We start from the raw sequence: 144179 nt of genomic DNA on the forward strand, positions 1-144179 counted from the left end.
AGAATATTGACAAGTGTGAGAGACAATTGAAATAAATTGGATAGGTGAGAAAGGATGGATCACGTGGGTGGGTTTGGGAAATGAGAAAGTGAATTTCAAGAAGGTTCTATGATTTTAATTACTCAAAATGTTGGCTTTATTTACAAAAATGCCATTAATGATTTTATTATTTTATTTATAAAAATAATCATATGCAGACTTACTTTTTCTAAGAGTTGAAAAAAAAAACTAATATATTGAATTTTTTATTTTTTATATATATGAATAATATATTTATTTATTTATTTATTTGCGGTGACTTCGAAATGATACACTGAAATAGTCCGGTACCAATCTGGTACTGAAATATTTCATTTCAATTAACAAACTGAAACGGGTTTCGAAACGGTATTCATAGTATTGCCTCAAGGTATTTCATCTTTTTCTCTCTTTAGTCTTTACATATACGGGTTAATGGATTAATGAGTATGGGTTTCTCTCTTAGACTCTCTGTCTCTCTCTCTTTATCTGAAGACTGAAAGCAAATGAGAGTCTCTCTCTTTGAGACTTTATCTGATTGCTTAGCTTTATCTTATCACTTTATTAATATTTGCCCCTGTTTTTTACTTTATCCGTTGGTGTTGGTGTTGGTGTTGGTGAGATACAATTAATTGTCTTTTAGTGTATTGTGATTTGTGATTGTGAATTTTTTTTTTTTATTGACTTTTGTGATTGGGGGCCATGGGGCTTGTCTGAGTGAGAGGGGGGGGTGGATGGGGGACATGGGGTCGAGGTGGGATATTTGAATTGGGGGAAGTAAATGCACATGGGGTGTGTGCTAGTGCAACTAATAAATAATAATTTAATTAACCAATAATTAATTGGGGGAAGTAACTAATAAACAATAATTAATAATTTAATTAACCAACACATTATAAAAGACAAACAAATTAAATTATGTTAGGCTAAACAACAATTAATAATTTTATAATTAATGAAACAACAATATAACAAATTATAGTTTATAAAAGACAAACAAATTAATGAAACAACTAAACAACAATAATTAATAATTTTGTTAATATTTCAAATGAACTTATAGTTTATTATTTATTCTTTTACTAGAATTATGGACAAATATTTGATAAGAAAACAACGTAAAAGACAATTGTAAACTTTATATATTTGCGTGTTTTTTTTTTATTGTTATTGTTGTTAATAAATTGTGTAATTTATACTTGTTGGGAACACCCTGAAAAAAATTTCTAGAGTCGCCACTGTTTTAGGTACATTTGTATATCTTTTACGTGGATCAATACGTAAACTTAGTGGGGAAGATATTTTGGCTACATTTTATATAGTTAATTATCTTGGCTTTAATTTCTGGTGGTTTACCAGGTGTTGCATTCACTTAACGGAAGCCGTGGAGATGTGGAATTGAGAAGCGTGGATAGACAAAAGGCTGATAAGCTATTAAAGAGAGGCTTGACCTTAGAATACATATTTAACCATTCTGATGAAGATGTGCAAAAGGAATTTGAGGGTGTTGAATCAGCTGTCGAAAATTTGATTGGAGAGATAACATCTAGAGTCAAATTAACAAACATGGATGATTTTCTAGAATATTCTGTATATTCCGACAAGAAATTCATATTGCTTTTGAAGAATTTCAGCTTTGGTTTTAAGGATTTAGGAATGATGTTTTGGGATTTGGAGTCCAAAGTGTAAATGTTGGGGACTACATGGTCTCTCAAAACTTTGCCTCAATTCTAAAGAGCTTATTTGAAAAATACGGCGACATTAGTGCTAACTCCACTTTATGTCCAAGGACAAAGACGTTTGCTCAACATATTTTGTGGAGTTGCATACAGCATGTGCAACACAAAGGTCACTATGAATTTGCTTTTCTATTGGTGGAAGCACTTTAAGCTTGTGCATCATGCCGGATTCAATATTCAGTTTGCCTTTGATAATTTGTATAGACTTGCACAATCGTGGTTTCGTCTTTATCAAGAATTTCAAACTGATAAAACCCTTTTCAGTCAGATTAGTGATCTAACAAGTAAATTGGAGGAACTCAAAGTTGAACAGAAGCAACATGCAGCATCTAAAAAGGGAAAATCATTACCAGAGAAGGAATGCTTGATTGCTGACATGGAGCTGATTTTGAACACACCAAGGACATTTTTCTAGTGAAATCAAAGTTGGATGAGTTGAGTGTGATAGTGTTAGCAACTTCATTTACCCCTCTGTAGGGCGGAGGATTAGTGGGCCAAGTCTAACATCCTGAAGAAGTGGAGACCAGGTTGGGTCAAATCTCAGTCAACTTATTGGCGCTGGACTGCCACCAGGACCCCCGCCCGGCGGGGCCGGGGGAGGGGAGGAGGGTCCAAGCTGAACATCCTACTAAGGTGGAAGCTAGGTTGGGCCAAGTCTTAGTCAACTTGTTGGCACTGGGCTGTCTCCCTTAAGGGAATAAAGTTGTGCCCTTTCTATTAATCATAGCTTTAGGGAAACCACGTATTTGATATGCTGTTGTTCTGAGAACTATTTGCAATTAAATACTTCATGTATTTATTCATTAATGGGTAGATCGTGAGACAAATTATCATATGGTTCTTGTTAATTTTTTCCTTCAAAAATTTATTGGGCTTTGGTTGCCCTTTGGGATCTTTTTCTCAAAAATCCTTTCTCGTTGTATTGATCTAGTTTAGTACACGGCTTCTATTTTATTACGAGCTGCCCTTCTCACAAGGACAACCACACGTTTCCTTATATATTTTGTACAGTTGCACACAGCATGTGCAATATAAGAGGTCATTCTAAATTTACTTTTCAATTGGTGGAAGAACCTTAAGATTATGCAGCAAGACGGTTTCAATATTCAGTTTTTCTTTGATCATTTGTACAAACTCATACAATTGTGGTCATCTTCAGCATGAATTTGGAACTGATAAAAACCCTTTACAATTATCAGATCGAGATTCATGATCAAATAGCTGACTGGGAGGAACTCAAAATTGAACAGAAGCAACATGTAGCATATCTACAAAAAGAAAATCACTATCGGAGAAGGAATGCTTGATTGCTGACATTGCGCTGATTTTGAACGCACTTAGGACATTTTTTAAAAGATTATTTTGCGGTGGTTGTTGTGGCTAGTGATATTGTAGCTGGTTGCTATCGGTTTTGTGTGGTTGTTTTATGTATACTCTCGTACAAAATATTATTTAAGAAGTTTTTCTTATTTGGGCCCTTACTTTGGATATCCAAAATGTCTCTATCCTATTTATTTACAAGTTTTTTTTTTTTAAGGAATAATTAGGTAAAAAGCCATACGGTCCTAAATTTTAGTTTTTTTTTTTAATTTTTTTTTTTAAAAAAAACTACCACACTCATCCCTTAACCACAATAAATGTGCAAATTCAAAAATCACTAAATTAGCAATTACACAGCCTCTAACTTCCCACTAAGTTAGCGATTTTCCTTCTTCTTTTTTTCTTCTTTTTTTTAAGATTTACCTGTTTTTTTTTTCTTTTTCTTTTTTTCTTTTTTGAATTTACATTTCCCCTTACTCCCTAATATATCTCACAATTTTTTTATTATAACTTCTCATTCATGTCCCTTAAATTTAGGCACTACGCATATCTTTATATTTTCTAAACGGCAAGTTAGTTGCCAAAATAAAACATAAATACCCTCCATCTCTTTTTCAGACATAAGAAAAGATAATTTTCTTAGTGCTCATTATTTATTGTCATCTCAATATCAACATCAATTTTGTGGGTCATTCTATTGTACCCCATTTTTTAGGGGGTGCGGTACCTACCTAAATCTGAACCATGCATCCTAATACTTTTAATCTTGATCATTTAAATAATTTAAGTGGGTTACCATTTGCCGGTAGAATGGGTGAGGGTATAAGTAATAATAATAATAATAATAAATAATAAATAATAAATAATAAATAATAAATAAAAACTCTCTCTCAAAAAAAAAAAAACTTTGCTCCTCTTCGCCAATCTTCACCACATCTGCCCCCAAATCTCAGGTAACCATTTTTCATCATTTTTCCTGAATGTTATCCTATAGGTTTGTGCTTTTGAATGGTGGGTTTAACCATTTTTTTCCTCTATTAATTATGTTGGGCCTATCTAAACTAAAATTTCCTATTTGGCAAATTCGAATTGAAAATTGAAGGTGAAAATGAAGCCATTTTCTTCAATTTTCCCCCAATTGTAACCCACGTGGAATTTGCCTCCTAAAATATCCTTCAGCAAATGTATAATGTGAAACTTATAAAGATTTTGACTTTAGTTTTAGTTCTTGGTGTACGTTTTTAGACCCCTTAACACAAGTTGTTTAACCTAGTTATTTAGCCAAGTGATTACTTAGATAAATTATTCAGTTCTAGGTTAATACAATAATATCATATCATGCACATAATGCGGAAATATAAAATACACCACAATATAATGACCTAGGAAAACCTAACTGGTAAAAAACCTGGGGAGGATTTAACCTAACTATCCTCAAGGTAAAATCAGATTTACTATGAAAGAATTGAAGTTTTTACAATAGAACTTAGACCACTAAAATCCTATTGCTACCTCGCGTAGAAAACTTACTACTACGACCATGTGACAGCTCCAAGTCCACCGACTTTGAGACTCCACTCAAAGGTTTCAAATCTTCTTTTTAAAGTTTTTCATGCAACAACTGAAGAGATCATCAAGTTCTTAAAGCAAATCTTGATCTTGACAACTCTGTCTGTGTATGAAGGTAAACACCTCTCAAATCTCACAGAAGATTCAACACACAACTCTTCAAAGATTTCTAACATGTAGTTAGGGTTTTTCCTTTTATACTTGAAGTAAAACACTGAACCCTACACGTCATATATGCTTGGGCTGAATTGGAATTTTTGCAGAAAATTGAATCTGCACAAGTTTTGATCAATCGAGTCTAATTTTCGATCGATCGAACTTTGCAGATTTTGTCCAATAAATCTTGCAATCACTCAATTCCAATTTTACATTAAATCACACTTTGAGTAAGTCTAAAATTAGACTCTATGTTTTGATCATGGTTTGCCAACATAATACATATTGAAATTCTAATACATTAGTTCCTAAAGTCTTAAAACCAAACACTTGGCAATGGATATCTCTGATTCCTAACATTACAACTACCGTCTCCAAACAATTGAAGCTTTGTTGCATCTTAATATAATTGGTGGGCCATCATTGTTTTATTTGATGGACCTTTGGGTTTGAGTCATCCAATTGGTCGTCTTCTGTATAGGTCAGTTAATAGAATCTGCAACTCTCAAAGATATTGTATTAGGTAAAACTAATTTTACAGACAGTCTCTTTATGGTTAAACTAATTTTATTTACTCACTTTATTGTGAAAAGTTTATTTGAGAAATCCTTTGCATCACAACATGGGATTTCAATCTACCTGTTTATACCATAAAATACAATTAGAAATTTAGAACATGAACAGAAAAAAATTGAAATAGTACTTAATTTTAATTTAGTCGATAAAATAGAATAGTTTAGCATCACTTCAAAACTTTCTTACCGATGTTTCACAAACTCCATTTGTGCATTTCCAAAATCAAAGCGAAAATATACTAAAAGAATGAATCACTACTAAACCAAACCATAATAGTAACAAATTCTAACCCCCTGTGCAAGGCAATGGCACTGCTGATCACTGCCCGGATTGATCATCTTTACAAAGTGGCCCTAGTAATATAATATTGTGGAGATAAAATATGCAGATTCCTCATTAGCCATAAAAAAAAGATACACCAATGGCACTGCTGACTAAATTAGCTCTCTTTTGTCAAAAGTGAGTTCTCTTTTGTCAAAAGTGAGTGTTAATGATCAAAACTTTTGACAAAAGAAAGCTAATTTAGTCAGCAGTGCCATTGGTGTATCTTTAACTTTTGACAAAATTATAAACTTTTGTAGGATAAAGTTAAGTCATAATGTTTGCTGAACAACACGTGCAAAAGGGAACTTCCACTAATTATGAAACTAGGCATCCTGCACCCTGTACACAAATAATAGTATTAAATACTGTTTAATATGAAAAAAAAAAAAAAAGGACCAATTAAAGCAAAAATTATATAAACATAGTGATAGATGTTACGACGGGGAGTGATCTACTTAAATTGTCCTTCAAACACACAGAACGATTAGACCATAAATTGGAAAATATTTATAGATTTGCACAATGACTCATTCGTATTCTGAGTGAATATAAAACTGACAACACCATTTATGATAAGCAAATGAAGATTGATGATCTAACAACTGAATTGGAGGGATGGCAATGGCGGGGAGGGGGAGGGCTAAAGGATGGGATCTTCAAGTAATGAGCAATAAAAAATATCTTTAGAGGAATATCCATGCATTTAATTAAGCTTGTATCCAAGTGTTTAACAAGAAAATATCATATATATAAAATCTTAATATCCATGCATTTAAATAAACTAGTATTGATTTGTTTGTTTAAATAGTAGGGATTTAAGGTATGAAAAATTTATAATTATAGCTCTTATCAATACAATGCAAGGAGGCTTGGGGCTAAAATGTCTAAACAAATTCCCACCCCACCTTACCAACTATGTGAGGCAAGGAAAACCCGCCCAAGATGAAGCGGAGAGGGGGGAGGCCAAATTGTCATTCCTGGCTAAAGACATTTGTTAATAAATCATTTTAGGAAATTTTTTTATGGAAAGAAAAACAATTGATTCTTTGACATGCCTTTTTATTTCTCATAAAAATGTACTAAAATTTTCTTTAAATAGTTTATAAACAAATGCCCTAAGAACTTCCGTTAACTATAGACCCAAAATTTTTATTAAAAAAAATATTTTCAAAAATTCAAATAGCACCCTTTAAGTTTAACCAAAAAAAAAAAAATCAATCTTCTAACTTTATTTTTATTCAATTAAGTCTTCTAAGTTTCAAGTTCATTCAATTAAGGCATCTCCATCAAATTTTGTTAAATGTTGCGATTAAGTGTCTAAATTTATATTTTATCTTTCAAAATTTTCAAATTAAAAAAAAATCCAATTAATTATCAAAAAATATTTTCTAAAAACATTCTTTAAAAGAATTAACTAAAGCTAACAAAGAGACTTTAATTGAATAAACTTTAAACTTAGAACCATGAATTGAACCAAACAAAAAAAAAAAAAAAAGAGGTAAAGTTAGAAGACTTAAATGATTTGTAGTAAACATGCAAGTTTCATTTTTGTTTTTCTTTAAGAATAAGATTATTTTCAAAAAGGTGTTATAATGTTATTATTTGATGTCGCATAAGCTACACGAAAACAAACACGTTGCTTTCTGAAGGGAAAAAGAAACTAAATTCGTTAGCTTTTGAATGAAAGCCACGAATCCATGAGGGGTCTCTTGAATCCACAAGATGATAGGGTTCTGGAATCCACCAGAGAGAAATAGGCAAAGTCTATATTTTATAAATCTAAAAAACTGAATTGCCCTAAAGGCTACAATGTATTTAAATAGTCAAAGAAACCATAGGGCAGCTATGAAAACGCTCAAAAACCATAATACATGATAATCACGTAATTAGGTGGCAAAATAGTGATTTTTGCCAAAAATAACAAAATTAAGATAATTGCGAAAATTGAAAATACTATCTCTAAGAGACGTCCCAAAAATAAACCTGACTTTATTCTAACTTTTAAACTAAAAGTTATTAAGGGAAAACAAATATTACTATAAATAGCAAAAACACTGTTTTTGGAGCCTTATGAAGTAATTTGCCTAAATTTAGGCGACACTTATTATTGAGTTTGAATCAGAATGTCGTTTCCCTTTGACTTGCCAAATTTCATGTAATTTCGACATTGTCGCCCCAATGGCCTCTACTGGCACCCCCCTTTGATCTTGCGTTGTGATTCTCGGTGCCGCTGCTGCTCTAGAAAGGCATATGCTATCTGTTCTACGTTACTATTTAACAAAATTTAAGATGAACTTTAAAAGAAAAACCCCACTAGAATTTTTTTTTTTTTATAAAAAAAAAAAAAAAGAAAAAAGAATTTGTACAAGAGTGTAAATGGCAAGATGAACTACACCATTATTTCAATCCTCTTAAAATTTTATTCCATGTTAATTGTGAGAATTATGAGTTAATTTTTGACAACAAAGCTACAAGCTCCCAAAACAAATGTAGTCAAGGAAAAAGGTAAACTTTCAAAAATTGAAGGAAATGTCAATTTTAAATCTCGGGAAGGAGGAAACAACCACACGCCTTACAATAAAATAAATAAATTTCTGACCTTTAAAAACAACATTTAATATGACTGATGTTCTAAAAAATTAATTTGTAATTGTACTAATTTTTCCAAAATGAAACAATTGACAATCAAGTTGTAGCAACAGATAAAATGGATTTTTTTTTTTGGTTTAGTGTCATAATTTTTCATTCACTCTAATTTGAGGTTTACATGTTTTCTCACTAATATTACTCATTTAGAACTACTAATATAACTAAGAGTGTCAATATTATTTCAGTGCTTATTTTTTGAAGTTAGACTCATGACACTCTTAGCTGTATTAATAGTTATAAATATGTAATATTAGTGGAAAAATGTGTAAAGCTCAAATTGGGTTGAATGAAAAAGATTATGACACTAAACAAAAAAAAGCCTAATTGCATGCTCTGTTTGATGAGTCTAGTATTATTTTAACAGGTTGTATATTAATTAGAATAGGAGATGAAATGTATGATGTTTTATTAAGTGATGAAGTGTTGAAGTTGATAAACTAGGTGCTACATGGGAATGATCTAACAAATTCTAACCCCCTGTGCAGGGCAATGGGCCAATGGCACTGCTAATCACTGCCTGGATTGATCATCTTATCTTTATTAAGTGGTAGTGCTAGTGGCCCTAGTATGGAGATAAAAATCAATCAATACGCAGATTCCTCATGGCTTTTCCAAGGGGAATAAAGAGGGCCGCCTTTATATGACTAAATTACCCCCCTTCTGTCGAAAGTCGTTCTAAAAAATCAAAAGGGAACTTCCACTAATTAAAGTGAGTACACATCCTGCACCATCAAAATTTAAGAGTATTTTAAAAAATAATGTGTTCTAATATTACTATTTAACAAAATTTAAGATGAACTCTTAAAGATAAACCCCACTAAAAAAAAAATTAATAAGAGTGTAAATGGCAAGATGAACTATACCATTATTTCAATCCTCTCAAAATGTTAGTCCATGTTGATTGTGAGAACTACGAGTGAATTTAAATTTTGGGAAGTAGGAAAAGTCAAATTTAAATTTTGGAAAGCAGGAAGCAACCACTCACTTAACAATAAAATAAATAAATATCAAATCTTAAAAAAAAATTTAATTTGACTAATGTTCTAAAAAATATATATTTCTAATTGTACTAATTTTTCCAAAATGAAAACCATTGGCAATCAAGTTACAAACAATAGATAAAATGGATGATGATTATGGAATACTAACCCATTGCATGCGGAAATGAGGTTTTTTTTTTTTAATTCTCATAATTTTTCATTTATTTCAATTTAAAGTTTATACGTTTTGTCACTAATATTGCACATTTAAAACTAATTATACAGCTAGAAGTGTCATGAGACTAGTTTTAAAAAACAAACAAGTCTACAAACAAGCATATATATAATTTCAATACTATATTCGGTGTTCATTTTTTGAAATTAGTCTCATGACACTCTTGACTGTATCAATAGCTTTAAATACGTAGTATTAGTGAGAAAATATATAAACCTCAAATTGGAATTAATAAAAAATTATGAGATTAAAAAACAAAAAAAAAAAGCATTATCGCACGTGCAAAATTCTTTCGTGGGAATGGGAATGATATAACAAATTCGAACCCCCTGTGCACGGCAATGGCACTGCTGACCACTGCCCGGATTGATAATCTTTATTAAGTGGCAGTGGCCCTAGTCTGGATATAAAAAAGACCAATCAATACGCGGATTCCTCATGGCTTTTCAAAGGGGAATAAAGGGGGCCTGCTCTTATATTACTAAAACCGACCTCCCTTTTGTCAAAAGTCGTTCTAAAATATCAAAAAGGGAACTTCCACTAATAATTAAAGTAAGAAGACATCCTTCAGGATTGAAGAGGAGGAGTTTGATAATAATCATAATGTAATTTGAATAATGCTAAATATACAAATTATTTTATAAAAAAATTTACAAACTGCTGATATGATGAGTGATTATTGATAAATGAAAAAGTAATATTAATGGTGGACCTAGATGAAAACTAATAAGAGGTTGAATGCATCAACATTTTTGTAAAAATGTTGTAAAATAATTTGTGACTATAGCATCACTCATATAATTTAGAAGAATATAATTTAGAAGTTAAGACAAAATGTTGATGTAACAAACATGCACAAAATATCTAATTATGGAAGGATAAAAATGTTTATGACAATATAAATTTGAAATACTTGTTATAAAATTCGATGTTGTTGTGAAAAGAATGTAATTCAAAGCAAAGGGAAGAGTGCAAATCTCCATGAGTTTACTGTGAATTGGCTTCAATTTGATTTTGCTACGAAAATCAAGGAGTTCAAAGAACACGAAGTTTTTTGAATTTGTTGATCTTCACATCTTAAAAGGGAAAAACATAGGAAACATATTGTCATGAGCTAAGACAATATTACAATCAAAGGGAGGCAGAGTATGAACAAAAAAAAATTCAAGAAATTCCAAACTAGCTTCCATTTAGTATTAACATACCATCAACAAATGAAAAGACACAAATAATTGTTTTATTAATACATTACAATTAATGCGCGCAATTATATGTCAAAAGAAATTTGACATTTTCTTTTTTAATCTTGAGGATCATCTAGGATTAATTCCATATACTAAATATTGCAACAATTTCCCCTTTAATGTATAAAATCAAAAAGTTCATAAAAAATCATCTTAAATTTTGTTGCGAATAGTGATGAAACCAAGATTTGAGTTTTAGGGGTAAACTTTGCTCACATGCACACACATGCCGGTATACACACACACTCTTGAAAAATGTCATTCATTAGTGATAAATTAATATATAAAAAACTCACATAGATAACAACAACAACAACAACAACAACAATAATAATAATAATAATAACAACTCCACTCAATATTTTTTTATAAAATATCAAAACCAAACCATTGAGCAATTACTAGTAAATTACCCGTGAGATGCATAGATAATATTGTAAAGTTTTATGTAAAATGGTTTTAGAGAATGTTGTATATGTATTATAGCATAATTGTTATAGAACTTTGTTGGTAATGAGTTCATCATAAAAAGTAACAATTATAAATTGCACACACATATCCATTATAATTATTCAATTGAAGCAATAAGAAATATTGATTAAAAAAAAACAACTTTGAAGGAATATTATAGAATAAAAGTTTATATAGAATATGTCTTTCTCTTTCTACTTAATTATAAAACAAAATACACATCCCAAACACCCACAGTCAATAACATAATTTACAAAACTCATAAATACACAACGTCCGATTTTAACATCAAAATCGTAATTGTCATTGTTACTCAATATAAAATGCAAGGCTCCCTACTTTGGTTGTAGCCAACTCATATGTGTTAGGATTAGATAAAACAACAATTAATGTTAGAGCTAGGTAGGTGTCGTTGAAATATTGAAGGTAAAAGACATCGTTTTTGGTCTGTGTGTATTTGATATGGGATGACACGAATGGCTATGAATAGGTATATATAAAGGGTAAAAATGCAAGAGGTGAAAATGCTGAATTAAAATGCAAAATGTTTTGTATGTATGTGTGAGGGATGAAAAGTTATGAAACATTGAACCAAATGAAACAAAAAGTCAATATTTAATTTGTTCTTATCTTTGATGTGCCACTTGAAAATATTTTAATTCTCATTGCATAGAATGTTTATTTAGCAGAACTTCATACTTTCTCACATGAAATCTCTCTTAGTCCATATATTGATTTGTGTGCTTTTTTTACTTGGGGGCCTTAAGCGACCGCCTCATTCACCTAGCCGGCCTCTGCTTGAATACAATGAAAGAAATAGGCTTCTTTAAGCTTTCTTTCTGTTAAGTATAGTTTGGAGTAAAATGATAAAGTGATCGTTTAAGTATTACAGATAAAATGAACCAAGTAAAGGCTTGGAAGAGCATACCAACATAAAAAGGGAAACGGAAGCAAGGTAAAGTCAAAGAGATGGGTGAGCAATGGAAAAAATCTCCACATGTTTTATTAAATAAAATTTTCGTACTTGCTGTTGTGGGCCAGTGGCATTAAGAAAGCTGGTGTTGCAGTTATACGTTGTGATTGAAAGGAAAAACTTATTAAAGCTTGTGTCAAGCGAATTGCTCCACGCTCCCCCTGATACTACAGAAACTTTTGCTATAAGCTTAGAAGTGCAACAGCAACTAACTCAAGAAATGCAAAGAAAGAAGATAGTAATGGAAGGAGACTACAAAGAATGTATCAATGGCCTTGTGAAAGAAGCTGAAAATCAGCCTTTGGAGATCATCATAATGCTAGAAGATATCAAGTACTTAAGTAGTGCTTTTGATAGTTGTAGTTTTAAATGGATTAGGAGAAATGCCAATGATATGGCTTGCACTTGATGTAAATGGGATATGATAAACAATTTTTCAAGTTGTATAATGGAGATTACATAGTAATACAACCAAATTAGATATTGAAAAATCCCTCAAAATAGATTAGATTATAATTGTAACGACTTTGGAACGATTAGTAATGAAAGCAAGATTTGCTAGACTCTTATTGCTTTGTATGGGGAGCATGTTTTGTCCTTAGGCAATCCAATTTTTGGCCCTAAATGTGGTGGGCTGTGTTTTGCTCTTTCAGATGGTCTGGACCCCTGGACCTTTTGCTTTCTCATTTACTTAGGAAAAAAACAATAACAAAAAAGCAGAAGGAGAAGATTAGTAGTGTTAGCATATGGCTTGACTATATCTATTTGAATAAACATTATTAATTTTGAAAGTGTTTATGTAACAAACTTGTGCAAAATATCTATTAAAGATAGGGAAGGGAAAATAAGTAAATAACATTCTAGATCTTTCCAAAAGCAATGGACCACCAATCTTTTAACTTTCATCAATTTATTGAAACAGTTGCAGGAATACTGTTTATTATATAATATAAAAATATGTGATAAATTTTAATGCGCAAAAAATTTAATAAAAATATGTGACAAATTTTTAAGACATCATCTCATTTTCTTTATTTTATATCCTTTAAAAAAATTAAAAAAAAAATTTACAGTTTATAAGATATTTTTTATATACACAGACAAAAATAAAAGTAAAAATTGCGCAAAGTGACTTTTTTCCCTTCTTTGTCTTGGTTGGTTCCATCCCAGTGCCCGAGCACCTATATAATACTCACTCGTTTTAGCTATTAAGAAAATGGATTTTATTATTAGATACCTTAGAGATATTTGTTAATAAATTATTTTTAAAAAGTTTTTACGAAAAAACAACAACTAATTTTTAGATAATGTTTTCAATTTTCTATAAAAGTGACATCAAAATTTTTCTAAAATAATTCATTAATAAATGCCTTAAGAATACTTGTTAACTAGACCCAAAATTTTTTTAAAAAATGAACCAAAATTTGTTTAAGTCTTCTAAATTTACTTTTGTTCAATTAAATTTTCTAAGTTTCAAGTTCATTTAATTAAGGTCTTTCCACAAAATTTTGAGTGTAAAATTTTTTTTATTTCAAATTTTTTAAATTAAAAAATTAAATCAATTATTAGAAACTATTTTCAAAAAATATTTTTTAAATAAAATTCAGGAAAATTGATAGAATAATCTTAAAGCTTAGAGTCCTTAATTGAAGAAAAGTGAAGTTAAAAGTACTTTTTTACTGCTGAATAGAGTTAAGAGTACTTTAAATAGGTTGTGGTAAGCCTTCAATTTTTTCATTTTAAAATGAGGTGGTTTATAGACTTTATTCCAGTCCCTTCATTTCTTATTATCTTTCTTTTAAATCCTAGCCTTTTAGTGAGATTCCTTCAATCCTGTCTTCAAATAAGCCGTGGGTAATGGGTAAAGAGGGAAAGTGAACTGTAGAAGCTCACTTCTGCCTTAAGCATCGAAAAAGAGAAAAAACTAAAAACAGAAAGAGAGATGGAGGATGAGATCCAACACTTTAGCCATAAGCATCGTTTACGACTAAAGAAAAAGAAGTCCTATGGATTTAATGCACGTTGCGCAGCATGTTTGGGTCATCTCTCTGGCGTCGTCTATTCTTGCAAAGATTGTCGGTATTATCTTCATGAAGAATGTGCCAAGTTGGAGGATAAGATCGAACACTCGCTCCATCCATTTCACTCTCTAAAGCTGCACCGTATTGCAGGTGATGGGGCTTTCTATTGCGATGTGTGTCAAAAGCGTTGGCGGGGCTTCAGCTACCGTTGCACCGACTGTTATTTCAAAATGGATGTTGAATGTGCACTCGAATCAGGGATTCGGTTACCAATTCACGACCACAAGCTAAAGCTACAGGTTAGTGATACTGACACTGAACCATCATTTTTTTGCGATTTCTGTCATACTAGATGTTACAGTCATCGAGGACGGAGCTTACGTTGTGAGGAGGATTGTAATTTCAAGATCGATCTTGACTGTGCTCGAATGCTTATGAACTCTGGCGTCAAGCCCATTCAACATGTCAGCCACGAGCATTGGTTGATACATGATGATTGTATAAAAGCTTGGGATAGCAAGTACTGTGCAGCGTGCAGAAAAGTGTGCGACGGTGCCACCTATTGTTGCAAGCCATGTTATTTCTTCCTTCACGCATCATGTGCCATGTATCGGACGGAAATCAATCTTTCCTTGCATTCAGATCATCCTCTTATGCTAAGCAATAGGAAAGAGAGGGAACGCTGCGATTTCTGCAACCTTATATGCCAAGCCTTAACCTTCCGCTGTGACTTGTGCGATTTTAAGATTGATTATTTATGCGCCCGTATGCTCATCAACCTTAAAGAGATTTATCTTCCCAGGATTCTAACCGATGGTACTGCTAACTGCTATGCGCGCCGGGAACAACTCTCATCGAGACCATTTCAATCCTACGAATGCTCTGATTGTGCTTTCTATCTCCATGAATCACGCGATCTAGATCTCATCGGACATTATAGACACTACAAGCACATTCAAAACCACTTTCACAACCATCCATTGGAAATCGTTTACTATGGTAGAAATGTCCCCGGCTTTGTTTGTTGTACTTTATGCCGTAAATATTGCTTCGGGCCTACCTACGTTTGCTTCCTGTGCAAGCTCTTCCTGCATGAGTCCTGTCTAGAGCTCCTGGGAACAAATACAATCAGTCAAAATTCCTTCCATAAGCATCCACTGACGATCGTTGAAAATAAGGTTAATGATTCTACTAGTTATTTCTTTATGAATAATGATTATCCTAGTTGCTCTGCTTGCGGTGAACCTTGCTTTGAAAAATCCTTTGCTTGCTTGAAATGCAAGCTCTTAATCCACGAATTATGTCTTCAACTGCCCCATGAGATTCAGCATTTCTTCCACCCATGCCCTCTATCTCTACGGCAGGAGAGTACTAAATTTACGTGCAGAGCCTGTAAAAAAAGTCACTCCCAGTTTGCATACTGTTGTAATAGATGCCACTTTTTCCTTGATGTTGAATGTGCCCTAATGTTCACTAGAAATTTTGATGGCCAAAACTACATTCTAGGTTGCTACCATCATCACCCGTTGATCCTCTGTAACAAGGAAAGTAATGATCATGCAGTTTCCTGCGATGGATGCAACCAAGTCATCTCTGGTGAAATATTCGGTTGTATCCAATGTCATTTCTATCTCCACAGATCATGTGCTGAAGCCCCACAACAGATTGAACATCCTTTTCACCCAGAGCACACTCTCACTTTGTTTTTTGATGAAAAGTTGTTGTGCACAGTCTCAATTTTAAAATTCTTGGATAAAAAGGGGAAAGTGAAATATTTAGGGTACAAGCATTTCTCAATCCGTGATGATAAGGAGATTGAAGTTTGCTGTGGTGTATGTGAGAAACACGTTTGCGGTCCATCATATGAATGCACTAGATGCAAATTCTTCATCCATCAAGATTGTATTGAACCTGTAGAAGAAGGGCAACATCCTTTTCAACCGCATGATAATGATAGTCTAATTAGCGTATCAAGAAAAACTCTTCCTAGAAAAAAATTTACATGTGATGCTTGTAATCGCAAGAGTTGCTTTGGTTTTTCCTATCGTTGTGAAGAATGCTGCTTTAAGTTGGATGCTAATTGCGCTTCATTAAAGCCTCCAATAAAGTATGAAGGTCACCAGCATCTCCTTACTTTCTTCGAGAAAGTGTATGATGACCCTCAGTGTGAAGTTTGCAACACTTGCTATTCCGATGTCTCGTATTTGCGATGTGTAAAGTGTGACTTCAATGTCCATCTCTTGTGTGTTCCACTGCCGAGTACCATTAAGCATAAATGTCATATCGATCCCCTTCACCTTGTAGATTATTTTGTGGAAGATTATTCAGGTGAGTACTATTGTGATGCTTGTGAAAACAGTAGAGACCCACGGGAAAGTGTTTATCACTGTGCAGGATGCAGCAACTATGTGGCACATATCAATTGTGTGATTGATGAGGTATGTACAAATTCACTATCTTATATGAATTCATTTTTCCTTCAATAAGTTTCATTTTTTTTATTAATATTTTTTTATTAACTTGGATATAAAATGCAAATAACGTGCAGATTCATACCATTCATTGGTTAGTGTATAAATTACCCTTGGGTGCGACTTCTGATGTTTTGATAATGAATGATGAAAGTATAATATTGTTTACCAATCTAATAATTTTTAGAAAATTCATTTGAGAAGATTGATTTTGAAAGAGTGTGTGTTTTGAAATTAAGGTCTACCTTTGAAGTATGCAAAAAGGTCCATTAAAGATTTGGGCAAGGCCAAGGATGAATAAAGCAAAAAAAAAAAAAAAAAAAATCAATTTTTTAAATAGTAGATATGAACATAAGACCTACTTTAACATACCCTTCTTGTTTCATCCCTCACCAATTAACTCAAAATTATTAAGTATTTATGGAAACAACTAATGATTTCGTTAAAGAATAATAAATAATTGCTAGTGATGTTTTAGTGTAGTGGGCATAGTTGTGAGTATAGTATAATCTACAATACATATCGTGCGATAAGTATTATATCGAATGAAAAAAGTACCATATCGTAGGTACATATTGATCATGTTCATGAATCGTATGACACATGAATGTGTATCATATGAATTATATTATATCGTATTAATCATACATATCAGATGATACATAGACATGTGAGTTCAAACTAGGTTTTTGTTAAAATTTGTGCTTTGACTTAAGTCCATCAAGGGCTAAGGTTTCAATTTTGAATTTTGATAGACCTTACATTCCTTGATATACATCTTGAGCTTGATTCTCATCCCTTTACAATAGAAATCCTGCTTGGCTTTGTGCAAGGACTTAAGGTAACTAATATGATGAGCCAAAATTAGTTTTGAATGATGAATTAGGACAAAGGTACACTCTGCCTTGTAGAGTAGGAGAACATTTTGCAACGTAATCCCTTTCAAGTTATTGCCAAGTTGCTACTAAATGTAGAAGAAGGGAAAATGGGCTTGCCAAGAGCCTTATAGCCTAATTGGCACATCTTAGTGTTTCCAATGAAGATGCCCAGTGTTCAAATCACACCACTCCCACTGTACCTATTGAATTTATCAAATAAAATGGGCTTTGAGCCTCTAACTAGCTCAAATGGACCCTGCATCTAGCAATTCCATATCTATCTTTTCTATTTCAGTTTATTGATAGTAATTGTACCTATAAGGCTTCTCACAGATGGGTTGAGTGCCATTCTTCAAGGTGATTTAATGCTTATGTCCCCTAGACAGTGGCAGCCCTAAAGGAGTGTCAAAGACTTGGCAATTTCATCCAACAGCCTATTAATATCTTCCAACTGTTGTTTCTGACCTGCTTGCACCCATCACAATAATCTGCAACACAATTGCCTTCCTTGTTAAAGACTTAAAGAACTTATCTCCATCATGTTGAGGGGAATTGGGGGGATTTCAGACCTTGTAATAGAACCTGGTTTCCTATATGCAGGAACTTCATGGTCAATTGCTCAAAGTCCCATTGGATACTGCCAAGAGTGCTAAGTCATTGTTTGCCTCACACTACCGCACATCCTTCTAATGGAGGCAAATTCAATTCAACCATGAATAAATGGCCTTGCATTATGACTTAAACATCAGCACAAGCTCCCTTTATCATGATCACAACCATGTTAGCCAACTTAACTTCAAGCCCTTTCTTGGATGTTACCGACAGCCTCAATGCTTCCAAGATTGATGACTCTAGGAAGTTATGAGTGCTACCAATGTCAATGAGGATAATAGCCCACTGGCCTTTAATCTTTTCCAACATTCTCTTGGTACTTGAAGATGGGTTTCCAATTAATGCATATAATTTGATTTCAATTGCATTCACTGTTACCTCTTGCTCTGCAGTAGTAACTACGGTCTCTAATAGTTATGCATCAATAATTTCCTCAAGGTGAAACCCTTGCAAATGTTTTGAGCGAGTTTGTAGCCCTTCCATTACTTATGTCTACCACTTCTCATCACAATGATAACAGAGCCCTTTCTTCCTTCTTTCATCCATTTGAGCTGGAGTGATCGTGCAGACGAAAAGTTTAGGCTTAAGTTGGTCCAACCTTGTACAACCTTAAATTATCCCGAGATGGAGGGCCTACTTGAATCTTGAGAATTTTTGAAAGTTTTCCTACCAGTTAAGACGTAAGAGGTACTCCTCTTGAATTTTTGCTAATCCAAAGCAGCATTAAGATTCAGTGGGTTTAGCATTCTTACAAGAAGTCTAATCTCATCCTTTAATCCAATGAGAAAACAACTTGTGCAATTCTGACAGCCCCTTAATCCTATTTGATAGTGCTTCAAAGTGCCCATTAAAAGATGCAATAGAGCTAGTTTGCCTCAGCCTTGTAAGGGCTTCCATTAGATCATCAAAGGCTGTACTTACAAATCTTATTTGCAATGCCCTAACAAAAGCCTCCCAAGTCCCAACTGGTGAATAGGCCTTCTTATTTAGCATCTTCAAACCACGCAAGAGCCTCCCTATCCATATGGTAAGACTGTTGTGACTGTTTCCTTATAGTGGATTTCTAACATGATTGGATCCCCAAAATGGTTTTTAAAATTGAAAAGGTTCTTCATTGGTTTTCCATTTCTTTACTAAAATCTTTGTGCTGATAGTTTACTACTTTAGATTCGGTATTTGATATTTGTGATGAATATAAATTGTATAAAATATTTACTTATGAGTGGAAAATCTAGTTAAATTCTGCAATAATTTCATTAATTTCATTGCATTAATTGCTTGGGGCCTAAATCAGAATTTTTCAAGGGGTACTAAAGCTTTTAGAACATATAGATCCCAAAATAAGATTTTTCACAACAGATACTTAGGCAACTGTGCCCTAGGCTTGTCCATGTTTGACACAGGCACCATGGGCTTTTTGGTGCGTTCTTGCGTAAGATGTAGATAACTCAAGAGCCATAAGAAGAAATTGGAAAGAATGGTTAAAACAAATAAAACATAGATGATTAGTATGACAAGATAACCGATCACTTGAGTCTAGTCCCCAACGAGCATAGTTCTATTACTTATTTCATCGTCTTGCTTTACCTTAATATGTTGTCTCTGTACACCAATTCACTGACTTGGCTTAATTTTACCAGGTGTTACTTTCACTAAGAGGGAAGCGTGGAGATGTGGAGTTGAGAATAGTGGATAGACACAATATTGATGAGAAGATATCAAAAAGAGGCTTGACCTTAAAAGAAATATTTAACTCTTCTAATGAAGATGAGAAAAGGGAATTCGAAGATGCAGAAGCTGCTATTGTAGATTTGGTTGGAGAGATAATGTCTAAAGCTGACTCTGGGAATAGGGATAGTATTCTTGAAGATTTGGTAAATTCAGATGAGACATTCATACTGATTTTAAAGAATCTCAAGTATCCCATGAGAGAGGAGGATATTTCGAATTTGAAATTTTCGGAATTCGAGTTGGAACTTGTAAAAGTCAGGAACTACATGGTCTCTCAGAATTGTGCCCATATTCTAGAGTCGTTATTTGTCAAATACAGGGATTTCTGTGCAAGCTCCACTTCAGATGAGACATTCATACCCATGTTAAAGAAAGATATTTCGAGAATGACATTTTTGGGATTGGTGTCAGAACTTGTAAAAGTCAGGGACTACATGGTCTCTCAGAACTGTGCCCATATTCTAGAGCCACTATTTGTCAAATACAGGGATATCTGTGCAATCTCCACTTCAGATGAGATATTCATACCCATTTTAAAGAAAATTAATCATCCTATGAGAGAGGATATTTTGAATATGACATTTTTGGAATTGGAATCAGAAGTTGTAGAAGTCAGGGACTACATGGTCTCTCGGAACTGTGCCCATATTCTGGAGTCCTTATTTGACAAATACGGGGATATTAGTGCAAGCTCCACTTCAAATCCAAGGACAAAGATGCGTGTCCTTAACATTGTTGGTGGGGTTGCACAAAGCATGTGCAACACCATGGTTAAGGACATCACTCCTTATTTACTTTTCAATTGGTGGAAGAACTTTCAACTTGCGCAGCATGTTGGGTTCAATGTTCAGTTTGCCTTTGACCATTTATATAGACTTGCGCAAGCACAGTTTCATATGGATTGTGAATTTGAAGCTAACTGGGACCTTTATATTTCTCAAAAGAAGATTGAGGACCTACCAACTAAATTGGAGGTCCTCAAAAACAAACAAAAACAGCTTATACAATCTATAAAAAAAAAATCAATACTAGAGAAGGAACGCTTGACTCAGGTCATGGAATCAAGGTTTATGCCTGCAGGGATGGGTTTGCTGTGATAGAAAAGTTGGAAGAGGATTTTGTAAAAGCATTGCGGTTCTTTTCTGGAATCTTTAGTTTTCGTTTTGAGATTTTATTTGCAGTTTTGTGGTCCTTCTTGTTGTTCTTGCATTTCTTTCTTCAATGTAAATTTGCAATGAGAACTAGTATTTGTAATCAAATGCATGATGTATTTATTCATGAATGACTAAGTATCATATGGCTCTTTTTTTTTTTTTATGAAAGTATCATATGGTTCTTGATAAGTGCTTCCTTTGGTTATATATTGTAGTACATAATTTCATGTGCTGTTAAGCATGTTATCATGAGTTGCACAGGTAGTAAAGAAACATTTGGGAAGACTTTTTGAATAGTTAATATAATATAATATAATATATATATATATATACACACACTTAATCCAAAAGGATTAAGCTCAATAGATATGAGTTTAATTATACTATATTAATCAATCATTTTTTTCATTAATATCCAATATAAGACTTCACTACTTAACCAAGGACACTATTTACACTAGGGCCGACTCAACCTAGGATGCTACTGATGCAATTGTCTAAGCCTCTAAGGTCCCAAGTGAGAGAAGGCCCCAACTATGAGTGAAAGAATGCCCAAGTATTGCTCAAAAATCTAAAATACTAACTCAAAAAAAGCCAAAATATTAATCTACGAATTCTTTCAAAAAAATCCGAAAAAAAAAAATTAGAAGAAAATTTTACACTAATAATTATCTTGTCCACGTATTAATTAAGCAATAAAATTTAGCCAATGCATGAAAATCTCTCTCTATAGCCATGCACTTTGTCTTTGTTTGACTCTCTTTCAAATGGTTGGAATTCCTTTCTATGTCTATAAATTTAGACTCTAGTCCTGTACACACTAAAAAGATAGAACAATCTCATGACCCTCTCCAAAATTAAAATTTTTACCTGAAATATTCTCCCTCAATTAACCAAAGTTGTTGTTAGCTCTATCCTCTCATCTCTCCCTAAATCGGTTAGTAGAGTTGTTCAGGTCCCCTTCCCTTTGATTTGAACTCAACAGTCTCTTGAACACGTGAAATAAAAGTCTTTCTTTTTTCAAAATTCTTCTATCTTTCTTGGGTCGCTTGGCTTTCTTTTTTTAAGTTTCTAATTTTCTCTATTCTGGTGGGTTTAAGTGCTTGGTAACTGGGTCTGGGTAGTTTGATATTTGCTAATGGAGATGAATGAAAAGGCTTCGCCTTTTCTATGGTGTTGTACCATACGACACATTCCATACTTATCTTCTTCTTCCTCTTTTTTTTTTAACAGTGTACGCTTATTATTTGCTTTCGTTTAGATTTTTTAATTGTATTTCGCTGCACACTTCTTTGCTTTAGTTTACCTTTTTTTAATTCTTTTTCATTTTTTGTTTTACATTTTCTTAGAAGTGCTCATTTTATTTGTTTGATTAGAACTAATTGTCATTTTTTTGCAGTTTGTGAGCGTTAGATGATCTATTGATAAGTAAAGCTTCAATAGTGTCTTTCAATAAATCACGTTTTAATATATCATCATATTAACTATGCAACTTGCTAGTTATAAATACATTTTTCAATTACCAAAACATTCAAGGTATCTTCCTCTTCCCTAACATTTCCCCTCCCTCAACACTTATGTATCATGAATACATTTTTCTCTTCACCTACACATTTTCATATTTAACTATGTTCTTTTTTTATCTCTCTAAAAACTAACAAGCTAAGTATTTGTGATGGGAAATTTTTTTTGGTCACTACATGTTTGTTTTTTATATCTACTATCAAAGTTGCCTCTCTCTCTCTCTCATTTTGATTTTTCAATAGCCTTGATCTTTGATTTGCTTTAATGTTATGTGTTTCATAGATTGCTTTTTTTGTATTTGATAACTAAGGTTGAACGACATTTTGCAGTTAAAGATTAACTATTTTTTTATTGTTCTTAAATTTTGGTGTTTTGATTGTTGTACTATAGATTAATATTTTTGGACGTGGTGCAAGTGTGCAACCATATTGATCTACATGCTACAGGGAACAAGACCCGTAATTTGCTTGATTTTTATGCTTAATGATTGACCCACCACTAAGCATAATGGCCTGAAGTTCAAATGGGAGTAATAAAAAAAGATTTTGATATTGAGAAACTTTTTTTTTTCTCTTTAAATTTACTTGTTTTTAGATTCAATTTGGATTTGGATTTTTATATTGTGTGTGATGATGACGTGGGAGGTTTTTATACTTTCAGGTACAATAATTGATTTGAGGAATAATGCATCTTTGGTCTAGTTCTTTTTTTTCTTCCATGATTCCAATCTTATGTTGATACAAATTGTTTTTATTTAAGGTGTTGCTATTATCATGGAGATACTAGAAAATGAGAGAAAATGAAATTTCTTTTCCATGGTTGAATTATTAATATTTTCCTTAAACAATACTTGACCATCATTTTTTTCCCAATTTTTTCATTTTCCAATTGTTTGACAAGTTATTATCATTGTTGTTCACTATTAAAATTATAGTAAACTTTTCAAATGATAAGTCCTTTAAAGGTGAGAATCCAAAACCTTATGATTAATAAATATTATTTTCCTTAAATTTCATATAATCTTTAATTTTTTATAATTATATCTCATAATGAGACAATGATGAAGGTAATTAATTTATTCTCATATACATTATTGGTAGTACAAGTATTTGTGTGTATGTATATATGGAAAAAAAGACAATGAAAATGTTTCTTCAAAAAACAAATAATATGGAAATATAAACTATAACTTTAGATTTCAAAGACAGAGGAAATTTTTTTTTCATGCCAATTTTATTTTTTATAGTCTAAGTATGAATATAAAAAATAAATAATAAAAGTAACGATGGATTTTTTTTTTTTTTTTTTTTTGAGAAAAGTAACAATGGATATAGAAATCTACTATTTCATCAAATGAAATATTTTCTTACATCAAATTTTTCTTAGACATTTTGGGAAGTCCAAGTTAAAGAAAAAATTACTCATAATTAACATGATAAAAATGTAGCATAAAATATAACTAGATATCCCATTTAAATATAAACATAGGGAGATGGTGGATATATAATTATAGGATATTACCTTCATGTTGATTAAGGCTTCAAAAAAAAAAAAAAAAAAAAAACCTTCATGTTGATTAACAGTTGAACTTCTTTTTAGTTTTTATTTAATTTAGTTCATATAAAAAAATTAATATAAACTTTTATCAAGCAATGAATTTCATGAAGTAGACATCATAAGTTTTTATAATTATTATCAATAAAAAATCATAACACTCATTATATTTCTTAATAAATTCACATTAAAAAATACAATAGCTATTTAAGGACTAATAATTACAAATTTATAAATTCGTGAAAATACACTTTTAGTCCCTACATTTTGAGCTTATTCTCATTTTGGTCCCTAATTTGATTTTACGCTTACCTCAGTCCCTGAAAACGAAAAATCATATGCATTTTTGTCCCTACCGTCAACCCACTAGCAAAAAAATCATACGTGGCAGACGAAGTACCCTGCTTGCTGACATGACGCTAACATGACTATTAAAATATTATTAAAAAAATTATTTGGCATTTTTTAAATGCCACCTCAAATTTAAATTAAAAAAAATTAATTCCTCAATTTTAATCTTAATTAAAAAAATAAAATAAAAAACAAACAAAAAATTTACTTTTTTTAGTTTTAAAGATTGAAGCTCTCTGTTCACCAAAAAAAAAAAAAAAAGATTGAAGCTCTCTCTCTCTCTCTCTCTCTCTCTCTCTCTCTCTCTCTCTCTCTCTCTCTCTCTCTCTCTCTCTCTCTCTCTCTCTCTCTCTCTCTCTCTCTCTCTCTCTCTCTCTCTCTCTCTCTCTCTCTCTCTCTCTCTCTCTCTCTCTCTCTCTGGGATCTAAGTTTAGAGAAAGAGATGGGCTGAGATCGATGGTAGTGGTTGTGAAGCGATGGTCGGTCCGGTGGTGGGTGGGGGTGGATCGTTGGTTGGGTTTGTTGTTGGTGTGCGTTGTGGTGGCTTGATGTGCCCATTAGTGATAGTGACTGATCTGTGGCAATGGTGGTGATTGGTAGTCTAATTTGTTCATGTGGTTTTCGAATTGCAGGGTTGGTTGGTATGATCGGTGATCGTTAGTTGGGTTTGTTGTTGGCGTGGGTTTCAAATTGCAGGGTCTTTTTTGGGTTTCAATGTCTTGGTTTGTTGGGTTCGACTTGCTTGAGGTGGGTTTGTTGGATTTGTTGAGTTCAACTTGCCTAAGATGGGTTTTTCTGGGTTTGAGATTTTTTTTTGTTTGGGTTGGTTATGTTGTATTTTTGGATTGATTTGGTACTTTGGGACTTTGGGATTGATGATTTTGCTAGGGTTTGAGAAAATGGTTGCTTTGAGTTTTATGATTTTGTTTTTAAGCTGAATTTTTTGGGTTTTTTGTATGTTTGTTTCTTAAGAAAATTTTTGGGTTTGCCAGTTTGTTTACTGGGGAAGAACATGAATTTCATGTGCTAGGGACACATCATGATCGTTAGTTGATGTAGCATTTTAAAAAAATCAAATAAATTTATTATTATTATTTTATTAGCCACGTTAGTATCTAATATACCACTGCCACGTATGAATTTTCTATTACAAAGATGACGGTAGGGACCAAATAGGCATGATTTTTCATTTTCAAGGACTAAGGTAGGTGCGAAAAATTAGGAACCAAAATGAGAATAGGCCCAAAATGTAGGGACCGAAAGTGCATTTTCACCAAAGAATAAATGTTCTTACAAAAAAAAAAGTAAAAAAAAAATTAATTTAATTAGATTAATGTTTATTTTTAATTTTCTGAACTGGCTTTTTTTATTAATTTTTTATTTATTATTTAAATCTAACTTGGCAATTAAAAAATGCCAAATAATTTTTTTAATAATATTTTAATGGTCTCGTCAGCGCCATGTCAGCAAGATGTCAACAAGTAGGGCAATCTGTCTGCCACGTATGATTTTTCTGTTAGTAGCAGAGACCAAAATAGACATGATTTTTCGTTTTTAGGAACTGAGGTAGACACAAAATCAAATTAGAGACCAAAATGAAAATAGGTCCAAAATGTAGAGACCATAGGTGTATTTTTGCCTTATAAATTTCAGTCGATTTGATGATCTCGGCTTGTATGTAAACAAAGAATTTTTTTTGTAAAGTCATTTCTTTCTTTTTTTTCATTATTTTACTCATATAGGACATTTTTTTATTTTTCCCCCTTTATATTTTTGTTTTCTTTTTTGTTTATTTGATTCACCTATGGCATATCTTTTTAAAAAATAATAATAATAACAATTTTTTACGTTTACTTTACTCAATGTCCATGTTATGTAATTATGAGATTAAGAATGTGCATTATTTTTCTTTTTTTGATAATCTTGATAGCATGTGCATTATTTGATTTTAAATTGATAATTTTACATGGTAAAAAAATGTAATGAATACTTTGATATAAATATATATAAATATATATATATATATTATAAAATTGATAAACCGAAACAATATGCCAAAATAGATCGGGGTTCAAAATTATTTTGTTATAATGGACAAATTAAAATTGCCACTGAAACATAAATAAAAATATTGCGTGTGTGTTGTTGAATCTTACCTAATATAATATTGTAATTATCAATGCCTTTACTTAATGGTAAAGAGTAATCATTATAAAGGGAATGATATAATTTCAAATTCTTTCTCTTTCTAATTTGATTTGAACACCCAAAAGGGGGGAGAATCTGAGTATCAAATGACCAAATTTTAAAAATCGAAATATAGTTTAGTCTTAAGAAAAAACAATCGTAAACAAATTTATAAAAAAATAAAATAAAATAAAAAAATAAAAATAAAAAAACTTTTTTTTTTTTTTGCTAAAATCCAAAATCAAACCTTCAAATTGGGTGAATTTTCATTTTCATCTTTTTTGGGCATTTTAATCATTAAATTTTAATGCTAATCTCAAGTTGGTCATTTGTGAGTTCCAATTAGCTCAACTACTAAAATCTCTTATAGTTGTAAAAGAGATCTAAAATTCAATCCCCGCCTACACAAAAAATTGATTGGTATCTTGATCTAATGGTAGAGAATTATCATAAGAAGCAGACGCTATAAGTTGAAACTTTCTCAAAAAAAAGTTGGTCATTATGTCCATTATTATCTATAAATAATTAAATACTTCGTATATGTGATGCAACACTGTTTTACTAAACTTGATAGTATTATAGATGACAACAGATGAAGGGACTTAGTTGTCAGAAATAATAAAATGATAAAAATTAAAAAAATAAAAAAATAAAAAATAAAAAAAAACAAAAACAAAAACAAAAACAAAACAAAACACTTTAGAGATGAAGATGACAAATTCACTCAAACTCACTGGTTATAATGTGAATATTGGCCTTTATTGTTTTAGTAAACTTTTAATAGTTTTCAATTTTCTTAGATAAGACCATACTTAATAAATATTTAAATAAAATAAACCATTAAAAATATATTATAGGACACAATAGGATAGTCCCAACAAATAGAACATATCTACTTTAAGAATAAAACCTTAAATTCATAAGAGGCCTCTTGAATCTATAATGAAATACACTATGGAGAGAGAGAGAGAGAGAGAGAAGAGATCCTTGGAAAACTCTAACACTCATGTTAATTTGATAAGATTATATAAATTAATACTACGAATGGAAGATAGTACAAAATATGCTTTTGACTCTTATTTTGAAATTTACGACAGATTGACAGAATTTGATTATAATAACATAATAAATATAGGGGAAATTACAAGAAACCTACTTGTGATTAGGCCCGTTTTCACTTTGCCGACCTATAATTTAAAACTTAACACTTTGCCCACCGAAGTTAACTTTCATTAGGGCTTCGTTACCCACCTCTACCTTTGCCATTGGAAAAACATATTTGTAGGGAAAAACAAACATAACAAAAATCAAAAAATTAGGGTTTTTGATTGTTTAAGAACTTCTATGAGAACAAAGTGGAGAAATAGCACACCAATCAAAGGGCTCAATGAAATCACTTTTAATCTATATCAATATCAACAATCTCATAACAACTCAAAATTTTGAAACAAATTTTTACAATTGGACCAATAATCTCAAAACAACTAGCAACATTATTAACAAAAGAGAGTGATATAGAGATAATCAATCAACAACTAAAGAGTGAGGTAAAGAGAAATCCAGTCGTGGGTTTTATATTGTGGTAGATCAGCCATGGATTTGGTGGCATGGTGGCAGCCTTAGGTGCTGCTTGTGCCTCTCTTAATTCTTGGTCATTTTCTACACAACCAAACACCATCAATAAAGGAGAGGAAGGAACCTTCCAACTTCAAACCCACCCCTAATTTCAACTTCAAACCCACTCTGGATCCCAACCACAGTAGTAAAACCTTGAATCACCAAATCCAAAACATCAAGTATCTAAATTGCTCATAGCCCACAAATTACCCCATCAACAACGTATCAGTTAGGACTCGATCTTGGAAGACATGAGTGGATTTATGGGTTAAGGCTTTGGTTGCTGAGGTGAATAAGTCAGCTTCGATGGAGGGCAAGCTTGGTGACATAGATCGACAACCACAGAGATCAGCGAAGATCGGAGCCGAAGATTTGATTTGGGAGATTGGCGGAGATTGAATTTAGGAGATCAATAGAGATCAAATTTTAGGGATCAGCGAAGATCAGATTTGCGAGATCAGCAGAGATCGGAGTGGTGGATCTGCTTCTCTATCTCTCTGGAATTTGGAGAGTATCTTATTAGTCCCCTTCACAGTTGACATGATTTTCTGGGTAGTTTACTTGATAAGTTATTCCTCCACTTTGTTCTCATGGAAGTTCTTAAGCAATCAGAAAACCTAACTTTTTTATTTTTGTTATGTTTGTTTTTCCCTAAAAATATGTTTTTCCAACAATAAAGGGAGAGGTGGGTAACGGAGCCCTAACAGAAGTTACCTCAGGTGGGAAAGTATTAAGTTTTAAACTACGGGTAAGTAAAGTGGAAACAAGCCTAATCACAAGTGGGTTTATTGTAATTTCCCCCATAAATATATATAAGAAAAAAAGACATAAATCATGGTAGTTGGCATAAGTTTTGATAAGCTATTCTTCAATCACCAAATTTCATACAATTCCATCATTAGTCTTAATAATTTATGCTAGTATAATTTATATTTAAAGAAAGCTTGAACAGTTCATTGTAAAGTCACTATCCGAAACATAGAATATTATAATATGTGGCCAAGAGCCTTGATACCTTCTAATGTGTCCATAATATTCAAAGTTCAAATTTCCCTCTTGCCATTATAACTATCAAATTATCAAAAGAAAAGAAGAAAAAATAATGTAGGGAACCTTCTAGACCCCTAATTTCTAGAAGAGCATTTTTAATTTTAGAAGTCATCTCAAAGAGACAAAAGTGCCCCTCAATATGAATAAATATTTTAAAGAGCATTTCCATTAGACAATACAAAATTCAAAATGAATAAAAATAGACATATTGTTGTATCATGCAAACATTAAAATCCCATATTTTATTCTCTCTCTCTCTCTCTCTCTCTCTCTCTCTCTCTCTCTCTCTTATATCTTTTTACTGGATCTAAATTTTGAATATCTAACCGTTTGATTTTATTTTCTTATTATATCTTTCATGCTTGCAAAATTTCAAAAATATCAAAGATAAATAGTTATGTTATTAATAAAATATTTAAATTTCAAGTTCTTGTAATCTTAGATATGCATAAAAAACAATTTGATTGATTGAATGGTAAATAATATTTGACTTGATCAAAATTTTATATGTATGTTAAGAACATGTAATTCAACAGTTAAATTTTTAAAATTCACATATAATTAAAATATATAAAAGGAGTTTGAAGTTCGGAAACAAACTATGCAAATCTGTATTCTTTTAGAGCATTTACATCAAACAATACAAAATAGAAAAATGTATCAATTTTATACACCCAAAGTCCAAAATCACTCACATTAGTCAAGCTATCATTTCTCCAAAGAGAGGGAGTATAATTACCCTAAAATCTTTATTCCTAATATTTGTTTGGGTAAATTACAAAGTTAGTCCCTAACTTTTTAATTGTGTCAATTTGGTCCTTACCTTTTTTAGTGTCGTGCCAATTTAGTCCTTGTCATTATCTCTCAGATGAAAAAAGATAATGTGTCTAACTGAACAATAAAAAATTACTTTTAAAGTAAAATTAACCGACCGCCAAGTCAAATAAAAATTAAAAATTAAAACTGAGATACGGCTGGTGCCACAGTCCCACCTCTCTATCTCCTGTCCCTAAAATCTCTCAACTCTCTCTATCTTTAAAACTGGAGATTGGTAAGCTAAGCACTCTCAATCAAGCTCTTCTAGGAAAATGATTGTTGTGATTTGGGTTTTTGAATTCAATCAAGCTTCTCTAGGGAAATGATTGTTGCGGATTGGGGTTGAATAAGAATATTTATGAGAAGGGTTGGTCAATGGAGAAGTATGTGGTTCACGTGGGGTAAGCCTTTCGAAATGTATCAACAGCAAATGAGATATAATTTACAAGAAAATCAAGTTTATTAACGGAATTGGTATACGGGTGAGTTTTTGGTATGATACTTGGAAAAGATTCTTGTCTTAAGGATATGTTCCTTGAGCCGTATGAAATTACAATAGACAAGAATGCCTCATTTGCGTCTTATATTTGGATCAGGGGTGTAGTTGGAACCCTAAAATTCACTAGAGTGCCACAAGATTGTGAGTTTGAGTCTATGGAAAATTTCTTTGAACTGTTGAACTGCAGCTTTAGGCCAAAGGATGGGTTAGATTTGTTGGACTTCAGAGGGAGGAAAACTTGACGTCACTATTAAGTTTTTAGGGGTTTATAGGGAGATGTTTTCCTTGGAGGAGTATTGATGTACAAAGGTCCCAAGAAAGATTGCCTTCTTTGTTCAGATTACAACCCAAAGTAACAGTGGATAATCTCTGGACAAGGAATATTTTGGTTCTTTTTTTTCTTTTTTCTTTCTGATAATCATGAATTTTTTTTTTTTTTACGAGATAGAAATTTTATTATATCCTAATCTAAGTGTATAGATGTGTAAAGCTCTCTCTTGAAGATTTGAACTTTGACCCTTACCCTCCAACACCCTACAAGGACTTATTCTTCGCTCTTGATTGATGTTGTATGTACAAAAGTAATGGATTTTAGGGAGAGAAAATGAAGATCAGTGGTTGGGGATCTCACGAGTTAGTTTTAATATGATTTTTTTAAATCTTTTTTCCATTAAGAGAATAACAACAGAGACTAAATTGACACAATATTAAAAAAATTAATAACTAATTAACATAATTAAAACGTTAAGGACCAAATTAAAATATGATAAAAAGAATAGAACACATTTGTAATTTCAATATTATTTCCGTGGAAAATAAACTCGAGGGAATCGGTCATGTGTTTCAGCCCAATTGGTGTGGTCATTGACCACCAAGTACGCTACTCAAATAAATCATTAAAGAAAAAACAAAAAACAAAAAGAGTTTCTCAGCGAATATTCTTACGCGCAATTAGGGTTAAAGAGTTCTCTTTTGAGCCATATATATAGCACTCTTTCTCCCTTTCTCTCTCCTGTCATATCGTCAAAACTCTCTCTTGTAACACCTTAGAGCTACAACAAAAGACCTCAGAGACAAAAATGGAGCAGACCTTTATCATGATCAAGCCTGATGGTGTCCAGAGAGGCCTGGTATGTTGCCTTTCTTTTTGTATTTGAGTTAAAGATTTGTTTTTTGGTTTTTTGATAGTGTGTATATGGATCTGGTGTTTGGCTGGTGGGAAAGTGTAGGAAAGGGAAGGAAAAATTTTGGGTTTACTTTTTTGGTATGTAATCTGAATTGGGTTGTGGGTTTTTACTTGGTTTTTGAAGTGCTGATGGTGTTTGTAGATCTAGTGTTTGGTCCCTGAGAAAAGGGGATGAGCTTAAATAGTTAAACCTTAATGTGAAATTAAAATAGTTTTGGTTGGTTTATGTTGGGCTTTTTTTGGAAGCGTAGTATTTAACTTGTTATTTAAACGTAGTTCAATAATTTAAGGCAATTATTTGTGTTTCAGGTTGGTGAGATTATTAGCAGGTTTGAGAAGAAGGGTTTCTCTTTGAAAGGTACTACCTTTTTCACTGTTCATCTTATAATATCAACTGTGACTGTTATGGTTTGGCTTTAGTATGTGCTAGGAAGCTTTATATACATACATACACACATATATATACACACACACGTGTGAGGGTGTGTTTTCTAATATATAAATCGATAATGTCTGTCTGAGACTCTGGATTCTCAGTTTTATCATATATCATATTTGGCCTACTCTTTGACAGATCAATATTAAAAACAAAACTAGAACAGTTTCTAGTCTACATGCATAGACTTCCATTGTGATTGGGCAAAGGAATATTTAGAAGGCATATTTCTATGAGTTTTATAAGAATGTCTTCTCATGATTTATACACATACTGATCTGTAAGCTTCACACGCACTCACTTGTTCTTATACCTTTTATCTGACCATCCAAACCATTTTTATGGGGGGAAGAAATTGTCATTTGAGCCAAGACTGCTGTGTTTATCTTGCCTAAGTTTTATTGAACTCCGACATACTATTAAAATTCCTTTACTCATCGCTAGTTGAATGCATGTGAATTGTGTTTAGGTTTGAAGCTCATCACTGTGGACCGACCTTTTGCTGAGAAGCACTATGCTGATCTGTCTGCAAAGCCCTTTTTCAGTGGATTGGTTGATTACATCATTTCTGGTCCTGTTGTTGCTATGATTTGGGAAGGTAAGAATGTTGTGGTAACTGGCCGAAAGATTATTGGAGCCACAAACCCCTCAGAATCTGCTCCAGGAACCATCCGTGGTGATTTTGCTGTTGAAATTGGCAGGTAACGTAATTTTTCCTCCTAACTGTTTTTTCCTCTTTTAGCATACTGCACTACTTGTACTCTTAACCTCTAGGTTATTTTGTTGATAAGTTGAAGGTATATCATTTAGGTCATTGGTTTGGTTATGTGGTTAATGGATTTGTCGAAGCTTGGGTTGTTAGCTCATATAAATGAGCTAGCAATTATCGTCTTGAATGCAATTTGTCTACTAATTCTCACTGTTGCATCACAGCTAAATGTTTGGCATTCCACATTCTTTTGATAATCTCCTGGAGCAGTTGCTTAAAGTTTTGAAACTGAAATTTTATGCAGGAATGTAGAGTGAAAAATGTTGATTATATTGTAACCTTGGATTAGTGTCACCTGAGGATTGAACAATATCTGACATAGAAGTTACTTTCTGTTTTACAGGAATGTCATTCACGGAAGTGATTCAGTTGAGAGTGCAAGGAAAGAAATTGCACTGTGGTTCCCTGATGGCCCTGTTAACTGGGAGAGCAGCCTTCACCACTGGGTCTACGAGTAAATGCTTGCTTGAGCCGTTGTTTGATGCTCAGTTTCCTCCGCATATTTATTGTTACGAGTCTTACAAGTACAACTCGATAAGCTAGTTATGAAATTTTGACTTTTATGTTATGTCTTTTCCCTTTGAACTCAAGATGTGCATGTCATTTGCACTTTTCTTGCAGTGATGGTATTAAGTTTAAGTTTGTTTGTGCACTGAGTTATTTTAGATATTGTTTTTGGTTTGGATGAGTAGGCCATCAATCATGATGCGGTTCTGATTTGATATGGTAATTTATGTTTGGGGATGGATTCAGTTTTGGTCGGGGCACTTGAATTTGTCATAGTTAAATACTTGGCTGCATTGACATTGAATCAACAGCTGTTATTATTTGCTGTATAACAGTATAACTGCCTAGCTGGTGATGCAGTAACAGTAAAATCAGATTGTGGACAGGCCAACAGTCCTGCATGTAGAAGATTAGCACAACTTCCAAAAGACCAAAAAATTGGACGAGTGAATTTTTCTATAGCTGACAGTATTGTTGATTGTTCTATTGATTAATATAAATGTTGCAACTTATTTCAACTTGTTTGGCCCTTTGCGGCTTTGCTTGTTCATCAGGAGATTTGGGGAATGCCAACATTGAGGTTGAGGTTTTGGCCTCCGAACCAAAAATGAATGTTCCTTGTGATTTGTAAGTGGGCGAAAATGTGCGAGTATGAGAGCAAATGCCTTGGATTCTTTCCAACATTCGCTGCTAATAACTGAGCTAAAACTTTTGAGGTCTTAAGCCGAAGTGGGAGAGGTAGTTAGCGCGTCATCATGGAACGTAAAAGACTAGTTGAACCTGCTTTTTATTATCGGTGTGTTGGGCTTAAAGAAATATATTGGACAAAAATACAAGGGTACATTACATTTTTCCACATTTAACTATCATTCCAATTACACTTACTCAGTGTTCCCTAACATCTATTTTGGTGCTAGTATGAAGAAATTTAGTATTGAAAGACTAATATACCCCTCCCTCCAAAATAGATAATTGAGGGGTAAATTGGTCTTTCAATATGCTAAATCATGTTAAAAGTTAATAGCAAAACAAATGTCAAGGAGATCAAGTGCAATTTATATTTAGAATTGGGGGTTGAAATTCAGGACGATAGTTTAGGATAGAAAAAAGTAATTTACCCAAAATATGACTACATCTAGAAGTTGTGGTTGAAAAAAAAAATACATATTTGACAAAAATACAACTATTGCCAAAAAAAAAAGGTGTGGAGGCCAAAAATAACCACTAAGAGAAAAGTGATATAAAAAATGATTTACACAATTATTTTATAAAGAGAAAAGCAAATATTTCACAAATGGGAGATCTAAACAGCAAATTGAAAGACAAGAACCAAAAAAGCTTTTATAGATACAGAAACGAGATTTTTAAGGTACAAGGGATGGGATTAAAGACTAAAAACTTTTAGACATATTGTTCTATTACAGTTTTCTCTCTCTTATTCTTCTCTAAGCTTTCTCACTAAACTTTTTTGAATCCCCCCTCCTATTGCACCTCTCCTTTTTATAGTCATTTTTCCCTACCCTCTCTCCCCAGTTGGCGTATTTCCAATTGGATTTGGGGGATACTTGTCCCATCCCCCTTTGTTTTGCCACTCTTTGATCATGAGATAGAACTTTTAGAGTGTTTTCACTATTCAAGCTAATCAATTAGCATTTAATGTAGTAGAGATTAGGTGTAGAACTTCATTAATGTGGAGGTGATTGTTTTAGTGGTGTTTATCCTTCTTTGCACTTCCCGTGGTGGTTTAATAAAAGGTGGTACCTCGGTTCAAAAGGGAATTGGTTACCCGTGGTCCTTTCATCATCCGTCATAGGGAGGATTCAATTCATCACCTCCGTAATCGTAGTTAGTCCGGCTCTCCGTGGAAATGATCTCAGAATGTTCCCTTCTATCTATCAAATCACTTCATCCTTATCCGTGTCTTTGGGCTGGGCCTAGCTTTCTAAAAATGATCTTACTGGACTTTTGGTTTTCGGCCCAGGCTCATATTCATCCCCCACAAGAAGCATAACTTTAAAAGAGTTATACAGCTACATAAATTGCTTAATTTTTTTTTTCTTTATATATATATGCTAAACTCTTCCACTCTGTCTATGACAACTCAAAACCCCATGGCTCAATGGTATAATAGATTGACACCTCAAAACCCAATGGCTCAATGGTATAATAGATTGAACGTAAGAGTGTAAGACCTTTGAATTTACATCACGGCGTACCCCAAAAAAGCCCACCGCCTGGTCACTCCCGTGGGCTGCTAAGTACATTGGAACTCTACAACCGTCTAAGGGGAAAAGGTTGAGAGCACCTCGGGCGGTGTATTCATCCCCAAAAAAAAAAAAAAAACCAAAAACGAAACAAAACTTGGGCAGCATAAGTAAATTGAATTACTTATCGAAGTTCCAAATCGCAACTCTGAAAAAACTACAAATAGACCTCATTATTTCATACTTGATTAAACCACCCCTGTCGTTCACGCTATGAAATAACAATCTCATATTATAAATGTAAATTATGAGAAAACAGAAGAAACTCCAGTTTCGTCAACTGTACACAACGTCTTAACAATAATTTAGCTGCCTTGTTAAGTTCCTTGCGGTTTGGAACAGCATTTATCCAGTAAAATCTTCAGAAAAACATTTTATACCCAAACCAAAACCCCACGTTGGTACCATACCTACATTTTGAATTTGCAGTAGTGTGAGCGAAATGCTATGCTCTTCGCCTAAAAAAAATTAACTGCAGTAATTAAACCAGCTGATTGAAATCATACTTCGTAGTTGTCTCAGCCTTACAAACTACAAGAAACCCTCTTTTTTTGAGAAATCAAAAGGTAACACTCTCTCTTGTGAGCAAGCAGTATTAAAATGAGGAGCACCGTATCATATACAAACACCATCTAGCTAAAAACAACAGTGTCTCCAGTGACGACATGTATGATGCTGTTACAAGCCATCGTGTTAAAATCTAGGAGCTATACTATCGGGTAAGAAGGCTGTATGACGGCAAGTCTTCCAGCCGTGTGATGTCTTCAAGCAACTCAAGCAACTCTTTTTCCAGCTGACGCCGTGTGGATTTCATCACCGTCTGTAAAGAAAAACAATATAAGAGAACACAACTCATCAAAGACAAATTACAAACAATCGAAGAGCAGCCAGGAAAACAGCCATTGCTGCTAATAAACACAGCATCTGTGAATCCAAGAACAACTTCTCTAATAATTATTGATTCAAGCTATTTTTGTTAAGCAAGAGGACAAGTGGACAACCGAAGATCCTATCATGAGGTTTTCCATTAATCTGTTCATCGATGACACTGCCCACACAGGACTCATTGTAACTTAAAATGTTCTCGACATCACAACAAGGAAATCTCAGGTTGAAGAATACATACATTGAAATCCATATATGATGCACGCATATTAAGCCATTGTTGATCCATTAGCTTGAACGTGATGCAATAGAGAAGATCAAATGCCGATTCATTTTCTGTCATGCAAAAAACATCATAAGAGAAGATCAAATGCCATTTCATTTTGTCATGCAAAAAAAATTATGATGTTTGAAGATAAATACTTGCAATAGAAAATGACATTTAACTTAATGAAAGAACCAGATAATTCTTAACATAGATCCTCAGATAGAATAATGAATTGGCAACAAGGATACTTCCACAATATTTCTATACAACTTTCATAAACAAAAATGTAAAGCAATGCAGTAGTTCAAACTAAGAGCCAACACAAAATTACCTGCAAGAAACTTCAAAAAATTTGCTCCCACAAGTGTCCGTGGTTTGACTGTACAGTTAAATACACTGTTATCTGATGAAAAGCATCAAATTTATGACCATACTATTTTTCACAAATCAAATTCCAACTCAAATTAATTGACTTGAAAGACACAAGAAAACCCTTTGCCTTTCAAATCTGGCATTTTCAGCTAGCAGCATACTCTAGGATAAAATTATTTCAAAAATTAACACACATAAGCACAATTTGGATATGCCAGAAGGATCTATTTGTCATAGTATATAATATCCATATTTTTGCTCCTGGGCATGAGCATAAACTGCTTAGCCCATCACAAGTGAATGCATGACCTAGCAATTAGTTCTGGCAGATGAGTTTTACTAGCTAGAGGCGAGTCCAAAGGACTCTTCTAGTTTTCTAAAAAGAATTACCATTCCTCTCAGGAATGGTGGATAATCCTCATAAGAATTTAAACATGAAATGAACACAAAATGTTACTAACCTGATTCCAGATCAAGCATCTGTATAAGCATGAATGTGATATTCACACCAGCTACAGCAAATGGGTATTCCCACACTGACCGATCACCTTCCTGCTTTCGGAGAAGATCTTGGAAGGATTTCTACATTAAAAGGTTCAATAAGTTCTATAATTAACAAAATGAAAACAAGAGTTGCATATAAGAAAGGCAAAAATTAAAGATAAAACTTGCTGAAAATAACCTTCTAAAAATTGTTTGCAAAGCGGCACAACTTTTACAGAAATAAGAACAAGTTCATCAAAGACACAGACACACATGTATTACAAAAAGGTTGCACCTAGTGCACAAAGCTCCCACTTTTGCAGGGTCTAGGAGAGATTATGGTAGGCAGCCCTACCCCAAATTTCTTTGGAAGATGATTCCCAGACACGCAGGTATTACGCATTAGTAATGAATGTGCTTACTACGGTCATGCAAACTTGCACACAAAGTGTCCCATTTTAACACATGTATATTGAAATGATTGACATCTTACTAGTAATTACTAATTTCATAGAGTTATCCAAATCAACAGTCCATGCCTTAACGTCAGAATCAAAATATAAACATTACACGGGTAGAAAAACCAAAAACACAGAGGCATTCACAAAGGCACCACCGCACCATCCTTGAACAAAAAATGGGTAGAAGGCCCCAGGAGCACAAAGAAAATATTATGAACTATTTGATACTACCAGTGATTCATGACATTTCCACATTATAAGGGAATACCACTAGTGATTGTAACATAAGACAAGCATCTAACCAGTTGGGCCAAATTTTCTAGAGAAACAGTCAGATAATTTTTTTTTTTAAATGACCATTAGTTCTCCCATTCCCTCCAATGTAAAACGAAGCTATCAATGGTAAATTTCATTAGTGCCCCTCCTATTTTATATAATAAGGCTTTTAAACAAATTGCTAGTAACAAAATATCTATTTGTCAGCATTCAAGAATATTTAAGGAAAAGGAGTAGAAAACAAGATAAGAAACAGATTATACCGGAAAATTCTTCGCAAAGAACAACAAATTCTCCAATGATATGAAACCACCACCCCTACCAGATATCCAAATTCCATTAATTAGAGATATTAAGGTTAATAATACGAAAACAAAACCCAAAATAAAAACAGGAATTATCAATAAATGTGTGATGGATATAATGAATGAAATTCTAACTACCTAAAATCTGTTGATGGATCCTTGCCTTGCCAACCCATATCTTTCCACTGTTCAGATATTAAACCACGAAGTTCCTCTTCAGGAAAGGCAGCATTCCATAAAGCTCTTAAAGCTTCCTAAAACAAAGAATCACATAAAATATTAGAAGAGCCTTCGCAATTCCAAGATTGTTGGAATGTACTGGAGTTCCATGTAGATTTGATGAACTTTTCTCTCAATGTACAGAAATGCACATATATCAAACTAATAAACATAAGGAAATTGCTTATATATAGGAACTCTTCCAAATTAAGCTCGCATATATACAATGAATATAATTGGAAATTAAATCTACTTCCAGAAAGTTAACCGAATCTTTAGACAAAATGATACCTGGTGCTCAGGGATTGAACTATCATAGGCAACATCTATACGGCTCTGTAGCCTCTGCAAGCATTCCTCCTGACATCACCGATGTCAAAGAAATTTTGTGAACTTTCATGGAAGTAGTACTAATCAATATAAACCATGATACTAATCAATATAAACCATGAGGGTAGTTTAAGAAGACAAGTTTGCAAGCTTTAATATGTCCTAGTTTAATGAAAGAAATAAGATGAAACTGCAACAAATTAAAAGCATATAAAAATTGGTGCCAAATTGAAACAGTGCTTGACCAACATTGAAAACAATGATCCACCAGAATCATAGTGGCAAATATAGCAGGAAGAAATATTCCCTCCCTTCTTTTCTTTGCTCCCTTTCTCTTTTGTAATTTTTCTATTGTTTGGTTTTCTTTTTTGTTTTTCTCTGTTTTCCTTTTCTTGTATTTTCTAGGTTTGCTCTATGTTCTTCATGCATAGAGTAGCCTTTCGTTTATATATCATTCTTACTTATCAAAAAAAAAATATTCTATACTTCCAATAGATATGGTTTCTAGTCCCAAGAGAGCTGACAGGTCACAGTGCCATTTCAAGTCATTTTTCAATGACAGTATCAGTTTCCTAAGACAGCTACCTTTTACCTTTGGAAGTAAGAGCTTTCAATAAACTGCATAGGTAACAAATCTTTTGCTAGATATGCAGGCCAAATGAATTAAGATAACTGCCATAATATGATTTGGGAAGCACAAAAAAATATTTATTTTTATTAAATTTTGGAAGTCAATTTTTTTTTTAATTGGTCAGCTAGAGTTTTATTGTTTTATTAGGTTAATACTTTTTTATTTAATTTCCCTGTGCTGAGGTTATTTTGTTATTCAATAATTGGGATCTCCCAAATCAATTAGAATTAGGGTTTTCTATGTCAACTAGAGTTACGGTTGAATCATAGTCTATGTAAGTATGGTATTGTCCTCCTAAGGACAAAAATTAAAATTTGATTGATAAATAAAATCTCTTGAAATCTTTCCAATGGTCTAGTGCTGACTGCACCCAACCCTAGGTGCTAAATTCTAGAGGTTTTGTTCTCTCTTGCTAGGTGCTGACTCCTAGATTGCATGTATTTTCCTGACCTTAAATTTTATTACTACATCATTTTGGTTTTGTCCTATATCATAAATTTTTTTGAAATTCTATATACAAGATAACAGTGATTTCAGGCACTTGGAATACAAATCCCAATACATTCCACATGGACACATTGTAAGTGCTGCACTAAGGAGTAGAGGTGGACAATTTGAGGAGATGGTGGGCAAAAGGAGAAATAAATCTGAACTCAGCAGCAAGTTTGACCTATGTATTCTTTTGGATCCCCAATTGATTTTGTTGGAGCAATTCAAGTTGAATTACAGTTTGAATGTTAGCATAATATCATATAACTATGCCAAGACCAATCTGATGTTACATGCTTATAGCATACACCTTTTCGAAAAGACTTGTGACACTTCAGAATTAGAGCAGTCGCATAAAAGGGTTTTCACAGTGATGATTGAAAAGAGAAGAGTCTTGTATGATTGATTATATCCAGAAAGAAAAATTAGTGAATACAAATATAAGACAAAGTTTCCAATTTACATCGACCAATGACAGGTTTCCATGTCAGCCTAGGACATTCCAGACCAAACACTCACCTTCCAAAGGCATTTAAAAACAGAATTTAAGACAAAGTCATCTTTTGGTTTGTCAAAAAAGATCCATCCACAATGAAACAATGAAAATGGATGTAGGTTAGTGTGGTAATACATACAAGCAATTGTTCATCAGAGACAAGCAGAAAACAAGAATGTATGGGATAAATCACTATTTGACATTGAAGTCTTCAATTTAGTAATGAACTAAATCCGAATGACCATTCAATTACATGTCACCTAAACAAACATGGAAGAAATTAAGGGCTTAAGGCCCATGACAATCTGTAAAGATTAAAAGAAGTGCGAGATTTCACAAACTCAAAATGGGCATCCAGAACCCTTAGATTAGTTTGTGAAAGCTCCATGCAAGTTAGACTGCCTACAAATATGAACCCTATGCCAATTTCCATCAACCAAATGAAAAATAAGACCATAATTATTGGACATGCCGCCACAACAATCTGATTATTAAATTCAAAACAGAGATACCAAGAATGAATAGTGAAGACCAATAAAAATGATCTGTGGGAAATCATTGAAAACAAATCAGAAGGAAGTGCCAAACAAAGAGAGTGAGAGGGGTTACGTGCCCTCTCACAATGCAATTGAGACTAAGACTACAACTACAACGTTTAATACAAATCAGTACTTCATTATGCATCCATCAAATGTGATTTGTGAGAACATGGAAGTTATAAAAATCATTAGAGAACGTGGATATCCACCCACTAAACTCCCTTCTTCATAAAAGCTAGAGACTTAGAACCGACAGGGTACCCAAAGAGCATAAGAAAGGAACTGATGCCATTGTTCTTAACAAAAGCCAATTAATCAAATCTCAAGATTTTTACCTGGGCAGGGGTTAAATCAAATGAGGGACGAGCATCGTTTTCTCTTCTCTGTGCGCACACACAAGAAAGACCTCTTCCAAGCCATGCTGCTGATCCTGCTACAACTTCAGCTGTAAAAAGGTAAAACCCCCACTAATGAAAATCACCTTTCTAAATATTAAGCTGCAAAGTTTTATTTTCGGATCTTACATTTGACCACCCACTAATGAAAAAATCAACTTTCTAAATATTCAGTTGCAAAGCTATATTATCCGAATGTACATTATGACAGATTTAACTAGATCTACAAACTTCTTCTTTTGTCATCGGTAAAACCAAACCACACTGAACTGAAGACTGTTCACCGTCAACAGATTTTTGCAAAGTACGCCTTTAACAACAAATAAGGGCTGTTAGTTGATTTATAAACTACAATATCAAAGCAAAATCAAATCACATCAAGTCGTAAATGCAGGACACGCCCCCATAAATCACCATTTATACACAGTCAAAAAACACATTTACTGTTATCGATCAATTGAACAAAACTCGTAACGATACGAAACTTATCACGCAAACCTAATGCAATTTTTAAATTCTTTTGGCTGATTCAAAACTACAGCTATTCCAATCTAACATCTATGAACTAGAGTAACAACTAAACAACAGTGTTTTCGTCGCGATTATGATCTTCACAGACAGTAAATTTCACAGTAATACAGTAAAAAAAAATTCATACAAAATCAGAAACCAAAAAATAAAAAATAAAAAATAGTATTCATCACAAAAATTCACGCACCACAGCAAGCTAGAATATCAGAAAACATCAAGTCAGCGTAGAACTTCAGTTAATACTCAGTGCTATGCATCAATTACTCACTTCCAATTCACAGATCTAAACCTCAAAGAAGAAAAAGGCATTCAGAGAGAGAGAGAGAGAGAGAGAGTTTTCTAGAGAGAGAAAAAGAGAGACGAGGTAAATTCTAAAGAGAGAAAGTGAGCAAACAAAAAGAAGTACCAGAAGTTGAATGACATGTATTGCCTCGCTCCAGACCTTGTGAAATCCTCCTCACCGCTACAAATGACCCTCCTCTATCATCCATATTTACAGGCAATGCCACTACACAGTGACTTTCTCCTTCATCACCAACAAAACCCTAGCCAATCCTCTTCCTCACCAATCCGAAACCGAACTCCAATCCAAAATCCAAATCAAACTCTCTCTCTCTCTCTCTCTCACTCACTCAACCAAAAAAAAAAAAATCCAAACACTGCCGCAACGAAAAACCGCGAGCGGTTCGAACGGTACAGAATAATGCGGTTCGGAAAACGAACCGGAAATCGCAGATTCCGATGAGCAAGAACGAGAAATTCTACCAACTCCGGCGGGATTTCGGCGAAACAAAGCGAGAAATGGATCAGAACGGAGCTGAGGCCGAAAAACGGTGCCGTTTCTTGGAAGAACGAGAGCAATTCTTGAGGAAATGGTGTAAGGAGAATCGAAATCTTTCGAGAGAAACGAAAATGGCCGCAAAAAAGTGTGTATTGAGTACGGGTTAAAAGCTAGGGTTCGCTCAAGATCTGAGACTCGAACACCATGAGAGAGTCAGTTTCAGAGTCACACTTTGCATTTACATATAGCGCTCTCTCTCTCTCTCTCTCTCTCTCTCTGTTTGTATGAGGATGAGGAGGAGAACTTTTTTTTCTTTAGAGAGGAAATCGGAGATTAAAAACGCACTTCAGAATCTTAATTCTTTTAAAGCCTTTTTTTTTTATGGTATTTTTTTTTTTTTTTAACTGTGTTTATATATATATATATATATATATATATACTGTTTGGGAAAATATAACGGAATGGTTTGGAAATGATGGCGTGTGTGCGTGTGTGGGCTTTATGGGGACGGTGGCTTTGAACTGAAAAAAAGTTGAAAAGCGGGAAGTGAGGCTTTTTTACCACTTAACTGAAGGGTAACGGATTCCAGGGTGTTTTGGTAACTTTAATTTTTTTATTTTTTTTGGGAGAAGAACTGGAAACTTTATTTATCAGTTAGAAGAACGAAAGTGTGAAAGAAATATCCTTCATTTACATTGATAAATGTCTAACATATTTAGTTGGGTTGTGAGCTACAAAATTGTCTAGTTTGAGGGTATGTAAAAAACAAATATGTGTAACTTTCATCACTCTTCAAAGCATTTATAACCACTTCAGAATCTCCTTCTAGATAGAATGGTAACTTGATGTTAAGAGTATTTGGGTCAGCTTGTGTAAAAAAAAAAAAATCTGCCTATTTTATTATAAGAGCCGACTTTTTCTGTTTTACAAACTTACTTTTCAAGACACCGATTTTATACTATATTTTATTAAAATATCCATTATTTTAATTGTTTATTTATCTTTACACGCAACAACAACAACAATTGTTATCTACTCTCTTTTTTTACCCTCGCAAAACATAAAGAGAAAATACAAAAACTAAATGCAAAATGAATAGTGACAATGTCAAAGCTTACTTTTTCTGTTTTATAGACTTACTTCTCAAGACACCGATTTTACACTATATCTATTAAAATATTGATTTTTTATATATTTTTTAATTGTTGATCTATTTTCACACACAACAATTATCATCTACTCTCTTCCTTTATTCTTGCAAAACATAAAAAGAAAATACAAAAACTAAATGCAAAATGAATAGTGACCGTGTAAGAGCCTACTTTTTCTATTTTACCGACTCACTTTTTAAGATACTTTTGACACTACCTTAGATTATCTATTACATTATATTTTATTAAAATATTAATTTTTCTTGATTTTTTTTTTTTTTTTGTTTATTTTTCTTCACATACAACAATTGTTATCCACTCTATTCATTTATCCTTGTGATACCTAAGAGCCTACATTTTATATTTTACAGACTCACTTTTTAGGACACATTATCTCAGATTATCTTTTTTACGCAAAATTTTATTAAAATCGCGAATTGTCTTGATTTTTTTTTAATTGTTTCTCTTTTTTTGCACACAACAAATATCATCCACTCTATTCCTTTATCCTCACAATTTGTAAAGGGATAATAAAAAACTAAATGTAAAATGAATAGTAATAATGTAAGAGCCTACTTTAGCATAAGAGCCCACAACAACTACCATCCACTTTATTCCTTTATCCTCACGATATGTAAGGGGATAGTGAAAAATTAAACGCGAAATGGATAGTGATAATGTAAGAGCCTACATTATATATTTTACATACTCACTTTCCAAGACACGACATCTCTAATTATTTATTTTACACAACATTTTATTAAAATATCATTTTCTTAAATTTTTTTTAATTGTTTCTCTTTTTTCATACACAATAATTACCATCTACTCTTTTCCTTTATCCTCACGATATGTAAAGAGATAATAAAAAATTAAAAGCAAAATGAATAGTGACAGTATAAAAACCTACTTAAGCATAAGAGCCTACTTTTTTTTATTTTAAGTCTCACTTTTCAAGACGCTCTATGTCAAATTATCTATTTTACACTACATTTTATTAAAATATCAATTTTCTTGAATTTTTTTAATGGTTTCTCTTTCTTCACACACAATAATCATTATCTACTCTCTTCCTTTATCTTCGGGATACTTAAAGAGAGAATAAAAAGCTAAAAGGAAAATTAATAGTGACAGTGTAAATTTATACAGTTATTATAGCAATTTTGCAATTTTACACATCTTTAGCTTGACTGATATGAGTGATTTTAGGGCTTAAATGTGTAAATTTATACCTTTTATATTTTTCATTGACTAATATGAGTGATTTTAGGGATTAAATGTGTAAATTTTGCATTGATGCCTTTTAAATGTGCGATAGTCACTCTACAAGTATAAGTGCTTGTGGGGTGTAAAGGATAAGGGTCAAAGTTCAAGTCTCTAGGAGGGAGTTTTACATACATATACACTTAGATTAAGTTAAAGTAAAATTTCTATCTTGTATAAAAAAAAAATAATAAAAAAAAATTTAAAATTAAAAAAAATTAAAAAATTAAAATTAAAATTTAAAAAAAAAAAAAAAAAACAACTTAAGGAGAACAAATTCAAGTGTGTTTTGGTAACTTGATGTTAAGAGCATTCAAATCAACTCGTGTAAAAATTTCTATCTATTTTAGCATAAGAGTCTGTTGCTTTTTTATAGACTCATTTTTCAAGACACTGCATATCAAATTATCTATTTTATACTGCATGTATTAAAATAACCAAAAATCTTGATTTTTTTAATTGTTTCTCTTTCTTTACATACAACAACCAACATCCATTCTCTTTTACTAAAAAACTAAATGCAAAATAAATAGTGTGCAATGTAAATTTATAGTTACTGTAGCAATTATATATTTTTACACAACTTTACATTGATTGATATGGGTGAATTTTGGATTTGGTTGGCTAAAATGTTATACTTTTTCTATTATGCAAGCACTAATGCAGTATGTTTGGTGCTTTGACTTATGAGTTATAAGAATGGTATTCGGGTGGTAATTCATGTCTGTACTTCATAGCATGTTGAGTTAAAGGTATTTAACTACATGGGTCAACTAAATACTACATGTTTAACAATCGTGTCAAAACTATTAAATCCTAACACAATCTACTTTTTTTTAGGTAGGTTGATATGATGTCTTATGTGTAAAAACAAATTGTAAGGTTGACCTAAACATGAACCACTTCAATCCGTATAGTAAACAGGTTGTATTTGGTTAACAAAGACACTACTTGTTTCAATGAAGTTCGATCCAAAATTTAGAAATATATTCAATCTATGAAAGAAAAACATAAATAAATAAGAGTTTTTCCCCCTCTTTAGTAAAAAGGCTAAAATCTATTCAAGTAAATACAGACTATGAAAATATTAGTAGGTTTTAGAGAACCATTAGTGGATGCGTTAAAGTTCTCCTCTCTTATTTTTCCCATAAAATATAAAGAATCTGTCTTCGTGATAATCTCTTGTCCTCTCTTTTTTCTTTATTTATGTTTGCTTGTCTGTTTAAATGTTTTTTTTTTTTAGAAAACAATAGTACTTATTAGAATACAAAAACATAAAAAGTAATTAATATATACTTGTTAAATGCAAACGTTTACAAATAAAGCAACAATTTTTTTTATTGCCTGGCAAATTGCTTCAACCCTCATTAATATTACAATACAAAATTCCTTATTTATTAGAATATTTATTTTAAATTACACTTCATTTTTTTTTTTTGGGAAACCAATTACACTTCAAATTTTGAATTGCTATTAACTATCAGCAAATGAACAAATTTACATGATTTTCTCAGGTGAAATTCTTTGAACAGTAGGTCAAACTTCAAGGTACAAGATCTTCTTCATTTCATTAGAAATGGAGAATCTATTTTATGGCTAGAATATTTTTTTTTTTGGATTTAATAGTATATAGAGTGCCACATCATTTAAAATAACTTGATAGTTTGTACAACTTTAGATTTGTAATATTTAATCAATTAATATGAGTCATGTGATAAATCTATTTTAAATATGGAGAGGATCTATTACTAAACTCCAACTGCCCAAGGGCAAGGGTAGGAGTAAAAATTGCTAAATTATAATCTATATTTTCCAAATTTTTGAAAGAACATCATTTTAATTAAGGAAATATTTTTAGAAACTTTTTATGACAAAATAGGGTAATTAAAAATTAAAAATGGAAAAATTTACAAATAACCTAAATGCATTGGTTTAAGAAATATTTTTAGAAACTTTTATGAGAAAATAATTTTTTTTTATTTTTACACATTTCATATTTCTCATAAAAGAGGTATAAAAAAAATTGGCCTAAAAACATCCGTTAGCTGGGCCCAAATATAAATTACAAAGATAAAAAGACCCTTTTGAAAAAGACTTAAAAGAGAAAAAGGGGTCACATGGGATGTTGCTAACATGGACCATGCCATGATGTATATAGACTTCATTTATGTGAGAGACCCTACACCAACATCATGTTGTACTTTGCTCCTTTAATATCAGGATTTTGCTTTTGTGTTGGTCGTGCTATTATCAGGATCAGTGCCTTCAAAATTAATTAGAGTTATGGTCCACGCGCATGGGTCTTCACTAAAGTTGTGGCTACTTTACGTTTCGGTGAATCTAACATGAAAGCATTCATGCTTTTGTGTATGCCTCAACTTTTTTACATGTGGCATGCATATGAAAAAGCTAATGCTAAGTTTGTCTATCTAATTTAATTAATTATCTAGCTCTCCTTTTTTTAATGGCAAAAGAAAATTTTTCTAAAAGCATGTGTAATAATTTCCTTGAAAAAACAATGTGGTTTCTGAAAAGTAACTTGTTGTTGAATGTTGAGACCATTCCAACAATATTGGAAAATATATTATTTTTCTATAAAAAATGAAAAAGAAAAATGAGATATATCCGTTGTTTTGAAACCCAAACCGGAATGAGCGGTCTGATCAGATTAATCGGAAACAAGTCCATAAGTTAGTTATATTCGTTACAAACTTGAACTTGCTTCCAATACAAGCGAATAAACATGTCCAAAGTCCAAACTAGTGGGCCACACGCTTTTTTTTAGTAAGGAATGAGAAATTAATATATATATATATATATATATATACACACACACACAATTTAAGTATGAAATTTATTAAAAAAATATTAAATGACATGTCACAATTTGACATCGATTGAACGCTTAAACTTCGGTCTTACCTCAAAAATTTTGAACTTTTAAAAAAAAATTAGGGAAAAAATTAGTGCGAAAGTAGATTATTATTTAACAATCAGTGTGTAACAAAAATCTTCATATATTTTTCATGGTACCGACCAATTTTATTTTATTTTTATCATTTAAAAAAAATGCTTTTCATGCTAAGAGTTGCAGTTTTATGAGATCGAATTTATAGATTATTGGGACACTAGACTATTAAATCACGCAAAGCCCAATGAGGGTCCTCCAACCAAATACATGGCCACTACTTTTTTTTGATTAATTTCCAGCCTATAATCATGTAGTAATTTAGCTCATGAATTATTTTTGGTTTCCTTGACATATATTGAAATTGGGTATCACATTTTCCAATTTAAGCATTTTCATTGAAGGTTGCACACACATGTGCATTATGTCCCCTCATGATGCTTGAATATCGTCACTTTTATGATCCAATTCCAAATATCCTGGCCAAATGCATACAATGAATAGTTCGGCAGCAATGGAATCATCCCAAATTACCAATCTCAAAAAAGACTACTGCTAGTTTAGATGGTGAAATTTACAAGGCCATGGAGTCTCCACATCATGCGTTAGAACCAAGGTTAGTATTCACTTATAAAAAATTGTATAATTGAAAATGAAAAACTTGTACAAGTAGTACAACCCCACCACCGACTGTCCAAATATCAAAAAGAAAATGAAAGAACAACTGTTGCATAAGAAGTAGTGAACAAGGCTTGAATGAGGTTTATATGCTATTCAATGGAATGAATATTATATATCTCATGTATTCTTGGTTTGATCGTCATAATAATAACAAATATATGAGTTAAACTTGAAAACTACCTTAGCTAAATCTTAATTTGTATATGGCAATCAACATATATGGCATTATCAAAAAAATAAAAAATAAAAAATTCTATGGAAAGTTGGTGAAAGGGGCAAAAATTAGCATGACGAACCTTTACCATATTGGGCCTGACGGATCCAAGCCCATGGGCCGGCAATAGGTGAGCCCAGGGCCTAGAATAATTCCAGATACTTATTACACACGTTGGAAACCTGGTAGAGTCTTAAAGGAAATCAGACACCTAGTGCAAAGAGCATTCCGAAAGATACGTGCATTAATGAAAGATCCTCTCTACAAGGAAATGTTTTGTCCATCACATTTGGGATTACTCAAGAGGATTCCTATAAGGAAAAGACTTCTATATCAAGGAGGAGAGGCCAACCTACTACTACTACTATAAAAGCCCCAATACCCTCACAAATCAAGGTACGCATAATTTACCCTCTTTAGCACTCTAGAGTTATGAGAATAATTCTAACTTGACTTTCGGAGGGTATTTAGCTGGCACTACACCGGTGCTCTCTGTGAGGTCTTTTATTATTTTGTTGTGCAGGTCTACTTTGAGCGTGCGAGTACTGCGTGATCTATTGGTGATCGTTTCGGCATCATCAGTTGGAAACATTCAACAAAGCATTGTTTATTACTTTAGTGTCGTTAATAGATATAAGTCTGTATTAGATTTGTGTTAACACTTGAATTAAAAAGAAAGGCTCTCCTCCAATTGAATTCTCCAATTTCGGTCCTCTCATTTTTAACTAAATGTGTGATACAAGACATTTATTTGATTTAGTCGAAACTTTACCCTCAAGCTCTTGTGAACAATATCTTCACGCCAAAGGCACTCTATAAAGCATCATTGCACTGAAAATAGATTGGCACAACAATGTCAGCCGCAAAGCTAATACAAAATTGAAGGCATTGGCATCAAGAATCTAAATGCGTTTTGTTGTTGATTGTTTATTTATTGAAAGTACCGTAAAAATAAAGATGAAAAAGTTCTTTTGATGTACAATGTACTAACCAAAATAAGCTCAAAAACTAGGTTTTTCTTTTTTTGGGGGGGTGCTTGTCAAATGCACTAGAGAGCTAGCTAGCTGTTCTAGCATCCCATTGTGCTAGCTAGGGCATGATACCAGTTACCAAACTGATCAGAGAACACAATGATTAGTGGGTTTGGCAAATAGATTTTGGATATTGTTAGGCAAAACTTCATCAATGTATATCTTATAAGTTCATTCCAACTCAGCATGCCACTGAAATGGGTGAATTTCTGGGTGGAGATAATTGGGTTATAGACAAAAACATCATAGTCACTACTCACTAGTCAATATGCCTTGCCCACTTCGTGAAGATTAGTACTCTTTTTATATGGCACCCAAGCAAACACAATTATTCATCCACATTGGAGGGTATAAAATCTTTTCAGATTTGATGTCTCTCTTATATCAGTAATATCACTTTTAGACTTTTACCATAACAACAACCATGCATTGATAAACATTGAAATGAGATTATAGTCGTGTTGTTACCATTCTGCAGGTATGTCAAATCATCAGCTTCGTTAAAAAACGAAGACTATAAACACTAGGGAACAGCTTTATTGTAGTTTGTTGTTACTGTAAAATAATGGGTCAACTAAGGCCCCATAGCCATAGGCTGTATTTGTTCATCATGGCACATCAAAGATGATATATATGTTACGATTATAGTTATGATGATAGGGCAAAAATTGGGTCCCCTGTGAGCTAGAACCGTTAGGTTTATTGTTTGTATTTAATTTTGAACACGTGTTATGATCTTAAATTAGATTTTTTTTTTATCCTAAATTATACTTCATTTTTCACTTTATCTCCTAAACTATCAAAATGCACAATTAGCCTCCAAGTAAGAAAAGAGCAATGTGGGTTTATTTGGAAAAGTTTATTTTTATTGATTTATTGAACTTGAAAAATTAACTAGATAGAACGGTTGTTCTTATTTTTTTTTTTTTTTTTAAATTTAAAGAGTGTGCACAAGCTAAATAACCTACAGTTGTTCTTATTGAAAAAAAATTAAAAGAGCGTGCACAAGTTAAATAACCTTTAAAAAACAACAACTTAATTTCATTATACCACTCATCCAAACAAAGTCTAATAATAACTACTTATTGAGATGGATGTCATGTACTTTAAAATAATGGGTCATTTCTATTGTACACATTTTTTTTAATGTTGTACCACCTTTTCTCAATATATATATATAAAACATACCACCTTATTATTAACTGCTCACTTATTTATTATTATTATACTATTACATTAGGCAATATCATATTAAAGAGTGTGCACAAGCTAAAAAACCTACAGTTGTTCTTATTGAAAAAAAATTAAAAGAGCGTGCACAAGTTAAATAACCTTTAAAAAACAACAGCTTAATTTCATTATACCACTCATCCAAACAAAGTCTAATAATAACTACTTATTGAGATGAATGTCATGTACTTTAAAATAATGGGTCATTTCTATTGTACACATTTTTTTTAATGTTGTACCACCTTTTCTCAATATATATATATATAAAACATACCACCTTATTATTAACTGTTCACTTATTTATTATTATTATACTATTACATTAGGCAATATCATATGTATGTAAATAATTAAGATCATATAAGTATAATAAATATATGTCAAAAGTCTTGTAACTCAAAGACAATACTCAATTCTCTTCACGTGGACAACATTGGTTTAGTCATTCTTTTTCCCTTATTATAAGCCAACAAAATAAAAGGATGGTGCGTATAAAAAAAAGTGTGTCGTTGAAGTCTCCTTAAAGTAATATACATAACAAGCTTTTTTATTTCCTTTTGGGAGAAGGTGAAAAATATAAATTTAATTTTCCCACTTACTATTAATGATGGGGTGTAGTTACTTTTTTATTTTTTGGGTATTATATAGATAAAATAAAGATACCTATTCAAAGTACAAATTGAATTAGCCTAGGGGTTTGTACACCTGGACTTCCCGTAAATACACAAGGTCCATAAAATTAAAAAAAAAAAGCTTGGCTATTTCAAGTTCTTAAAAAGGTTAGTCATAAGCAAGCATATTTAATTGTTAGCTTCTCAGTATATGTGCTATATTAACACCTGCAATGGTTATCAAAAAAAATATATATATTAACACCTGCAACGGTTGAGAAAGGATGCCCCTTTTATTTTTGGATGAAGAAAGAACGATTCATTTGGATGAAGATATATATTTGACTTTAGCCTATATTAAAAATTAATTAGTGTCTTGGTCTAATGATAAAGAACTATCTTTAGGAGCAGACGCCATAGCAGACGTCATAGGTTGAAACTCTCTAAAAAAAAAAAATCAAGAGGGGAAGTAATATGAGTGTGGTAAATGTTAAACAATGCCCTTAGGTCATTGGTTTAAGAGCTATTTTTAGGAATATTTTATTGGAAAAATAATAAAACAATAAATGTTATTGACAGCTTTTTATATTTTCCATGAAAGTGATGTCAAATTTTTTTTATTATAGTTTATTAACAATTGCTTTAGGGGTATCTGTTAATATGATCCTATGAGTATCAATAGTATTATGGTAACCTAAGTCTTAGGCTAAAGTCAAATCGTCTCTAATAGCCTCTAACTCAGCAAAATAAAGCCTACTTAACAATATTGACGCTAGTTGTTAACCATAAGAGGTAAATAATACCAGATCATGAGTTTAGCCATATTGAAAATGAAGATGTCAATGACAACTATGGTTTAAAAAACTGGATAAAACTGGCCAATTCAACCGAGAATCGGACCCTAAACCGTTTGGTAAATACTGGCTAAAACTAATAAAAATTTGTAGTTCAACTAGTAAAAATGGGGAATCAGAGATTTAGACCCCTTTTCGATTATTTGACCACTCCAACTTTTAAAACCATGATGACAACAATAGAATTATGGAAACTTATAGAATAAATCCGAAGTACAATAAATGCACATTTTCTCTTCTCACATGAATAGTGGATCCTATCATGAATAGTTTGGGAGTACAATTAATGTGTACTCCCTTAACTCCTCTCACATGAAAATTATATCCCATCGAGTAATTCTTAGGTACTCCTGGAGTACGAAGAATGATACTCTCTCTTCTCACATTCATGGTGGGGTCCACTCATTAAATTCATGGTGGGATTCACCATGAATGTGAAAGGAGAAAACACTATTTCTCTGTGCTCCGGGAGCACTTAAAAATTTTCCTATCCCATCATGAATTTAAGTAGTGAGACTCATTATTATATAAGAAGAGGAAGTACGCACTTAATGTACTCTTGAAATGTTCTACAATTAACCTAAAATCAAGAAGTTTTGGTTATACAATAATTTCAATAAGAAGAGAGACGTAGTTTAAAAATGGGTGATAGCAATAGCAATGGTTGTATCGGCCTATCAGGTGATGGATAGTTTAGAGTTAATGGCAGTGGCAAGACATGGATTAGAGAGGTAGTTTAAAAATGGATGACGGCAATAGCAATGGTTGTGTCAGCCTGTCAAGTGATGGATAGTTTAGAGTTGAAAACAATGGCAAGACATGAATTAGGGAGGTAGCGGATAAAGAGAAACACCATTGCCCCCACTTGTTAATTATTTTCCTTCTTTTCTCTTACAACAAGTGAGAGGAAGATGATTTTTGAATTTATTTTATTTTCATGAGAGAGACATGATAGTATGATTGAATTACAAGACTTTCAACTCTCTAAAAACTATCGTTTCTTAATCTTTTTTTCCTCAAAAAAATTTTGGCAACTTGATTTCTAAACATGACTAAAACAAACTATGTTTGAGTCAAATCAATTGCAACCTTCACAATTAACATTTTAGAAATATTTACAATTACAAATTTAACATAAAAAGAAAGGGAAAAAAATCAGTAGGACCAAAAATGCAAGTGAAACCCTAAAAATTGTATGATCAATGAACTCTTGGAGAGGGACCAATAAGAAATTGATAGTTGTTTAACCATTAAAGTTGACTATCCTCCATACTCAGTGTCCTAAATCCTATTTATTCTCCTCATTAATTTTAGGTACTTCTCCATCAATCCATTGCTATCCTTAATCTTCTTTTTAGTTTTTTTTTTTTTTTTTTTTGGCGAATAAACCGAGAATATTATTAAAATAAAACAGAAATAGCATCCAAAACTGCAACAGGAAGAATATGCGAATTACAACAAACAGTTGACCTATGTACAACTACAAATTTAACTAATCAATGATCAGTAGTAACCTCCAATGTTAAGCTCTCTCCTAACCCAGTTAAAATTACAATTAACAAAAACACTTATCTAGGCAACAATATTCTTTTAGTTAATGCACAACTAAGGTACATAAGTTAACCATCATTTAAAAAATAAATAAAATATGAAACACAAAACTGCAACATGAATAAAATATAGGGAAAATTACTTGATCTTGCCCAGATTAAGCAACCTGAAGCATGCGTCCCATACATGTTGAATCTTCCAAAAAGATTATATAAAACAAAAGGGTCTCAAATTTTTTAATAAAATTAGTTCAACAGTATATATCCTAACATCAAGGTTGAACGCTTAGAAAAAGAATTAAAAATTCTTGAGTCATTTTTCTTTCCCATTACTCCATTGATACAGTATCTTGCAAATATTTCTGCAATCTCATATTTTAATTTTCATTCTTTCTGTTTTAAAAGAATCCAACTATCACTTTGACCAAAATAGACCAAAATAGACCAAGTAAAACCCATGATTATGACCTTGGTTGAAGCATAATCATTAGGTTTGCAAAAAACTGAACAAGAAATTAAAAATATAACACAAATCACAAATATTCTGATTTAAGAATACAAAAGATTCAGTCAACTCATCTTTTTGAGTAACATCTCTCAATGCTTTATAGTCAAATAAAGAATTACTATCACCAGGGATTTGCTTAATAGTTAATAGAATTGGATCTAGCCCAGAAAGTTTAATAATTCTCAGTAGGTAAAAAGAAAAAGTTAACCTAATATTTGGGTTTAATTATCCAAGATAGCATGAAAAATTCCATTTTTTCCTTGGAACTTGGACATTAATTTATCAATTTTTTGACACATAATTAGATGCTAGGTTTAGATTGCAACTGCCCAACAGAAAGCTAGGAACATTGCTCAACGTATACTCGTGATTTTAGTTTAGATTTGGTCAAATTAGATGTGCCTGTCACGTTGTGGACTACAAAATACAATTATAATATTTCATTTAATAAATAAATAAGATATACAATTATTATAATATTACCATTTCCATAACACTAAAATTTGAGGTGGAAATGGAACCTCTATTCCATCAAGACCTTTGTCGGATCATAACCCATGTGTATTGGGTATCCCTTTTTAATTTCATGGTTTTCTTAGATGTTTTGATATTATATTAAATTGAAAATATAATTAAAAATAATGCAATGATTTCCCATTTAAACATAAATGTATATTATCCTATATTTTGGATTATGCAACCTTACCTCCTGTTGATAAGGTTTGCAATTAGAGGAGCAGTTTATGTATACTTTTGGATTAGGTGTTTTTTTTTATATATAAATTAAATATAAAATTTTAAAGTCTCATTTTCCTAAATAAAGCGCTTGAGCTTCTTTTTAAAACTAATAGTTGTGAGTTGTGACAGCTATGGTTTACTAGTTTCCCTTCTTGCAGTTTTGGATTTAACGGGTAAGATGTTATTGTGGTAATGATTAGATAAGAAAGCCACTCTAATCATCCCTTTCTACTTTCTATTTCATTAAAAATAAAAATCTAATATTTGTGATATTTGAAATTCATTTTTACCAAATCTAATAGTTGTGGCAGGCTGACAGCTACAGTTTATCGGTTCCCAATTTGTAAGCTCAACTCAGCGAGTAAACTGCTATTATGGTAACACCTAAATAGAAAAATTACTCTAATTGCCCCTCCTAAATTTTTTTGTTCATTAAAAAATAAAAATAAAAAATCTAATAGTTGTGACATTTTGAAATCCATTTTTGCAGAATCCAAGAGCTTCCTTTAAACTATAAAAATAAATAAATAAATAAAAATTCCCTCTTTTTGTGAGCCTCAGGTGGTAGGCAAGGCAAGACCTCATCATCTTACGGAAGAAGCACGCTAGAACAGTAGTAACCACATAAAATGGGCTCATAATGCTAGTAGAAGATAAAATAGATAAGTATAAGCTTCTTCTTTTTCATAAAGGAGAGGACCCAAAGGCCACTTTTGCAATAGAGTCTTCATCAAAAAAGGTGTTCTCTCTTTTAATTATCATCCATATTCAATGAAATTGGACTAGATGTGGGCACCTGTACCAAACAAATGATTCGGATTTTGTTCCACAAACCTTCGACTCTTGTAGACTACCAAACATCTTTTAAAGCCAAGAAAAAGACCAGTGAGAGAAAGAGAGAGAGATCATAAATCAAAATGTCCTACCCAATATTAGGCCAGTTAGCTTTTTGAGCTGTCCAATTGTGAAAGATTTGGGCTTATTGAAACACTTTTTTAAAAATAAATAAATAAATAAAAAGTGTCAATTCTTTAAGCTACTTAATAGTTATTGATTTAAGTAGGGTTGATTGTATAATTAGTAAATTTCAATAATGTTATACAAAGGATTTTGAATAAAATACGAACTTCCTTTTTTGAGCTGATGGACCTAACTTGTAGCTTGGTGGCCGAAAAGGCAAAAAAATATCCTAAACTAGTTTAGATTGCACGTATGTATTTGTGATTAGTTGGGGTACTTGAAGAGTCTTAATCACCTTGTCGATAAAAAAATACAAATAAAGTTTGAGGCAAAAAAAGTCCATATTATTATTCTTGTTGATTTTTCCCTTCTTTCTAAATTTTGCACTAGACACCCCCTGTCAAAATAATAGTAACAACAACAACTAGTCGTTAGTTAATCCATGCATTTAAGTTTTAACATAATATGATTTTTATCATTCTTTTTTTTTTCTTTCGAAATTTAAAATTTGAAAACTATGATGGTTGTTATTAATAGACATTTATTATGATTAAGTTGTATATGGAACTATATATTCTAGAATTATGCATTTCTTATGATTGTATCTTTTTTTTTTTTTTTTTGAGAAATTATTATGATTGTATCTGTATATGAAATTATATAGTCTATTATTTAAAAAAATATATGAAGTACCAAGATTGTAATAGAGGATTTAAATATACAATATAATTTATATTCAATTAAAAAATATATAATATAGTAACGATGTGTAAAATTGTAAGACCTCAAAAACTAATATAGTAGTGGCACAGTACAATGAGTTCAACCAAAATTCAAATAATTTCATTTTGTATGTGTTCCTAATTTTTATTTTTGGCTTGATGGTCCTAGCATGATTACTAGGTAGGTCTTGTCCCCTTCATAGGATAGGAAGTCCCCATTGAAGAAAGGTATGTGGGTCTACAAAATTTATCACTTGGGTTGGTTTAATTCATGAAAAAAGACTCCTTTATGTTATGATGATAGAGCTGTATTTTCTTTGTTGCCAACATTGGTGACCAAGAAAGCATGTGCTTTATCAAAGTTGAAAAATATAATAAGGGACCCCATGCATAAATTGAAGAAGAAGAAGAAGAAGAAAAAAACTTGGCTCCATTGAATGCATCTCAAATTGAAAGAAAAGTTTCTTCGTCTGTGGAGTCCAAAGTCCAAAGTTTGGACTCCAAGCCCATGAAAAGATTTGAGTATCCGTTATTAGATGAGGAGAGGCTGAGTTTGATATCAATGGATTTGATCAACTATTAGTTTTGGGCCATACCACAGTCACAGTCAGACCTGGCTTCATCATGTCAAGCTGACTATCATGCTGGGCTTTGTCACCTCATACAATAGGCTTAAAAACCTGGAACTGGGTATATGATATCAGTCTTAGGGGTGTGCATGGGTCGGGTTGGGTCAGGTTGAGGAAATTTTTTGACCCAACCCACCATGGTGGGTCAAAAAAAATTCAACCCAACCCAACCCATCACATAAGTTCAACCCAACCCAACCCAACCCACATGGGTCGGGTTGAACCCATGGGTTTGACAAATTTTTATTGTTATTATTATTATTAAATTGAGTAGAAAAAAAAAATTAATATATTAAAAAAACCTAAGGATTAGTATCAATGTAACTCCTTAAAGACAAACAACACTAATAACTAAACAACAATAGCAATTTATTAGGATTTGTGTGAACTAATTGACTTTTATATAGGATATAAAGAACTGACTATTTAAAAAAATTTATTAATTATATAATATATTAATTATATATATATATATATATAAATTAAATTAGTATTAGTATTAGTAGGAGGAACTGAGGAAATGTTGCTCTACAGTTAGTTTTTTTTTTTAAATTATTAAATATATATATATATAAGTGCCCTACAATTGATTTAAAAAAATATTAAATATAAAATATATTTTAAATATATATATTAAATATGGGTGGGTCGGGTCGAGTTTGGCGGGTTTGTAATTTTATGACCCAAACCCAACCCGACCCACCATAAAAAAATTTTTTGTAACCCAACCCAACCCACCAAGCCTTAAAAACCGACCCAACCCGGTGGGTCGGGTTGGGTTGGGTCGGGTTTGGCGGGTCGGTGGGTTTTCTGCACACCTCTAATCAGTCTGAAGCAAAGCTTATGAACACTTACTTTTTTTTTTTTTTTTTTGCAATTTTTCACAATTTGTTAAGGTGTTTTTTTTTATTCTTTCCCTTTTTGTTTAATCTTTATCTCATTAATGATGAAATCACTAAGTGATGACAAATTACTTCCAACTCACCTCAAAACCAACTTGTCTCACTCATGTCCTACACAAGTTTTTCGAACATCAAAGATCAGTAAAGACACTCATGATCTAATCCTAACTTACTCGTTATCATCTTTAGAATTTTTTTTTTATTTAAGTAATAAGTTTTGGTTGGAGTAACTATCATTTGTATATGAATCTATAATTGACATTAGTTTTATCATGTATTAATCACAAGAAGCTATATGACAAGTATAAAAAAAAATTGTGAAGCCATGAGGGTATGGGTGCGCTGATGAAGCAGCATCATGTTCATGACTCATGAGGACGGTTGAAATAAAGTTCTTCAATGCATAAGAGTTAGGAAGGATAAAGGTGTGGTTATCTATGATGACAGATGTCATGCACTGATGATAAAGTCTAGCTATCTTTGGGGAAAATTTTCCTTATTAATCTCAAAAGATTTTTCTTTTTTTACCGGAAGCTCATTGGAATTAATTAGGGATAGCAAAAATTCTTCTTCTTATTTGACTAGCCACGTCTTACTCCTCTCTAGGATGGGGTTTTGCTCACCTTATCCCACCTTGAATGTGTGTGTGTGTTTATATATATAACTGTTGTCTCTCCCTTTTTGTTTCATCTCTATTTCATTAATGTTGTAATCACCTCATTAGGGATAACAAATTACCTCCAACTCACCTTAAAACCGACCTGTCCTACTCATGTCCTGCATGAGTTTTCCACACCCCAGGAAAGGATTGAAGTACTCATAATCTGACCCTACTCTATTTGTTATCATACTTAAATTTTTATTTTTCTTTTCTTTTCTTGAGTGTGTTTAAGGATTTTGTTTAGCATGATATGTGCTTAACAAAGGCTAGGATCAATGAAAAGGGTGCTTTTTTTTTCTTTTTTTTTAAGTACAAATGAAAACAAATTTTAACTTAACTGTTTGGTTATTGATTTGCATTTAGTATTTTCTCTCATCAAAACTTGTTTGGAATATTTTTGGGGTCTTTTTCCCCACCCCATCCTAAACATACAACCGGCATGCTAACAAAATACAACTCATCCCTACTCACAACGACTACACTCAACTCCAAATTCACACCAAAATCAACCAAAGCCATATTGTCATGACCACCACCCACCCAACCAAACCATCAGACCCAATAGCAAATTAACAATTAATAAGGACATCAAACCCATAACTGAAGTCAAATTGACTTGTGAATCGAGCACCAAGGATGAAAAAACTAGACATAACAGAGAGAGAGAGCAAAAAACAACTTGCCAAACCTAGATAATGATGGTTCTCGTGACTTCACATTGTAGGTTGCACTCTCACAGTGATCTTGGTAGCAATTGTTAGAGAGAATAAATGAATGAAAAACCGAAAAACTATTATTATTTCTGTGCATAGAGATTAACATTTTACCCAAAAAACATCCAACCAAACGACCAAGTAATTTGTGTACTACAAGCCGTTTAGGATTGACAACCTTAATACAAAGTCGTTTAGACAGCAACCTGTACTACAACCACGCTTCAAAGTCTGCAAATAACACCCATTTTGGCTTGAAAATTCAGGTTCCAAATTCCAACACCCCGCCCAATTTCCAGCCACATAGCTTCTCTCTCTCTCTCTCTGAAACATGCAATCGACAACTCTTCACCTCTGCAAAACACTAACCAGCACAAACCATCACCACCAGGTGGGGTTCCATCACAGCCTTTCAACCCCACAAACCCTTTTCACCTCCAATCTCCCAAACCCAAGAAGCCCCAGAAGCCTCATAATTACTCAGACTCACAAACCCCATCACCATAACAACAACAATACCACTTCTAAAGCTGTGAAGGGCAAGAAGGACAATGTGTGGAGCGTGGACAACGAGCTTGCTCAGAAAGACAAAGAGAGAACCACTAAAAGGAGGCCAAAGGGGAAGAGAATGGTCAGGAGGAAGAGAACTAAGGCTGGTGCTGGTGGTAGAGTCTTGGTTTCTAGTGCTATGCTAGTGGAGGTTGAGACTGTTCTTCAAACTCAGGTAACTATCTCTTTTTGCTTGAATTTTGGAATTTATGGGTGTGGAATGTTTTTGTTTTGTTGTCAAGGAAAAGTGGGAAAGTAAGAGAATTGGGGTTTGGGAATTGGGCAGGTACTGTCAAGTTTTTGTTTTGAACAATGGGCTGTGGAAAGTTTTGGTTATGAATATGCTTGTCAGTGTGCTTGTATTGTATTTGAAATTGGATATAATAAAGCGAAATTCTAAAAATTTGATGTACTTCCTCTGTTTGGTTATTGAGGAAAATATAGTATAGAAGTTAGAAATTCCTGAATTTTGAATATTTAATTGAGAAAGTTGAGTTAAAGAATGTATCTAAGTTAGGAAATCCCAAATTTTGAAAATGGAGGAGAAGAGGAAAGATATTATGAATTGAGTTTGTGATTTATATAGTTTGGATTTTAATAAAATTAAACTGGGATCAAGGATGAGAATATAGTCCTTGATACATGGTAAATTATCTAAAAAACGTTCCCAAAGTGTCTGAAATTAGTGGATTATTGGCAATTACTAGAAGTTATAGTGTTTCTTGATTCAAATTCAGCTTGAAGTATGGGACTTAAAAATGAGAGATGGTTTCATCTCCACCCTTAATCCTCCCCCACCCCACCCCAATTCCTACCAACCAAAACAAAGGAAAGAAACAGAACTTATTCTTCTATAACTATTTGTATTCTTTCAGGAACCTGTAATAAGGCCAATGTGGAATACATTTGCTAGTAGTGTGAGTGGGATATGGAAGGGGGTGGGAGCAGTATTCTCACCAATAACTGCCGAAATGGAGCCAATTGACATTGGAAACAAGAGTGAAAACTTATATGATTGCTATACTCTTTCTCACATTGAGGCAGAGCCATCCTCTTCTGGAGGAATGACATCTCAAATCCATAGGAAGATAAATTGGGTGACTTTGAATCCTTACGGCGAAAAACCAAGGCATATTGGTGGTAGTGATAGAAGCAAAGAAGAGCATGAAGCTGGGCGTGCATCTTCACCCGCTAAAGAAATGACTCATGAGATTGTACCAAGTCATGTTTTGCCAAAATTTGGGTCTTTTGACTTTAAAACAAGTGATGTGATGGATGAAGATGTCATGGGCAGTGAACCTGGTCTTGTTTTCTTCGAGGTATGATCCACCCCTTTCCTCCTAGATGACTAAATGAGTATTCCAGGAGAAAGTGATGATGGTTATTATTTAGCTTCCAGACTTTCAGAAAATTACTGCTGCATGAATATCTACTTATCTTTTTATAGTTATAAGACAATGCCAAAATTGTGAATGATATAATTGGTTGGTTTGCAGGATGGATCATATTCTAGGGGTCCTATTGATATACCAATTGGTGAAGTTGATGATTCCAATTATTACCTTTCTCCAACTTTTAAATTTGAACAAGTAAGTTTAGTATGACACTCACTGATCATTTCAAACACATTTGTAATATAAGTGATGTAACAGGTTGTTTGCTGATTATTCTTATAATCAACTACAGATCGATCTTTAGATCTAGGGTGTTGCAGATTCATATCTTATATGTCATTTCATTTAACCAAGTACAGACAGACATACACATATAGTGATACGTGCATATAGACTTGATCATTTGTGTTATTGGGTTACGAATCATGGATTTATAACTCCCTTGAATCACATTTATAGTAAATATTAATATATACTGTTTCCTTTTTCTTTTTCTTTTTTTTTTTTCTTTTGATTTTTTGCTTTTTTGCATCAATTATTATGAAGCTACTTTGAAGAAAACATTCATATTATGTCATGAACTGATTATTTATTTCTTTAACTATTCTATTGCATATTGATCCATTTGGAAACTGGAGGAATCTTTTTTTTTTTTTTTTTTTTTTTTTTTTTTTTTTTTTTTTTTTTTTTTTCTGGAGGAATCTGAAAATAGTTAGTAGTTTTTTATTTGTTTAAAAAAATATTTTACTCAGCTCTTGCTTTTTCCTTGTTCAGTGTTTGGTTAAAGGTTGCCACAAAAGACTCAGGATCATCCATACAATAGAATTTAATAATGGTGGTTCAGATATACAGATAATGAGAATTGCTGTTTATGAAGAAGAGTGGGTCAGTCCTGCTAGTCTTCCTGACCAAAGGTATTCTTATGCTTCATTTTGCAGTTTGCAATGCATGTTGTTCTAATATATCTTCTGTCATTTAAGTATTGGAAATTAACAATGTTTACAGCTCTCTCTTCTAATGCTAGTCTGATAATTTTTTTTTACTTGTTTCATATTGCTCAATTTATAACACCAAATGTGTAAAAGAAACATCACATGTGCAGGTTTGATAACTCTAATGGAAGATGAACACAAGCCATAAAAACTCATGGTTCCACTTTAAGTATGTTATTTATGCAAACTTTTTGGTGATATATATAGGTTTAACTATATTAAGTATTAACAGATTCCAATCTTCATTATGTACTATACTTGTAGAGCTGGAAGCTTAAACCCTATGAAATCCCTTGATACATGCTCCTTCAACTTAATAGAAATTCTCACAACTAATAGGCTTCTCAGTACCTTCCTAGTAAAATATTCAATCAAATTGAAGTTTGGCTGAGTATTTGTAGATTTCTCTTTTTGAAAACTTTTTTTAATTTCTTATTTTATTAATATTTCATTAGAAGACTTTACATAGTATGGACTAGGGAGAGAATGTAGCCTGGAAGGTAAATCAACTGGAGCTTGTTCTTTGTAGAAGGTGGTCAAGATATTCAGCTAACTTTGTTTTTAAGGAACTTGACGTTGCATTACTTGTAAAGCATTTTGGTCATTTGGCAATCAATCCGGGACCACGTTGTGAAATGTGGATAGTCCAGCTGGAATGCTTCTTCATACTAGCAATGGATTTGAAAGAACCTGTTATTTTGTTAGAATTTATGGTGGCAGAGCTTAGAGCTTATGGTTCACTGGAGTATTTTGGTGTTTATCTTTAAAAAAATTTAGGGTTCATTCTCCTGACTTTCATTGAGCACAGACCTCAAATTTTTCATTTCTTGAAACCATTTAATTTGTTTCTTCGCACTTTTATTGTAGATGTTTGCTTTGTTTTGTTACAAAATGTCTCCACATACTGCCAACAGTCTTAATTGGGAATTATTCTGAATGGAATAATTCTCAAGAATGACTTGAAAAGTCTTTGCTCATACTTCAATCTAGCTATACATGCACATGCTTCATTCATATGATGCTAGTATTATGTTAATGGAAATGGTAATGCTCCCATCATCATGATATGTTCCGCATTCAGGGACCCTTCATCATTGCCATATGTTTGTCATGAAGCAAGCCCAGGTTAAGCTATTCATTTTGTACAGGTGCTTGGTTTCTAAATTTTGATAGGTTTCAGGGTGTAGAGGTTTGACTTGCAATTATCACACTTGTGCATTGTGATTACATTTTTAACTTCAATTAAATTATAATATTGTTTCTGCATTGTTATAAACAGTGAACCAGACTTTGATTTGAAGCCATTTTCTCAGCGGAAGCGAACCCAGCCATCGGAGCTGACTGGTTCCTGGAAGGTGTTTGAGGTTAGTGCTACTCCAGTATTTGGTGAGGAGATGGTGGCGGAAGAAAGCAATGGCACCCCATATGTTTACCTTTGCACAGAAACTTTAAAGAAGAGGAGCTTGCCTGAAAATCCAGTCTACTTTGGGGAGGAAGAGATGCTGGACATGCAGGATGCGACTGTCCTTTGGCTTCCGGGTGGCATCACGGGCTATGTTGATGTAAGCAAGGAAGGCAACCTTTGTATTGGATTTGGATGGTACTCAGATGAAGGAATAAATCTTGTTATGGAGAGAGATTATGGAGTAGATGGGAAGCTGAAGGAGGTTCGATCGAAAACAGAGGTAAAGAGAAGGTGGTCTGACCCGCTCCCTATGTAAAGTTTCTCTTGAAAACAATTTTGGTTTGTATTTGATAGTAATTGCTTGTATATTTGTTTATGTCAAGGAAACTATGACAATGTGAATATTAAGTTGTTCCATACTAATGCTTGGAAGTTTAGCTGGCCAAAAATCTTTTTGAGAACAAGAATAGTAAAGCATTGAGTCCCTTATTTGCCTACAAAAGATCTCAGGAGAGATTTTTAGGACGAGCTTTAGCAGTTTCTTGGATATTTAAATGATCATAGCTAGCTTCGATCTTGTTAATTTAAAAAGCCACATACAAGAACTCAAACCAAGTTTGATTGGCCCTGTTTGACATTATGGTTCGATATATTCTGGATACCTGTTTTAACTCAAGAAGATCATCTGGATCCGATGCCATGGAAACTCAACATTAGACATGCATGTTGGCTTTATTTTAGGCAGAGTAGCAGACTAGTAACAACTAACAAGGCCCATGAGAATATTCCTTCTGGCAAGCTATGTGAAAGAAATGGAAAGAAAAATGGTCATATATGAAGCAAGCAACCAGACTGCGTTGGATTTTGTAGACCGAACAAATAAATAGACTGGAATTACAGCAAGGGGTCGTATTATAATCCATTGCAGATTTTTTGTCTAACCTCTTAAAAGGAGACATTATTTAACCTCAACTTGCAATTTATGATTTTATCAAAGTAAAGGCCCATCAAAATGTATCTGGCTTCATGCTAGACAGTGTTAAAAGTAAATGGTAAGAAGCTCTGGTGTGGATTTAACATATCTACAGCATTTTACATTACATCCATCTCTACGTATAGGCAAAAAAGAGGTGAGTCAAAAAACTTATAATATCATAACAATGGTTATGGCAGCCAGCATAGTTTGAGACTGACTGAGCATTTCAGTTAAGATACTGAGCCTTCAAAAATGCTGATCAACCTTACTCCTTTCACAGGTCCAATGAGACTTGACTTTGTCTATGAAGAAGGTGATCAGTTTAGACATTTGCAGATTCCAAACTGAGCCCTTTCCTGAGCATCCTCTGCTTCCTCAAACTCTCATGGCATGAGACAAAGAACTCATGCCTGAGGGCTTCGTCTGCACTGAGTCTAAGTCTTGGGTTTACAGTCAGGCACTTCTCCACAAGATCAAAGAGCGATCTGGGAATGAGCTTAAAAAACTCTGGCCTCTTCGTATGAGTTTTGCACCAACTTTGCAGTTCCATGGATGGCAAGAACTTTATGTCAAATAACTCCTGGAATATTCAGATAATCCTCAATAAAATGTAGTTTATATTTGACAACAGCTGTTCTAACATTTAATAACACATCTCTAAACCAATACATTATATATCAGAACTACCATGCTGATGAAGTTAAGCCATTTTTGTTAGCAAAATTTTAGACCCCCCCCCCCCCCCAAAAAAAAAAAAAACACTCAGGAAAGGCCATTCAGCAACAGGAAACTAAATGCAGTTGAACTTTCAGTCTTTCACTGAATTTTGATAATTTTATCAAGAACTGCCCTATTATTATTCCATAACCTATTAAAATATTATTGTCTATATGACATGTTTGGAAAAGATTTTTATTTTTATTTTTTTGAGTAATGATATCTTTGGAAAAGAAGATAGTAATAAATATCTTGATAAGAGGTATTAGGGTAAGCATCTTGTTAAAAATATTTTCAGTGTAGGACTAGAGTCATCAGCTTTCTATTGAACAGAAGACATGCTAAAAGGGAACTTTAACTAATAATTACCACTGGAAATGAGGAATCACGGTCATGCAGTTTGGCAACTTCCCATAAATCTTCACTGCCCTTTAACTTTACAATGTCTTTCATATTCCTGTCATGATTGTGATCATTATCAGCTAAGAAAATATGGTGACAGAGAACAGAACACATAACTATGTTCATATCAAGCGTAAGGATTTTTACTGTTCTGGGTCTCCAGTAAAGGGAGTTCTTCCAATCATCAGGTAAAGTAGGGTAACTCCAGCTGACCAGACATCAACCTTGGGACCTTGATGCAGAGATCTTAACAGGACCTGCATAATAGAGCCCAATAAAATAACAATTGAATGCATTCTAGGGTTAAAGATAAAAATGCATCTTTAAGCCCCTAAACAATAATGCAAGGAATAAGATGGCATCAAGACCTCACCTCTGGAGCACGAAATCCCTTGGTTCCAACACAAGGGCCTTCTCTTTTTTGTTTTGGAACCCCTAGAAATAACTAAAACAATTAGTAGACAGAAACTACTGAGGTAACTGCTCAACGTGCTGTATCTGGCTACACACCTGTGCTTTTCAGTAACCCAGCACCAGCAGATTGCAGAGGCATTGGGCTCAGATAAGCAATTTTGCTGTCAATCTTGTCTGGAAGAGCAGCAGCTCTTTCCCTTTGAGAACCAGGACTTTGCACTGCATCTCGCACCAGGCTGATCAGCTCTTTCCTTCCCAGGAAAGGAAGAGGTTCCCTCAGCCTCTCTGTGGAAGGAGTCCTGGTGCTTGTTGCATCCTTTGTGGAGGTTATACCTGAGCCATCTGCACCTTGGCTTTTAAACAAATTTCCAACGGGAAGATCACGATAATTCTTTAAGGGACCACCAATAGCCCGTTTCATCATGTTCGTATTAGGTTCATGTGTGGGCTTGGAATTAACTGACACCCCTTGTTTGGCAGCTATAAAATTTCCTCTCACAAGTTTATCATCTTTAATTGATGGAGCAGATTTTGAATGAGGGAGAGGAACATGATCAATAGAAACATTATGACTTGATTTTGATTTACCTGCACAGATGCATGAATTGGCCAATTAAGGAGAGAAATTTCAAAGAAACCAAATATTTATGATAACCGAGTATAACTAACAGCACAGTTAACCAAGGAGTAAATCAGCAATAAAATCTAGTCATTTAAGAAGACATAAGCTATGACTCATACAGTGGAACTCAAGAACATAACTAAGTAGCCAACAAGAGAAAAATTACTCATACAGTGGACAAAGGTTCACGCAGGACAACTTATAAGAATTAAAATGGCAGAGCTTACTTCCAATAGTGTACTTGCTCTGTAAATCCTGTAAAAAAGAAAAATGAAGACAGAGACACCATCAGATTATTTTGATGTTTTAACTTTTAATTCAGTGAAATGACTGCTTAAAAAATTCACATTAGTATGGCAGCACTAGCAGGATAAGCAACTCAACCATGGCAAGATTGAAATCAATGAGATAGCCTTTATTTAGCTTCCGAGAGAAGAGGAAGTTCCCAGGCTTAACATCTCTGTGAATCACTCCCTGCAATTACAAGATAAAGACCATTACAGCTAGGCATTTTTTGAGACTTCTCTAAATGTACAACTTTAGGAGTATCTTACCTGCTTATGCAAACATGCAAGGGCCCTAAACAGACAATAACCATACCACTGGAGCTGATATACATCTATGTCTTTCTTCAAAACCTAGAAGAAAAACAATGTAGTTGACATGGCTGCTAAGCAAGGGTTCAAATCACTCATAACTCATAAGCCAACAAGGTTATAGCTGTTAGGAAAAAAAAAAAAAAAAAAAAAAACCGTCTTTTTTAAGCATGTGCACAACTGAAAAAGAGTAGGTTGGAGTTCCTATTTTGTCAATAATGACTGAGCTAGTCAGGTCAAAAGAGGTTTTCAGGATCTGTCAGCCCAGAGCATGTCATAATTTTGATCAAAAAAGAAAAATTGAACTGTTAAAGTGTCTAATTTACCTCAGGTCTGTCATGCTGAACATGCTCCAAAACAAAGCAGTCGCTGTTGCCACTTTGGAAAGACCCTTCAAACTTTATGATGAAGTTTCTACCCCTAAATTAAAATAATTCAATAGCAAAATTTCCATTTGTGACAAGTTTTACATTTAAGATATAAAAACACATTTATATCTATAATCACTTGTATACTTACCCAAAACGCTCCAGCATTTTGAGCTCATTATTAACATGGTGTTTATGGGCATTGGCATGGGGACCTGAATAACCACAAACGTAAACCATAGCATCAATTTCTTGAAATGCATTATGATATCCAGTACAAGTAAAGCGGTTTTCATTTAGAACAGAAGTTAGGTTCATAGTCTTTTAATCTTTTGCAAAGTTGATTTAGATTTATAATCTGAATAAACTAGCAAGACAGGTAGAGATTGAAATTTTTAAAAATGAAAAATCAAATTATTATATTATGAAAACTATGTTGAAGCTTCATTTTTGCAATCACTTATGGTAGCATTGAAATTATGCACGTGAACATATCTTCTTTTATTAATTTTTTTTTCAATATTTATTTACCTTTTTTATAATAAATCAATGTGAAGTCTTAAAACTTTTAATATAATCCATCTCACAACCTCTTTCTTAAATATGTACAACTCACGACTTTAGCCAACAATTTTAAAACACATTACCACTCCATGGGTTGCTCCAAAATAATTTGCATGCCTAGAACACACACATGCACATATGCGTGTGTGCTATTTTGGTTCAAATTTGAACAACATTTGGTTATAGAAAAGAAAGGAAACAACCCATGAGCTGTCACTTAGAATGAAAAATATTATGAATACCAACTTTATGTTGGAAAGCATACATGTAAAATTACAAGATACATTTTCAAATATACAAATAAACCCTAACCAATTCCACAAAGTACTTTCCACAAGCTACTTTATAAGCAGTATCCTTTAGGATGAAGGACTTGGTGCTGTCAATGAATTGAAAGGCTAACAATGAATGGTACATACAAAGTCAGACAAATTAATTAAGTTCTTAAACAGTTATTTGAAGCATATAAACAATATAGATATATAATTGTTCTAACATAAGCAGTCTTAGTGTCACCATGATGCTGTGACATCATACAATTCTTTAAAGATATCAAAGGGTGGTGATTTCAATATGCTTATAAGATAAGAAGTACATCATTAAAACCAAAGAAAAACTACATTAACTATTTCAACAAATCATTTACTCAATGATCACAAGCAGCATGATGAAAGGGAAGACATGATGGTTTATGAGAAGACTAAGATCTTATTGGAAAGAATTTACATTTTTTTTTTTTCCCTTTTTGATGAATGGTTAGAATTTTCTTGGAGGACAAAAGAATATATAACTATATATACAGGATGTATACACTACAGCCTCTCAAGATTTTAGAACTGAAAATTCAAAAGAAAAATGCAATCCAGGAAAGAAGAATTTACAGATTTATACAACTAAACCAGCTAATATCCTCCTCAAAAAGAAATAAATAAATGAATTTTGAAAAAACAAGCGAGGAATGAATGGTGAGACTAAATTCTTTTGGACCCACATACCTAGAAGTACATATTTGTTCAACATTGTGCTACATGCCTACATGTAAGTACAATCTTAGTGGTTGGCAGCCAAATATCAACAAAGCATTCAAAGCAAATTCCCATTTACCCCTTCATTCTTCCTCCTTATGTTAGGGTAATACATATCCGTTTTTCATCAAATAGAATTGCTTAGATCTTGAACATTAAAGCATATTAACATATAGCCTATCAATATAAACTAAAACATAAACCATCAGAAACTAGAGTCAACCACTCAATGTAACAGAAAGTTTTCTTTTATTGGTAAGTTATACTCGCACCCAATTAGTCTTGAACTAAAAACATCACCCTCCATCCCATCATAGGAGAAAGTGTCTTTTGAGCTAGAGATCAATGATACAATGTATAAGAAAGCTATGCCTCACGTACATTTAATAGCAAACATTTTCCCATCATTCTTTCTCCGAGCCCTGTAAACAGTGCCATAACCACCTGGATAGTCAAGTGCAACAAATGGCAGTAAGAAAATCAACCAAGATACGGTTATAAACAGGAAAACACATTAATGTCGTTTCAATACCTGAACCTTCTTCTTCCTCGATTATGAAAGATTCAAAGTGTGGGACTGTTTTTTCCTCCAACTGGTTCAAGCAAGCAACCATAATAAACAACCATGTACATCCTTGAACTCAACTAGCTGGAATAAAAATTGACTAAGCAGCCCTTCTCACAAGCACAACACCCAAACTGAAGTAATGAACTTTGAGCAAGACTGCACAAAATAACTATTATCTTTTGTAGGAACTTACAGTTGAAGTTATAGAGTTAGTAGCATCGACCATGTTTTCTTTATCATGCATGTTCTTGTTACGATTTTGCTTTAAATTCCTCTCCATAAGTATAACTTTCTGACCACTTTTACACTGATCCCGCTGCTTGGGAGTAATAACAACTTTATTATGGTCTAATGACTCCATGACAACTTGTGGTTCTGGAGGTACAGCATTCTTGCGCAAGCCCTTCAATCTGCAAGAGGATTTTGCCAGCACTTTCTGAGTGGAACAACGCTCAACAATAGGAAAGTTGGCCTGAGTCTCCACCTTTTTTACCATCTGGTCTTTGTCTGAGGTGATATTGTCCATCACATTTCTCAACTCCAAGCAGTTCACTGGTGCATCATGAGTAACATTTGTCTTTTCTGATGGGATTAGGTTTTGCAAATCTCCTTTTGCGCTAAAATTAGTGCATCCTACCTTTCCACTAATTTTCACTTGGGTCTCTGCATCTTCTTTTGGTTGGCTCATTGAAACATCGCAAGGATGAATATCATACTTGCCAGCCACTGTTGGAGAAACATTGCATTGCCTATCTTCTTGGAAAATTGTGGTTGTGTAACCCGGTTGAAATCTAAATCTAATGTCACTGATCAGGGCTTCTTCACATAGTAATGGATCTTGAAAGCTAATTGGGGGAGCTAGGTTTAGATCAGGAATGTATTCGGTAATGCTCTCTACTTGCATTGGCTTCAGAGTATTTGAACCTGTTTCGGTTTTGAACAATCCATTACAGAATTTGAATGCATTCACAGGTCCTGGGATCTCTTTACACATAATAATCTCTATCCCAACATCATTTTTACCTTCTTTGTGTTCAAGATCTGTTGTAGGAAATCTCAGAAAGTTGGAAGAAGAGCCCAGAAGCACAGGGGATATGGCTGTCTCTTTATTTAAAACTCCCAATTCAACTTTTGAGGGAGGCAAGATAGCTTTCAATGAATTCATGTTTCTGATCATAATATTTTCACCTTCAAAACATTTATGCATAAAGGAAAAAATTCAGAAGCTTGCCCAAAATAATGAGCCAATAAGTCAAAACTTACAAGTACAGGACAAATAATGACTGGTGATTCAAAAATGCAATGAAACCCAAACCAAAAGGTCAGAAAAGTGAAGATGGATTAGGCCAAAGCTTCTCCATCAACTCAAAAATGTCAACCACACTGATAAAAGTTTTAACCAAAAAAAAAATATGAAAAGAAATTCAGAAAGCGATTCATAAAAATTAACTTCAATCTAACAATAGATGCTATTATTTCACCAGATCTTGATACTTTCAAAGTACCAGAGCAACGCTTCTAACACATAAAACAACCCACATGAAAGATGACTAAATTTACCAGTCAACATTCTCATTTGTTGATCTTCAATTTAGAGTCATTATAACAAAATCTCACCAGAAAACTAGCATGGGCAGCATTAGAACCACCAACTTTTCAGTTCATTTAAACTTTTCAATGCATAGCAAACAAAATTAAAATGATATGCACACAACTAAAAAGACTTAGTCCCAAAACTATGAATCAATTATGGATCCTTACAAACTAATCTGGGTCATTCACATGTATTTTTTCTGCCATTCTATACTCTCTAATCAAATTTCTTTAGAATTTAAAATAAATATTGTGTGTGTGTGTGTGTATAGACTAGAGAGAGAGAGAGAGAGAGAGAGAGAACACATGGATTACAATCTACATCCATAGAGGAAAGCCTTTGACGGCTACAACTTCACTATATGGAGTTATACATTACAATGGATCCAATGTGGGATATTTTATAGAAGACTAAACCTACAGTAATCATATAACATTAAACCATGGTTACTAGAATTAGTATACTTTGCTTGCACACCAAGTACGATTGGGCTTGATATCTTTAACAATTTTATATAATACTATATTTCGTAACGGTGTTCTATCTGCCACATCATGTTATAATTTTTTTTTAAATTGCTCATGTTGTTGTATCATACTCATACCCGTGTCTATGTCCGTGCATCCTAGATTCCCACCAATCTATTTGGAAACTTAAAATTTACTTACCTATTTTTTCTTCTTTTTTTTAAATGTACACAAAGAGAGATTCACTTTCACTCATACTCATACACTAATAACCACACCCCAAAAAAAAAATATGTTAAAGAATATCTTAATAGAAGTATCTTGAATCCCATTTTCCAACACACAACAAAGCTTTATCTCTTTCAATCCCTATCAGTTTATCCCAAATCAATCACCATTAAAAATAAATAAATAATTAATTAAAAGAAAAGTCCAAATCATATACCATTTCCAGAGATTGAAGAAGATGATCTCCTTTTAGCCATTGACGCTACAAGTCCATCTAATTCCGCTCTCTTCCGTTTTCTAAAGTAAGTCTTCACATTACTATCCCACACTCTATATGAATCCAAAAACCTAATTCCAAACCTCGAAACTTTCCCGCCAAAAACCGCCATGGCAGCAAACTCCCGAAACAACGTCGAGGCCGCTGCCATGGAAACCGTAACGAATCCGTTTTCCAATGGACGAATCGGAAAACCGGGGATCGAACATAGGTACCGAACGAAGTCCGGCGGTGCATCGAAGAGCACGCGTTTCGAAGAGCGTTCTTCTTCGGGACGAGCCGGGACGCTGTTGCGAAAGAGAATTGGTAGAAGTTGCCAAGATTTGTCTATGACTGGTGTGGTGAGTCTGCGGCGTGGTTCTGAGATTGATAGGTGAGGATTTAGCATGGTGATTTTGAGATTGTGTGGGATTTCATTCGAGTACAGTGGGATTTGAAGCTATGAAAAGGAATTCATGGGAGCCAGGGTTTGAGAAAGATATGAATACGTTATCTATATCAGATATTAAGCGAAGCGAGGCATTTTGTATCGCATAGAGGCCAGAAAGATCTGTTTGGTTGCTAAGAAAATGTGTGAAAAATAAGAAGAGAAAGAAAGAGAGAGAGAGGAGGGAATTGAAAATGGGGCTATGAGGAATTGGAGTTTGGAATGATGAGTTCCCGCCCTTTTTGGAATTTGACGAAACTATCTCTATTTGGTAGTATCAAATTGACGGGAAGGCCCTTGTAGATGAGAATTAATTTGGCCGGTACTAATAAAACCTAATATTATTTGACAAATTATACTTTGACTACTTGTGATTTATCCGAAAAACACTTTATACATCTGTAGTTTAAAAAATGATACTTTACTTACTTGTGATTTTATCCATTAACGGTCCATTGCGCACATATGGCTTTGCTGTTACTCTAACATCATTTAACTTAAAAAACATATTACAAACTGAATCAAAACACTGAACCCTAGAGAAACAAATCAAGGCCACCCTTTCACTTTCTATTCAATTTTGAGCCACTCCACCAAGATCAACACGTGAAATTCTCATCATTACTTTCGATTACCATTCTGATCAAAATCCCTATGAAAGATTTTGAGGAATTTATCTCTTGAGTTAAATTCTAGGTACATTGTCTAATCAAGGGTTTTAATTTTTAATTTTTTAATTGCAGTAATTGATGGTAATCTACAAACTAAAATTTGAGTAATTTGTATAGGCTAAGGTAGGAAATGTTAGAAACATAGCTTGTGAATCGAGCATGCATGAAAAGCTATATATAAATATATATATTCTTTTTTTTTCTTTCTTTCTTTTTAACGAAGACAAGAGACAAGAACCCCACCTACCACTACTAGATCATGTTCAATGTGTAATAATAATAAGTCCCGAACATATCTAGTCCATTCCCATGTGGTTGTCTCCCAAAAACAAAACAATGACTTTTTTTTATGTATGTGCATATTTTTGTAGGAAATGTTAGAAATTTTCAACAACTCAAATTTATATATTGATTGCTAATGATTTGCTCCTTTTCTGTGTTGTGTTCTGTGTGGACCCTAAAAATATTTTTGTATTAAGGAAAACATGTATAGATATGGACTTTGAGGTCCATTCCCATGCGGTTGTCTCCAAAAAACAAAACAAACACTTTTGTCTATTTTTGCTACGTTTGTGTTTTATTCTTTTGTTTATTAACACTTTTGAAATTTAAGCAATTATTTTTATGCAGATGGCTGATTTGAATTTTACCGTTGAGATTAATTATGGTGGCAATTTTGTGTGAAACCCAAATGAATAATGCAAGGGAAAATGCTAGTGTGGAAGTCAATGATTGGCTTGAACCACCTGTTGAGATTGACATGGAGAGATTGGTAGGGTTTGATGATGATGATGAACCAGTAGCTGCTGGTTCAACAATGCTAGTGTTTAATGTTCAGACTGATATGAAAAAACCAGAGTTAAGAAAGGGAATAATGCTTCTTAACTCTAAGGTGTTTAAGGAGGTCTTGAGGGAATGTGCTATATAGAAACCTGTGGATATCTGGTTCAAATTGAATGAGAAGAACATGATATTTGTCTATTGCAGGAATGAGTATGGATGGAGGTGTTATGCATCTAAAGTCTATAAGGAGTTGACCTTCTAAATAAAGACATGGATACTTGAGTGCACCTACCCTAGAACCTTCCAACACAGCCAATTGACATTAGCTTATGTTGTCAAGAAGTACATGCAGGATTTTAGAAAGAACCCTAATTGGACTACAGTTGGTGTGCAACACCATGTGTGGTCTAACATTTTTGTTGACATAAGTGTCAGTCACGTATATAGGTCTAAGAGGAAAGCCATTGATTTGATTACTAGGGATGAGCAGTTGCAATATGGGAAGCTAAGAGACTATGCAAAAATGATAAGGTTGAATGATGTGGGAAGTAAGATTATTTTGCAAACTGAAACGGAGCATGAAAATTCCTAACCAAAATTTAGGAGGATGTATATAAGATATAATGCACATAAGGTTGGTTTTTTGGATGGGTGTAGACCAATCATAGGATTGGATGAGTGCCACCTAAAAGGAAGATTTGGTGGGAAAATACTATTTGCCACAGCTAAGGATGGAAATGATAATTTTTTTCCAGTTGCCCTTGCTTTGGTTGAACAAGAGAACAGAGACTCTTGGGTTTGATTCTTTCAATAGTTTTCAGATGAATCTAGAGCAACTAAATCTTATCTTTATTAGTAATAGGCAGAAGGTATAAACTTTGTATGTTCATATTACTAATACATGCATGTGTTTTGATTATTCATATTACTAATATTGTTTTATATTAAATTCTATGTGAAACAAGGACTTATACTTGCAATTGAGATGTTGTTTCCAACTGTAAAGCATAGGTATTGTATGAAGCATATTTACAATAACTTCAAATTTGACCACAAGGGGTTGGAGTTGAAGGATGCATTATGGAGATGTGCTAGAGTCACCACTATTAGGGACTTTGAGAGGAGAATGCAACAATTGAAGGATCTAGACCCCAGGGCTTGGGAGTATCTTGCTCACATCAACTTTGCACAGTTGTCTAAGTCTCATTTTACCAATAGGGCTTTAACTGATTGTTTAGCTAATAATTTGAGTGAATCCTTCAATTCCATGATTTTGCCTACTAGGGACAAGCCCATCTTAGCAATGTTAGAATGGATTAGAGTTAAGTTAATGACCAAACTCTATACAAAGAGGAGAGGTATAGAGAAATATGCTAGGGAGGTGTGTCCAAATATTCAGGACAAGTTAGAGAGTTGAAACTAGAGTGTATACCTTTTTGTGCTACTCCATCTGGTAGGTTCATGTATGAAGTTGATAATGATTGCGAAAGGAATGTGGTTGATTTGACAAATAAGACATGCAGCTGTAGGATATGAGATTTAACAAGAATACCTTGCAAACATGGCATTGCTACTATTTTTAAGAACTTAGAGAAGGTGGGGGATTATGTATATCCTTGCCTTGAAACATATCTTCAAACTTACCAAGAGATTATTCAACCAATGCCTGGCCAATCAGAATGGGTTCAAACTGGACAACTTGCTCTTGATGAGCCAAGGAACACATATAGGGTTTTTAGACTGAACAAGACTATCAAATGTGGAAGGTGTAAATGCATTTTTGGTCCCTACATTTTGGGCCGATTCTCGATTTGGTCCCTAAATTGATTTCACTCCTAGGTCAGTCCTTGATTTCAAAAAATCGTTTTTATTTTGGTCATTACCGTCAACCCAATAACAGAAAAATCTGAGGTGGCAAATAGAGTGCACAGGTGGCATGTTAGATGCTAATGTGGCAAATAAAATAATATTAAAAAAATTTATTTTGCTTTTAAAAATGACAAGTCAGCATTTTAATTAATAAAAAATAATTTTTTTAAAAAATTTAAATTGAAAATATTCAAAATCAAAAAAAAAAAAAAAACTTTTTCCAATTTTAAATATTAAGAAAACAATTTGTAGCAACTATTTCAAGCTTGGTGCGTATTTGTGTTTGTATCTTTCTTTTTCTTCTTACTTTTTTCAAGCTTTCGATCCCTCTCTCTCTCTAAACCCAACTCTCTAATCTCTGGGTTCTTATAGTTTTCCGTTGGGTGGTCGGTAATGGAGGTGGATTGGTGGTTGGGGTGGAGATCAGTGTGGCCATGGGTCTTGCATTATAGGTTTGGCTGGAGATGGAGATGGAGATGAGTGGGCTTTTTTGGGTTTCAGTGGGGGTGGGTTCTGGCCGTGGAGATCGGTGTGGCCATGGAGATTGGTGTGGGTCTTGGATTTTTGTTTACAGGTTTGGTTGTAGGTGGGGTTTTTCTGGGTTTCTGTAGGGGTGGGTGGTCAGTATTGGAGGTGGAGATTGGTGTGGTCGTGTTTGTGTTTCGGAGATGGAGATGTCTTGATGAGTTTGGTTTCATGTTTGTGGGTTTTTTTTTTTTTTTTTGATGTGGATTTGTATGTTTATTTCTTGGATTTATTGGGTTTGATTTACTAGAGGTTTATGGGTTTGATTTCTTGGATTTTATTGGGTTTGATTTACTGGATGTTTATGGGTTTGATTTCTTAGATTTATTAGGTTTGATTTACTTGATGTTTATGGGTTTGATTTCTTGGATCTATTGGGTGGTTTACGAGTTTGATTTCTTGGATTTATTGGGTTTGATTTACTGGATGTTTATGGGTTTGATTTCTTGGATTTATTGGGTTTGATTTGGGGAAGAACATGAAGCATGAAGTTCATGTCTGGGGGAAGAAGAAGAACAATGTTCTTCCGAAAAATAATGAAAAGGGAAAAAAAAGATTTATGGTGTTTTTAAAAAATTTATTTTGTTATTTGTTTTTTAATTTTCTGAGATGGCTTTTTATTTATTAAAATACTGACATGGATGCTGACGTGGTATTTATTAATGTTATTTTATTAGCCACATTAGCATCTAACATGCCACCTATAAACTCCATTTGCCATCTCAATTTTTTCTGTTACTAGGTTGATGGCAAGGACCAAAATAAAAACAATTTTTTTGAAATTAGGGATTAACCTAGGAGCAAAATCAATTTAGGAACCAAATCGAGAATCGGCCCAAAATGTAGGGACTAAAAGTGCATTTACATCAATGTGGAAAGTATCATAGAGAATGACACAATTTAAGAGGTTGCAAAGCTATCATTACTGGTGAGACAGCATGGCAAAGGAGACAGAGGCTTTAAAAGGATAAAATTGTAAGTATTTTTAGACTTCAACCCTAGTCACTTGGTTTCTTGCTTCACATGTGTATTAATATGTTTGTAACTTCAATTGTTGTGGTATAGATACAGGGAGGTAATTCTGCAATTAGAACCAAGAAGAATTCTCCTAAAGCAAGGCCCTAGCCCACAACTCAACTTGCATCCTAACCCGTATATCAACCTTTTGCTAAAACATCTAGATCTCAGCCCTCATCCTCACAACCAACTAATAGAGCTTCAACTCCACAAGCTGCCACCAGGGCCCATTGGTACTCTTCATCTAGCCAGCCAACCTTTCATGTACCTATATAGACATGAGATTCTAGACGATCATCATCCCAGGTATTGTAGCGTGTATTTATATAATTTCTATTTTTCTTGTACTATACATTGACTTGACTATGGTCTTCACTTTGTAGCCTATAAGTGGTGTTGTTAGGGCAATGGTGTTGCTATTGTTGCTGGTGTAGCAGGTCAAAGAAATGGTGGAGGAACTACTATGAGTACTAGAGGAAAGGGCAGTATATCAAGAGCATCAAAATTTCAGCCAATAGGTGGAAATGACAAAATATCATGACCAGCAAAGTTTCAACCAGTAGGTAGGAAAGGCAGTAAATGAAGACCAACAAAGTAGAAAGAAGCTAGACTAGATATTTTGTTTTTTTGTGGTCCACATACCTAGTGTAATTAGCAGTTTAAATGGTCAAATGCCAAAATTAATGTTTTATGTTTTGGTTGGAAGATGTGTTTGTCTCTATCTTTTGTCAAACAATGTTTTTTCTTTTGGTTGTAAGCCTGTTATTAAGGTGGCATACAAAAAATAATGAATGTCTAGTGGAAAGATTGTAATATTTTAGTAATATATTATTGTGACAAGTTTTTGCATGTGCTATTTATGACAAGAGGATATGTTGTTAGTTGTTATGACAGAATGATTAATATTTTGGTAATATATTGTTGTGACAAGTCTTGACATGTGCCATTTATGACAGAGTTATTCTGTTGTTAGTTGTTATGACAAGATGATTAATATTTTGGAAAACTCTAGTTATAACTTATAAGTAATGTGGAAAACCACTACTAGCTGTTAAAATGTACTTTTGGGGTAGTAGGTTCGACGGTTGAGTGGCAGGTTCATGGCTACTAGCCTACTTGGGAGACCGTAATAGGGGTTTAAACTATTTTTGAGTCAACTGTCCTGGCAGGTTGATTGTGGGTGTCTAGCGATTGGCCTACCCACGACAATAATTGTGTTGTTATGAATTTACATTGTTTGGTTATGTTAGTTGAGTGTCATCAATTTACAAATGCCAACAATTTATTACCAACAATCAAATCAGGTGGTTCTATTACTAAAGTTGTTATGTTACAATACAACTTACAAAATGACCATTTGAGCATTCAACTTACAAAATAGTGAATAACCACTCATTGAATTAAGCTCATTGGTCCAGCCAACCTCAACAAAACAAACAACATTACAAACACATAACCATCATGTCAGATTCAATCTCTTAAATTTTGTTCTTTTTTTATTTATTGAGGCAAAACACAAAATCAACATTACAAGCACAAAAAATCCCCATGATACCACTAATGCAAGCTTGCACATTCTTTCTTGCTCTCATTGCTTTCTCCCTAACTTCTACATACAATTCATGAGCTTTTCTTTCCCTCTTAGTAGCTTTTTCTTCTTTCCCTAGCTGACCTTTCCCTCTGAGTTGCAAGTTGCAATTCATTCTCAAGCATATTGGTCCTTTGAATGACAAGTGGGGTAGTTTCATTTCCATGCCTACAAGTATGATTATCCACCCACTAAAAGAAGCCACATTTGGGACCAACATGAGAATTGATTTTACACCCCTAGAATTTAGAACATGTTATTTTACAATTCACAATCCATCACCACTAACCATTAACATACAATTCAAATAAAATCGAAATACAAAATTTTTGATTACCTTGAATTGGCTACAACCCAAAAAATCTCCTTCCAGAGTTGCCAACTTTTAGACTTGTTTGCAAGACACAAGTCTCATGGGTACATAAATGCCCATCTGAAGCACGACAAAAATGGGTTGTTGTAAAAAAAGTGCCACTTGATGAAGACATTGCATAAGTTGCCCAAGAAACCTTCATTGAAATTACTGCAATTTCAAAAAAAATATCCCCATTAGTTTAATGGACCTTTTGGTCCATTTAAGCTTAACAATAATTATTGCAACATAAGACTCTCAAAAAAATAAATAAATAACAAAAAAAAAAAAAAAAGAAGCCAAGAACAAGAGTTGAGTTTCTCAAATTTCTTAAGAAGGATAATAAGGGACCAAGATAAGGAGATTGGACCAGAATACATATGGCAAACTTGCCCAATAAATTTAAACATAACTAATTCGTGCATGCAAGCATACAAATGTGTGTGTTTTAAATCTTTAGTAGTCTATAAAGCTTAGAAAATTCCAGTTTAATGCTTTGTGAGTTACCTAGAAGTAATATCCCATAGACGAATATCTACAAAACAATTGCAAAAACAAAGTTAGAAAGCTAAACAAAATTGCAAAAACAGAATTCTCTATGGATTTTATTTTTCATGACTAGAACACACCAATTTAAGAATTGCAATGCAAAGTAAACTAAGAAAAAAAAAATGCTACCTTTGCTAAAATTTTCAAACAGAGATTAATTTAATCCCTACCAGAGGGTCTATTAAACTAATTATTTGCTTCTACTTACTTTGATCCCTACCAGATGGGTTTGGTTCAAAAAGTCCCTCCCAAAAGAGACTACCTCAGTCTTGACGACTTACAAGATCAACATGCTATTGTTAGTCCTGTACAAATTCCGCAAATTTCAATTTGTAGGAAAATTCCTAAAATTTCACTCCAAAGGGAAATTCCTCAAACTCTGTCACAGGGGTTTTGATCGGAATGGTGATGATGGAAATTTCACATGATGATCTTCATGGAGTGGCTAAATCAAAGAGAGAGATTGAAGGGGTGGTCATGGGTTTGTTTCTCTAGGATTTCATGTGTTTGATTCAATTTATAGTATATAGTTGGAGCATTTTAATATTATTTAATTAAAATGAATAATATGATAATATATATATATATATAAGGATATGAGAGTTAATATGGAAGATAAGGAGTTAGTGGAATGTTTAATCTCACATTGAAAATGAGAGGAACTATTCCTTTTAATTGTGGTGATTAATGGGCTGATATGTATTGCTTCAAATATTGGGCTAAATACATTTAGAATATAATTTCCTTATTCGTTGGTGAGTAAATGGCCTTATCTTCAGAATTTATTGGGCTAAATACATTTAGAATATATCTTCAAAAACTCCTTATCTCATCCATTAATTGTGTAACTCTAGCACATCATATTTATGTCTAGCAATTAATCTTGAAACACCAACTACATCAGAATAATGAACCTAAGTAATCATATTAATTTGGGTAATAATTTTGTGAGGCCCATTGAGCTTATAAATAGACTCATTTAGTCTCATTCCACTACATACCAAAAAATCTAGCAATTACAAGTATTCTTATATACTAAAAAATAGAGAGGTTCTTGACAAAGAATGGTGTTCTTTCTGGTGAAGTTTTGAGTTTGAACACTTTATGCAGTGGTTGTTCTAGCCATACTATATTTGTTAGGCTATTGTATCTTGGGGAAAATAAGTCAGAAAAGGTCTGCACCGGTTACATAGATTAGCCAACCAAGGGCTTGAATCTCCTTAAAGAGAGTGAGTAAAGCAAGTGTTATGCCTTAGTTCAAATAGTGTTGTGTATTTTCTAATCTCAAATAAATAATATTCAAAACTATTATTCAGTTTCTCTTTGTGTTATTTCCATTATTATTGTGTTTGCACCAACATATGTTTTTAAGTTAAATGGTGTTAGAGTAACGACAAGGTCACAGCTGGGCAACGGACTGTTAACAAATAGGACTACATGTGGGTAAAGTGCCATTTTTTAAACCCTAGGTGGGTAAAGTGTTTTTTGGGCAAATCACAGATGGATAAAGTGTAATTTGCCATAATTTTTTTTCTTTAGAGAATTTCAATTTATAGCGTTTGTTCAAGATAATTACTTTTTATTATGAAATCAAGACACTCAATTGGTTTTTGACTTTTTTGGTGTAGGCGGGAAAACTTAACATAATTTGGATTAGAAACAAAACGTAAATCCATAGGAGGATTAAAAAAAAAATCTCAAAATCTTGCCTAGAGTTTCAAAACTCCCATCTTTTATTGTAATTATTGAATTATAAAAAAATTAAAAAAGCCTTAACACTTGGATTCGAGTTAGGGGTGGTAATTTGTGTTTACGTGTTGGGTTCGTGTCTTGTAAATTCATGAGTATTCGATTATATAAGTCAACATTAACCTGATATGTTTATTAAACAGGTCAAGATTCCTCAACCCTAACACGACCCATTTATTAAACGGATTAGTCGTGTTGACTTGTTTATTAGATTTTATCAAAATGAAAAAAAAAATTTAATATAAAATTCAGAACTAACGAGTAACTGCATCACAAATAATCATTCAAAACTAAAGCATATCTCAATATCACAAATAATCAACCACAATATGTCAAAGAAAATAAACCACAACAACTAATAAGTTTATATACCTAGAGTTTGAAGGGTCTATTGGTAAAATGTCATTTAATTAAATGGGTTAGACGGGTCAAACGAATTCTATATGTTGAACACTAACCCAACCCATTTATTAAACGAGCCAATCATATCAACCCGAATATAACACGAACTCATTAAACCTTAATTCATAACCTGTTAATTTCATGTCATGTCGTGTCGGGTTCGTAGGTCGTGTCTAATTTTACCACCCCTAATTCGAGTTATGTGAGACGCATTAGTATCGGGGTCGGTGAGGTCGTCTAGTGCTGGGATTTAACTTAACATGTTAGAAAGTAACTTGCTCTCAAGATTCTACTTTTTTTTTTTTTTTTATTCAGCAAAAATAAATAATAAAAATCTTAAATATATATTATATATCAAAATCTTTTGCTTTGGTTTGTGTCCTTTTTCCCAAATGCATCGGCATATCTATTTGCGTTTATTTAGCAATGATTCACACATACCAACAAGAAAGGAAAGATTACTATTATTATTAGATAGAAATGATTTTTTTTTTCTTTTCTTAAAACTCATTAGAGTTGGAAATCAGGTCCACTACAACTTTGACATCAATTTCAATCTTCACTGCTTTTAATTTTAAGCTTTTTGTATATTGCCAATGAACTTAATGGTCTAATAGCACATTCCTAGATACCAAGAGTGTGCATGGGTCAGATTACGTGGGGTGAAGGTCCATATTTTTATCCAATCAGCCATTGGCAAGTTGGAAAAATTCCAATCCATCACTAACCCACCAAAGTCTAAATTTGGCAGATCAGTTGTGTAGAAGAACAAAAAATCAGTTGCAAAGCCTAAATAGGCAAAAAGTCGATATGATATAGTTCGATACAATTAATTTGTAGAGAGTGGGATTCCGAGATCAGCTTGCACACACTTTAATGGTCTAGTTTCATGTTAAATTGTAAAAACAACAAATAATCTAAAAGAAAGAAGAAGATTTTAATGTTTAACTCTTCCTCGGGCTAATCCGAAGATATTTAGTTCATATATTGTTCAAGTCTTGGTTACAGAATGTTGATACACAATATCTCTTTTTCTTTCTAATTTGTCCTCCTATTCTAGAGGAATTCTCTTTCCTTATATATATTTATTTGAGATGCATCTCAGCCCTCAACTTGTATAGCTAGGGATCGTCATTTTGATACTTGTCCCATTAGGGTTTTGTTGAAGGTGGTGGAACGTACTGCAAGTTGTGAGGGTACTGTTCAGGGGTCATTCTGCCATTAATGCGGCTAGCTGAGTTGGTGCAATGCATTGAATGCGGAGGTAATGGATACTTTATCTAGGCGTCTTCCTTCTTCTTCTTTGGCATTTTATCCCTCACTCTCCGTGGTTCATATAAAACCTTCCGAGGAACCTCGCTCTTCAGACTCCTTGGATGGTTGGCTTCCTTGATTTCAACATTGGTCTCTTATTGCTGTACTGAATTAGAACCATTGGGAGGATGAGACACCCTTTTCCTCGGGTTGGGCCTACTTGGTGCTAATTGGCATTCAGATTCTACCCCTCCCACAAGTTGAATGTTGGCGCTTTCAACTTGTCGAGTTAGGCAAACATTGTTCTTTAAAAAAAAAAATAATGATCAAATACTACCTTCTAGAGGAATTCTCTTTCCTTATATATATTTATTTGAGATGCATCTCAGCCCTCAACTTGTATAGCTAGGGATCGTCATTTTGATACTTGTCCCATTAGGGTTTTGTTGAAGGTGGTGGAACGTACTGCAAGTTGTGAGGGTACTGTTCAGGGGTCATTCTGCCATTAATGCGGCTAGCTGAGTTGGTGCAATGCATTGAATGCGGAGGTAATGGATACTTTATCTAGGCGTCTTCCTTCTTCTTCTTTGGCATTTTGTCCCTCACTCTCCGTGGTTCATATAAAACCTTCCGAGGAACCTCGCTCTTCAGACTCCTTGGATGGTTGGCTTCCTTGATTTCAACATTGGTCTCTTATTGCTGTACTGAATTAGAACCATTGGGAGGATGAGACACCCTTTTCCTCGGGTTGGGCCTACTTGGTGCTAATTGGCATTCAGATTCTACCCCTCCCACAAGTTGAATGTTGGCGCTTTCAACTTGTCGAGTTAGGCAAACATTGTTCTTTAAAAAAAAAAATAATGATCAAATACTACAATTTTTTTTATTGGCAACACTCAAACTACCATATAATAAACTACATTCAAATATATAACTCATGCACACAAAAAAATTAATGGCTTATTTTATTGAATTACAAATCTTAATTCCAACACAGGGTCAATGAAAAAGAGTGATATATCATTTGTAACTTGTAACAGACCTTGTCTCCACAAAAGTTTTATAAAAAATTTTTAGCCTTACAAGTTACAACTAAAGAAAATTAATCCAACAAACCCAAAGTCTTACCGTTTCCCAACTCACACCAAGGATTTAAAATAATCACATACCAACATAACACTTAAACTTCAAAATGATTTGTAGGGTCTCAAAAGCTTTGATGTATATCCGTGTACTATCTATCTATTTTAATATACACGGGCACATGTTTATTTTATATATATATATATATATTAAATATAATAATACCATAACAATTTTTATAATAAATAAAATGGATCCGATCTAAGACTAAGAATAAGATTTTAGAACATATCACTTTATTCTATAAAAAAATGATGATAAATATTTTTTAATCTCTCTCGACTCAGTAAAGGTACACCATTTCATAGACATACAAGAATGTATGGGACTCAAAACAAAAAGACAAACAACATGCTCAATAAAAATATAAATACAACATTATACAATACAAGATAGAAAAAGGGAACTTACTTTATGGTTGCCTAGAATGGGCGGATTGGGTCAACTATGGTGGGTTGGTAATTTCTGAATCCATTACCCGACCCAATCCGCTAATTTGGGGGTTTAACTTATCCAATCCAAACCGCTCACCTAATGGACCCGCATGGGTCGGGTAGGTATCTACACAGCCACACTAGGTACTAGGTGAGATAGGGATCTCAAGTTCAAGACCCCAAGGGCAGGGGTGTAGATTTAGGAAATTTCTAACCATTATTTTAAAAAATAGCTTTAGTAGATTAATGGTCCATTCCTCAAAGACCAAAGCTCCGTTGCCTGTTTCTCAAAAAACTTCAAACCCAAGCCCCTATTGCATCTCTGATCAAATCTTCACCACCTGCCAAGCCTAGATTACCCACAGATTGACCCCATTTGAATTCAAGTTGAACCACCCCATATGAGGCTTTTAACATCTCACTCTTCTAGTAATGTCTTGCCAATCCTAGTGCCTGCACATAAGGGGCAAACTCTACCGCCCTCTGTAGAATCTCACAATGAAGATTAATGTTTTGCCTTTGAAATTGGAACATCACTTGTGTTTCTGTGCAGCCATAACGCCCATACTCTAATTGGGAAATACAAGTTTTCTAGGCAAGTAATATAGAGAAGTTCTGTCATCTGACTTGCAATTTCCATGTTGTGATGTTGGCAGTGAAAAAGGAGCTACACAAGCCAGGAAGGCCCAACTTATCCAACAACTCTTAGCACAGGCACAATTTCTAACAGCATGAAGAACAGTTTGAGGGTTGGTTTTATTTTTTATTTTTATTTTTTAACTAGTCGCAGACCCGCGCGTTGCACGTGATAATATTATTGTTTTATTTATTATTTATTAATAGTTAGTTTTTCATTATCTTTTAAGTTAACAGAAACCATACATATACTTTTTTTTAAACCTTTATATATATATATATAATAAATGCTACATTTCAGCTTTTAGATATGTTTATATAAATATATATATATATATATTCCTTCTAAAAAAAAAGATATATATATATATATATATTATTTCCTTAATGTGAATTTATATATATAAATATAAACTCTATATATTCCATTTCTTTATATATATAAAACCATAGATTACTACCCCATAATGATAGTAGCTAATTAGTTTTATCATTTTTTATAATGCAATATATTGAATAAAATAATATGAGAAGAAAAAAAAAGTAAAAATAAAATATATAACAATAAACACCAAATTAATTATCTCTAAATAAATACCAAATTATCCAAATCATGCAATGTAATATAATACAATTATATTACAATCTTCCATATTGTCTTTAATTCTTTATAATGCAATATGATAAAATTTAACAATCAAAGTGAACCAAAAAAAAAAAAAAAAACTTAAAACACAATTAAATCACATCAACCTAAAGTGGAGTTCTAAAAAGCACAAAAATTTATCAACCTAAAGTAGAGATGCAAAAAAAATAAATAATAAAAATAAATAAATAAATAAAAAACAAAACAAATCCAACAAAAAATTGAGTGAGAAAGAGAGAGAAATAAACTTTTTTGTGAGGGAAAATTATGCATATAATGGAAGAGAGAATGTCAAATTTATACTAAAAGGATGATAATAAGAAGAAACAAAATGAGTACAATTATAAGGAAGATAAAGGGAAAGATGAAGAGTGATATTAAGATAGAGGGTAATGGGGAGATGAAAATGTAAAGGGAATGAGAAAGGTTAGAGAAAGTGTAAATGTTAAAAAAATGAATACAATTTTATTTATTTTAATTTAAATAACATATTATATGTTTAATTTTTTTAAAAAGAAAATATAAATAATTTAATTATATGAAGGATGTGGCTGAGTTTAAATATTGAATAAAATAAGATGAAAAGAAAAAAAATGTAAAAAAAAAAAATAAACACCAAATTACCCAAATCATGTTATGTAATAGAATAATATATATTATATTCATATATATTATCTTTAATTTTTTTATAATGCAATAGGATAACATTTAACAATCAAAGAGGACAAAAAAACTTAAAATATAGAATTAAATCGCATCAACCCAAAGTAGAGTTATAACAAACACAAAATTTATCAACTTAAAGTAGAGATGCAGGAAAAAAAAAATACTCTAAAAAATATCTAGAGAGAGAGAGAGAGAGAGAGAGTAAGAAACTTTTGTGAAGGAAAACTATGCAAAAAATGGAAGAGAGAATGACAAAAATTTATAATAAGATGATGTGAATATGAAGAGACAAAATAAAAGAAGATAAAGAGAAAGATGAATAGTAATTTTAAGGTTGAGGATAGTGGGGAGATGAAAAGGTAAGAGAGGGACATATGAAGAGACAAAATAAAGGAAGATGAAGGGAAAGATGAATAATGATATTAAGGTTAAGGGTGGTAGGGAGATGAAAAGGTAAGTGAAGAAGAAAGGTTGGAGAAAGTGTAATTATAAAATAAAAAAATAAAAAAATAAAAAAATAAAAAAGGTAAAAGTTAAAAAAAAAATTATAGGAAAATTGGAAAGAAAAAGGATAATGACATGGATGCTGATGTGGTTCAACTAGAGCGCAGCAACAATAAATGCTACGTTTCAGCTTTTAAATATATATAGATTTTTACATAAGGAACAAGAAATGCCACACTGAGTTCTGAAAAGAAGATTATCAAACAACTAAAATATAACAAAAGCAAATTTAGTCACTATTACAACTAATGTAACAACTAGAATTATGCATTCAATTTTATGCACACATCAATGGTGCAAGTTCTTGCTAGAACATTTAAAACTCAAACCCCGTAGTTGACCTGCATTTCAGAAGTGGAGTGGTGATGGAATAAGTAGTTTGGTTGTTAAGGAGGTTCCACACTGGTAGAAATATCATGGAAGTAGAGTAGTTACGGATGAAATCGTGTATATGCAGAAAAAGTTGGACAAAAATGGCCCAATAGCTGAAATAATTTGTGTTCTACTATTGTATATTAATAAGATTTGTTGAAAATTGTTTTCCTTTCAGAATAGGTTTTTTGGACTCCTTAAATTGACCCTTAAGCAGTAAAAAAGAAGAAGGAAGTCTACAATCAATAGAATATCAGTCTTTTATTCTTTATTTTTTAGGTGGATAGTAGATATCAACCTTGTGGATTCAAGGTGTTTTAGATTTTTGTCATACACTAACCCTTCTTTCGCTTTAAAGTTGCATCATATTCATAACCCAACTTATAAAACTGTAACTAGCTTTTGCCCTCAGCCACAAAAATAAAATAAAAAAGTTAACTAAAGAAGAAGATAAAGTACCTTTTCATAGAAACTCAATAGATTCATAGATTTGTAATGGGCTCCATTAAAAGGAAAGATTTTTGCACTTTTAAAATCCAAACAAATGAAGATAAAGAAATTTAAATGCCCTTAAAACTTACAATTATCTTATCTGTGCTCTCATATTTCAAAGATTGTTTCATATTTTTCAAAAAATGAAATCTTCAAATGTCACAAGAAGATCATGGAGGACATTCAAGAAAAGATTAAAACTATAACGAGTCCATTGAACCATTCATAAAGGACATATTTTGAGTGTAAGACTTAAAACATGGTGGATAATCGAATTTTCAAGATGACAGTTTGGGGGGGGGGGGGGACTTTAATTCAAATTAAGCATAAATTAATGGTAAATGGCTATTCAAAGGTTTTTTTTTTTTTCCTAAACTTAGTTTCAAGAATCTGAGGGCAAAAATAGAAATGTCAATCTTGTTGCTCTTCTTGTTTTTTGCTTTGCACCAGAGGGGAAAAAAAAAGGTAAAACCATTGGCTTGGATTTGAATGTTCATGTAGCAAAAATAGTCATTCCCCATGCCATATTGCTGCCTAGAGGGAGTCCTAAGAAACACAATAATATTCTAAAGAAAAATTATCAAAAATATTTTTATCTTAACCCATACTTTCTAAGCAACCAAACAGGCCACAAGAACAGACATTTATGTATTCTAATATTACGCCATTATTCTCACTTCATAATATGTTTTATTATGACAAAGAACAAAAATATCTTCAACCTCGAACTGAAACTATTGACAATAATTGAAATTCCATTGAAAGATATTCTACTAAAATGCATAAAGTTCAGAATCAACAAAGTCCATTGTTAGGAGACAAAATTGGATATACCCCATTTTATCATCCAGAGTTTCAAATTCCAACTTTCAGATAATTCCTTTTTCTTGTGAAGATAAGATAATAAAGATTTTCAAAGAACCAGGTTGAAAAGAAATAGTTAAAAGAATTCATGTATAACTATTAAATTGGGTGTTTCGTATCCTGCGCAAGAAGTAACAATTTTTTTGGTCATTGGGAGGCAGAGGAACTCCTGTCCATTGAGCCCAGTCATATACATGTTGCTGCCAGAGCAAACTCATGAAGCTATCAATCAAATTAATGAAAATTTTCTTTTAGTAAGATCAATTCCAACAAAGTATTTCAGCAAAGTAATCCACACCAAATAAGCTTAGTAAACAATATTTCAGCAAAGTATTTGCCTCAAAAGTGAATCAAAGTTCCAAAATGCCATCTTTGAATCAAATCCAAAAATGGGTACTTGGGTTTCCTTGAAATACCACATTTAAATTTGTTTTTTTCCAATTCTAACAATCACATAAAAACTAATGTCATTGCCAAAACATAACCATATTCTTAGAACACCAACAAAAAAAACACACAAAAAAAAAAAAACCAAAAAGATCTAAAAAACCCTAGGTCACGGTGGAATTCCAAAATCTAAAATTGGAGAACAAGAGAGAGAGACAGAGGAATCTAAGAAGCAAAAACGACAAAGTATTGAGAAGAAAGAGATAGTACCTTCGGCACGGTGGGCTACGAACGGCGACAATGAGCTACGATTGCTTGAGAGACTACGTTCCTGATAGTGGGCAACAAATTTGCTTCAGCATTGGGCTATAGATTTGCTTTATGAATGAGTGAGTTTGAGAGGGCGGTGTGAATGGGAACGGTGACAATGAGCTACAATCGCTTAAGAGACTACCTTCTTGACAGTGGGCAATGAATTTGCTTCAACACTGGGCTACGGATTTGCTTTATGAATGAGTGAGTGAGTGAGTTTGAGAGTAAGTTTCAGAGGGCGGTGCGAATGGGTGTTTGAGTGAGTGAGTGTTTGAACTTTGAGATTTTGTAATGAGCCGTTTGAAACTATGGATTTGTTTTTATTTTGCATATTTCGAGTCTTATAAACTCGATTTCTACAGGGCTTCACGTGGCAATTTTGTCCAGCTAAGGATAGCACAAAAACATGAACTCGAGCTTTAGAAACTCAAGTTCTAATTAAATCTCGAGTTTCTAAAACTCAAGATGCTAGTTTCACACATTGTTTCAAAACCTGGCAACTAACGAAATTGTTAAAATATTATTGTTATTTGGAAAGTAGGGGTGTGCATGAGTCGGATTGAAATGATTTTTTGACCCAACCCATCATGGTGGGTCAAAAAAAATACAACCCAACCCAACCCATCACATAAGTCCAACCCAATCCACATGGATCGGGTTGAACCCATGGATTTGACAAATTTTTTTGTTATTATTAAATTGAGTAAAATAAAAAATATTAATATATTAAAAAAACCTAAAGATTAGTATCAATATAATTCTTTAAGTGCAAACAACACTAATGACTAAACAACAATAGTAATTTATTAGGATTTGTGTGAACTAATTGACTTTTATATAAGATAGGAAGAACTAGCTATTTTTAAAAATTTATTAATTATATATATATATATATATATTAAATATGGATGGATCGGGTTGAGTTTGGCGGGTTTGTAATTTTATAACCCAAACCCAACCCGACCCGCCATAATTTTTTTTTTTGTAACCCAACCCAACCCACCAAGCCTTAAAAACCGACCCAACCTGACGGATCGGGTTGGACTGGGTCGGGTTTGGCGGGTTGGTGGGTTTTTTGCACACCCCCTGTTGGAAAGGGTGTTCATGCATTCTCCAAATACACAACAAAATAGAGCAAGCAAACAAACTGAAAAGTTGCATTGCAATGCCTCAAAACCTGAAGAAATAGAGATACCAAACACAAACTAAGGCTAATTTCAATTTTTTGCCCCTCTCTTGCTCCTGTAGAATACAGATGTGTAGCTTTTCCAACCAAACATTCTGCAATTGCTAATTGAAATCCTAAGCATCCAACTAATTTTCCACATATTTCTTTCAAGTAGAATTTCATGTAGAACCTTGTTGCTGATGTTAACCATCTACATGAAGGCAGTTATAGCAATGAAATTGAAAGATTTACAACCTTTATATGGCTAGCTTAACTAGAAAGCATAATGCTTCTTAAAACTTCTCAGAAGCTACTGATTCAGAAATGCTTCTGTATTACCATAATCATGTATTTCGCATTCACCATGCTTTCCTTTCACCTCATAGTTAATCTTGAACAGAAAGTAACACCCACCCACACAACATAGAAAAATAGCAAAACCATGGGAAACAATTAGTATACCAGAAAGCTGAAGCTTTGGTAACATATTGTAACATTCCAACCTTTGTGTTCACATATTCCTAAATCCAATTAATCACCCCCACAAACATACTGGTGGTAACAATTGAAGTACTAAGCTATCAAATGGCAAAAATAAGGGTACTGTTACAGTAGCAAACACAACTCCAATGCACATTGCAGAGAAAACACCAGGCCCTAGTGATTTATCGTCTTAAATTGGCTTGATCTTGAAATGGAGTGAAATGAGAGAGAATACGAAGCACTTCAGGTCCTGCAACCACAAAAGACCCATAAGAACCAGGGTGAGGGATGTAAAAATGTGGATAAACAGTAATCACATAAATATCCAATAATCAGAAAACAGAGACGCCAAAGAGCAATAGAGAATGAAGGAAGACCAGATCTCAACTAACAGAAAGAGGAAAGGAGCAGAGTACAATAACCATAAGAACAACAACAAAAACAACAAGAAGGAAATCCAAAAGGATAATAGCTACTGTAATCCTGTAATTAGAACCCATTGACTATGAAACTTGCACCTTCATATCATGGGCCACAAACTAAATTTCTCCTGAAGATAACAAGCTGGCCAAATCCCCTACGATTATGAGCCTGTAAGCTCACTGTGCAAAACATCTCTCAAGCCCTAGAAAGGCACAAAGAGAGAAACATTTATAGCTGTTGACGCCCTAGGTAAGTTGTTTCCACTTTAGACACAACTGATATTTAGAAAATATGGATTATTTTTTCCGTTTCAAAAATCTAAAGCAAAAAATTGCTAACAAGGTAGTCACAAGCAGAAGTTGGTAATGTATAAGGAATTTTATCCATATTTTTGCAATCTTGATTCTTGAACCATTACATCATGTATATCATGTAAGTTGAATTCTAAAGTAATACAGCTGGGGCGATTCTACTCCAGAAATAAATTTATACATAGTTTGATTAAAGTTTGACATGGACATGGCAAAAGGACAACGTTGGTAATGTAGTTATTGGTATTACTGTCACTAGAGTTCATGTAATATTTATTATTTTATAGTAAACGTGATACAAATATTTATGCTAATATAAATAAGAACTATGTAAAACTACATAACTCAAGGTGCTCCATGCTCTAAAGAAACTTTGAGGTTGAGCTATGCCATCTACCTTTCTTACTTAACAACCTTCTCATGTTTACCATAGATTTAAGTCATTAGGTAGGGTAGAAGAATTGAACAAAAGTTTTCTGAACATTTTTTTAAAACACTTGAAGGATACATGGTCTCAACCTATGTGCAAGTGAATGATTCTGCAATTCATGTTTCGAAATACCCAAATGAATTTTTAAACTCCTATTTTCTCAATGCTATCCAAACTAGTTCACCCACTACACCTACAAGTCACTGGTTGATTTCATATCAAATTGATGTTTTGGCTCATTTTTTATTTTGACCAAACATCTCAGTCACAAGAAAAAACCTCTCCAGATCAAAACACAAAACTCACTGCCATGTCCACTGTATATAGCTCTGAACTATGTACAAGAAAGTATCAGAGAAATGAGAAAAAAGAAGGTAACAAAGAAAAAAGAATGAAGAGAATTATATATGAGTCATGTTGTATTTTGTTGCATCTTTTAACTAAATATTTGAATGTCCAATCAAAACAAACCCACACCATTCAGTTTCACACAGCATTTAAAATCTGATACATGTCAAAGTTTCATCAAGATGACATTATTTCATTCTATTAACTGTATGATATGCTACACCCTAGAATTTTATTTACTGTAGAACTCTCTGGGGAACAACAGTTCTTACTTCTTAGTAGTCAGACAGAGTTTGGTCTCTATGAGATTCGACTATTATGATTCTAAATTGACAGTTGAAGAAGTAGAGATACTTTTATTTACCCCAAACAAGGGTATGTTAAAAATTAAGAATGGGCATTGCCCAAGTACATAGGTAGAAAAGAAGTAGAGATGTTTGCAAAATGCATCATTGACTAGCCATCAACATGGTTTTTAAAGACACGTTTCAAATCTTCCTTTGATAAGTGCTAATTATAAAATGAGTAATAAAAAATTACTTCCTAAAGAATAACTAAAATTCCAAGTAAATATATACACATCCCACTTAATAAACATAAACCACAGATATAGATGACATTCTTTTGGGTAAGCACAATAACATAACTCAATTCAAGTGCCTGAATCCAAATTAAATTATGGTCAGTTTTATGGCCTTTTTAAAACTAATCAACATCAACCATATGTATCCTTTTCTGCTACTCTATCCTATCTAAAATCATACTCATTGTTACCTACATATGTGTGTACCCATGTTATCTTAAGGCTCTAACTACCTTGTTTCACTCCATGTAAGATCCCAACAAAAGTCCAGAAGTGGACTTGATTATAATAAGTCCTTCGATATGACTGCTTAGAACTGAACCCAAAATTGTGATAGACCCACGACAAGTGAAGAAACTAAGGATAACAAAGAAGATGTTCTGAGATTTGGAAACTAGTATCAGATACCAATTCATGACTTAAACCACAATTAGAAAGAAGCTAGGAAATGAAACCTAGAGATCAAAACATATACATTACAAACTACAAAAGAGAAATGCACCGTAAAACATAAAATAAATGTACTAATAAGCTGACCTGAACAAGGTAATAGAATATGCGAAGCCCTTCAGGGTCATTACTGCTCTGCACATCAACAAGGGATCCAATCTTTGAAGTAGTAAAAGAGATATGCTCGTTCCCCATCACAATCTCAAGCTCCTGCCTCCCAACGCGGTCGGGTTCTGGCCATTGGTTATCATCTTCCTTTAGAATCTGAACAAAAAACACATATGCTAGATCAGAAGCGGAAAATGTAAACATAATCAAATTTATATGATAACTCAAAAACCCCCCAACTCAATCAGATTCTGAATAAAAAACAAGACAAAAGTACAACCAAATCTCACACATTATAAAGGCACAAAATGCTTGAAACTCAAACCCCGATTTCTTAAGCCTAGTCATAAATATGACAAGCATAAACAGTGGGTTCAAACCTCCATTTCTAATCATATGTCCACACACACACACACACACGTTATTTTTCATAGACGCATCGAAAATGCTAAAACTCTTTACTAATCCCCACACAGCAAAAGAGTAAGCATTGAATTCAACCAATATTCCTCAAACACATCAAATCCTGAAGTTCATTCCACACTAGACCCTCTCTCACACACACAATAGAAACCCTAAACCCTACAAAAACCAATCAAAAGTAGCACAAATGTGATAAGCATAAACAGTGGGTTCAAACCTCCATCTCTAATCAATTTTTAAAAGAACACAGACATTATTTTTCATAGACGCATCGAAAGAGCTAAAACTCTTCACTAATCCCCACGCAGCAAAAGAGTAAGCATCAAATTCAACCAAATTCCTCCAGGTTGTGTTTGGATGGCAACATTTGGATTTGGATTTGGATTTGAAATCCATTGATTTAAAATGCCTTAATTTGAAATCCTTTGATTTTAAAATTCTTTGTTTGGGTCTTTTTAAACAATGAAGTATTTGCAATTCATCATTTGAAATTTCATTGTTTGGATACCTAAATTTGGATTTGGATTTAAGATCAATAAAATATATTTTTTAATTATTATTTTCTTAATCCTATTGTATTTTAATTTTAAATACATGAGGTAATATTGATAGTCCAATTGACAAGTTGATGACTAAATATTTTTAGTCATAGCAAACTAAAAAAATATCTTGTGTTTTATATCAACTAGAAAGGACACCTAAACGAATGGGTTTTTTATAAGCACCCGCTTTTGCATTTTTCTAAATAAGTAAAAAAAAAAAAAAAAAAAATAGCAGATTATTTTACGTAGTCTAAGCAAATCAGTGTAGTGAATGCATCAGTATAAATGTCCCCATGGGCTTATAGTTTCATTGACTTAGTGCATTGGTAATTTTTGAAGAAAAAATATAGTACACCAAGGTTATGGGGAGGAACAGAACACTTGAGCCTCCATTTTGCATTTTCTACCTTTTCACTGAATTTAATAGTAATAAAAAAAACCCATAACTCAAAAAATTATAAAGAAAACAAAGGAAACAGGAATATGACAGAGGTATTAGTCAAATGTATCTAATTTTAACACCAAGAAATCATGTCAAGATGAAACAGTTAGATAACTCTTGTAAGGTTCTAGTACTGTGAATTTGAAAATTTTGTATTAAGGATTCTGAACTATAAACTTAATCCCAACAAATTCAAGCACATAAGCATATATGATTCATGTTTGACTGCAATCCTATCCGTAAGCCATGCTCATAAAAAGCTTAATAGCAGGTGTGAAGACTTTATTGGGACATTCTACAATGAAAGCACTTCAAGACTCTATTGTTACATTGATTTTCCATTAGAATGCATACCATTCAGATCTATTGGGATAATGGGATGCTTTTCTTACAATCGTGAAAACTGTTTCTACATAATATTCCAGCCACCTCAAGTAAAACACATAATTTGCTTACCTTCTTCAATTACTTATTAGTTATTACTTCACAACTCATAGATAGTTCATAGAAGCATTTCATCAAACACATAATTTGCATTACAAACCCATAAAAAGATAAAAGAAATTAAAAATAAAGACAAACCCAAAACAAATCATTGAAAATACTACGAAACAAAACGCACAAACAAATGAACAAAACCCCAACAAAACCCACAAACAATCAAATGAAACCCAAGCAAACCCACCAAAAAAGAGAAGAAAAGAAAGTGTTGTAACCACTGGAACAACTACATTTTGTGTTTTCTTCTTATTCTTCTTCTTGCTTTTCCATGTTATAAGATTTCCTCCCAGAAAAAAGACAATATCTCGAGATAGCCTGCCTATCTGAAGGTGATCCTGCCCAGAATGCATCAATGTAGCCAGCCTTCCAACTTCTAAGGGCTAGGGAGAAGTATCAAAATAGCGAGATTCTCAGGGCTTCTAAGAACAAACTTAATTCTAACTCTGCAAATATCCGACTTCGTGATGGTGGGTGGGTAATTGATGGTATCCGCTAGGATCTTAAAAAAAAAAAATGTATAGGAGTGTTAATAACAGCAATCGAATCTTCTCAAGGACACGAGATAAATTGATTCGATCTTGCCGCCTCAATTCCCAATAATTAAATACGTCTAAGAAATATGTTCTGAACGAGAAAAGAGTAGAGTAGAGTAAGAAGCAGAAATTCGTAGCCGTGGACTGTGGTGGCCGAAGCTCAAGTTGCAATTAAATATGTTACAGAGATAGTTAAATCATCTACAACTAGAAGTAAAACATCAACTAATTCCTCCAATTTTCTCAGCAGCCAAACAAGAACTCCACAACCAAAAAATCAACAAAAAAAAACCAAAACCCTAAAAAACAGAGTTAAGAGTTAGAGAAGAGAAGAGAGAGAGAAACCTCGCTCTCGAGAATGATGCGGCGACACTCTTTGAGGACGGCTGGGGTGACGTAGACCTCCTTGCGAATCATGGTGTCGTTCTTGTAGTTGGAGTTGTTGGCGTAGCGGAGCATGCCATTGGAGCGGAACTCGAACTCCAAGAACTCGTGCCCGAACTTCCCCTTGTGCCCCACGTAGTACCGCACGTAGAACTCCTCCAACTCTTCCTCTCCTCCCACCACTCCTGCCATTTTTTTTCCACCTTCTCTCTCTGCTACCCTCTCTACTTTCTTCTCTTTCTCTGAGTCGAATTTGGCGATGCAATTACAGTGGGAAGCAAACACAGGCCCTACTACTGTTACTAGAGGGGTTTTCCTAGATACGGGCTGGGCTGGGCTTTATTGTGGGCCTTTTCTGATTACAAGTTTACCACGGTTAAAAAAAAAAAAAAAATTAACCGGTTAAACTTTGGATGTTCACCACGATAGAGAGAGAGAGAGAGGTAAATTTTTTGTCCGTTCTCCCACCACCATCAGACTCCTGTAACTCCACATGTAATTTTTTTTTTTACATTGTTAAAATTTATGGATTAATTATTATTTAGATTTGATTATTTTGGTTGGATTGATATGGATTTAGGTGTTTGGATTAAATTTGATTTTGATTAAGGTATCTGGGTAAGAATGCTTTAGTTTGGGGTATTCGAGTTAAATTAGGGTTTGGGTTTTTTTTTTTTTTTTTTTTAAATAAATTCTAAACGTGGTAGTGTTTTGATGTAATTATATTCCATCTTTCCAATTAATTTTTTCGTTTCTCTTCCATCTTTTTCTCTCCAATAGCAGAATACTAATTTTTTGTGCCAGATAAAGCCTAAGGTTTGGCCACCTATTACCCTAATTTCCCATTTGTTTTTTTTCAATTTCTTGAGTTATGTTTTGTCAATTATTGTATTGGTTAGATTTTTTTTTTTTTTTTTGGAAGATTTTTGTTAGATTTGTACTTTTTTGTTTGCCCCTGAAATTTGAATTGATTTATGTATTTAGGTTACGCTTGATTTTTATTTGGCAGTTTTTTTGTTAGATTTGTATTTCTTTTTTTTGCTTTCCCCTGAATTTTGAATTCATAGGAAAAAACATAGAAATTCTTTTTTCGCTTTCCTACAATTAATGATGTTGTGACACATAGAAAAAAACACCGATCTAAAAATTTGTCATGTTCACAATTAAAAAGTGAAACATTAATTAAAAAAATTTCAAATTTAAATTTTTTTTTTTTTTGGTTGATGAATGGCTTTGATTATCTGTTAAAGCATAGTGGGTAACCAAACGTTCAATTCCATTGCTAAGAACAGCTTAGTGGTTCAACATTCCCTGGTGGTTAGTCAGCTAACTTTTTCTTGACCTGTCTATATTTGATAGATGATGGTAACTTGGTAAAGAAGTGGACTACTAAAGAAAATCTCTACCCAATCCGCAAGCTTGATCAGTCTAAAATCTTTCCCCTTCTCTAAAATCTTTCTCCTGTGGTTTTTTTTAGCTCACATTAGAAGAAAAGAACTCTGACAGGGTTTTAGTGGTTATAAGTAATGAAGATTCAAGTGATTGAATGAACTGGTCTAAAAAGTGATTTGGGTTTTGAAAGATTGGATCTTGAGGGCAAAGAGTAGCTGGAATCAGATCTTTAAGATGCAGGACTAAATTAAATGGTTGGTGTTTGATAGTTATTTGGACTGCGGTTTAATTATATATTGGAGGGTTTAATTTGAGAGATTATATAAGTTTACCACAGTATTTATGTTTATTGTGCGTGAGTTCATATTAGTAGGTTTTTAAAATTTTGCTCAAGTTTTATTGACAAAAAAGTATTAAAACTATTGATTTTCATATACATATTTTGTGGCCTTTGGTGAACTTGCATTGGGTTAGTGATGTGAAACTAAGTTAAATAAGACCATTTATGTATGTGGGTTTTATGAAGGTGCTAATTCATTTACTGGAATAAATTCATGCTAATTTATTTACATGGAACTCTTATTTTTCACTTTTTGCTCATGGGGCTGAATATCATTGGACTGTAATCAATGCAATTAGCCAATACTCACTTCTTAGATTTTCTATTTTCTGTTTTTTGGTCTATCCCAAAATGTTCCCCCACTTGTATAGTCGTATATATTTTATCTTCAGTTTATATTTCAGTCCTCCATCCAACGCATGAATGAAGTATGGAAATTTTTTTCCTCTATCTTTGCTGACATTGCAGAAAACGATCTCCCATAATTGATTTTTTTTCTTGGATGGTAATCAATGGATGCTCACTTTGTCCATTTAGATTGTTTTCTGTTTTCATGTGGTCACACCTTATTTTCCCATGTTAACTTTCTATGCAACAAGCACTCTGTCCTCTATCAAGCAATATCTTTCTTTAACACTAAAGTCATGAGAACCCATGTGCCAAGATATCTAATTTAGATAATTCAGCCGTTTTACCAGTATTTTTAACACCAAAAACAAAACCAGTATACCTCAACCTTATGTTTCTTGCTGCCTAAAATAACGGACTATACCAGTTAATTTCAGGAGTTTCAGGTAGTTTTTGATACACCAGTGACAGTAGCATTTCAGACTAAAACCCACTCTTCACTCTCCATCTCCCTCTCTAACCAAATCAGCACCCACCACCTTCCTTTTGTTGTAAGCAGTGCTTCCTTTGTTGTGGGTGTTGCTTTTTTGGACATGGGTGGCTCCTCTTTGTATTTCTAGAAATTATTTCCAGCAGAAACTTCCATCTTGACTCACCCCCTTATAAGCAAAAGCTAATTTGGAGTCCTCTATTGTGCACCTTACACGTTTTCATTGCTACATTTAACCAAATTGGAATGATTTTGATTATATGAATAGCCTAGTTTGTTTTATGTTTTCATTTACTGAGGCTGAAATGTTATATGAAGTAATGACCATATGTCCCTTGTTTTCTTGTTAATAGGAAAAAAATTTGGCCTTTACTGGCCAAAAGTTTAATGTATCTTTTGAGAAAAGCTTTTGAAACATTCCATGATCAATTGAAGCACCATGTATCTTGAAGTCGACCTAGGCTAATGCAGCAATGGAGTGCTTGTCTTTTTTCCAGCTTTTTGGTCAGATGGTGGAGAAACTGTCAAAAAGGGGGCTAGAACAATGGCCCACTACGTCTAATCTGGAATGCAAGAATAAATCTTGACATAAAAACTGCTAAGAATATGAAGTTTTGGTACTCTGCCAGGAAAATAGTAGCTCTATCAAAAATGGCCTTCGGTTGTAACTGAATTTTTTCAAAGTAGAACCTGTTACAAGCATTCCATGATGTATTGAAGCCATATCTTGTTGTCAATAGGCTAATTTTAAGCATCATTGAAATATTGAATGTATTTTATAATTTTGACTCTTAGGGTAGTTTCATTGTTCAATTTACAAAAACTTTTACAATGATTTAGAGTACAAACCAAGAAGAATGTAATAAAATTTAGTTTTTATTTATTTTTTATATATTAGTTTTACTACTAAAATGTAATTGATTGTGTGCCTTTATATTTCTAATTTCTTGTAATGTTTCAAATTGAACAATTTTGATGTTGCCTATACAGTCATGAATTGATGCAAGAGTTTTATCCAATAATGAACAAAACTTTATTGAAATGTATACTTTGATTACAAGGCTATTAGAACAAGAGCCCTAATTAATACATAGTCATGGGCAATGATTTATTTCCCTCAATAGGAACCTAAGACTTGCATTCACAAATTCTGTAAGGATGCAAGTTGAAGTCGAAGTGTAATGAATAAGATAATACCCAAGCAAAATCTTCCATTCAAAAACAATTTTTGAAGCATACAAGTGGCTGCTAAAGGTAAATGTTGAAGTTTATGTATCCAAAAGAAAAATATATTTCTACAATACTTCTTAATGGTAGAACTTATGCAAGAACAACAAAATACAACCCAATCATAACCCAAGACGTAATCAAAGCAATCCTAAACTTGTGCACTTTCTCCTCAGCAGTTCGGGCTGCGACTCAATACTTCTCAGCTCTGCGCTTGGCTATCCGTTCCCGCTCTAATGCTTCCGTTCAAAATTGTCCCTCTCAATTTTGGCAGCTTCCACCTCAGCTGCCAGTCCTGTAAACCTTTCCCACACAATATTGATGAACTTGATGTGCTCAACTCGCAGTTCTTTGTAGCACCTTTCTTCAAGATACTTCGCAATCTGTTTAAAAAAAAGTACCAAAAATATTCAACACTGAGCTCACTAATTTCAATGAAAGTCACTTTTACTGGGAGACACACAAGTAGAACAACAAATTTAGAGACCATACCTTAGGGGTCCGAACCAGGTTTTTTGCAGCATATTAACATAACAATTTTTCTTTCATTTGGAGGGCTATCCTGCCATATATTTTGATCATTTTTCTAGTTATTGATAGGTGGAAATAGTAAAATAGGCTAAATTTCCAGGCAAAAGATCTATTAAGAAACACTTCAAGTAGCTAAGTATCAAACTCATAATACTTAAACTCAATTTAATTTCCTATATAACTAAGATAGAGTAGGACTAAAGACTCAAGCTTTCTTTGACCAAACAAAAAAAGAAGAACTTGTGGAAAGAAGGATAATGAAAGATAAAATATAGACACATTTATGTCACACAAGGATGAGACAACGCACATATTTGCTTCAAAGACTAGCATCATTCTTAAGCATATTAACCAGTTTCAGATCCTATTCCGAGATCCAATGATCCAATCAGAGGGCTAGCATTCCAAAACAAACAAATGGTAGCGAAGGTCAAGGCCAGCTTTTCTTTAAAAAAAAGCCATTCCAAGGGTGATATGCGAAAAAGACATGCATATTCTTTGCTTCAAAGAAGGAAGCATATTGTCCTAGTCATGAGAATATAATGGCACTACAACTAACTTTTGTTAAATAAGAGCATAAGCCACAGCGACACTTGTACTACATAATCTAATAGTCACATTGACAACCACTAGTTAGATTTAATCTTAATCAAGGCTTAGCTACCTTGAATGTCTGTAAGCTCAACTACAACATACACATAGCACCTTATAGGCTTATATTACACTATCAGAAATTAAACCATAGGAATAATAAAAAATTAACACATTTAAGCAACAGAAAAAGATACTAGCAAGAGACTTAGGAAAGATCTCTGCAAGCAGTTTTTTGTATCGCTTAACAGGTTGTCGAGAGCTTGATCTCAAAGCAGGACAACAAACACACATGCTCTCACATGTTGGGAAAATCTTTCTGGAGATTAACCCCATTTTCCTGCAATTTTTTTTAAGACAAACAAAAATATAAGGAAAAACATAGTCAAAAACCCCAACCAAATAGATAAAAATGTTACCAAATCAAAGCACGGCAAAGATTAACCCACTAGTCCAGCAGAAAAGCTTAGTGGAACACAAAACAAAAATAAATTAGCACATTCCCAGAAACTGCAAGTTTTCTTTTTTTATTAACAAAAAAGAGAAAAAGGAAACAACCCAACAAGAAAAGCAAAAAACAAATGAAGTTCGCAGCCATTGGGGCTATAAAGGACAAACATTGAGCTACACATTTCCAAAGATATAAATTGTAAACCCCCAAAAGAGGCCAAAACAAGAATGAAGAAAAGAGAGGTAAAATCACCAACACAAAATAAATGAATTAACCAAATGTGAAGCACTTAACAGAGAAAATTCATAACTTTCCTAGTTTAAAAACTCAACTAGAAAAGCCCAAATAAAAACTGATAAAAAAAAAAAAAAAAATCTTATCTTTAGCAAAACCCAGAACACCCATTGGAGTGAAAAGCATAGAGAAAACAAGAACTACACATACCTAGCACTGTAGAGACAGATCTGGTGGTTTGAAACTACAAAACTCCAACTGGGTTTTTGTTCAAAGAGAGAGTGTGAAACAAATTACAAGGATTTAACTGGGTTTTTGTTCAAAGGTTTTAACTTTCATCATTAGGAACCTAATAATAACCCTTTGAATACAAATTACAAGGATTTAACTGGGTTTTTGTTCAAAGGTTTTAACTTTCATCATTAGGAACCTAATAATAACCCTTTGAATACAAATTACAAGGATTTAAGCATTTTGATACAATAGACAAAAAATACAGGAAATATAAAAACTGAATTTTAATTAAAACTCATAAAATTCCAAACTTAGAACTAATAATAAGCATAATTCTGCAACCATTACATTTCCCATTACCAAAAACACACGCACAAAGCCGCTAAATAGATTCTTTGACAATGAATTTCAGAACAACTACCTTAGGGAAATAGTTGGCTGGAATAGCCGGAGTAGCGTGCTCAAGAACCACTCCAAGAACAGTCGGACTTCAACAGAGACAAACAACAAGCAGTTGATTGACACCATCTACTGCTTTTAGAAGATTTCAGAGCATAGTGTGGGCGGTAGTGGGGAAAGAGATTTGTGAGTTTCAGGGTAATTCGATAGACCAAGCCCGCTCTTGTCAAAACTGGTGAGGCGGAGCAATGGCTGTGCTGGAGGCACAGTTGGGGTTGAGAGGAGCGTCAGGGAGAGGGAGGTAGAGAGAGAAAACCCCTGGTGGAAGTGAGAGAGTGAGAGAAAAATAAGAGAGGAGAGAGAGTTCGAACAAGCTTAAAAAAGAGATAACGTGGCAGCTTCCTATTGGCTGGCGTAAAACACTGGTTTTACGCCACGCCCTGACCAAACGTTTACTCTTACATAAAATGGCCCATCTAATAATATTGTGGACATAATTGCACACCCTTAATGGGATGGTCATTCTATAAGTATAAGTACTTGTAGAGTGTGAGGGGCAAGAGCTGAGATTTAAGTCTTCAGGAGGGAGTTTCACACACATATACACTTAGATTATTGTAGAGTAGAATTCTATCTTGTAAAAAAAAAAAAAAAAAAAAAAAACAATATTGTGGACAACAAAGTCCAATTCACAGCATTTTTACGAAGCTAAGCTCAGCTTATAGGAGGATTTCGCACTTGACCAAAGAGAGATAAAAAGAAATTATTCAACTACTAGCTCATTAAAGAAGATCATGGAGAGTCAAGAAGGAAAGTAGTTATATCTCCTGGCCCTGTAAGTATGAGTGGTAGACCAATCAATGGCTGTTTGGGGGTAGAGGTAGTGGTGATATCACATTCAAGGCATCTCTTTCAAAAATAGTTTGGTTAAAATGTATTTAGATTATTAACACAATTTGCTTGAAGTGATACTTTCTTGGCAAAGTTTCAAGAAGTTCAGAAAAACTACTCCGATTAATCAATAGTCTCTATAAATCAAGATAATTAAGTTCAATTATATATTTTATTTTAAACATTCAACATTTTTTTTGCTTAAATAAAAAAATTATGAGTCTTATTTGTTTTGCTTGTGATATCTGACTTTGCATAAGTGTTACATGTCGTATAATGTGATTTCACCATTTCCTGTGCTATATGCACATGAATATATATGGAGGGGACAAGGGTACCCTTCTTGGTTTCCTTTTTATTGTCTATTTTATTATTCAATTTCAAATAAATAAATAAATAAATAAATATATTTATTAATTAATTTACACATCGCATGAGCATGGTATTAGTATAAAAAATATTATGTTCATACACTACAAAACACGTGGGTTATAGCCACGTTTGCAAAAACGTGACGATAGGTGGGCTATAGCCGCGTTTTAAGTAAATGCGGCTTAAAGTATTCAACAATAGCCGCATGTTTAAAATGCGGCTATATAATACATCTACAGCCGCGTTTTTAGGTGTTTATAGCCACATTTTTTTGGTTAGGAGCTATTGTCGCGTTTTAAACATGTGGCTATAGGACCAACCAAATCAAAAAAAAATTTGTTTTTGTTTTTTTTTTATCTGACGTATGGCCGTGTTTGGAAAATGTAGCTTTAGCTTACCTATAGCCGCGTTTTTTAAATGCGGCTATAAATTTAGTCTGTAGCCGCATTTCTCAAACATGGCTTTAGTTTTCCTATGGCCACATTTTTAAAATGTGGCATTAGCTTTACCTATAGCTGCAAGTTAAAAATGCGGCTTTAGGGTTGATATAAATAGTAACACAAAAATCTAATCAAACCTTTTGTTCGCCAAACGCTGACCTCTAGCTCCCATCGCAGATCAGAACTCTCACTCTCACTCTCCGAATTGAAGCTCTCACCCTCCATCTGTCACTCTCACTCTCAGTCACCACTCTAACTCTAGCATTGCTTATAGCCATCGAGCTCCTTTCCCTGGCGAAGCTCCGATCCACTTCACCGAGCTCCTTCCTCATCATTCTTTGTGTCCATCACCTTCACCGAGCTCCTTCCTCATCCTCATCTCTCTCTCTCTCTTTAATTGGTGAGCCTCTCTTTCTCTCTGTAACTTTTATCTATTTATATGTATGTATTTATGTCACATGCTTAGTAGTGATTGATTGATCTAAAGTTTTAATCTTTGTTTGAAAAATGTAATGTTGGTTTTTGGGTTTCTTTGTTTTGATCACCCTTTAATCAATTTTTGCTTCTTTAAAAAAAAAAGTTCTAAATGATTTTGTATTGAGATGGGTATTGTGAAAAAAAAAAAAAAAAAAAAAAGTTTTACCACGTTGTTTTGTGCTTTTGGTTGTATTAATCTTTATTAAATTGCTATTAAGTGCAATAGTTATGTGGCAATGGACAAAAACTGATGATTCCTATGTAAAATATTATGAAAAAGGAAAATGTTTTGTTTTATTTTTCGTTTTGGGGAAGATATTATTCCCATAACATGTGCCAAAATATAAAGTAGCAGAGAGAGCTGTAGTGTGTGCGTACACATTTCTTTCTCTGCATTTTTTAAAGTTGTGTGCGCTTTTTTTTTTTACTTACAACAAATAGAAGATGAGAGAGGGTAGAGACCAAACAGTGCTACCTTAATGGCCACAAGATTCTTGATAGTGCACTTCACTACTTGTTTGTATGGCTTTTGCTACTCCTTTCATGAGTCCATAAAGTTTTTCACAAAGATATTTTACAACTCTCATTTTATCTATAGATAATAAAATGATATCAATAATAAGCTCAACTAAAAAAAATTAATAAAAATCTGTCAACTTAGTTGTAAAAAGTCATATATGTAACATTGTTCTTTACTTTCTTTTTTCTTCATTTTTTTGGGGGGGGGGGGGGGGGGGAATTTACTTCTAAACCTCTTTTTTCATAAATGTATTAGCAATATTTTTTTCTATGTTGAAATATCGCTTTCCCCTCCCCTCAATATATGTATATGTATATATATATATATATATATATATTTTTTTTTTTTTCTTTATTCCAATAATTCTTAGAAGTCAATAATTGTTTCTTATTTAAGCACCACATTTTCTAGTGGTAGTTGAAGCCTGAAAGGAAGTGAGAAAGGTATGTGAGTAGAAATGGATGTGTAGTAAATGAGGTGGACGGCAAGTCAATAATTGTCACTTGCATTTGTTTAGTTGGAGAATTTTCCATTAGACAAAGCTCAGATTCTCTCCATATATTGTCCCTTTTGGCCAATCTTTGTTTATGGATTTAGGATTGTTTCTTCATGTAAAAGTATCATCCAACCCTCATTAAGGTTCAAGGTGTGCTAGACAGCTAGAGCTAGGTGACATGTTGCAGCATTTCATGTTTGTAGAGGTTGAAATTTCAAGCTCTTTAATAATGATTAGGGGTTTACATCATTGAAAGCAATCCCTAGTCCCTACTATATCAATAATTATTACATTTACATGCAAATCTTATATATATTGCCCTCATGATATATAGTTTCATATATTAAGGTGTGTTTGTATAAGGTGTTCAAAAACTATGTTTTGAGTTTAAAATAAATGTTTTGTAAAAAATTTATTCTGGTTGCAAAACAAAGTTTTTGGATTTAAAAACGATATTTTAAACTCTCAAAACACCAAACCAAAAACCCCACAAATATACCAAACACATAATATACATCTTTTATTATTATTATTATTATTATTATGGCACTTGCTATCTAAAAAAGAAAAAAAAAAAGAAAAAAAAAAGAAAGAAAGAACCAAGGAATGAATGGATCCAATTTAGATGCATGGTTTTACTTTTATGAGACAGTTAGTAATCACTTTCCAAATGACATTATAATTATCCATTTCAAATGCTTCGAACTTTTAGTGTGAAGTTTGTGCTATTCTTGATAGCAGTTGTTCTTGATAAAGAATCTTCTTTGCTACATGTTGTACCTAATATCCATTGATTGTGTGGTCAATCAGCAATATATGTATAGTATATGGAAGTTTAATACTCTTGATTGTTGCCACCAATTAGATGTGCGGCATGAAGAGCAACTCGCCTAAACACTAGCCCAATCAAATGCAAAGCATCAAGAGCAAATGACAAAAATGATGTTGCACAAGAAAGAAATGTTTGCCCAATTTCACCCACTTATGCATTTTTCATAGCCTTCTCAGGTATTAAAAATGTTGCATTTAATTTAATGAAAATTACGTGTTTATTGCAATGCATTGTTATGTGCTACTAATAAGATGTGTTTAATATATTCAGGATGGTGCTGTTGATAAATGAGGACTCTTTGTGGATTTTGAACAAATTATTTTGTATTACTTTTTGGCTGATCATAAAAGAATATTGTAGACATGAATATTATTTTGATATTATAGACATGTTGATATATAGACAGGTCGATCATGCCATTCAAAGAATGACAATCTTTTTTGTAAACAAAACTTTTTAGTTGAATCTCTTGTATATGTACACAGGTACATTGATGCTTTAATAACATAGAAGAGTTTAAGAGAATTAAATAGTGAAGCCATGCATCGTTCTCAAGGTAAGTTTGAAATATATAAATACCATTTCCTAATTTCTTTGTTTTTGTGTGTTAATTCCTAACTTCTTTGTTTCAATGTTTGTGAATGACTGTAAATTGTTGTAATAAAAGAAAGCCAATTTTGCTTGTTATGGGATTAGAGGTTAATAAATTAGTATGTGTTTATTCATCAGTGACCCCAAATCTTTTTAGAGTGCTTGCTAATTATGATATTAGTGCTGGTTACAGTACTTCTTAAGCATGATTGGTTCTACTTGAAAGTTGTTTATTATGTGAAGTAAAATGGCTGAGAATATAAGAATTGTAAAACATCCACATCATCTACTGATATGGCATTCTAAAAGTGTGACTAAAAGCAACTCTTCATAAAATTTTGTGTTATTCATAACTGCTTATCATTTAGTGCACAAACTGCTGGCCATTGATTAAGGTTGATTGGACTGAAATTGCAAATTCTGATTAAATATAATAAAAATCGCAGTAGACAACTGTGTATCAATCATTGAAAGTGTTTATGGATGTTGCTATATGAGTTGTTTTATTCACTATAAGAGAGCCAAGGTAGAAGAGTTTTTAAATCTTGGTTAGGATGGAAGTTATATATTGTGGTGGGGCTGGTGGCCTAATTCCACTTTATCTATAGTTTCTTACATATTGAGGCTCTTTTTAAACATGCACAGGCTGATTTTTTTAATAAAAACATGTTTGTTGGGAGAAGGCCCACATTGAGGCCTCAATAAGATGCAATACTATATGGATTTGATTATTGAATTTAATGGTTTGCATGATGGAACTCTAAATTATAAAGACCATATTATATATTAATCATCAAGGAAATTTTTATACATGATTTATCTTTTATTATTTAGCTTTTTGTTCTTTTGAGAAGAGGGTCAAGGATATGGAAAATTGATATCTTTTATGGATTCTCTTTTCTTCATTAATAGTTTTAAGTATCCATGAGGTTTCTCCTAAAATAGTATGATTTGTGTAACATTTATTGAGACATTCTAGCATATTAGACTATACTGAAAAGATGCATCTTTTCAAGTTGAGTTGTTCAAACATCCACATTTGTTGCTATTGCAAGTAAGGAATTCCATCTTTAATCTTCCAGGTGGTTGCTTGAGACTGGGTGAATCAGGTAGATGGACAAATTATCATACATCAAATAGGAAAGGTGAATCATGTTTAGTCATGGGTAATTTTTCTAAGGGTTTGCTGAACTGGGTAGGAATGGCAACGGGTCAGGTTCGGGTTAGGTTTTTTCATACCCGGACCGACCCGCGGCCCGAACCCGGCCCGTTTACTAAACGGGTTTTTTTGGGGCCTGGACCTGCCCCTGCCGGGCCCCATCCAGTTAGGCCAAATTTGGGCCTAATTCTCGGACCAAATCATGGCCCAATCACAATCAATTTTTTTTCAAGGCCCAGATGCCAAAAATAGGCCCAATTAGCTTAAAATATGAAGGAAAAAAAAAAAAAAAAATCTCACACCAAATCAGCTTGTCAAACACTGGATTGTCATAGTGTAAGATCTTGAGTATAAGTATATGCAAGTGTAAGATTTTTCCTCTTTTTTTTTTTTTTTTTTTTTTTTTTTTTACAAAAAAAAAAAAAAAGAGGAAAACAAATCAGCTTTTTTTTTTCTTCACTTCTTTGCTAATACAGATTTTTCACCATCAAAAAAATAAAAAATACAAATCACAATCCCAAACATAAACAGATTTTTTTTTTCCTCTTTTCTGTTAATACAAATTTTTTACTAAAAAAAAAAAAAAACACAAATCACAAACAGAAAACACAATCAATAAATCCCAAATTCAATTCTTTCGTATTTGATATCGGCGTCGATGTTGCCGAGTGACATACGCACCGCGGCGGTGTGTGCAGCTGAGGCTAGGTTGCATAGATCGTCCGATGGTGGTAAAGATCTTGAGAAAGAGAGAGAGAGGAGGCGGCTGAGAGGTGAGGCGTGAGCGTGCCTGTGAGTGTGCTTTTGTGTAAGGGTGAGGCGCTGAGTGAGGGTGAGGGAGGCCGTGTGCGTGAGGCAGTGACTGAGAGTGTGTGTGTGCTGAAATGAGGCAGTGAGGGTGAAGAGGGATTGAGGAAGGCGTGAGCTGCTGTTGAAGAAATGAGGGACTTTAGGGTTACTGGGTTAGTTATAGCTATATATATATATATATAGGGGATTTTTTGGTAATTTCAGGGTAACCAGGTTATATTCGGGTCGGGTTTCGGATTTTTTAAAAAAAACCCATACCCGACCCTATTCCTAATCGGATCGGGTAAAATCTAACCCATTAGGGTGGGGCCGGACCGGGTTCCCGTGGGTCGGGCAAAAATTGCCATCCTTAGAACTGGGAACCTTTTGAATTGAATGTACAGATATTGATGGATTGAGACGTAAGCTGTCAAGAAAGTTTTCTGCAATGAAAGTGGTGATGGGATTGGATGGGAGGTATCAGAAAGGTACTTTCAGTTTATCGCTTTCATATCAGTATTCTCATTGCAATTATGTTAATATGAATATTGTATTTGATACTTGCCACCTAATTTAAAATGTCCTAAGGTAGTTGGTCTGCTTTAAACCATTCTGGGTTTTGATGTCTTTGGAAATTTACTTCTTATGATTTTATTGTTTGTAGTCGAAAGTTTATTGTACCGAAAAACCTTAAATTACTCGTAGTTCCACTATGCCAGATTCATGAAAATCACAAGGTATTGAACTCCATATTCCTTAAAGATTGATAATTTCCCATGGAGATTGAATCAACATCGTGATTCACATTATATTTGGAAAATTCCAGCTTGTTATTTGTTGCATTCAATTCCTTTTTTAATTTCTTCTTGGATATCCAACTTCCTGTATAGAATTTAGTGTGTGACAAGTTTCTTATAGCCGCATTTGTAAAACTTATAGCAATGTTTGTAGACAGGCATTTGCCATTTGCCCAAGAAAAAAAAAAAAAAAACTTGTAGCCGTGTTTTTAAAATGTGGCTATTGCTGTCCCCTATAGTCGTGTTTTAAAAACACGGCCTAAAGATAAGACCTATAGCCACGTTTATAAAATGCGGTTATAGTTGTCCCTTATAGTTGCATTTTAAAAACGTGGCTATAGTTGTACCCTATAGCCACCTTTTACAAACGCGACTAAAGTATGTCCTATAGCCGGGTTTTTTAAAATGTGGCCATTGGTCCTGGCCTATAGTTACGGGTTTTAGGCAACAATTAGAAACACAGTTATAAAAAATGCAGTTTAGGGGTGTCAATTCAGGTTAGCATGTCGGGTTCGTGTCGTGTCAAGGTAAGGGTATTCGACTAAATGGCTCAACCCTAACCCAACCCATTTAATAATCATGTCATGATCCTTTAACCCTAACTCGACCTGTTAATAAGGCGGGTTGACCTGACCCAACCCATTTGACATGCTTAATAAACGTCGTGTTAGGTTGACACGAATGTAACACCTATAGCCACCTTTTACAAACGCGACTAAAGTATGTCCTATAGCCGGGTTTTTAAAAATGTGGCCATTGGTCCTGGCCTATAGTTATGGGTTTTAGGCAACAGCTAGAAACACAGTTATAAAAAATGCAGCTTAGGGGTGTCAATTCGGGTTAGCGTGTTGAGTTCGTATCGTGTCAAGGTAGGGGTATTTGACTAAATGACTCAACCCTAACCCGACCCATTTAATAATCGTGTCATGATCCTTCAACCCTAACTCGACTTGTTAATAAGGCGGGTTGACCTGACCCAACCCATTTGACACGCTTAATAAACGTCGTGTTAGGTTAACACGAATGTAACACAACCCATTTCAACTTGCATAATATTAAATATAACATCCATTTAGAAATAATTTTTTTTACATCCCAAAAAACAGTGCATACACTTCAAGTTTTCAACCAACATTCAAAATAATATAGTTCAACAAAAATATAACATTCATCTAAAAAATAAGTTTTTTACACTCAAAAAGAAGTGCATACACTTCAACCCAAATTCAAAATAACTAAGTTTAACAAAAATAAAATAACATAATTCAACAAAAATATAATATTCTTGGAACTCGTCAAATGCTAAGTATCAATATTGAAAGAATTTGAATAAACAGTAGACTAATCCTGACTATGACCACGATTATCATCCATTGATTCTTTGTTGATGTCCAAATTCATAACATCTTCCACAAGCTCATCCAATTTCATTTGTGCAAGTTCTATGCCCAAAAAAAGAAAAGAAAAAAAAATAGTAGTTCTAGGGTCTGTAAAGTTTCAATTTCCAATTATATCCCTTGTAAATTTTTGTAATTACTCACTTTTCTTTTTAAATTTAAAATATATGTTGGATATAAAAAGGTATTTGACAAATCTAAAATAAAATAAATATTTATTTGTTATACGAGTTAGACGGGTTGTGTTAAGTGGGTCATTTTGGGTTAACACAAATAAACTGGTGTGTCAAACGTGTCTATTGCGGGTTATGCGGGTTGACTCGCTTATGACATATTTCTTATCGTGTCGCTTTTGGGTCGACCTATTTATGATCCAAACCTATTAAGGTCTAACCCTAACCCGAAAAAACCTGTGTCGGGTTCGTGTCGTGTTCGTGAGTTGGGTCGAATATTGACACCCCTAAATTGCAGCTATAGACCGAATTGACTTATAGTCGCGTTTTTAAAAACGCAGCTATAGGACTTTTTTTTGTAGTGATAGTTTATATGATTAACGTGCTTATAAATTTAACTAATTCATAATATAAAAATGACATAAATTAATTTTAAATAATTTAATCATTTGATTAATCTGTATAAATTTAACTATTTTATTCTATGGAGTTGGCAATTGACGCCTGTAGGAGAGGAGATCATGATAATTTTTGTTAATCTATGGCCCATGAATCGTCCATATAAGTAATCCGATAAGATCAGCAGTGGAGTGATTTTAACTTAATTGTTGAGTATTTTTAGGGACCATTCATGTGATAGTGGATTTATCTCTATTTGTATTTAAAAACTCATATGATAGATGTCCTACTAATTGGGAGAGACTTAATTAAATAGCCTATCCGGTGACTTGAAGGTGGTCCAAATGGTGAAAAATTGTAAGGACAAATTTGTAAAACAAGCAAAAAGCAATATCGGACTAGTTTGTGATTCATTCTACCTAGGTACGTGCACATACAACCCTTATAATTTTTTCTACATTTTGCAACTGCATTCAAAGTAAATTACTATAATGCCATCTTTCATTCATAATCTTAGGTGTTTCTTCCCCATATGTAACATTTAAAAAAAAAAAAAAATCAGAAACAACTTGAAATATATATATATATATATATATTTTTTTTTTTTCCCCTCTGGTTAACGAGATGTCCAGAGTATGAAATCTTTATTACTTTTTTTTTATAAGAAAAATCTTTATTACTTTGTTGTCGTCGTCTTTTATATATATATATATATATATATATATATATTAATATTATTATTATTATTAAGACTTTACGGTGGGTGGCTAAATAATTAATTAGCATATAAGTTTCTCACACAGGTAGGCTCTTTGATCATTCTAATGATTTAAAATAAAATATGTATTTGAATTATCAAAGAAAATGTAATTAAACAAGACAATATAATATTACATTACACTACAGGAGCTACACGGTAGGCTAACAGCCTAGCTAACACATGCATACACCAGATGATTAGAAAAAGAGGATATTAAGACTCACCAATAAATTCAAAGTCATAAAGAATATTAGAAACATTACAAATTCACGTAATTAATTAAGGACCAATTTTTCATTCCTAAGACATACATATATTGACAGAAAGTTTACATCTTCTGTTCAATAATAAATTACACAATTCAACAAACCCACTAGCAACATTAAACATCAATATCATTGCCTACCTCTTACCTAACCCATTTCAATATATATGAAAACAAGACAATAATACATACACTAGATCTACTTGCATGGTGGTTAAAAATAATACATACACTAGATCTACCTGCATGGTGGTTAACACGTATATCATGTTTCGGGTGTATACATACGTTCGAAATATGATATCATTTTGCCACTAACACATGATTTATTTTTATGAGAAGAAACGCTAACACATGAGTAAATTTGCAATAGATAATAACTTTTTTTTTATTATTTTTTTTAATTTTTAGAGAAAGATAGCAAGCTTTATTCAAGAAATAACAAATACAACATGGAGAAGAGCTTGTTGTAAATTGTTGTAAAAAACAAGAACTATCTTCAATCCAAGCTAGATAATAATCAATGCTAGAAACAAATTTTGCTAATAAGTGTGCAAGAGATAATAATTTGTACACAAAAGAATACACTATATATTTAGACACACAAGTGAAATCAAAGTCAAAAAGCATATTAAAAAGAATGAAGAAGAAAAAAATCACAAATTCTTGTAAGGGCCAATTATTCATTGATAACATGGTATCGACAACTACATCTCACATTCAATAATGATAGCACAATATAATAAAAAAAGGCACAAATTCTCGTAAGGGTCAATTATTCATTGATAACATGATATCAACAGCTACATCTCACGTTCAATAATGATAACACAGTATAATAATTCAACAAACCAACAGAAACAATAATTTACGCCAATAGCTTAGCACTGCCTCTTGCCTAGCCCATGTATGCAAACATGGTCACAAACACAAGCAAAAACCCAAACATCAAATTGTTCATGTTACAAGAAATACTAGCCACTCCACTCTTTGGTGGTGGTGGAGGTGAGGCGGCGACGGTGGAGGGCGGTGTACCGGTCGGGGCAGTGGGTGAGCCGCTTGGGGTGGTGCCATTAGCTGCTACAACAGTGATCGATAGTTTCATACCTTGAGCACAGTGACCAGATGTGGGGCATATGAAGTACATTGGGCCAGCAGTGGTTAAAGTGATTGTTGTGCTTCCACCATTGTAATTTTTGATGGCATTGCTAGAGCTGCAACTGTTGTAGTCAGCTTGATTTACTTCATCCACTTGGTGGGTAGAGTCATAGGTGAACACTGTTTTTTGAATATTATTAAAACTATAGTTAGTATGTTTTGTCAAACAAACAATGTATGTATTTTTAATCTACTAATGAGGTTTAGTTTTTGTAAGCTAGCTAATGAAACCCATGTGTTCAATCAATATTGGTTGGTCGGTCCAAAGAGAAATTTAGAATGATGATAGAAAAAGCTAAATTAAAGCACTAGAAAACTAATAAAATATAGTATATGGTAGCTCCATGTATGACAATATCATATAATTAGAATAAAAAAAAAAAACAAAGTGGAGTAGTTGGAAAAGCTAAACCACTTCTTGTAATGGTGGCTGGCTCTAGGTTTTGTCATTGACCCATATATGATTAATTGAGGACCACTTTCAAAGGTCTTGTAGCTAGTGATAGCAATTGATTAACAACTAGCCAAATACTCCTTCAAGAGAGTCAAGAGGCCAAATCTCATACGCTAATTGGTGGTAGGTAAGGGGATAGAGAAATGCCTTGATTCAAGGCTAGAAGGTTGAAAATCTATTCCTGAAGTCCCAAAAGCGGTTGGTTATAATAATTGATAAATTATCAATTTGTTGAAAAAGTTTAAATTATTAAGAAATTATGAATTTAATTACTTAAAACAGGTTAACAATACAAAAGATTTAAATAGTTAAAAAATGTGAATTTAATCACTTAATCATTCTTCTAATATAAAAAATTAATGAGTTAAACATCAATTTGATATGAAATCAACCATAACTTTAGGTGTAATCGCCTAGTTGGTGTACTAGTCTAGTTAGAAATAAGAGACAATCAGAGGAACTAGGAGTTCAAAAAAATTTAGTTGTTGGAAATAATGCAAAGTTGAGGCCATGGATTCTTCTATTGTTTGAAAAGTTTTGAAGGAAAGAAAGAATATTTAATTGACACAAAACTTGGACTCCTATTGTATAGGGTAGACATAAGAATTACAAGTTGCCAAGGTTGTCAAATAAGGAAGACAAACAGTGAGATTCTTACGTGTATATTATACTTATTTTTTATATCAGCATAATATATGCATAACTTTTAATATAATATAATATTGCATACTACATAATCAATGTTAACGTTTTTCACCTTTTCCATGCCAAACTGCTTTAATCAATCTATGTGTATTGTGTAGGTATAAATTATTTCTGTAGTGTGTGCTTCAAAATTCTAATTTAGTGAGACAGAGCCAGACAAGAGCAGGAACATTAACCTATACAGAAGACTTCAGCTAGTTCTAAATTCAACATACAGATACGGTCAAAACTCTTCATATATTACCAAGTTTTTCTTGTGCAATAATTATCTTTAGTGTGTCAGATACATTCTTCTAGTTTGAGACTACCGTTTAGCAATTTGTTAATTTTTAGATGTTTTGAAAAGGAAAAAAACAAATTTATATGATCTGAAATCTGAATTTTGAGTGTGATCCAAAGAGTAATAAACAACTTACAAAGGGTGTCACCAACTGCAAATGTTTGAGCAGCAGTCCAGGTGGCGTAGTCAGTTGTTTGACTCCAACCCTGGCTACCACCAACAACGTGTTGTGCTCCATAGACCACTGGTGTGGCCAGAGCTAGAATTAGAAGAGCAATTCTCATGGCCATGTTTAAGAATCAAAAGCCTTGTAGCTAGGTGTTTAGAAATCAAGGGAGTTAGTGAAAGTGGTAGAGAACTTTGAAGCATGTTCTATGTTATATAGGCACCGAAAGGGTACGAGAGGTTAGGAATGTCATAAATTATTTGGTTCTTTTTTTGGGGGTTGAAAGTTATTGTTAAAGAAAGGAAAGTCAATCCTGAACACCCTTATGTGTTACCAACTACTGTCTGAACTGAAAACCATGATAATGTAGTTGTTAACGTGTTATTTAATTACGTAGTGGTTCTTGGTTCTTCTCTCTTGTCTGTCCAGCTACCTAATGCATTGACACTTTTGATTCTCTGTATCATAGTCATAGCAGCCTAAAAAGCTTTATGGGAATAGGGATTATCTACCATGGCTTAAGGTTGCGGCGTCTTGGCTTCATAGATGAAAGTGAAGCTAATGGCTCCGCAGGAAATTCATGTGGTAAAAGTAACAGCTATTGGTCGGACTCAGACATACCAACCTCTGTTTTTAATAATTTGATAGGGTGGAGAATTTGAATTTTCATTCCTAGAATTTTCCATTGAGCAAGTAAACTTGATCTAACGTGCCAAAAGAATTTCAAGATTCTTTTCCAACGAATATTTTAGAATTTTACTTTTTACCTATTTTCAACTAAATTGGATCAAAAGTCAAATTAGTTCAGCAATAGGATGTTTTACAAAATTATTTTATGTTAGACATTCCTATTTCCTAATGGCAAAAATTCTAGTACTATTTCTATCCCTGTGGTTGGAAGATGCTCTTGTAACATGTTCATGATGCATTTCTATATTAAAACTAACATATTAATAGCAAAGCTTACAAAAGTTTCAGCAATTATGAGAAATATTACAATTTACATGCATGAAATCACTTTATTTATCTTACTTTGAAAGTATATATCATCATATTATGCAGCTTATAACCGGTAAAGATATATGATATTCATTAGTTAGTAATAACATAGATTAATTGCTTAGAATGGAAGGAACAAAAGGTTTTTTAAATTCCCATTTGTACATAAACTAGTATAATTGTTTGAAAAAAATATATAATGACAAACAAAGGTAATATCTTTTATGCTACGTATATTTGTTCTTATAGTCAATAAATACCCTGTAAAGTAACGTCTGCATCAAAATTTCATAAACCAAAAATGATTTAAGTACCCTTGACATGACATAGAACAAACTCAAGATTTGGTATGAGTGTCACACATATAGTTTAATTCTTTTCCAATTGAAGATTCAAATGAAGGGGTCCAATAAGAAATTAAATAAAAGGATTTTAACAATAATCTTATAGACACAATAATAAATATTATAATTTTTCTTGCAACTTATCCAAAATAATATAAGATATGACCTTGATCAAGCCAAAGGCAAGCTGAGGTGTAGAAAACATAGAATCATATTCATATCCATATGTCATGATTTCAACGCCATGTTTATTTTTAGACGTTTCTCTATGATTTCCACCTAATATATGTATAGATTAGGAGCATCTTTTTGAAAGGGTTAGGTAATAGGATCTTACTATATATATTCTTCATCTTCAAAGTTTGAAAATTGTATTAGATAAGAACATGGAAATAGGTGCGTTATAAATATATTTATTTTGCCATCTCTTGAAGCAGGAATCTCTACTACTGACTTTTCCTTAGAACATTTTGCTTTATGATTTTTTTTTTGGGTTACAAAAAATAGTAAAAGAAACTAAGTTTGAAAGTGTCACAATTAATTGTGACACTTTCAAACTTAGTTTCTTTCAAATATTAAAATTTTCCAACTTCCTAGACTAATGAAGGCTAATAGTGTTAATTACTATATGCAGAGTTTTACTACTACACGCAAATAAGGAGAAATATGCAAAAGCAAATAATTAATGAGAAAAGTATCCCAATTATTTGACCACAATACTGTCATTTTCTTCTCCAAAAAAAAAAAAAAAAAAAAAAACAATACTGTCATTTCACATTTGCATTCTCAGAATCCACCTTCCCAGGATTGACTCAAATGACAAAACTAATTTGGTGCCCCAATAAATGTGTTGAATTCACTGTGAAATCAGCATATCTCACTGAAAGGGAGACAGAGATTTATGAACACGGATTAGTAAGAGTGAATGGAATCTACTTAGGAAACTAAAAATCCAGAAGATGTTGAAACTCTTTCTTTGGAGAATTGCAGAAATGAGAAAACTTAATGCCAACCAAACCCACCCATAAATCCAAAATTCAACCAGAATATGATATGTGCCCTAGATTAGATGTATGATAGAGGTAGTAAAAATAGAGCACTTATTTTTCATATGCCCCATTGTCAATCATAGTTTAGAGGAGAGGAGTGCAGTATGTCCAATAATCCTCTTAAAAGTAAAATTGTGCGAGGTTGAACCTTATGGCATGAGCATGAACTGTCCATTTACTTTACATATACCGTGAGGCTAATGGATGTGCGAATGCACTAGCTAAAAGGGATTGTCAACAACACAATATTTTGGAAGTTTATGATACATGCCCATCTTTTGTATATCCAACTTTTGTATGGGATATGAATCACCTCGGGACCAGTAGAATATGACATTTGGAGGCTTTTGGACTTGCTATATTGTATAAACTCTAATATAAATAATACTCCCTTCTTTTATCAAAAAATAAATTGAGCAAGGCTTAGTGGTCACATAAATAAGTCCTTTTTTTTTCCTCATGATTTTATTTTTTATTGTTAAACGTGCTCTTATATTTGCTAAAATTTTGGATTATTTGTGGTTTTCAAGATTTTTTTTTTTTTTTTTTAATAAAAAAAAATTAGTTACATTGTAATTGTTCTATTCATTTGGATAGACAATTCGGTCAATAAGTTTTGCAAACATCCCTTCCCAACCAATTCATGATATTGGGTTTGAACTTATCTTCTACCCCAGTAAATTCTTAGGCATTAGTAAGTAAGATGAACTTAAATTACCTGTGATTCGTTTGGGTGCAATAGGAATAAGCTCGGGCACAATGGGGGAAGAAGACCAACCAGGTTCTTTAGCACATTCTCACCAACAAGACTTAATTGCTGCACCCAGGGGCGGTGGAGCTTTGAAAGTTTAGGAGTTGGTCCCCTCCCCAAAATGTCCAATAATCCTCTTTAAAGTAAAATTGGGTGACTGGCTTAGTGGTCACATGCCTTACATACATAGACAAGTCTCTCTTTCTTTCTTTTTTCTTTTTTCTTTTTTTTTCTTCTTTTATATACATACATACATATATATATATATATATATATATATATTGGTGGATTCGGTCATTTATAAAACTTTCTATCTGGAGGTGCATGATAATAGATTAATTTTATTTAAAGAAATTTTAATCATTAAGCATAACTTTGATAACAAATAATAAGTTTTTTTAGTGTATTTTTATACGTATCTAATATCAAACTAGACTAGATAACTTTTATATTTTCGTTAGAATTCAGACAACAATAAGTTCTAAAAATTTAGTAAATATACATACTGAAAGTATATATGCATTTTTATATCACTGGTAGCTCCACCTCTAAGCTAGGGTGGTCATTGCAAAAAAAATGTATATATATTTGCCACACAAAAAATTATATACTAAACTAACCTATCATGACCATTTTGATAAAAATGTCGAACACCTTGACTTGAAAATCACAAGAATTAGTTCAACAAAAATGAGAGTAATGATACATCCGCAACAATTTCACAACAAATCCTATGTAGTAAGCAATTATTGATTCTAATTTGGGCCAACACTAACATCACTTTTAAACCTACTACTAACCGCTTGTCGTATATAATTTGGTGTGAAAATGTTGTAAATGTAGCATTACTCCAAAATAATTTTTTCCCCCAAACATAATCCTTAACCCCTCAAACCAAAAAAAGAAAAGAAAGAAAAAAAAAAAAGCTTAATAACAACAATAAAAATTAGTCAAAAAAAATTGAAATAAAAGCAAGACTAAACCAAACAACAAGTGAATAAATTATTCAACAAAAAACCATGCTCTAAAATAAAAATAAAAATGCTTAGTCATTCAATTTTGTAACTCATTCAGCCCATTACATTAAAATAATCTTTATTTTTACTTTTTCTTAAAAAAAGTATCAAGAAAAATATTGTGGTTGTGAATTCTCTTTAGTGATCACTCTAAAAAAAATTCTTAAAACCGTTATTGGCATATATATGTGTGTGTGTATGCATACAAAATTTGTCCTGACTAATGTTTCAATACCATAATTACTTAACCCCAAACAAAAATTCTTGGCTCCGCTTCCTGATTGCACTTCAAAGCATGGCCGTACAAATTTAAATATTTATCTACCTCTTGGCAACTCCCTCCTCAACCTCAAGGCCGGATAAAGGTCAACGATGATGCTTTAGAGATCATAAGGTATTCCTATTTGGAATGCTATGCCATATTTGGACCGGATCCCATTTAAAAGGCTCGGTGAATTGGGCTGAGGCCCATGCAACTCTTTTGGCGGCCCAAGGAAGTTTCAAAACTCCAACACAACTATGTTATCTTGGAGGCTAAACTCAGAGAATGTCACCGATGGAATAAAACAGGTACCAAGTTACTCTGATTGGGTGATTACAGAAGTTGTTGCAAGAGTTTAGATCATTTTTGGATTCATCTTACTTGATGTGCATGGCTAGCTAATTTTGTTCGCAGAGACTTAATTTAATAGCAACTTAATTGGGCTGCTTATTGCACCTACTAAGGGTCTGTCCCCATCTATCTACACCCTACCCTCCCCTATTGGGTATTTTAGTGGTCAAAGTAGATGCTTATTTCAATGGTTCGTAGATGCTTTAATCCTTATGAAAATGACAGTACCATGATAGTTTATACAATTTATGCCACAACTTGCTATGTAGCGAGTTGTGAGTGGTGAACATTTTTTCTCAACCACTCAACTCATCATGTGACGACATGATAAATTGTGACAAAAATTGTGCAAAATGTTCATTTCTTATTTAGGAAAAAAGACACAATACCCTCTTAACCCTAAGTTAGTAATAAAATCTATTAGATATTATATAGCCAAATCATATAGCTAGACAATCCAATGTATGGTGGCGACTTTACTCAACCATCCAAACACAAGACATCGCTAGGGACCAATCTCTAATCCGGTGTTAGAAACTCTATCTCAACTTATCAAATGGTATTTAGAAACAAGTTTGAAACAGTAGTTAACATGTATGGATCATTTGGAAATAGATGAATATTGCTGTATGTCACTCGCTAATTATAAGCATTTTTTTGTTGTTCAAAAATCACAAAATTAAGCTCAACAAAAGTAACAAAACACCATTGCGTTTATAAAGTGAGGTATGGCTTCTGTCTAATGTCACAAGACACTGGACCCACTGCGATCATGACACGTATTCATTTTCGGATACGTGTCATGATTGCAACGGGTCTAATGCACTAGAGATATTGGATAGAAGCCACACCTTATGAAGTGGATGATGATAGGATAAAATCCTATCTCTTAAACAAAAGACGGAACAAAACAACAAGAGCTGTGCTTCTCCTCCTAGTTTAGTCCATGAATGAAAGTATGGTCACTAACACAAGCAAAAACCCGAGCTTCAAATCTGCAGTGGCTATTAAGCTGCGTGCAGTGCCACTACTAGTAATGTTGGACTGATCAACCTTGACTGCTAGCTTCATGCCTCGAGCGCAGAGACCAGGTGTTGGGCATATGAAGTACAGCTCGCGGGGATCGGATAGCGTGATCACTGTGTTGCCGCCGGTGTAGGTTTTGAGGGGATGGGTGGAGTTGCAAGTGTTGTATTCGGTTTCATTTACTTGATCCACGCTGTACTTTGTATCGTAGTTAAACACTGGTTTTGAAGATTATATTAGGATTAGTATGTAACAAAATATGATCTCAAAATTCTGTTAGAATATCAATTTTTTTTTTTTTTTTTTTTGTTACGAAATCTAGTTTTGAAAATATTTATACTTGAAAATACTTCGGTTACAGTTGAAGTTAATTAGAAGGGATGGTATAACTACAAGTGTACAATTACTTCATAAACAAATTGGCAGTACATTAATTTTCTAACCCTTAAAAATCATTGAGACAATTAGAAGATATCCAACAAATTTTTTTTTTCTTTCAAAATTCAGATGTTGAATTACATTATGTTTATAATGGTTAATTTCCATTGTTTTTCATGATTTGTGAATTTTCATTGATAAAAATTATTTATTAACAAACAAATATATCGTAAATACTGAAATAGATTCACGTGCCATAACGAGGATTAGAAGTTAAGCTAAGAATAAGTAACTCCACACCACTATAAAACATATAATCAATACTGATGGTCAAACAAATAACAAAAAAAATAATAATAATAATGATGGTCAATCAATCGTATAGTCATATTTCTGCCAATGAAAAAAACAAACACCTATACAATCCTTTAGTTGAAAAAAAAAAAAAAAAAAAAAAAAAAAAAAAAAAAGAAGGTATCCAAATATATTCAAATTCCACACTTTTAATTTTGGATTCCAAATAAGCAAACAGTAAGGAGTGTCATGTGGAAAACAAAGTTATAACGCATTAGTCTCCTATTCTCCCCTATTGAGCAGAGGTTTTTATTTTATTTTATAATATATAAGAAAAATATATTTATTTTCTCATGGAAAGGAATTTTGTTTTGTTTTTCTGTTTTGGGTTTTGAAATGGATTCGCCTCAAATATGGACTACGTGGCCACCTGAATTTTTGAGAGTTTTCAGTTCAATTTTAGTTCTAGAGGGTTGATTTTCAATTTTAGGAGGGTCAAGTATGAATCTTTTAAAATAAAGCTCTCAAATATTACCTAATAATATAATATATTTATTTTATTTTATTTTCAAAACTTCAAGGGGAGCTAGCCATGACCATACTTTAATCAACTTACAGTTAAAAGTAATCAGGAAAATGTTAAATAAGCTTGTCGATTTTATATTAATTTTCATTTTAATAATTTCTTTCATATGGAAGCAACTTACCAAGAGTATCATTAACGGTGAAATTTTGACCAGCAGACCAAACACTGTAATTAACTACTGTGCTCCAGCCAGCGTTGCCACCAGCAATGTGCTGTACTGACCCATAGACCAAAGGGGTCGTCACTGCCAGTACAAGAATCAAGAGGATAGTAGTTGCAGTGGTCATGTCTAATATGCTTCTTTTTTCTTTTTTTCTTTTTTATTTTATTTTATTATCATAGCACAACTATTCCCATTTACAAGATCACACTATTGATGATACCTAGTCGCTAACCCGTGCGATGCACGGAAAAATTAATAACTAAATTCTAAAATAGTGTTATTTATTTATTTTTAAGAATGTTAAATAATACATGAGTATTTATAGAAGTTCAAATCTCTAAAAACACTATACCAATATGAGAAATTTGATTGCTTTGTTCTACCCAAGTACAAAGTTAAAACAACATCTAACTTTGTATAACATATTTGTACCTTTAGTTAACAACCTCAAACAACTGGTTGGCATCCTATGTCTATTATCAATTGCATCCTTTCTTTCATGAAATTTAAGGTCTCTAAACAGTCTCTATCACTTTTTTTAACATAATCCTTTCTATTATTCAGTCTATTTGCAAAATCTTGGTTGTTTATTCCTTGTTCTTGTCATCATCAATGTTGCTTAAAAAATCACCTTTAGGAGTATCATTTGAAAAGTCATATATGGTGCAATTAGTAAACAGTAGAAAGGAAGCACAACATGCAAACACAAGAATGCTTTACATATCTTTATATAAACTACATTCATTTAAATAAATAAATAAATAAATAACATATTAAAAGAAAAACATTAAGGACCTTGAACTTGGTGAACTAAGGTTATAATGTTATTACATATAATGTTATTCATCAGCCCTATCTCAATCTTGTGTGCACTTCAAGCATCTAATTGTTCATTAGTAGAAACTCCATCTCATGTAGGCCAAGCATTATAAAAGCATACATCCTCAGTCTCGTGCCCTTCGAAAGGCAAGAGAAATACAAAAGAAGCTCACCAATGCAACCCTTTTCACCTTAACTATCAAAAGAATAAAAGTTAGACATCCTTAAGCTAAACTCTCTCAATCAAAAAAGGGGAAACAACAATGTGATATTCCTTTTTGTTGAAAAGAGAATAAACAGAATAAATATTCCTAAGTAAAAACTAACCTCAAAGATTCCATGCCACTGGTGAGTGGTATAATTAGTCCAGTTCATCACCAATCAAAATGAAAAGCCATCTTTCTCCTTAAAATTCATAAGCTGCAATAAAGGAGTTGTTATACATTCTCTAAATCCTACATGTTATAATCTATTGTAAATTGGAAAGAGATATATTCTCCTAGAGATTCAAGATATGATGAGAGGGAAAACTATTATCGAATTTGATGGAAATGAAAAAGAATATCATATCATTCTTAGGTAAAACTAAAACATACAGTTTTTTGGATAGAAATTTCATGGTGTGAGCCTAAAAAGGGACCATCATGCATAATTTTACATGATAAGTTACAACCTGAATATGAAGAAAATAGTCCTCTTGCTAATGCTAATTAGCCAAGAAGGTCATATCATCATATTTTAATTAACCCCTCCTTAGTCCTAACAAACCCAATTCTTAAGGCCTTTGTGCACAATAAAGCATTTTGAACTCTAAATGTAGGTTGTAGCTTCACTTCAAGTGAGAACTTGAGTTTAATATTGATCTTCAATAGCTTCTTTTCTTTAATTATTGTCATAATTATGTAATTTATTTTTCTGTTTTTTTTTTATCTTAATTTCAAAAAATAGAGTAGCCATTGGGAGAACCCATGGTCTTGAAGAGACAATGCAAAAATAGAAGAGAGTATATTATACCTTTTTTATACGCAAATTTGAGTAAGCATTGAGTATATATGTCCACTTATTAAACCTGAAAAAGGGACATTGTACAAAATCAAATTGTGGAAAACGAACAAAAAACTAATGTAATTCATCAAACAATTTGCATTTTTGAATCAACAACAAATTCAAACCATAAACCCTGTAGATGATGGGAATAAAGTTGAGAATAATAATGTGTTAAGAGAGTTAAAAATTGGATTAATTGAGCAAAAAAATTCCAAAAAGAAAATTTAAAAAGAAAAGGGAAGCACATATTAGAATCTGTACAGGGAAGACTTCCTGTTGTAGGCTTTTGTGAGAAGAGACCTATGTTTCTTGAAAACCAAAAAAGAAAGAAATTTTGAAATAAAGAAAACACGGGAAACATATTGGAAGCAAAAAGTACTACTCACAATACCAATTAAGAATACACTTTGATCATATATATAATTATTTAAGACATACAATTAGAGAAAGATTATTAATCAACCTCATGCAATTCATCTAAAAGTAAAGAAAATTAATCATACAAGATTAGACTCAACTTTTACTTAAAATTGAAACCTAAAACAAATCCTGGTATCAAAAATTTCAAAATCTCATAACGTAAGATCAGTACCCAATTAAAGAAACAAATGGATTGTAGAGAACCAAATTTAAGGTACATAAACTATCCTACAATTGTATTATGACTATTTGTTAATCCTTTCAAGTTTTTAATGAGGCTCCTAATCCACTATTTTATCAAATATGGGAATGACAGATAAATTTGCTTAAGTTCCAATTCAATTTTTCAATCTCTCTATTCATTTACTTGTAGAAAGTTTTGTAGACAAACTTCGTAAAAAAAACTGACAGAGAACAATGATTCTAGGAATTTAATTAAATAAAACTGTATCTCACCAAAGTTCAGTCTGTCTCTTGAAAGAAAGAAAAAACACTTTTTAATAAACAAACATAAGTTGTCATTAAGACTTGCTATGACAATTTCTCTATACTTTTTTTCATATCAATAAAAAATCTGCCACCCCATTATCTTATGCCACTTTGTTGATTACTAAAAATATTTGCTTTAAAGATTGAAAATAAACAACTTTCAAGGGAAAGAACCATCAAATTTTAATGTGGTTAAGCATTAGAACACAATAGGGGAAAATAGGACAAAATAAGGATCTGAAATATTATAGACAAAATAAAGATCTAAAATATTGTAGACAAAATATTATAAAAGAGTTTCTAGTCCTCTTGCCTACCAAAGTTTTGAACGTGAAATTAACATTCTAGAATGTGCATCACTTTCTTCTACCTTAAAGCATAAACTTGTAAACAAAACTAATATAAATAAATATGTTTAGATCCCACTGGAAGGAAAAGGAAAAATTATACCTTCTAGATGCAAGCCTTGTCTTAAGAGATCTCTGAAATTAACTTTTCTTGAAGCTTCAAGCAAAGCTAAACACCAACTTAGAAAACATAAATAGTCATAATTTCCATGGGTCAAATAATTTGTTTAAGCATTACAACACAACAATTGATTTAAAGGTATAATTTCCGGTTGTCTGGTCTACCAAAGTTTTGAACCATAAATTTGGAAGGGACAGATGTTTGGCTGAAAATGGCCTCTCTTGGTGCAATTAGAGGAGCCTAGAAAATTGGACTAATGGTAAGCGGTGGACTCTCATAGAGCATTGTAGAATGGCCACATTAATTTATGCAATATTATATATATATATATATATATATATTTTTTTTTTATAGTATAAACACAAAAGAAAAAAAAATGCAGGATTTCTTGTGAGAGCTCTCAAGCCAATAAAGGTGAACCACCTTCAACACCATTCTCGCATTTCACTTCCTCTCAAACTTGACTTCTACTTCCACTTCCACAACCAATATTATCTCACTGATCACTCAGAACTATCACAGTTTTGGTAGTTTTAAACTTCAAGTAACTTTGCTTCTCTTTTTCTCTTTACTGTCATAACCTTGTTTAGTTTTTATTGATCACTTCTAAGTACTTGAAATTATAGTTTCTAAGGAACTTACTTGGTTTAGGTGCTAAGAACTTAGCATTTCTCATGTGCTTCCTTGATTTAGATTTAGCTTTTCTTCAGAAACTTCCTTTAGATGTTGCTTTAATTATACTGGAAAAAGTTAAATATATTATCTCAGTTGTTTCAAAATGAAGCACAAGAATGCCCTCATTTTGTTCCATTAATACAGTAGTAAACTAATCGGAAAAGCCATTCTGAAGCTTCCATAGACATAAAACCATATATATTAATTCAATTGACATCTGTAAGGTACAAAGTATGTGTTCTTAGATGAATTAATTAGTATCAATAAGAGGAGCATATAGGTTCTGATATATAAGACCTATTAATAGTTCCCAAAACCATTCTTTGTTCTTAAAGGGAACAAATATGACAAAGAAATTGGACTTGAATAAAACAGGACACGTAATTTTTAAAAATCAATTAAATCTCTGAATCAATTTCGATGCTGCATTACACATCACTAAAACTATCAAAGTTCATAGTTTAATGCATAACTTATTAGGAGATTAGGAGAAAAAGAAACAATAAAATTTGATAAAACAATACCTGCAATTGTGTTAAGACGTATATCATTGATTGAAAAATAGCCTTCCTCATCTGCTTTGCTCCATAATTGGTATTCCTAATAATTGGGAATTGACATGCAAAGGTAAAATCTCTTTCAAATCTGGTTTAGGCATTTCTTCAAATAGTTGAGGAGGAAATAACACATGCCTCTGATTTGTGAAAAAGGATTTCGTTAAAACTTAAAATTAGTAGAGATTTATAGGAAATTCACCAGACAAAGGTCAGGGAAAAAAGATTCAAATAGAAAAAAAAAAATATTAGGAAAAAAAAGAAACACAATAAAGAAAGTAAATTCAAAGAAAAGATAAAGAACTCTCATCAAACCATATTGTCTCCCCAGCGGCCAGATTTGTCCGATGGAATTGTCTCAGTCTCTCTCCAATGGAATTGTCTCAGTCTCTGAAACTTGATTTGTCCGAATGACCCATGAGAGTCGGTCTCTTAGATCTGATTGGGAATTTCTGTGGTTTTGAAGTATTTCTTGTACAAAAACAGTTAGAGATTGGAACGAACACTTCAAATGGAAATTATTTAACTTCGTTAGTTTAGGTGGTGTCTTTTGGGAAGACAAAATATGTTGGTTCGGAATTTACTGAAATGGTGAGTAGATAGTAATAGTAGATACTGAAACGTTTTAGATTTTCTGAATCAGTGTATGTGTGCTAAAAAACCTAGACAGCAAAATAAAGCAAAACTTGTAGGTAAAGCAAAACCTGTAAGATTGTTGTCAGATTTTGAGGAAGCTGATGTAGATAATGGCATTTGGGGGAGGAGAAGGGTAGAGAAATAAAGAAGAAAGAGGAGAAGGAGAATCGCGTTTTTGGGTATCGGGTTTGATTTTCTTCGTGAAAGAGTTTTGGTGAAAGAAAAGGTACAACATGGAGAAGGCAGAGCATCGGGTGTGGGTTTTAAAAAAGTTTTATTATTATTATTATTATTATTATTTTAATATTATGCTGACGTGGAAAATTGTAGGAGCTTCTAAAGCTTCGGTTTTATATATATATATAGATGAGTTGATCCCTGATTTTCGTAAATAGACTATTCCTAAAGTTGATACTAAAACTATTTATAAAACTAGTTTTGTTGAAAGTACTTTTCATTCTGCTTACAAAGCTAGAACTGTTGAACAAATTTTCTCTATTTCGAGAATTCATGAAAAATGCTATTTATTCACTAAAAAGAATATTAATGATTTCATTGCTGCTAAAAAATTCTATTATTTACATATTGGTATGGTTCAAGTTGCTATTAAACCGCTTACCCGAAAGGGTATTAATACTTCTGTTCTCATGTGTTTAAGAGATGCTAGATTTAAGATTTTTAAAGATAGCATTCTTGGTATGATCACTGCTTCTTTGTATGATGGTCCTGTTTATTTTAACTGCTATCCTGATCTTACTCTTGCTTTGGATGATCCTAATATTGTTAAAGCTTTGACTTTGAATATTGCTTCATCTGGCTATCACATGGAAGAGGGTAGTAAGCCTTTTGCTTTGATCTATCGCATTTATTACAAACTAATGGGTACTCAAATGAATCCTTGTGCTATAATGCCTAGAGAACCTTCAGGTAAAACCATGTTAATTCAATGTTCAACTCCTGATGCTAAAATCCAAGTTCCAAAAATGATTCAATGGCAAGATGTTAAACTTCCTAATGATTGGTTGTTAGAACAAGGAACCCCTCCTGCTAAACCCATTTTTGATGAGCTTGATCTCACCCATATTCAACAATATCTTGATGGTACTGTTAAAATAAGTTTTCAAAACAATCCGCCTTTGAAGATCAACGAAGGAAGACATTCCTTTGCTGGATCTGAAAGTATTTCAAAAAGAGATCGAGAGATCAATGAATTTTTGAAAAAGAATTTGGAAACATCCTCTGATTTAAAGCTAAAAGGTATTTCAAGTGATAAATCCCAAATCAGCTCTGTTTACTATTCAACTAAACCTGAAACTTCCACTCCATTTAGTAAAACTGCTAATGAAGATGAGGAAGACACTGTTTCCGTTACTCCATCTGATTTCGATTCTCCTATTGAAAATCCTCCTGTTTACCAAAATCAATTAAGAGTTTTGACTGTTTTAAATGATGATTTTGAAATTGATTGGGATTCTTTGTACAATGAGTTTATGCTTGCAACAAACAAAACCAAGAGAAAATATTTCCAAAATAATTTTGCTCAGTCTGATAAAGACTGTGTTAAAAGAAAATGGTTGGAAATGATGAATCAATTGAAAAAACATATTTTGTTTTTTGATTTTCTTGAAAACCATTATGTTCCAAATAATGAGGTTTCAAAACAACATCTAAATGTGATAAAGAAATCAAATTTTGTTAAGATTGATAAAACCATTATTAGGTCTAGTCATCCTCCTCTTGATTCAATTTTGATAACTACTAAGAAGGATGAAGTGACAAAAGAGGAAGTGAAGGCCTCTCCTTTCAAAATTGCTGATGATCAAACTCCTATTGTTAGCCTTATTGAACAAAACAATTTTACTAATCAATCTTTGCATATTATTGGTCAACAGCTTGATCGTATTGAAGAAAAAATCGTTGAAAGACCTGTTTATGAAAAACCTGTTTTTGAAAAATCTGTTCCTGTCATGACTGAGAAACCTTTGATTGATTTACCCAGTCAAAGAGAAAAAGTTATGTTTAAAACTTCTCAGTCCAAGACTCTTGAAATTGTTGAAAAAATGCTTTCTGATTTAAAAGTTAAAACTGAGGGTACTTCTACAAGTACTCCAACTGCTCGAACTATTTCCAAAAAAGAAATTGTTTCTGAGGAAAATACAGATTCTGATACTGTTTCTTCTGTTTCTTCTGTCCCTGCAAGAAGAATCTTTGATGATGATTTCCCAGAAATTAAAAGATTTGTTGGGAACTCCAAACCCATGTCTTTTACTAAAAATTGGTATCCAAAACCCACTCCTCCTGATATGCAGTTTGAAGAGAGATCTTTTCAAACACAATTTTCTGTCTCTGCTGATAAGCTCTATGAATGGAATATTGATGGTTTGTCTGAACAGGAAATCATTAATAAAATGAGTCACATGTCTATGGTTGGTATTGCTTATTAAAACAACCATGATCTTGATCAACCTGAAATTGTTAACTTGCTTCTTACTGGTTTTTCTGGTACTCTTCGTGGATGGTGGGATTCATACATCACCGAAGAATCCAAAGAATCTATTAAACATGCTGTTAAAAAGAATGATGAAGGTTTGCCTATTTTTGATGAAAGTATTGGTCGTGGTATTCCTGATGGTGTTAATACCTTGATCTATACCATTCTCAAACATTTTGTTGGTACTCCATCCAATATTTCATCCCGTGTTTCTGATTATCTAAATAATTTGAGTTGTCCAACTATGTCTGATTACAGATGGTATCAAGATGTTTTTACTTCCAGGGTGATGCTCCGGAAAGATTGCCATAAGCCTTATTGGAAAGAAAAGTTTATTGACGGTCTGCCTCCTATCTTTGCTCATAAGGTAAAACAAGAATTAATAGGTAAAAATGATTCTATTGATTATGATAATTTAACTTATGGGGATATTTTCAGTACTATTAAAAAACTTGGGATTAATATGTGCAATGATGAAAAATTGTTAAAACACCAATTAAAAAATAAAAGAAAAGCTAAATATGAAATGGGAAATTTCTGTGAACAATATGGTCTGCCTCCTATTGCTCCCTCTAGGCAAAAAAGTAAAAAACATGATAAAAGCCATAAAAAATACAGAAATAACTTTATTAAACCTAATGATTTCTATGCTAAGAAGAAAAATGTTCCAAAAAGACATGTTAAACAAAGACCAAGTAAAGGTAAATGCTTTAACTGTGGTAAACCTGGACACTTTAGTAAAGACTGTAAAGAAAAACCTGGTAAGTTAAAAAACAAGTTCAACATGTTAAACATTGATGATAATGTGCAAGAAGAATTATTCAGAATCCTTGAATCAAACACCCCGTCTGATTCTTTGGAAGATGATTTTTCTTCTTCATCTGATTCTTGCTATCAATCTGCTGATGATTCTTCTGATTCTCCTAATATTAAAATTGGTTGTAGAGATTCTTGTTGCAATGTTATTAATGCTCTCACCAAAAGTGAAGAAGATGAAAAATTGATAATTCAGCTAATAAATCAAATCCAAAACCCTGAACTCCAGAAAGAATATTTGGATAGGTTTAAGAAAAACTTGATAAGAGATGAAATTGGTAAAAAACCAAAATCAACCATAAGTTTTGAAGAAACTTTGGAAAGATTTAATAAAAAGAAATCTAAAGAACTAACTGTTAATGATCTCCAAAATGAAATTCATATTGTTAAACAAGAGATAAATGAATTAAAACATGAATTTAAAAGCATGAAAAGTGATAACCATAATCTCAAACAAGAATTGACAATGCTAAAACTTGATAAAGATCTTAATAAATCCAGTAACGAACAAAATGAGCACAGTGATGGAAATGATTCCAGTCAACAGGCTCTTCTTTCTGATAAAGGTACTCCTGATACTTTCACTAATCCCCAACTTGCTTTTGTTAATAAATTATTTCCTCCAAAATGGTTTACAAAAGTTAAAATTGTTGTTTCTCCTGATTATCATTTCACTGTTATTGCTATGATTGATTCTGGTGCAGATATGAACTGTATCCAAGAAGGATTAATTCCCTCAAAATATTTTGAGAAATCTACTGAAAGATTGGTTTCTGCTAATGGTTCTCAAATGAAAATTAAGTATGAATTGAATAATGCTCAGGTGTGCCATGATAATGTTTGTTTCAAGATTCCTTCTGTTCTTGTCAAAAATATGACTGATAAAGTGATTCTTGGTCTGCCATTTATTAATGCTTTGTATCCCTTTCTTGTTGAACATGATGGAATTACTACTGATCCATTTGGACAGAAAGTAAAATTCAAATTTGCTTCAAAGTTTGAAATTGATATTGATAATCTGTCTTATAAGAAAGACTCTCCCATGAATGAACTTGTTCAAGAACTAATAATGAATTCTGATGATTTTAAAGGTAATTTTCATAACACCAAAATGTTAAAAACTATCCATTATCCTAACAATATTAATGATTCTTTGCAGGAATCGGATAATGATGCGTGGATAAATACCACTAATAAGTGGGACAATAATAATATTCATATTTATACCACTAGTAAGTGGATTATTATGGAAAGGAAAAACAAGGGAAAAGCTCCTGCACAGGACTATTCTCAAAACAAAGGGTTCCCAGCGGGACGACCTTTTAAAATGCATGAAGGCGCATCTTCTGGTGTAAAACCCAGTGGATCAACATCCCTTCAAGGAGATGTCCCGGCAGAGGTGACATACTCTAATGGTGATATATTAATTGCTTTACAGGAAGTTTTGTCAAAAAATCTACAATTCCACAATGGAACCTATTCAGAATTACCAGATTCTATTAAATTCATTCTTGATAACCTTCAGTTTGCTTTTACCAAAAACCACAGTAATGTTTTTCACAAAACCCTTAGAGCCCTTGAAATCCACCTTGTTAACCTTACTGCTCAAAATGAGATTTATATGAGCCATTATGGTAACCTTATTCCAGAAAATGACCTTGCTTCAAATATTGACTTTGTTCCAGAAAATAACCTTGTTTCAAAAAATGAGGCTCTTGTGAGCCGTCTTAAAGCCTACATTAGTCAACTCTTTGGCAAAGAGGAAATCCATTCGATGGATAAAAAGACTATAATGGGCACTGATTATGCTAGATTGAGTCTTAAGACCCAATCCATGTTAAGAAGTGCTGTTGCCAACTTGCCTTCAGATTTACAATCTCGTATTCTGGATAGCAAGGCTATGTCTAGGTCTTTTGACCTATGGTCCAAGTATTTCAGAAAACTTGTTACTGCTACTATTCCTGACCCTAATGAAATAGACGAAGGTGATAATGTCTTTATTCAGCTTGAATGGGAAGATCACTTTGGGAGCAGTCTCAGAGTATATGAAAAGAAACATCTATTTCCTGGTCTCCTTATTAATTTTGATGATGGTTCATATTTCACTGATGAAGATTCAGATGATAGTGATGATGATGATCCTAATTCTAGCTAGCTTTCCCAAATGTTTGAATATGGCTTTGTTAGGTTTGTAAAGTTGACAAGTCATAAACAGGCCAGCCAACTTCCACAGATCATTCAGAATGCTATTAAAGGGTTTGAAAACTCTTCCACTAGACCTTTTGTTACTATTAGATGCTGGAGCACTCTACCAAAATGGGAGAGAAATAACTGGATGAATGTTAACCCCTCAAAGCATCTCATTCTCATTAATGGTTATACTCACCAAGGGCCATGGTTCAAGGGAAATTCTCAATTGTCCTTTAAAGATCCTTTTGGTCTTGCAAAATGCTGGAGAAATTATTTTAATAATCAAATTCGTGAAGTTGCTCATGATCTATGGAAAAATTATCATTTCATAGGAAGCACAGGTAGAATTGCTGTTTTTGGTCCCAAACCCTATGCTGATGCCTTTGTTCACCTACAAACAAAAGATCATCCTAATCTAAACAGTCTTCTTATCCCAGGAAAAACTCCAAAGTTTGAGCCAATTTTATATTGCGGATTCTGTAATAAGTATGCTATTTACCATGAGCATGTATGTGATTCTCCACAAGGTCCTTTTGATCCTTTTGATGGTTATCCCTCCGATGCTCCCTCTACTGATTGATGAGGTCACTACTATTTCGAGACTGGTGTTACTTTATTTGTCTGGCTTGCACAACAGCCAAGATAAAATATTGTCCTTCACAAATATGTTGCGGAAAATCCGGTACTGGTTCATAATACTCCGGATTTTGCGGAAGATTTTGATTCTCTTATTTGTCTAGCCTGCACAATGGCCAGTGCTCCAATATTTACTACTGTTAGAAGCTGGTTTTCCACTATTATGATGCTTCCAAAGGATCAATGTTCACGTGAAGACAACAAAATGCATGCCTATTAGTTCCTTTTATTGGATTCTTTCTTATTGGCTTCTTTTGTCTTTAAAGGACACCAATTATGAAGCCTTGTTCCTACACTTCTAGGGCTATTATTGTTCACTACGGAGGATTCCCACAATCCTACAAGATTCCTCACAAGATTGGGTCAAAAAGAGGAGAAATTCCAATTTTTACTATTCAGTCATTATTCACCTGTCACTATTCATCTGTCACTATTCACTGTTACTGTTCATCCGTTACTATTCATGACACTGTTCACTCCGAATTTTGCCTATTTAAAGGGGGTTGTCCCTTATGTTTGAGGGCTTTTCAACAAGCTAAGTTAGAAGCAAAGTTTTAGTTCTGATTTCTCTTCCCTTAGAACTAGCCTTCTTAGAGAGAGAACCCACTTGCTTCTACTACTACTACCTTGTTTACTACCTTGTTCATCCTTGTTCACTACAAGCCTTGTAATCCTACAAACCTTATAACTAGGACTAGTTCAAGCTTTGTAACTGTTAACCTGTAACTGTTGAGATCTTGTATTCACTACTACTACTGTAAGAGTTTATCCTACTTTCAATAAGAAGTATTTTCAGCTCTAAGTTCATTACTTTACTTGTTGCTACCACCACCTTGGACGGATTACCGCCATACCGGATGGTTCTAAATTGCTTTTGTTTATTTTGAACTATTGTTCTTATTTACTTTGAATTATTTTGATATATACTGCTTGGCTGGTTCTACCGCCTTATTATTGTTCTTACATTCAAGTTATTTATTTTCAAGTTATTTACTTTCAAGTTCTTTACATTATTTCCATTTACAATATCACTGTGCTTCCATCTCCTTCTCTTCGGTAGTGCGTCCCCTTCCCCCTTTATGGTATATATATATATATATATATATGCTCAGAAATATTGAGAGAGATCGAAGCCACAGACAAAGGTGACAAGAAACCCTTTTGGCATGTTATCTTATATAGACAGTTAGAGCATTCACATCAGCTCTTGCATAGTTGTGTATAAATGTGTAAAATACACATTTTGAAGTAAAAAATACACTACATCAGTCTTTGTAAAATCATGTAAACTCATGTATAATTTTCAACGAGTTACAGTACCCGTGTAAATTTACACGGGCACTGTAGCATGTGTATATATTATTTTACTAATTTCCGTTTGCACCAATTTTTCTCTCTCTTCTCTGTGCACAACAACCTCAGCTCCTCATCTTATTTTCCTCAGATGCACACAAATACGTCCACACAAATAAATCAACACAGAAACACACCCACACACAAACAAACCCACACAGACAAACCAACAGAGAGATATGGGTCGCCGGTGAAGAAACGATATGGGTCACCGGAGCTTGGTTCGTGGATCGGCCGGTGAAGAAAGGATCTGGGTCGCCGAGCTTGGTTCGTGGATCGGCCGGTGAAGAAAGGATCTACGTCGCCGGAGCTTGGTTCGTGGATCGGCCGGTGAAGAAAGGATCTGCGTCGCCGGAGCTTGGTTCGTGGATCGGCCGATGAAGAAAGAATCTGGATCGGCCGGTGAAGAAAGGACCCGGTGAAGAAGTGATCTAGGTTGGTAGTTTTTAGAAAGAAAGGATCTGGGTAGCCGGTGAAGAAAGGATCGGCCAGTGAAGAAAGAATCTGGATCGGCCGGTGAAGAAAGGACCGGTGAGGAAGTAATCTGGGTCAGTCGTTTTTGGGAAAGAATGAGAGAAAGGGAGAAGAGAGAGAGAGAGAGAGGTCTTTCCTTTTTTTTGCTGAATAGAGAGAGAGGTCTTTCAGTTTAGGAAAAAAGAATAAAGAGGGAGAGTGAGAGCGCGCATATATGCGCTGGCAGTTGGAGTGAAATAATAAAAAAATGAGAAAGGTGAATATTTTATTAAAATATTTTGTAAAATAGAAGAACTGATGTAGGTGTTTTATATAGGTGATAGTGTAAAATAGAAAAAGTAGGTTTTTTCGTGTAAAATAGACAGAAAATTTAGAAGAACTTATGTGAATGCTCTTAGATATGTATTATGGGAGCTTTTAACTCTATTAGTTCGGGTTGAGATAACTCACTTCCCTAGTTTTATATTGGAAAAAATACTATTTTAGTCTCTACATTTTAGGGTTACGGTTAATTTGATCCCTACATTTTGGTAACAGTCAATTTAGTCTATGTTATTTTCAACTTACAATCAATTTAGTCCTTACCTTTAACTCACTAACGGAAAACGGTTATGTGGCCAACAGTATACACGGTTGTCACACTACACATCTACGTGACAACTGAAATAATAATAAAAATTTTATTTATCATTTAAAAATGCTACGTGAATGTCTAAATGAAAAGAAAAAAAAAATCTCAAATTTATATATTGATTTTTTTTTTAATCTCAAATTCTTTCTTAGCCTTTGTTTGGTTGCCAAGAAAATGGAGGAAAACAATTTGTGACAGCACCATTGAAGCTTGGTCACATACACATCTACATATACAACACACGATTTGCAAGACCCACAAGTTCCAAAATGAAAATTCCACTGCCCCAAATAAACCTCGATCGAAACCCACCAGCCACCAACACATTTTACAGATCCAAAACCAACCAAGGAACCCATTTATTGAGAGGAACTCGGTCAAGTACGTACCATCTTGGCTAGTAATTCTAGTGATTAGTGCTATTTTGTGTTGTGGGTTTGGAGGAGGAGATTCACTGTTGGTTGTAGATTCGGATCTGGAATCGTTGTTCTTGTACAACATTGTTGTTAAGATCATTTGATCTCAAGTCTGAAGGAAAAATGTGTGTGAGAGAGGGGGAAAGAGGGGCTCTTGTGAATTGAAGGTGGTGATATGGGAGATTTAACAGTGGCTGAATGGTTCCTTAGTTGCTTGAGGTTTCTAAAACCAGACTTGCAAATGTTATTAAACCTGAATCAGCAAGTCTTTGAAGATTTGAGAATTGGGTTTAAAAAAATTAAAATAAAAAACCTCAATCTAAACCGGACGGTTTTTTTTTTTTTTTTTTCTATAAATTTAAGAATTTTTTTTTTCATTTAAATGCTTTTTTTTATTATTTAAATGCTTCTTAAAAAATGCTGATGTGACATTTTAAAAATGATAAATAAATTTTTTATTATTATTTCAATTGCCACGTAGATGTGTAGTGTGCCAACAATGCACACTGTTTGCCACGTAAGCGTTTTCCGTTAGCAAGTTAATGATAGGGATTAAATTGATTGCAAGTTGAAAATAATAGAGACCAAATTAACTGCTACCAAAATGAAGGAAACAAATTAACTATAATTCCAAAATGTAGGGGATAAAAATAATGTTTTCGCCCTTTTATATTTGGTTTATGTTACAGAAATGGGTCTGGATCTGTCGCTATATAATAATTTAGTTGTTATAAGTAACTAATAACTTGTTGTCCTCCCCTGCTTGACTACCAAATCATTATTGAGACATATTTCACTCAGACCTCTCTCTGACAAAGACAGACATGCATGCACACAGCCGAGTCTTAGCTAGCTCAGGCTTCTGGCTAAAGCTTGAGGAGTCTGGCTCCATTGATAGAATAGCTCAGCAAGCAAAAGCTGCAGTAAAATTTGAGGAAAACAAACGCACAGTATTTTGGATTAATTGTACAGTATTTGTTATACACAGTGTGTAATGTGTTTTCATAAACTAAAAACGTAAATTCATGAAAACACAGTGTATAATAGATTTTAGGCTTTTGAGTTAACTTTTTTTTTTTTATATAAAAAGTTAGTTGATTTATTTATGTATAGTTTTTTAAAATTTCACTTGTTCTAGATATGATTGTATTATTTTCAACTTTTAACAATTAAGTAAACATTCAGTAAAAAATAGATCCTAACATATGATGAACAAGTCATTTTTATTTTTCCCTTATCAAATTACCTATATGTATGATATATTATCTCAATCCACCTTGTCTAAAAGCATTTCTTTTAATTTCTGAAGAGATAATGGGATGTTTTAGACACTTTTTACCTTTTTTTTTTTTTTTTTTTATTGCATTGGAACAATGATTATGTATATTATCAAATAAGCCTTTTTTTTTCTTTTGTTTATTTTATGTACTATTTGCTAGTCTCACTATTTTTTGTCTCAACTTTATTTCAAATAATTTAACTTTTAGTTTTTTATTTTTAAAAATAATCTATCCTTTACATTCTTGTTTCACATTATACAAATAAACTACTGAAAATATATAGGGTTAAATTTGCAACACATTGTGTGTTTTAATAACTGTGTAATAAGCAATTCCCTTGAAAATAAGCAATTTCAAAATGTACATGTATAAATACATGAAAATTTCAAAATAAATCTGCAACACATTGTGTGTTTTAATAACTGTGTAGTAAATCTGCAACACTATATTGAAAATATACAGGATTCAATCTACAACACATTGTGTGTTTTAATAACTATGTAATAAGCAATTCCCTTAAAAATAAGCAATTTCAAAATTTACATGTGTAAATACATCAAACTTTCAAAATAAAACTAAGCTATAGCTAGCCAAGCCAACCCAATCTAACAAAGTGACCTAATACAGCATGCAAAGATAGGTCAGCACGATCCCACACTTCTTTTTTCTTTGTCTCATCTTCATGACTTGTTGAAACGTTTTTCAGTTGTTTTCTACATGCAGTTTACTTGGGTTGTTAAAGGCATGCAATCTATTTAATAATAATAATAATAATAATAATAATAGTAGGTGAAGATGAGATAAACTCAAATTAGAATTTTAAATTAGAGTTCCAATTTTGCGCCATGTGTTTTAAATTATTTATTCTTAAAGAGTTTTATTTCTTAATTTTAGAATCAAATGTGGGACCACATCATAAATATTCATTCAAGTGAGTTATTAAGTACAAAAAACAAAGAGTTTAGAATAAATGAATCATTAAAAAAAATGCTTCACAATAATAATAATAATAAATAGACAATTTACATTTTATACCTAATAATATCCTTACAAAAATTTTTAGAGTTAATAAAATATAAAAATAACTATCAATAGTATTTAAATTATATATATAGGAATTATATTATTCATCTTATTATATATCTTTAAGTGTATCCATATATATGCATGGGATTACAAGTTAGTATATATATAAAAACAGAGACCTCATATGGGAGTGTATGAGGTCTTGCCAAGTAGCGCTCTAATTTTGCATTTAGCCTTTTTTTTACCTCTTTCATTAAGTTTTTCTATATCAATATGTGTTGTAATGGTCTCAAGTATTTTTACTTTTTATTTTTCTATTAAAAAGTGAGAATACACAATTTGACCGATTCACTAATATATATTTTTTTTTCTTTTTTGATGAAGTTCCATACTTTTCTCACAACCCATAATTTTGAGAAAAGTTTGTGTTCTAGAAATTTTTTTAGCACAATCCTTTAGATGATCCCATTATTTTTTCAAAGAAGACCTTTCTTTCGAATAAATTGTTTAATGCAATCCTTCTATGTACAACTCTCTCTTCTTCCCTTTCCCTTCCCTTACTTTTTCCTCCCTTCTTTCATTTTCTTCTCCCTTACAACCAAACATGATATTAGTTTCCAAATTCAGCTAATAAAAGAAAAGTGTTTTGAGGATATTAATAAAAAGAGTTTGTAAGAGTGGGGTGTAAAATTCATGTTTTACACCATTCAAGAAGAGATGTCACATCAGTTTTTTACTTAGAACTGAGTACATCATCGCACAATTAATAACATCTTAATAAACTCTCAATTTGGTTGAATTTTTAGATGAGTATTATAATTGATTGAGTGTGGTTGTTCATATTCTTTAATACGTGATAAGGTGATGTGGCATGTTGGGATTGGAGAGTGTAAAACTTGGGTTTTAAACCACATCCTTATAGAATTTAATCTTTAATAAAAATATGTAAAAAACATATTTAATTACCATTTTAGTCTTTAACACTTGTACTATGTATCAAAATGGTTTTAACATCTTAAAAATTTTGTTTCTAAACTTTTGGTATTGTGTCAAAATAATCCTTATTATTAAGTGGTACATGAAAAGAATTGATATATCTAGCATTAATATCAAAATAACATTTTTATGCCATCTAAACTATCCTTTGAATTATCATGTATCCTTAATTAGAAAATAAAATAATAGAAAATAAAATAAAATATTTGAAAATATATTAATTATTGCATCTCCATAAGTAAATGAGATGTCATTTTATTAGCGGAAATTGAAAATTTCTTTTCTTTTCCTCTGCTTTCTTGGCAACCAAATGGGGTTTAAGTCTTGAGTTTTTAGTTAAAGTGCTCATGAACATAATCTAAAAAACATACTATTTACCAAATTTTAAAATGAAAATTTATTAAAAAAAAAAAAAAAGCCAAATGTCAATTTTTTACATTATCATTTCTTAAGAAGTTAAAGTTATTACCAATTATATTATAAAAATCTTATAAACTAACATGGTAATGAATATAATTAGTGTCATATCAACAAGGTAATAAATCAATTTCCTAATTATTTTTCTATTTTGTGTTTAAAAATTGATACATTTATTTAATAAAAGTAGTGTGTAACCCCTTGCATATGCACATGTACATTTAAAAACAATCACAGTTATATATATATATATATATATATATATATATTTCTATGGATAAAACTTAGGTACAATATTTTAGGTACTGTTCTTTAGGTTCCCCTCTTAAGATTCAGTCATGTGGCTACTTAATTAAAACATATACTTCCATTGCATGAGAAAAATTCCACCTGGCAGAATCTTAAGAAGGGAATTTAAGTAACAGTAACTAAGTATTGTATATATGATTTAAAATCTAATTGGATATAGACTCTTCGATTTTTGTACCAAATAATTCACTTGCTACAAAAATTAAAAAATTAGATGGGACACGCAAAATTGAACTCCAATTAAAATTCAATTTAGAATCTAATTGAATTTAGACTCATTGATTTTTGCATCTAATAATTCACTTGACACACAAATTTAAAAATTAGATGAGACACGTGGCGCAAAATTAGAATCCAATTTAGAATTTAATTAAATTTTCTCTCAGTTTTAGCTATATATGTGTGTGTGTGTATATATGTATAGCAACCTACCATCACTCTATTTAAAATAACATGTTGTTCATGAAAACACAGTCCCATATATGGCCCTTTTTTAGGAGCCACTATCTCATCAAAAAAAAGAAGAAAAAAATTAGTATATTGCAATGTATTTGGAATGGTGAGTCCATCGGTATTTGGAATCAATTTTTTTTTTTTTAACCTTAAATTGGACATGTGGCGCAAAATTAGATAACAATTGGAATCCAATTTAGAATCTAATTGGATTTTCTCTCATTTTTGGCTTTAATTATATATATATATTTATATATATATATATATATATTTATATATATATATATATATATTTATATATACTGGTTATTGGCCAGTGCGTTACACAATTTTTTTGGTAAATATTATGAATGGAGAACCTTTTTTGGGGGAAAAAAAAACTTCTTTCATTTTTATGTAGTGATTTTAA

General features: G+C 32.9%; 9 protein-coding genes and 1 long non-coding RNA gene across 17 annotated transcripts; 3 read left to right on the forward strand and 7 right to left on the reverse strand.

Moving 5' to 3' along the window:
- Positions 1-14055: 14055 nt before the first annotated feature.
- On the forward strand, positions 14056-21229 carry LOC115985011. The gene is made up of 2 exons (XM_031107987.1): positions 14056-16713; positions 19877-21229. The coding sequence occupies exons 1-2, from the start codon at positions 14197-14199 to the stop codon at positions 21062-21064; spliced, it is 3705 nt and encodes a 1234-aa protein (XP_030963847.1). The 5' UTR covers positions 14056-14196; the 3' UTR covers positions 21065-21229.
- A 10438-nt stretch (positions 21230-31667) lies between these two features.
- On the forward strand, positions 31668-33925 carry LOC115986966 (nucleoside diphosphate kinase 1). The gene is made up of 4 exons (XM_031110398.1): positions 31668-31849; positions 32215-32263; positions 32811-33042; positions 33454-33925. The coding sequence occupies exons 1-4, from the start codon at positions 31799-31801 to the stop codon at positions 33566-33568; spliced, it is 447 nt and encodes a 148-aa protein (XP_030966258.1). The 5' UTR covers positions 31668-31798; the 3' UTR covers positions 33569-33925.
- A 2250-nt stretch (positions 33926-36175) lies between these two features.
- LOC115986697 (ELMO domain-containing protein A-like) lies at positions 36176-43682 on the reverse strand. Of its 4 annotated transcripts, XM_031109947.1 has the most exons (10): positions 42968-43180; positions 42749-42844; positions 41971-42080; positions 39442-39510; positions 39070-39185; positions 38890-38944; positions 37868-37988; positions 37366-37437; positions 37008-37102; positions 36176-36701 (listed from the first exon to the last, which is right to left on the reverse strand). In XM_031109947.1, exons 2-10 carry the CDS (start codon positions 42774-42776, stop codon positions 36594-36596), a joined length of 774 nt encoding a protein of 257 aa, XP_030965807.1. In that variant the 5' UTR covers positions 42777-42844; positions 42968-43180; the 3' UTR covers positions 36176-36593. The 4 variants fall into 4 exon arrangements, with proteins under 4 accessions (XP_030965807.1, XP_030965805.1, XP_030965808.1 ...); XM_031109945.1 differs by lacking the exon at positions 42749-42844 and having other exon boundaries at positions 42968-43682; XM_031109946.1 differs by lacking the exon at positions 42749-42844 and having other exon boundaries at positions 36346-36701; positions 37366-37413; positions 42968-43609.
- Positions 43683-60606: 16924 nt separating this feature from the next.
- LOC115986471 lies at positions 60607-65499 on the forward strand. The gene is made up of 5 exons (XM_031109502.1): positions 60607-61392; positions 62093-62536; positions 62714-62806; positions 63386-63525; positions 64883-65499. The coding sequence occupies exons 1-5, from the start codon at positions 61000-61002 to the stop codon at positions 65322-65324; spliced, it is 1512 nt and encodes a 503-aa protein (XP_030965362.1). The 5' UTR covers positions 60607-60999; the 3' UTR covers positions 65325-65499.
- A 70-nt stretch (positions 65500-65569) lies between these two features.
- Positions 65570-74468, reverse strand: LOC115986470. Its single transcript, XM_031109501.1, has 14 exons — positions 73767-74468; positions 71454-72448; positions 71225-71285; positions 71074-71136; positions 69255-69318; positions 69062-69155; positions 68694-68777; positions 68524-68613; positions 68367-68394; positions 67614-68105; positions 67477-67538; positions 67251-67360; positions 67071-67158; positions 65570-66564 (listed from the first exon to the last, which is right to left on the reverse strand). Exons 1-14 carry the CDS (start codon positions 74212-74214, stop codon positions 66307-66309), a joined length of 2937 nt encoding a protein of 978 aa, XP_030965361.1. The 5' UTR covers positions 74215-74468; the 3' UTR covers positions 65570-66306.
- Positions 74469-93035: 18567 nt separating this feature from the next.
- On the reverse strand, positions 93036-98886 carry LOC115987565 (protein mago nashi homolog). Its single transcript, XM_031111146.1, has 3 exons — positions 98559-98886; positions 95752-95928; positions 93036-93369 (listed from the first exon to the last, which is right to left on the reverse strand). The coding sequence occupies exons 1-3, from the start codon at positions 98787-98789 to the stop codon at positions 93310-93312; spliced, it is 468 nt and encodes a 155-aa protein (XP_030967006.1). The 5' UTR covers positions 98790-98886; the 3' UTR covers positions 93036-93309.
- Positions 98887-102416: 3530 nt separating this feature from the next.
- Positions 102417-105197, reverse strand: LOC115987882. 4 transcript variants are annotated; one of them, XR_004091246.1, is made up of 4 exons: positions 104857-105196; positions 103725-103856; positions 102887-102951; positions 102417-102777 (listed from the first exon to the last, which is right to left on the reverse strand). XR_004091246.1 is itself a non-coding variant. In XM_031111491.1 (3 exons), exons 1-3 carry the CDS (start codon positions 104961-104963, stop codon positions 102628-102630), a joined length of 396 nt encoding a protein of 131 aa, XP_030967351.1. In that variant the 5' UTR covers positions 104964-105194; the 3' UTR covers positions 102417-102627. The 4 variants fall into 4 exon arrangements, 1 of the variants encoding a protein (XP_030967351.1); XR_004091245.1 differs by having other exon boundaries at positions 102887-102956; XR_004091244.1 differs by having other exon boundaries at positions 102887-103856; positions 104857-105197.
- Positions 105198-115951: 10754 nt separating this feature from the next.
- On the reverse strand, positions 115952-118162 carry LOC115983866 (uclacyanin-3-like). The gene is made up of 2 exons (XM_031106706.1): positions 117926-118162; positions 115952-116470 (listed from the first exon to the last, which is right to left on the reverse strand). The coding sequence occupies exons 1-2, from the start codon at positions 118077-118079 to the stop codon at positions 116091-116093; spliced, it is 534 nt and encodes a 177-aa protein (XP_030962566.1). The 5' UTR covers positions 118080-118162; the 3' UTR covers positions 115952-116090.
- Positions 118163-123666: 5504 nt separating this feature from the next.
- Positions 123667-125298, reverse strand: LOC115985012 (mavicyanin-like). The gene is made up of 2 exons (XM_031107988.1): positions 125133-125298; positions 123667-123971 (listed from the first exon to the last, which is right to left on the reverse strand). Exons 1-2 carry the CDS (start codon positions 125296-125298, stop codon positions 123667-123669), a joined length of 471 nt encoding a protein of 156 aa, XP_030963848.1.
- A 732-nt stretch (positions 125299-126030) lies between these two features.
- LOC115983442 lies at positions 126031-128508 on the reverse strand. Of its 2 annotated transcripts, XR_004090057.1 has the most exons (4): positions 128400-128508; positions 127008-127062; positions 126321-126413; positions 126031-126189 (listed from the first exon to the last, which is right to left on the reverse strand). It is a non-coding gene; the product is annotated as an uncharacterized LOC115983442 (long non-coding RNA). The 2 variants fall into 2 exon arrangements; XR_004090058.1 differs by lacking the exon at positions 127008-127062.
- Positions 128509-144179: the final 15671 nt, after the last annotated feature.

Source organism: Quercus lobata, chromosome 4 (assembly GCF_001633185.2).
Source record: "Quercus lobata isolate SW786 chromosome 4, ValleyOak3.0 Primary Assembly, whole genome shotgun sequence".
In the NCBI taxonomy this organism is placed as follows: Eukaryota; Viridiplantae; Streptophyta; class Magnoliopsida; order Fagales; family Fagaceae; genus Quercus; species Quercus lobata.

What these genes read in the sequence shown, in the direction of transcription:
- LOC115986966 (XM_031110398.1), top strand. Translation starts at nt 31,799, where the DNA reads ATGGAGCAGACCTTTATCATGATCAAGCCTGATGGTGTCCAGAGAGGC. An exon ending in ATGGTGTCCAGAGAGGCCTG is followed by an intron (nt 31,850 to 32,214) that starts GTATGTTGCCTT and finishes TTTGTGTTTCAG; the next exon opens with GTTGGTGAGATTATTAGCAG. An exon ending in TTTGCTGTTGAAATTGGCAG is followed by an intron (nt 33,043 to 33,453) that starts GTAACGTAATTT and finishes TCTGTTTTACAG; the next exon opens with GAATGTCATTCACGGAAGTG.
- LOC115985012 (XM_031107988.1), bottom strand. Translation starts at nt 125,298, where the DNA reads ATGACCACTGCAACTACTATCCTCTTGATTCTTGTACTGGCAGTGACG. An exon ending in CACCGTTAATGATACTCTTG is followed by an intron (nt 123,972 to 125,132) that starts GTAAGTTGCTTC and finishes CTTCAAAACCAG; the next exon opens with TGTTTAACTACGATACAAAG.
- LOC115986470 (XM_031109501.1), bottom strand. Translation starts at nt 74,214, where the DNA reads ATGCTAAATCCTCACCTATCAATCTCAGAACCACGCCGCAGACTCACC. An exon ending in TTCTTCAATCTCTGGAAATG is followed by an intron (nt 72,449 to 73,766) that starts GTATATGATTTG and finishes AATGTTTTGAAG; the next exon opens with GTGAAAATATTATGATCAGA. An exon ending in CTAACTCTATAACTTCAACT is followed by an intron (nt 71,286 to 71,453) that starts GTAAGTTCCTAC and finishes TGCTTGAACCAG; the next exon opens with TTGGAGGAAAAAACAGTCCC.
- LOC115987565 (XM_031111146.1), bottom strand. Translation starts at nt 98,789, where the DNA reads ATGGCAGGAGTGGTGGGAGGAGAGGAAGAGTTGGAGGAGTTCTACGTG. An exon ending in GCATCATTCTCGAGAGCGAG is followed by an intron (nt 95,929 to 98,558) that starts GTTTCTCTCTCT and finishes TTTTTTGTTCAG; the next exon opens with ATTCTAAAGGAAGATGATAA. An exon ending in TATTCTATTACCTTGTTCAG is followed by an intron (nt 93,370 to 95,751) that starts GTCAGCTTATTA and finishes TTGTGGTTGCAG; the next exon opens with GACCTGAAGTGCTTCGTATT.
- LOC115986471 (XM_031109502.1), top strand. Translation starts at nt 61,000, where the DNA reads ATGCAATCGACAACTCTTCACCTCTGCAAAACACTAACCAGCACAAAC. An exon ending in AGACTGTTCTTCAAACTCAG is followed by an intron (nt 61,393 to 62,092) that starts GTAACTATCTCT and finishes GTATTCTTTCAG; the next exon opens with GAACCTGTAATAAGGCCAAT. An exon ending in CTGGTCTTGTTTTCTTCGAG is followed by an intron (nt 62,537 to 62,713) that starts GTATGATCCACC and finishes GTTGGTTTGCAG; the next exon opens with GATGGATCATATTCTAGGGG.
- LOC115987882 (XM_031111491.1), bottom strand. Translation starts at nt 104,963, where the DNA reads ATGGTGTCAATCAACTGCTTGTTGTTTGTCTCTGTTGAAGTCCGACTG. An exon ending in CAGCCAACTATTTCCCTAAG is followed by an intron (nt 103,857 to 104,856) that starts GTAGTTGTTCTG and finishes AAAAAATTGCAG; the next exon opens with GAAAATGGGGTTAATCTCCA. An exon ending in AGATCTTTCCTAAGTCTCTT is followed by an intron (nt 102,778 to 103,717) that starts GCTAGTATCTTT and finishes TTTTTTAAACAG; the next exon opens with ATTGCGAAGTATCTTGAAGA.
- LOC115983866 (XM_031106706.1), bottom strand. Translation starts at nt 118,079, where the DNA reads ATGGCCATGAGAATTGCTCTTCTAATTCTAGCTCTGGCCACACCAGTG. An exon ending in TGCAGTTGGTGACACCCTTT is followed by an intron (nt 116,471 to 117,925) that starts GTAAGTTGTTTA and finishes TTCAAAAAACAG; the next exon opens with TGTTCACCTATGACTCTACC.
- LOC115986697 (XM_031109945.1), bottom strand. Translation starts at nt 43,052, where the DNA reads ATGGATGATAGAGGAGGGTCATTTGTAGCGGTGAGGAGGATTTCACAA. An exon ending in GATGCTTGATCTGGAATCAG is followed by an intron (nt 37,438 to 37,867) that starts GTTAGTAACATT and finishes GCTTTTCATCAG; the next exon opens with ATAACAGTGTATTTAACTGT. An exon ending in CATCATATATGGATTTCAAT is followed by an intron (nt 36,702 to 37,007) that starts GTATGTATTCTT and finishes TTTTCTTTACAG; the next exon opens with ACGGTGATGAAATCCACACG.
- LOC115985011 (XM_031107987.1), top strand. Translation starts at nt 14,197, where the DNA reads ATGGAGGATGAGATCCAACACTTTAGCCATAAGCATCGTTTACGACTA. An exon ending in TCAATTGTGTGATTGATGAG is followed by an intron (nt 16,714 to 19,876) that starts GTATGTACAAAT and finishes TAATTTTACCAG; the next exon opens with GTGTTACTTTCACTAAGAGG.